The 122,022-nt window shown below is 41.6% G+C and overlaps 1 protein-coding gene and 4 long non-coding RNA genes across 7 annotated transcripts; 2 read left to right on the forward strand and 3 right to left on the reverse strand.

Annotated features, from left to right (window-relative positions):
• Positions 1-1,990: 1,990 nt before the first annotated feature.
• LOC138223298 (uncharacterized) lies at positions 1,991-7,435 on the forward strand. The gene is made up of 3 exons (XR_011181721.1): positions 1,991-2,228; positions 5,891-5,994; positions 6,170-7,435. It is a non-coding gene; the product is annotated as an uncharacterized lncRNA (long non-coding RNA).
• Positions 7,436-35,054: 27,619 nt separating this feature from the next.
• On the reverse strand, positions 35,055-36,033 carry LOC107075945 (uncharacterized). Its single transcript, XR_001477406.2, has 2 exons — positions 35,910-36,033; positions 35,055-35,320 (listed from the first exon to the last, which is right to left on the reverse strand). It is a non-coding gene; the product is annotated as an uncharacterized lncRNA (long non-coding RNA).
• On the forward strand, positions 35,233-62,941 carry LOC102688011 (oocyte zinc finger protein XlCOF6-like). 3 transcript variants are annotated; one of them, XM_069179322.1, is made up of 3 exons: positions 35,233-35,718; positions 36,951-37,016; positions 42,148-62,941. In XM_069179322.1, the coding sequence occupies exons 1-3, from the start codon at positions 35,307-35,309 to the stop codon at positions 43,905-43,907; spliced, it is 2,238 nt and encodes a 745-aa protein (XP_069035423.1). In that variant the 5' UTR covers positions 35,233-35,306; the 3' UTR covers positions 43,908-62,941. The 3 variants fall into 3 exon arrangements, with proteins under 3 accessions (XP_069035423.1, XP_015194601.2, XP_069035424.1); XM_015339115.2 differs by lacking the exon at positions 36,951-37,016; XM_069179323.1 differs by lacking the exon at positions 36,951-37,016 and having other exon boundaries at positions 35,646-35,734.
• Positions 62,942-76,679: 13,738 nt separating this feature from the next.
• LOC138223299 (uncharacterized) lies at positions 76,680-80,754 on the reverse strand. The gene is made up of 3 exons (XR_011181722.1): positions 80,566-80,754; positions 78,570-78,651; positions 76,680-76,796 (listed from the first exon to the last, which is right to left on the reverse strand). It is a non-coding gene; the product is annotated as an uncharacterized lncRNA (long non-coding RNA).
• Positions 80,755-100,476: 19,722 nt separating this feature from the next.
• Positions 100,477-105,998, reverse strand: LOC107076095 (uncharacterized). The gene is made up of 3 exons (XR_001477499.2): positions 105,896-105,998; positions 100,943-100,979; positions 100,477-100,530 (listed from the first exon to the last, which is right to left on the reverse strand). It is a non-coding gene; the product is annotated as an uncharacterized lncRNA (long non-coding RNA).
• Between the last annotated feature and the right edge of the window lie 16,024 nt (positions 105,999-122,022).

Genomic DNA, 122,022 nt, shown 5'->3' on the forward strand with positions numbered 1-122,022 from the left:
AGTGTTGTACCAAAGGTCCCAAAACTGCTGCCATTACCCCCATGTCAAAAAAGTCTAAATGGCTCTCGACAGCCTTAAAAATTTTCGCCCCATCTCCAACTTACCCTTTCTTGCAAATATTCTAGAACGTACTGTCACACTTCAGTTACATAACCACCTCATGACAAACAACCTTTTCGAACCCCTCCAATCTGGCTTCCGTCAACTTCACAGCACAGAAACTGCCCTGGTCAAAGTCACCAACGATCTAATAGCTTCTGATTCTGGTTCTCTTTCTATACTCATCCTTCTTGATCTCAGTGCTGCTTTTGACACTGTTGACCATAACATCTTACTTCCTCATCTTGAGACTGTGTTTGGAGTTTCTGACACTGCTCTCAAATAGTTCAAATCTTACTTCACTGATCGCTGTCACTTTGTCTCTCTTAATGGGTACAGGTCTTAAATTGGTCTTGTTAAGTCTGGTGTTCCTCAAGGCTCAATACTGGGCCCTTTGCTCTTCAGCATTTACATGTTCCCACTTGGTCAGCTTTTAAGATCACATGGCCTCAGCTATCATTTTTACTCTGACAATACTCAAATATACATCCATACCCAACCTGACACTGATGTGGCTGTCTCTATTCTATCTAATTGCATCTCTGACATAAAAATTTGGATGACTCAAAACTTCCTTCATCTTAACTGCGACAAGACTGAAGTCATGCTTACTGGCACCCCCCATCAACTCCGTAAAGCCAGTCCTGTAACCCTATCTGTAGATGGTTCTGTACTTGAGCTTCAATCAAAATTGAAAAACCTGGGAGTGATATTAAATTCTGGCTTAACATTTGACCCACATGTGCAGCATATTGTCAAAACATCTTTTTTTCACCTCAGAAATATTGCTAGACTGACCCTATGCTATCACTAACTGTGGCTGAAAAGCTGATCAACACATTTGTGTTCTCTCGAATTGACTACTGTAATGCTCTACTCGCTGGGGTATCTAAATCTACTTTGAACAAACTGCAATATGTCCAAAATTCGGCAGCCAGAATCCTGACCAGGTTTAGTGCAAATGATCACATTACTCCTATCCTGGAGTCCTTAAACTGGCTTCCTGTCAAATTCAGTGTGGACTTTAAAATCCTCATGCTCACCTACAAGGCTCTGCATGGCTTGGCACTTCAGTACCTGTCTGAACTATTATCACTCTACTCCCCACCTCATAACCTTCGCTCTTCTAATTCTGCTCTCCTTACTGTCCCCCAAGCCCGTCTACATTGTATGCGTGACGGGGCCTTCTCATGTCATGCCCCCAAGCTCTGGAACTCTCTGCCCAAGGATATCAGAGAGTCACCTTCTCTAAACTCCTTCAAATCCAGACTCAAAACCACATTCTTTAGAAAAGCCTTTACTTAACTGTTCCATTCTTCACCCCTCTGCTCTTCTTAGTACCACCATCCACGGTCTCCTCTATATATTGTAATTGTGTTTTATCTTGTGTATTATTTTTATTTATTGTTGTTGTCATTCTGTAAAGCACTTTGAGAAGCCACCTTTAAAGGTGCTATATAAAATAAAGTTTATTATTATTATTAAATACTGGCTGGTGGAGCTCAGCTAGCCCCGTCCGGTCAGCAAGAAAACACAAAGGCTAAGGCATGAGAGACCAAGGACAGGACTCTGTTGAACACTGCGCCTCGTGTGGAAAGAAGAACTGGCCTAGCGCAGCGGTGAAACTGTCCACCTGGAGCGTCGGCCACTGCGGTGTCGCTCTCATGGCTGTGGAGCGGATCACTACGGCCAGCCTGCTGGTGTCGTCCACAGTGCAGGCAGACTGAAGCACAGGAAAGGGATCTGCAGGAAAAAACAGGTGCAACACAGGGATGAGCCACCAAAGACCCCAGCTGTGGTCTGTCCAGTAGGCTTCTCTGTCTCATCTGGGGCTTCGGCTTACTTACTTTAATCCCACAGCTTTCACATGCCTTTTCCAATCAGTCTATTTTTGCTCCAGCACTCTCACTGCAGTTTACAGGCAGACTTTCTGCCACTGGAGCAATCTTAGTCTCAATATCTGGCTGCACCATCTCTCTGCTTTAACACCCTCACAGCCACTCTCTGCCACTCTGGAAAAACCCGAAGCAGCACCCTGATCTGAGATCTGCGCTTGGACCTCAGCCGATCATCACACTGCCGCTCTATCTGACAGCAGCTGCAGCGTAACAGTCTACAGCTGAAGAGAGGTCTGTTGTATCTCACAATCCCTTTTTAAAATTCACTAGTTAGGGGGAACCATCCAGTTCTAGACAGTTGTGGGAAAACAATAAAAAGACTGAACTTGTTAATCATGTAATGAAGAAGAATAAATTATAGCATGCTTAGTTGCATTAATGGACTATTTCAACCTGGTGCATCTCAGGGTCCAGCTGTTAATAAAACCTGAAAAATTCAAGTAGATTGAATTGATCAAACAATACAGGCACTTAGGTGGCTAAAATGATATATAGGAACTGCATTTTGTTACATCTAAACATCAGTGTATTTAGAATCACCTACTGTACCACATTTGGAGATAATGGGCTAAAACAGTCCTTTGACAGGAGTAGTCTGTGTAAAACATCATGTTTTGCCAATAGCAGGTGTCCATGGGAAAAGTATTACAACACATTTTGAAGGGAAAATCACAAGTACTGTAGCTTATATGGTTCTTAAAACTGGCTTCACTTTTAATAAAATGATAATAACAATTCCCAAAATAGAGGCATGGTTTAAGCTTGGTGAAGAAAATAATGGTTGTGAGGATTACACAAAGGACTGGCAGCTTGTCTGCTGCTGATGGTGTGTCTAGCATGATACTGAGGTATATAATCACAGAATAAAATGTGTATGGGCTACATACAGTACAACATCCTACCTCAGTACTAGAGTTGTAGAAGCCAGAGAAAACATGGTGATTAGGTGATTAAAAACACTTTGGAAGTCCAACACTATGATGTTGAAAGGATGTATGTTGAATCCTATACAATGTTTAGCTCCAGCTGTAGTCGATATATAATCATTATGCCAGCTGTGTGGACCAGAGATCTCAAAGTCGGTTCCTTGAAGGCCTAGCCTTTTTTGTTCTTTTTTGAGTAATGAATTAAACTGTTAATATTTTATTAACAGTAGGCAGACACCAGGTAACTTGGATCCTGGTTAGAAATATTCCAATTATGCAGTTCAATTAAATGCCAACTATGAACAGATGCAGCTGTTCCAAATGTGTGTCAAAACGTATTGCTTCAGTTAGCTATAAGTGCGCTATACTGCCCAGAGAGTCGATCAAAGGGTTTGATCATCTGTGGTGAGTCAAATGTTAGTAAAACAGTAGCTTAATTTAATCTGTTGTGCTACTTCTTTACATTTATTTAATGTGGGATATTAATATAGAATGATATAACTAAGGGAACATTTGGGTAGCTAAAAAAGAAAAATCAAAAGTATGATAAAGATTCTGAACATTATTAATATTAATTTTAATAATATAAATATATTATATAGTTGGTTGTGGCACCTTAAAATAAGGTACACAATAGTATTCCACCTCCCTCATATACATTTTCTGCATCAAATTCTTTAATTTAGTCACGTGCAGTAGGTATTTAGCAAAATGTTTTGACATGCTGGTTCTAACATGAACACTTGCTCTCATTGTGATTCCAAAGGAAAATTAAACACTTGCTGTTGCTGTTGCAAAAGATTGTAGCAAATGGAAACAGCAATGCTTGTTTACCAAGTGAGTAGTGAGTAAAGAAATCCAGTTAATGTTTGGGGGAGGGGCTAAATATAAAATAAATATAAATAATAATGATAAGATCATTAATGTTCAGGATTTTGTAATAAATCCAATCATTTTTAATTATTCATGACATAATCTGTCTTACATGTTTAAAGTTACATTGTTAGACTTTATACTATCGTTTATACTATAGTATTCTTAATAGACTCCTATTATTTTAAAGTCAAAATAAGAGCAAAAGACTAATTACTACACTTTATGAATTAGTAATTTCTAATTACTTACTAAGGGAAGACTAATTATATTCCATATTTAGTCAACTAGACTAAATTAAAAGTAGTGTTTAGATGTTTTAGGCGACCTGACTAAGACTATGACTAAATCTTAAACTGGTGACTAAATTAACATAGCCTGGGTAAAACATGTGAAGGACTTTTTTTCTCCCAAATATGACATTTCATCTCCTACAGGTGACTTTTCTTCTCCTACACTGCACTTCACATACTCCCCTTGTAGACAGCAGGCTTCATCAAATACATATGTGTCCAGCCCAGTAAGCAGCATAAACCCTTGCTGTTTAGAAAGAGGTTACTTTCCAAAACTATTTTGCATACAAACAGTTGTAGTTGCAGACATTTTCAATGAAATATGTCATGCATTTAGCTTAGTATAGTGCGACCCGCTGCATTTTATCATCTTTAGTTAACTCCAAAAGGTGGTATATCTCAACAACAGACTATGTGTTCACTGTACAGGATGTTATTGATTGCCCTACTTTTCAGAAATTCATTTAAAAGGGACACGTGTGTCAAAGAGCGATATGCCAATTCTTGGCTGGCGGCCAAGTTGCTTTGTCAAATACAGACACTCCCAGCTTCATTTTTTTTTTGCCTGCAACAGCCCTGGGGTTACAGTTTTATGCTGGTTTCCCTGCTACCCCAAATATAAAATCCTGGCTGGGCCACTGCTGACAGCTGCTGAAATGGGCAATTAGAATAACAGGTTTCTGTGTGGATTTACACGATAAAGACACCTTAGCAACATATTGATGAGAGGTAGGGATATGCTAAGATTCACGGTTTTGTAATAAATTGCTTTTTTATATATTCATGGCAAAATATGTCTTACATACTTTTAAGTTACATTGTTACTTAAGCATTAAAAGAAAACATCAATTATTTAATGCGTATGTAAACCTGAAGAAAACACATCACATTCACAACAGACTGTAAAAAAAACAATTTTTTAGATATCTGGCTGAGGAAACACGCTTTGTGAAAATGCCCCATGGTGTCAGATTTTCTACAGTAACTCTATGTAGGTAATTACTGTATATTATATAATGTATATTATTATTAATTTCATATTTAATATACTGTGATATATATAATGAATAAGATGTCAATATAGTATACATATTAATGTATTTTATTATTAAGAAAATAGTCTTTATTAGCCTTAAGGGGCTATTTGTTAAAAATACATCTTGCACATTGGCTGTGAATTGAACTCAGACCTCCTACATGGCAGGTGAGAATTCCATCACTGAACCCTCAAGGCATCACTCTGTTGGGAGGGGCTAAACTAAAAACCACTACATTTCATTTACCAAAGAAGCAAATGTACCTGAAGTTCCTTGATATGACTGAATGGAAACTTACACAAATTTACTGAGAAACACTGGAGGTTTTCCTTGAAGAAAACCCTTTCATGTTAGTTCAGACCAGTTTAGTTCAGTCGTATCGGCTCCAGTGCAACTCACAGCACACAAATGCAAGTCAGTCTTTGAAAGTCATTCAGGTTTCTTCTAGCCTCTTTTTTATGTGCCTACAGACTAAGTCTGGAGCCGTGGTAGTTCTGACTTTAATTCAGATTTAATTCGGCTTTAATTCCTTCCAGACGGCTCCCAGGTCCACTCAAATGAGGGGTTAATCCTTCTGGGGGTAATAGGCCAGCCAGAGCGTGATGCTGACCACATCGCCTCTACCTCCAGTGTCAGATGGTCAAGAAAAATGGTGGCCCTTGCCCTCCATTCCCCATGGGCCTTTATGGCCTGAAAAGGGGACCTACCTACCTATGAAAGTAGCCTATCAGTAGGGCTGGTCATAACTCTCTCATCCACTGCAGGTGAAGCCCTGTGAGTGAGATCCAATTCCCTACAGACCAAAGTTCCAGAAATTGGAGACATCTTTCTGAGGAGAAGAAGAGACTTCTATCTGTCTGCCAATCAGGTCAGCCATGATTAACAAAAAAATGACAACAACAATTTGGTCATTGTATAATAATGCAAAGGAACAAGTAATAGGTTTATTCCAGGCTGAAAAGAGAAGAGAGAAAACACAACGTTTCGGCCGTGGAGCCTTCTTCAGGTGTATAATTATGTCCATGTTTTCTTTCTACTTTCAGTTCATGCACCTATTGAGCTTGTAAAGATGGGAAATGAACAGGGAACACCCGTATGTGACTGGGATAGTGCTCCTGATGCCCTGTGGCCCAATTGGATGGCTGACATCTCTGACAGCAAGTCTGTGGCTGAGCTCTCAATTCCTGGGACACATAACACCATGGCTTTCTATGGAGGCGCCTTGGTTGAATGTCAGAGATGGCCTCTCTCTCAGCAATATAAGGCTGGCATACGATTCGTTGACATTCGATGTCGACATATTGAAAACAATCTCACCATCCACCATGATCTAGTTTATCAGCAAGCGGTTCTGGGGGATGTGTTTCGAGACACCATTGCGTTCCTGAAAGAAAACACAGGAGAAGCGATTCTCATGCGTATAAAAGAAGAATACTATGAAACAGGCTGCACTAACTCTTTTGACGAAACTCTGAAAAACAAAATTGAGGCGTATGGCCAATCAAATTTCTGGGTGGAAAACCAAGTCCCAACCCTTGGTGAAGCACGGGGAAAGATAGTTATTATAAAAAACTATCCCTGTGCTTCTGTTGGCATTAACTATTGGTCATTAGATATTGCAGATGATTACCATGTTCCAACAATTTTTCACACCCCACAGAAGTGGTCAGGAGTGAAGGACCACCTAGAAAAGGCAATGTATGGTGATTACTCCCAGATCTTTCTGACCTTTGCTTCAGGGTCGAGTGGTGGGGCATACCCTAACGCAGTTGCTGATAGAGTCAATCCTGAGCTCTACTACTACTTGAATGGATTTGGAGACCAAACGATTCGTTGGGGAATCATAGTAATGGACTTCCCAGCTTCAATACTTGTCCACAAGATAATTCAAAGCAATAAATAACTACTGGAACCAAGAAATGCATAATAAAGGGATCACTGCTGTCTGATACCCCTGTTTGGTTTTATGCTTTGCTCTAGATTTATAGACAATACAGTTTAAAATGCTGCAATACTGAAGTAAAGGCTTGAAAATCTGAGTTGAACTCTTAACAGCTGTCTGATTTAGTTCTGGCTATGTTAACATACATAAAGTAAAAACGCACCCAATAACTACTTAATAATGGTTCTTAATAAGTGTTCTTAGTGTTGGCATTACCTAACAATAGCAAGATTGCATCTGAAGAAAATAATCTTTTATTCTGAAACAGTGGTGTTCATACAAAATTGACCATTCCTTCTGTATGTACTTTGTGTTTGTTAGAGCCATTTTATAGGTGTTGTTTTTGCAATTAAAGATTAAAGACAGCTGTTGCATTCATCTTTGTCACTTCACTTTATTGTGCGTTCTTGATTCGTGATTGTGGTGATCATACTGAAAAAGAAAGCATTAAGCATTAATTAGCTCCTTGCCGCTGGTCTGTTAAGCATACATGTATTTATCCAGAAGAAGTGTCAATGTAGTCATGGCCAGATGCTATAACCTCTTAGGCTGCATCCTTGGAATTTCAGGAGATGTATCAAGACCCAAGATCACCCTTGACATTGGATCTCATCTTCCATCATCTCTCAGTGATAGACTTATTTCTTTATGGAGCCTCTACATTTATTTACCAATTACATCTTTTCACACCTTTTCCTCAGGACACTCTTTCTCACCTGCTCTGAACACGAGCTCAATGTAATCCATGATCTGCCCCTTCCTCAGGCGATTCGACATGTCCTTCCTGGCCTGGCGAGAGGCCATCCTCAGCTCCTCTGGTGTGGCTCGCTTCATTCATACTGGTCAAAAGTCCCCATTCATATGTTGCACACCAGAGGGATCCTTGTAGAATCTCAGTCATGGGATCCCACTATGGTATTGACAGGAGACACTGGGCACTGATTTGGGCCGAACTGGCCTGTCTCCCAGTAACCCATCATTATTGCGGAAAACTGGGCCTCCATGGGGATTTGGGCTTTATTGAAGATACCATTTTTGGATGGAGCCTGGGCCTGGTTGAAAACATAACCAGAAACTGGCTTTATTCCCCAGGAAAATAAAATAGACTGAACCTGGCTTTTGTTTTAATATTGTCTCATGGAATTTTATGCAAAGCTCTGTGTTGTTGCTTGCTCTACAGTTTTTCAAGTTCAACACTGTTGTAACAGAAGGAATAAGGTTCTTGATCCCGAGATGAAGTAAAACAGATGAGTTTATTGCATGCGAGGAACAATAAAGCCGAAGTCTTGTTTCCCGCAAGAAACAACAAAACCGAAGTACTGGTACAAACTTTTGGGTTGTATAGTGTCTCCTTCTCCGTTTCTGACGTCACTCAGTCTGATGGTAAAGAGGGGGGTTCATGGTATTTGGCCAGTTTACGATGTCCTGGCCAAATGGTCAGTTTAAGATTACACCCAGGGGGGTTCCTAGCTTGCATCTGCAATCCTTATCAGTTAACCCCCTTTCCTGCCATAAACCCCAGCTTGTGACTTAGAAGTCTAAACCTCATACAGAAAGGATTAAATTCAAACCCCCGTCTTCACATCTTTCTTCATTCCCCCCTTATAAAATACGGCATACGTCAGTGTTGCCTATTTTTATACATACAATGTCAGGGCAGATCTTTCCTTTCTAGGTGAACAGGTACGTATTGCCATGACATTGTACGTTCCACGGTTATAGCAAGATGTGATACATGTTTTTGTGCAAGTGATGGTTACAATTACACATATAAACAATACTATTCCTACAAATAAACACTGTAAAAAGGTTCCACCCCAGGCCCCAAACACAGACTTTACCCAAGACCCAATTCCCCAATTTTCAGTATAATAGTCCTGATATTTCTGTCCCTCATTGTAAATGTGTTGGGCCAGATCTGAGATGTGCTCAGAATTATCAGGAATATATGTGCAGCATTCAGTGCCAATTACTGCACAAGTTCCTCCTTGGGCCGCCAGTACATAATCTAAAGCTAGTCGGTTCTGCATGGCCACTGTTCTGAGGGCTACCATCTCATCATTAACAGCCTTCAGACTAGATGAGGTAGAATTTGTTAATTCCTCTAAAGTCGAGGCCATTTGAATTAACTCTCGACTCAGAAAGTTCATGCCGGCTTGTGGGAATATTATACCTAAATAATATTCCCAATCAGCCAGTTTTCTTTGTGGTCTGTGGTTAGGTCCAAAGGGGCTGTGGGTTTGAACACGGATATGAGGAACCACATATCCTAAATAACATGAGCCAGACCACTGGGCTGGCAACCATGGGTAGGCTCGTTTTCCACAAATGAAGTATGTTCCGTTTGGCGCTCCCCATGCCTCTGAAAATAAGAAGCTTATACCGAATTGTGGGGTGTGCCGATCCCATCCTGGAATTTGGAAGGTAGAGGTGGATATATTTGCAGCGATGGTAAGGTTGCAACGACTCCATCCAACCAAGTACAGACCATTAGTGTGCTGAAAACATATGTTTCCCTCACGTTCCTTATTTAGAGTCAGGTATGGTGGTGTATGGCTTCTGTTATATTTAGGAGCATAAGAGCCTGTGAAACTCGTGGGCTCTAAGCCTCGCTCCTGTAGATATTGTAATGTTGTGCAGGTTAAAGTCGTGTTATGGCAACCCCCATAGTTTGTCATATTAAAATCTCCTAAATTATCCCTCCAAATGATCATGCCTATGACTTCCTCGAGACGCCAAGGAACGGCCCCCATAGGAAGTCCTCCCTGTACATATTTGAGTAATGCGGCACACACCCAGCAGGCACTTTGGTTGGTTTTCTTAGCTGTCAGATAGGAGAGGCCTAAAAAGGAATTAATTCCATGTTCTCCTTTGTGGGAGAGATGATCATTAATCCCTGTGGAACATAGTCCTACAGCAACAATTCTCGTTATTAACAGAAATGATTTCATTCTGAGTCTGTAACTGGGGATGAGGCTCGTCGGCAGTGTGACGCGTGGATCCAGCGATCTTTTCCTTCCACTCGAACCGCAGACTCAGTTGTCAACAGGATCTGGTAGGGTCCGTCCCACCTGGGCTGGAGAACCTGTGAGGGAAATTTCCTGATCCACACCCACTCTCCTGGGATGAGGTCGTGCCCTCCTTCAGGTGGTGGTCCCCATGCCTCCAGGACCTGCTCGCGGGCTCCTTGGGTGGCCTCTGTCAGCAACTTGCAATACTGTAACAGAGAATCAGTTAGTATACTCAAGCCTACTCTGTCATGTCCTGGAGAGTCACTCAGTCTCATGGGACGCCCCGTGATCACCTCAAACGGGCTCAGCCCCACTATTCGATTTGTCCCAGCCCGGATGCTGCACAGTACGGCGGGCAATGCATCCACCCAGGGGATCCCTCCCAGGTGGTACTTTGTCAATTTAGCTTTCAAAGTCCGGTTCACCCGTTCCACCATGCCGGAGGACTGCGGGTGATGAGGGCAATGCAGGTCCCATTTGATCCCTAGTAGGTCTGCCACCACCTGACACACTTTTCCAGTAAAATGTGTGCCCTGGTCTGAGTCTATGCGACACGGGAGTCCCCATCGGGGAATTACTTCTGTCACGAGATATTTGGCAGTTGTCTGCGCAGTCTCTCGTTTGACATGGACAGCCTCTACCCATCTAGAAAACTGGTCCACCATCACTAGGAGGCCTGTTTTCCCTTTACAGGGTGGCAGTGAACAATAGTCTATTTGCCAGTGTCTAAAGGGCCCCTCGGGTGCAGGACGTCGAAGATTAGGAGCCCAAACCGGCGGTGCTCCAGAGGCTTTTTGGCACTCTCCACAGTGTTGTACCACATCAGCTGCGAAGGGTGTGAAGCTTGTGCCCACCCAGCTCTGAGCAAAGCGTCGAGTCATTTGGCTAACACCTGGGTGCCCTGTGGAGTGTATTTGCTGTGCCAGGTAGGGCATTAGTTGCTTGGAGCAGGCGGGTCTGCCTGTACCCTGGCACCTCCAGGTCCCATCCTTCTGCAGCCCCACATTGCGTTCCATCCAGGTCCATTTCTCAATCCTTGGGGCCTGGGCCTGGAGCTCGCTGAGCTGTTCCGTCCGGAGTGCCTGCATGTTCACTGTGCAAACTGAAATAATCTGAAGAGGTTTTTCTATAGACCACTCCTCCCATTGCCCCAGGGCAATCTGACGTGCTGTCCAGTCTGCCAGCTTATTGCCCCTGGCCTCGGGAGTGTCCTCTCTGCTGTGGCCCTTACATTTGACTACAGCTACCTGCTTTGGGAGTTGGAGAGCCGCAAGCAGCTCAGACACCAGATCCGCATTCTTTACCGGAGTGCCAGCAGAGGTTAAAAAATCCCTCTCCATAACCTTCCAAAGTCATGGCATACTCCAAATGTGTATCGTGAGTCTGTGTATATTGTGGTGGTCTTGCCTTTTGCTAATTTACAGGCTTCCACCAAAGCTTTCAGTTCAGCTCGCTGTGCGGACGTGGGTACCTCAAATCTTCCCCCACATTGGATATCATGTTCTGTAGTCACAGCCCAACCCGCTCTCCTCTCCCCACTAGAATTTATGAATGAAGTTCCATCAGTGAAGAGGATGAGGTCTTCATTCCTTAGTGGTTGCTCGGCTATTTTGATGCCCTCATCTTCTCCCATTGCCCAAACATCACAGCTGTGTTCTAACATATAGGCTTCTGATGGGTCAGGTAACAATGTGGCTGGATTTAGAGCTTCTTCAAGTTCAATGGTAATATTTGGAGCCTCTAACAAGACCTGCCACTTGCTCCATCGTATCGCATTAACCTGACTGACCCGATTCAGGGACATGAGGGTGTGTACCGCATGTGGGCATCGAACAATCAGTTGTTGATCTAGCACTATGTTATTGACTGCCTGTACTGCTAGACAGCTGGCCTAAACGGCTCGTAGACATGGTCCCCAGCCCCTGGCTACCTCGTCCAAGGATCCAGAGTAATACCCTACCGGGCGGTACCTACCCCCATGTTCCTGTGTTAGTACAGCTGTCCAAAATCCATTCTTTTCACTTACGTAGAGGTAGAATGGTTGATCTGTCTGAGGAAACCCCAATGCAGGAGCCTGTAACAGAGCTTGTTTTAAATCATTAAAAGCGTATTCAGCTTCAGGACTCCAAGCAATAAGATCAAGGGACCTCCCTCCCCCCTTTAATAGGTCTGTAAGTGGTTTGGCCCTTTCAGAAAAAGCATCAACCCAATTTCTATTGAAATTGCACAGACCCAGAAATGATCGGAGCTCTCTCACCGTATTGGGACTAGGGTGTGTTCGGATTGCCTGGGCCCGATCTTCTGTCAATTCCCTTTTTCCCTGACTAATCTTCTGTCCCAAGTAAATTACGGTGTCTAGGCATAACTGTGCTTTGCTATAACTAGCCTTGTGGCCTTTTTTAACCAAATGGTCGAGAATAATTTCCTCAGGAGACGCGATTCAAATATCATCCACATATTGGATAACAACGGAGGACACTTGAGGCAACTCCCGGAGATGCCTCTGAAGTGCCATGTGATACACGGTGGGGCTGTTATGAAACCCCTGTGGTAACCTGGTCCAAGTATATTGTTCTCCATCTACAACAAAAGCGAACCAATCTTGTACCTCTGGGTGTAGAGGAACAGACCAGAACCCATTAGCCATGTCAATTACTGAAATAGCAGAGGGGTCTGCTACCAAGGGGGTGAGACGGTTGATGTGTTGATTAGCTTTTGAGTAATCAACTGTGAATCGCCATGCTCCGCTGGCTTTCTTTACGGGCCGTATTGGACTGTTGCTTGTACTATGTGTTTTTCGTACAATGCCTTGAGCCAATAGTTTTTGTATTACTGGTCGAACCCCTTCCTCTGCCTCTTTGTTGATTTTATATGGCTTTGTGTATGGCGGGGATTTCCCAGTAAATGTGGCGGGTTCCATATCCAGAAGCCCGCATTCGTCCTTATCCATAGTCCAAATTGAATGCCCTTTTAGTTAGTCTTTTTGGAGGGACCAGATGTTTACCTCCACCCTCTCCTCATGTACGGTTAATGTAACCCCTTGTAGGTATTTCAGAGCATCCCATCCCAACAGATCTGGGGTAGGTCCTACCCACATGACAGCGTTAAATGTTACCTCCCCATCTCCGAGTCTAATCTTGAGTTTTTGAGTTTCTCTGAGTGTTATTCTATTGCCCCCTACACCAGTGGCCTCCAGCTCCCTTCCTGTGAACATGACACCACACCGTTTGGCTGACTGTTCAGATAAACAAGATAATTGAGCCCCAGTGTCCCATAAAAGTGACATTTGAATCCCATTAATCATGCATTGTAATTTGAGCTCTTTTTCACTCAGCTCCTAAGATAGGCGTAGGGAGGCCACTAGGGGGAGTCCTAGTTTAAAAGATCCCTGATAGCGCGTTTGTCTGCTTCGCTCAAATCCTGTAATTGTGACAACAGGCTTTTTTGCCCCTCTCGATACGAGGGATTGAAAGGGGGATCGCGGTATCTTCCAATCCTGCCTTCACTGGCTAATTGCTTTTTGCAATTCTTTTGCCAATGTCCGAAATTTTTACAATAATGGCACCGAGTTGTAATTTCGCCTTTTGGACTTAGTCGGGTGTCAGGGCCAGCTCCACCCTTCAGTATGGGGGGTGTCCACCCTGTTTGTATTGCCCGCACCTTAGCATACATATTTCTCTCTATTTGCCGTGCCATTTTAACTATTTCCTCAAACTGTTTGTTGGTATCTTGCCCTATTTCGGGCTCTTTTAACTGAAGGGCTTTGGCTATATCAGGCTTAAGACCGCCCAAATAAATTTGTTTAATCACAGCAGAGGCGTCGCTATTCACATCATCTTCGTCACTTAGTCCTGAGCATTCCAGCCAGAGTGTGACGAAGCGGTCAGTGAAGTCAGCCACATCCTCGCTTTCTTTTTGCTGACACGCAGATATCTTTTTCCAATCTGTCTTTGGTGGATAATTTTGTTTAAGCCATCGCCAAACCCATTCCCATCGCCCTCCCCTGCCGTTATCCTCAGACAATTGTTTAAGTTCTCCGACACGCTTTTCCCCTGTCCTTCTGAGGATCATAGCGGTAGTCAGGGGGGAGATACCATAAGTATCTTTTAATTCCTGAAGCGCACTCCAGGTTCGCTGCATCCCTAATTTTGGGTGCGGTACTTCTCTAGCCCACCGGTCAATATCCTCCGGTTTTGGATTTGATCGTATTGGGGATTCAGGGAAGGTAGGTGCGAGAACGGACCCTCTCAATGGGGTGCGAGACGGAGTTAGAGTGGTGCTGTCATCAACGGCGCCAGCCCCTGCTACATCAAGTCCTTTCCCACTTCGAGTGAGAGTACAGATCTGCGGGCGCCCTCCCTCTAACAGGGGAGACCCTGATCCGTCTTTATCACACTCATACCAAGTGTTATCCCAATCAGACCCCCCATCTCCATATGGGCACTGTGGGAATTGATCCCAATTATTTTCGTTTCCTGCCTGTTTGTTCCCCTGTGGGAGAGCAGGATATAACTTAGTCGCTGGCTGTAGCACATTAACCTGTGCAGCGTGACCAGGAGCTAATTCCTTCTTTAGTTTCTCATTCTCCTGTACTGTCTCTTTTAGCTTTTTTCCTAGTTCCTCTTTTGCCGCGAATAAATTATCTTTCCTCTCATTTAACGCTTTTATTTTTTCTGTGAACTCCTTCTCTTTTTTATCCCATTCTTATTTCTCCTTCATGCTAATCTGCCACCTCAGGTGTCGGCCGATCACCAGGGCTGCAGCTAAATCCTTGTTTTTGTTCCAATGTTCATACGCTTTTTTACAGGCATCTTCGCCCCAAACTCCTTCTGACAGACTCAGCTTCTTCCTATATTTTTCTTCCCTTTCAGTTAACTTACACTTTTCCGATATGTAATCAGATACTACCACCACTTTCTCAAACACCCAATTAGCACACATGTTTGGTTTCTTTAAGATTTACTTTTGTCGTGTGTGAGGTAACAGCTCATTCAGTAGGGGGATGTTTTCACTTGGAAAAACCTGTGCATTACTGCACTCATTCAGCTAAGGGCGTCTGTTACCTCCAGATCTAAATGCCTCTCCGAGACTTTAGAGAGGACTTACACCGCACTGTTCACAGGTAAGGAACGAGACCTCGAAAACCCCCTTTCTTGATCAGTAATTCACCATCCCCAGAATGCCAGCATCGCTGCTTTTGCCCCGGGGTGGACTTACGCTCTGAGCTCAATCAGGGCGATTCTCGGGTCTCAACGTCCTTTAAATCCTGCTACTTAATGCTTTGCTCTTTTATTATGAGGTGTGTTTATGTTAGTGTCGTGCGTGTGTATATGTATTTCACAAACAAGGAAAACACCAAAAATCATACATACATATATATCTCTTCTACTTCTGTTTCCTTTAAAACAAAAAACCACGCCACGCCAATCCGTGCACGATCAAGGCGTAGCTAATCTCAGGACCCTGGGCGCAATTAAGGCCCACACCAATCCTGGATTATACGTGCATTTAATGTACCACTCAGCTCCAGAACCCCGGGCACAATTAAGGCCCACACTGATCCTGAGCCTCAGAACTCCGGGCGCAATTAAGGCCCACACCAGTCCTGAATTACGTGCATTTAATGCACCACTTGCTCTAGAACCCCGGGCGCAATTAAGGCCCACACCGATCCTGAGCCTCAGAACTCCGGGTGCAATTAAGGCCCAAACCAGTTCTGACCTTCAGAACTCGGGGCGCAATTAAGGCCCACACCAGTCCTGAACTTCGCGGTAAAGGTCCAAAACCCATTCAAAAAACTCCACGTGCAATTAAGGCATACACCAGCTTCGAACGCCTGTACACAATACCGCGGACCGCCTGCCAGACCAAATTCTGGGCTTACAGCAAACAACCCATTACATACACCGGTGTCTTCCCCGGGCCAGAGGAATTCAGAAACTCACGTTTACTCCGTCATCTCGGGCAATTCTTGCAGGGAGCAGAGACTTCCCAATCGGTCAGAGAGAGTCGGGACTTTTAATAAAAGAGGAGTCCTTACCTCTTAGTTATGTGCGCGCTGACCGTCTCTCCTGCCGATGGGAAGTTCTGCGCCTTCTGGAGCATCCGCCGACTACGCCAAATTTGTTGTAACAGAAGGAATAAGGTTCTTGATCCCGAGATGAAGTAAAACAGATGAGTTTATTGCATGCAAGGAACAATAAAGCCGAAGTCTTGTTTCCAGCAAGAAACAACAAAACCGAAGTATTGTTCCCCGTACTGGTACAAACTTTGGGTTATATAGTGTCTTCTTCTCCGTTTCTGACGTCACTCGGTCTGATGGTAAAGAGGGGGGTTCATGGTATTTGGCCAGTTTACGATGTCCTGGCCAAATGGTCAGTTTAAGATTACACCCAGGGGGGTTCCTAGCTTGCATCTGCAATCCTTATCAGTTAACCCCCTTTCCTGCCATAAACCCCAGCTTGTGACTTAGAAGTCTAAACCTCATACAGAAAGGATTAAATTCAAACCCCCGTCTTCACATCTTTCTTCAACACTTCTATTACCGTAACACCCATTGGCATCGAGTCTGGTTTGGTCAGCTCATGCAAGCAAAAGACATCAGCACAATATACAACACAAAACCAATAATAACATCCCCACATCACATACTACCCTAACACACTCCAGTAATGTATTTATTTAATCTACATTCTATAACTGCATTCACACACCTCACAGCCTCTGGGCAGGTGCTGTTACAGAAGCTCCTTATCTTAACAGACCTAAGTGTTTAGAGAGAGAGAGAGAGAGGAGGAGAGTGAACAGAGGCTGGGCAGGGTAGGAGCAGTTGGCACGGATCTTTAGAGCTTTGTGTTTCAGTCTAGAGATATAGAGTGAATCCACAGAGGGAAGGTGAGTTTTAGAGGCGATATACACTGCCCTCTCTAGCTGTTCTGTTTACTCTCCCTGTATACAATGGAGAAAGGACTGAGCAGCACTGGTGCTCTGGGTGAGAGGCTGAGAGATGGCATCCTTCAGCTTCACCACTGCTTCCTGTCAGCGAGGAGGTCCAGTAGACAATAATGCAAATGAATACTCATCTCGGCCAGTTTATCACCAAACTTGAGAGGGATAAAATCAGATGTGTGTGCAGGTGTGTGTGCCGCGAGACTGTACTGGCCTCTTGTTTGATTCCTACTGCAGTGAGGTGAGGGTTTTAATTTACTGTAATAATCAGAAATTACAACAGTAAATTGCAAGAGTACTTTTAGGAATCAAACATAAACTATTAAATACAGTATGTTTTTGTAATAAAAGTTAAACATTAAACATTTGCATATTGTCATCCACAATATCAGAGATAGGAAAGCAAGGCAATTAAGAGGGAGCAAAACCAGAAAAGGTATTCGGGACAATTGGTTGCTAATTGCAAAAGTTTACAGCACATAAAGTTGAAGAGAGTGAAACAGGAAATTTTAGAACAAGGAGAAAAGTGATCAGAAAGATAGCAAAAGAGTCATTTATAATGACTATGTCCAAAGTGTGACCTTTTTTGTGATTTAGATAAGTTGTGCAGGACCAAAGCAACCAAACAGTCCTGATGTTGGTTTTTTTAGAGGAATTTATCCGCCTTCCCATCGTCTCCTTATCTGGGGGGCAGGTGCAGTGTTCTTCACGAGCATCAGTGCACATTGTTTGTGCAGGTCCGTCAAAAAAGAAAAGACATCTCATCTCTCCCTCTGCCATTTGTGCCATTAGGGCTTCAGCAGCTAATAAGTTTTGAGATTTGTTTTTAGGTGATGGCGGCATCTGGTGTTCAAAATAGGAACTGCATTTTTAACTTAGCATCGGGCCAAATCTAATTATAGTTCTAAATTAACTCACGGGCTGTTTCAGTGACAGGCGCGGGCCGCAAATGGCCCGCGGGCCATATTTTGGACACCTCTGGTCTAAACTGTCTGATTTTGTACCGTATATGACAACAAACTGTTACTAACCAATCATTAAAATGTGTCCTTTTTATTAAAATAAAGACATTTCCAGTATCATTTCTCAGAGCCATGAGAGGAGTCTTACAGAACTATGTTTGTTTGTAAACCATAACTTTGTCGATCAAAGTTTTACACTAACCAAAAACTCTATTTAGATCTACATGAACTCAAGCCTCTCCCAGAACCTGAGAGGACTTCAGCTCACTGAGGCGTCCTCTTAGCTGCAGCAGGTGAAGACCTCGGCCTGGATGGGCCGCCTGCACACCGGACACACCTTGCTGGCGCAGGAGTAGTGAGAACTGATACCTTCCATCAATCTTTTTGACCCTTTTTCAACCAATGGGAGACTGTTATGTGCAGGATTTCCCACCTCCACCTGAGCCAATGGTGTATCGTTATGAGTTGTGGTTCATAATTCATAATTCGTAATTTTTGCCTGCCTTGTCGATTTCAAAAAAGCATTTGAGTCGATTTGGCATGAAAGATTGTTTTATAAACTACTCCAAAGTGGCATAGGGGCAAAGTGTACAACATAATTAAATCAATGTATTCAGAGAACAAATGTGCAGTGAAAATTGGAAACAAAAGGACCAAATTCTTCACCCAAGGCCATGGGGTGAGACAGGGCTGCAGCCTGAGCCCAACACTGTTCAATATCTATATCAACGAATTAGCAGGAATGTTGGAGCAGTCTGCAGCTCCTGGTCTCACACTACACGACACAGAAATCAAGTTCCTGCTCTATGCAGACGACCTGGTCCTGCTGTCGCCCACAGAACAGGGGCTGCAGCAGAACCTGGCACTGTTGGAGCAGCACTGTCAGACCTGGGCGCTGACAGTCAATCTGGACAAGACCAGAGTTATGGTTTCCCAGAAGAAAGCCAGACCTCAGGGAAACAGGTACAAATTCACACTCAACAACAACACATTGGAGCACACATCCAGCTACACATATCTCGGTTTCACCATCAGCTTATCTGGGAGTTTTGACCTGGCAGTGAAGGCACTGAGGGAGAAGGCACTCAGGGCATTCTACGCAATCAGAAGGAGGCTCTTCAACATCAACCCACCAACGGGAATCTGGCTCCAAATATTTAAAAGTGTAATCCAACCCATTGCCCTATACGGCAGTGAAGTGTGGGGTCTCCTCACAGACCAGGATTACACTCAATGGGACAAACAACCCACAGAAACTCTGGACATGGAGATCTGTAGAAACATCCTCCGTGTGCAGAGAAAAACACCTAACAAAGGGTGCAGGGCCGAATTAGGCCAGTACCCACTATTGATAAACATACAGAAAAGAATATTAAAGTATTGGCTACACCTAAAAAACAGCAACCAAAATTCCTACCACCACAAAGCCCTGCTGAGCCAAGAGCTGAGCCAAAAACAGAGCCCCCTGAGCCAGCTGGTCCTGAGGATCACTGACCTGAGCCACACCGACACCAGCCAGCATCAGGACAGCACTGCTAGAGCACCACAACTCAGACTCAACCACAGCACAACACACACAACACACAACCAACATCAGGACAGCACTGCTAGAGCACCACAATTCTCACTCAACCACATCATAGCACAGATCAAACAACAATATCTCACACACTGGGACACACACACGCAAACACAACATAAACTGGAATGCTACAGAAGCCTAAACAGACAATACACACTAGCCGAATATTTGACCAAGATAAGAAACAGCAAAAAGAAACAGACCCTGACGAAGTACAGGCTCAGTGACCACAGCCTGGCCATAGAAACTGGGCGACACAGGCAGACCTGGCTGCCCAGAAAGGACAGGCTGTGCTCCCACTGCCAGCGGGGAGAAACAGAGAGAGGTGCACTTCCTACTGCACTGTGACAGATACTCTGGGATTAGAGAAACATTCTTCCCTAAATTCAGAAATCTACTCCCAGAGTTCCCACACCTGCCAGAATCTGTCTCCCAATAATGCTCTATATGTTTACAGTATATGTAAATACTGTATTTTATGATATGTCTTTGTTGTAAATGTCTATAATATGTCTGTAGAGTTTATTTTATTTTTATTTTTTGTTTTGTTTCATGTTAATTTTATTCCTATTTGCTTTGCCAACACTGACTGTACCCATCGGTCATGCCAATAAAGCATCTTGAACTGAATTGAATCGAATTGTGATGTCCCGCCTTCCCGAATGGTCCGGTGCCTCTGGGTCCAAATGTCCGCCACTGCGGTCCCCCTCGTTTTATAAATATATGTATAAAAGTGCGTATTAGTGTCATGGGTAGGCGATCGTGACTGCCGTGGGTGTGAGCGCTCTATTATACCCCTAAGGGATTGGGGAGTTAGGGCGGCGGGGGGAGTCTGGTGAGGGCTGTGAGTCCAGCCGTGGCCGGGTGGCAGACTGGCTGTCCGGTCAGCGGGTTTATACACTGCACAAGTGGGATTTCAGAGGAACAGGCTGCTGCTGCCTGATATGGACTGACAGCGATGTCAATGACGGGTTCTGTTACATCTTAATATGTATAGACATGTTGTCTAAATACGCCTGGGCTGTGCCACTGAAAACCAAGTCTGGAGGGGTGTGACCCTGGCGCTTGTCTTGTTCTGATAGCAGGCCTATCAGATGGCCGAGTAACACACACACTGACCGAGTGAAGTGTCACAGAAGAAACTCGCAGGACAACCAGCATGTAAAATGTGAACCACTTTATTTCAGCAGCAGCTTTTCAAATACAAAAACACAGAGACAAAAAACATCCCAGTACATATGTAAACTTTTTACAGATGTTACAGACTCCTGGTTGCAATCTACAATTAAATGTTGGTGCGGAAAATTAGTTCAGTACCTGTAGTTACTATTCCAACATGGCTCGAAAACTCTGCATCTGAAAAAGCACCATAACACCCTTTCTCTCTCCACTTCTATAGCCGTGAACACCTACCGTATCTGCGCTACTCTGTCCATCAGGGCAAAGAAATTTGCTTGGGTGATCAGTGGTACGGTGTTACCACATATTCTATGCAAAAACACGTTGTATTTTGGAATAGACCCCGCGGTTAGCACCAGGTTTTAGTTTCCCATCTGAAAACAGCAGATTTGAAGTGATTTCACTCATGTTATTTACATATACCTCAGACTCTTTACAAAGTTGAGGACATTAGCCTTCGGCTCTTTGATTTTCATTTCCAGGTTTGTAGAAAGGCGAATATAAAGCACTCTTTGTAAGAATTCTTGTGTATACAATCGATATTCCTCATTCTATTCTCTATTCACAATGCAAATATTTCACACCCCCTGGTTTTTCTTAGATCTTTTTTCTTTCTGTAAAAAAGGTAAATCGTTTTTCTTTTGCACAGTATCGTCTAGTATTTTATTTCATCTACATTTTCAAGTAAGGAGCTCGTATAGCGGCGTGGTGATCGGTCGTCATTTATATTTTTTAACAACTGCCTTATACCCCGTCAGTATCCTGCGTAATAGTAAATGTACCCAGGGCTTGTGCGATGTACAGAACAGTTGCTGAAATTCGGGCTAAACTGAGAGACATAAATTTCTAACGCTGCAATTGACACATCTTCGTACCCGACAGTCAAGCATGAGTGCCCCAGCTGACCTGGATGATTAATCAAACAGGCTTCGCATTCATCAATCAGAACACCCCATAAACAGTGGTTGAAGCTGCAACAAACAACCGACTTTACAACCTGGTCCATAGCAGAAGTCGCATTGGGGTCCTCGTTAGCTAAACTAGGTTGACCAGCGTCTTTATTCACATTATTGCTAACACACATGCACAGACATGAAACATTCAATCTTGATGGTAGTTTGAAGATTGCCGCGTCGACCTCTTCATTATTCTATTAAAGGATAAAAGAAAATGAAGGCTTAAAAAAAGTAGTCGTTAGTTTCCTTTTTCTTAAAATAAGATATTTACCTCTTGTAGCGACTCTTCATCGTCAGGTGTTGACGTTTCCTCATGACCAGAATCACATTTCAGAATGGATAGGAGGCTATAAAAGTCTGAAAATAATTCTCCACACCCTGAACGTAATGTCTTTAAATATTAAAAATATTAACGCGCAACCCCAGACCCCCGTGATGTGGGTGAAGAACAGAAATTAATTAAAATATGTAAAAGTTATTTTATCTTTTGAGAAGAACATTGTGGGGCTGGATCTGTAAATTTTACCGACAACGTCTCTGCAGATGGAGCTGCTAGGTTGTAAAAGCTTAAAAATAATTATCTACACAGTGTACGTAGTTTTTTAAACATTAAAAATATTAAACGTAATGTTTTTAAATCAGGTACATGTAACAACAACTTTGAAAAGTTTGGACTGATTTCACAACACAGTCACATGCAGCATCCCCCTCTCCCACAAAAATGGCTACAGACAAAAATTAAACCGCCTAGTTCGTTATCTAACGTTATCTGGGGGTACAGGCTACGGGTCAGGGTTACTGTATGGGTCATATCTCTAAGAAACACATATCATCTAAGAAACACATTTACGCTCTCAGGCGAAGTGACCTAAAACCCTGCACAAGGGCGTGGCTGGCAGTGTCCCCGGCTGGCAGTCTCGGGAGATTTTCGGACGAGAGACGTACAACACCGGCACACATGGAGCAGCTACAGACCTCAGGCGACTCACGTTTTGCAAGCCTCACGTGATTTGGTGGACGATGAGGATTTCCAGCATTTCTTGGGTATGTATATTTGGCTTATTGAAAAATGAAATTTCAACGTTGCTAGCAAGAGCGTGTCTCATGTATCCATGTCGTTACCGATAGATACAGCTGATTTACACCTGACGTATGTAGCGTGAAGCTCACTCCCTGTCCATCACTGCATGGTCCCAGTCTGGGAATGGGAGGTGCTCTATAAACCCCAGCAGTTTTTAAACTGGTTATAATTTAAATAAATGATTGAATTAAAATATAAATTATTTGATTTAATACGGCCAGCAGCAATATCACTCTGCAACTCACAACTGGCAACCCACTAAAGCTAAGCAGGTGTGAGCCTGGTCGGTACCTGGATTTGAGACCTCCTGGGAAAAACTAAGGTTGCTGCTGGAAGAGGTGTTAGTGGGGCCAGCAGGGGGCGCTCACCCTGCGGTCCATGTGGGTCCTAATGCCCCAGTATAGTGACAAGGACACTATACTGTAAACAGGCGCCGTCCTCATCTACGGATGAGACGTAAAACCGAGGTCCTGACTCTCTGTGGTCATTAAAAATCCCAGGGCGTTTCTCGAAAAGAGTAGGGGTGTAACTCCGGCGTCCTGGCCAAATTTCCCATTGGCCCTTTCCCATCATGGCCTCCTAATAATCCCCATCTATGAACTGGCTTCATCACTCTGCTCTCTTCTCCACTGATAGCTGATGTGTGGGGAGCGTTCTGGCGCGCTATGGCTGCCGTCGCATCATCCAGGTGGGGCTGCACATTGGTGGTGGTGAAGGGGAGTCCCCACTACCTGTAAAGCGCTTTGAGTGGAGTGTCCAGAAAAGTGCTATATAAGTGTAAGCAATTATTAATTATTATTATTATTAATATTAATTACAAATATCAGATACAGCTCCTTTAAAAGCTTGCATCTCAAAACCTTTTTCATTGAACAGGAAAAAAACATTTCTAAGGAAAAAAAATATACCAAGAAAGGTGCTGTAAAAGTAATAAAAACTTATAATAATCTTAGATCTGTTCAACCTGGGGATTAGTGGAGGCGATTAAAAATTCAAAAAAGTACCCTTTAAAATTTGGCAGAATGTTTGAGGAATTACAGTTCAACACGAAGAAATAACATCATACGCTACTGTGGCAGCAGAAGGATTTTATTTTGATTGAAATTCGGCTATTTACATACACTTCCTGATCATTCGCATCAGTTTTTTTTAATTTGTATTAAATGTCTAAAGAATTTACAAATACAAATACAACTAGAGGAGCAGACACCGGTACAAAAAAAACACAATCAGAAAAAAACAACTGCCACAGATAATGAAGTAAATTATATAACCAAATTATTTTTTACATTTGTCAAATGTTATCCTGCTTTTGCACTTTTCAATTTTTTTAGAATTAAAATAAGTATTTCAAATCCATCTTAAAGTAATAAAAAGGGTAGTATCATTGTACCCAGAATGAATTATTTACTATAAAATCTTAATCTTAATACAACAAAATATCAAAATCTTTAAATCTAAAAAATGCCTTTAAATGCCTACAAACAGAACTCTGCAAGTCCGTCCAATAAAACTTCACAGATATACACCTTACAAATAATTGCACCAAAGATTCCCTTTCAGCCCGACAAAAAACACACAGATCATCCTGCTCATGCTTAGATTTAGAAAGTGCGATTTTAACTGGATAAAACTTGTGAACAATTTTAAACGATATCTCTTTAACTTTATTTGTAATACAATATCTATCAGGAGTTGTCCAAACTAACTTCCAAATTATTTTTTCCAAACATTGCTTTCCAAAAAACTAAACAAGGAGAGAAAAAATGGGGTTTACAAAGATTCCTTATATGCGCGTTATTTACCTTTCTTATCCTTTTCCACACCATCCAAGAATAAATCAATTATAAAACCAGAGAGGAAATCAGTCCTCCTGTATAAAATAAAAAACAGCACTCATTTTTTACAAATAAAATCACCTTTCTTTTTACGACACTTCGAATACCTCTGGTATTAATAGAAAAAATAAAAAAGCAGATACAAAAGCAGATAACTCTAAGATTATCTAACTGATTGAGCTTTTCAAGAGCCAGGACTACAACATTCCAAACCAACACTAAGTAAACACTACTATCTGCTGCTATTGTCACGAACAGTTCTTTCCGGGCCCTATGCAGGCGACACGATCCGGATTAGTGAGGAAACACTGGGGGAAAAGCCATGCAGGAGAGGGTATGGAGACAGGGGGGCATATCCAAGGGGTGCAGGTGTCCAGGGGTAGTGATTCCGGGGTGAACAATCCATGAGAAAATCCAAAGGGGTATCCAAAACAGAAGCGAGAGTCCATAGCCAGGCGATCCATCCAGGGGTTAAAACACGGGAACCGGGTCGGAACCGGCGGGGGGGATCAGGAACGAAGGGTTAAAACCATAACAGAGCCAGACTAGGGCTGGGCGATAATTTGATAAAGATAATTGTCGCAATATAATTGTCCTCAATATAATTTTAACAAAAGTTCGATAAATGTTCGATAGATATGTTTATGCTTTGCGCATGATATGCGTGTGCGTGTTGCAGACCGGGCAGCTAACGTGGTGGTGTTTACCCACACGGTGGTGGCTGACAGGATTGTAGTTAGAGTGAAGAAAAGAGCGACACTGAAGCAAATGTAGTGCTGCCAACGACCAGCTCGAAGGACGATGACATCGTCGACAGAAAAGATCATTCATCTTCGTTAATTTGGAGATATTTTGGCTTTTAATGATCAGACATAAAACAGAGCAGCGTGCACTGCAAACTGTGTCACAGATCCGTGCCAGCAAAGACAGGCAACACCAAGAACCTATTTCACCATTTAAAACAACATCACCCGTTAGAACACGCAGAAAGTAAAAAATTACAGTCACAAACTAGTGTTGTTAGTGGAAGGGGACCATCTATAAGCACCAGGCCAGTATTCAGTGTGACTACACAGCAGCAAACCATAGTAGCATCATTTTCGAGCACCGTGCCTTACGACAAAAAAACGAAAAAACAAGAAGACATCACAAATGCAGTTGCATATTGCATTGCAAAAGACATTTTGCACTGACTGCACTTCCTCGGATGTATGCAGAGTGTAGGGAGATGGTATAGTGGCAGCTGCAAATGGTGCCATTCTTCGCCACTACTTCTGACATGATCCTTTAAAGCACTTTAAACTTTGCAGTCTGTCTGTGTCATCTTCTATGTGTGTTTTATCACACTGCAGCATTTAATTTTTCTATTAAGATTTTTATTTTGTAAATTTTACTCATACATATTTTGACATAAAAAAGACTTGAATACTCTCTACCTCAGATTTGTTTAATGTTTCTGCTGTTTGGCAAGTGTTTGTTGTGTTCTTAAAATAAAGAGTTGTTTAATTTACCAATTAACTGTCTGGTTTCTTCAACTTTCACTCAGGAGAAAAAATCTGCCTTTAAACTTGAAAGAAATAATGATTTATAATGATCGACTGATATGAAAATTTTTATTGTGATAATGTTTTTGGCCATATCGCCCAGCCCTAAGCCAGACGCAGCAGGACCCGGGCTCTCACGAAACGGGATTCAATGAGGAGCCTCAAGTGACGTCTGCATCTGGCTTTTAAGGTGGAACTGAAGAGGGGCTGGAATAAGGAACAGGTGTGGGGATGAGGTAAAACAAGGAAGGGCTGGAGCGCCCTTAAGAGGAGGAGTAGCGACTGTGACAGCTATAACAAATATAATGGAACATAATCATTAACTGAGCAGTCACTGGGAGCGAATCTCCTTCCCATCCACAAAAACCCTCGCTCCCCTCTCTTCTGGCAGCTTCAGCCTGGGGCCACAGCTGGCTCCTGGTGCTCCTGTCCGCGGCGGACAGGTCCTCTGCAAATCTCAGTTTATTCACATTCAAATATTCACGTCACTTAATGTCGCTAGCTTCACGCTACTCCTGACACAGACATCAAGCTCGACGGCGTTCCTTTAGAAACGTTGGAAGAATTTACAGCTCACATTAGACTACAAGGAAAGGACATTCTGAGTTGTGGATGTTATAACCAATTTTTGAGATCCCTGTTGAAAAATGATAATTTACTTGCGGTTACAATATATTGGAATTCCTCATTTGGAAAACGCATTGATTGGAAAAAAATTCGAATGACGCCCAATAAATATTGTATAACCAATAAGGTTAAGGAGGTTTCATACAAAATAATGAATCGAATTTACCCAGTTAAGACTCCTGTTACCCAGGAATTTAAAATAAATATAGATGACAAATGTGTTTTTTGTGACAATAGCCCTGAAACTATTCAGCATTTGTTTTGGTTATGCCCCAGAGTAAAAAAGTTGCAGACTTATATTAAAAAGAAACCAATGTTGATAATTGTTTTGATGAAAAAGATGTTATGTTAAGTTTCAGCCCCATCGAAAACAATATTAAAATTTTGTTTATAATAAATTTAATTGTTATACTGGCACGTTATTATATACACAAAATGAAGTGGTCTGGGAAGTACCCTGTGTTTGAGCATTTTAAAATGGATGTAAGTGGGTATTTGCAGACTATTTTAAAGTGCAAAAATATGAAAGCGGTGCGGACATTATTTTTATTTAATTTGTTTAACCTTTTTTCATAACTTGAATTTATGTAGTAATATGTACCCCTGACGATCTTTTTGTCTTTAATTGTTATATGTACTCTTGTCTCTATTGTAATTTCTGTTATCCTGTTAATCATAAATATTTGTTTTTTAAAACAATCAAGCTCGACGGGGAATAAACTGGCAACGTCGTTAGAACTCACTAGCACAAGTGAGTCAGAATTACGACACTCTTTTGAATAACGCTTTATGCTCTGAGTCTGGATGTGCGCTAATGACTGAAGCGAACATAAACGGCGTCGCAAACGCCAGCTGTACAGAACTTAATACCGTTGCTAGTGAGCACATCTACCCCCTCTCTCCCATCAGGTGCTCCGGATGCCCAGCCGCCACAGCCAGCAGGCTCGGCGGGAGTCAAGCGATCGGCTTCATCGGTTCACTCCAGCGCCGGTGGGTAATGATCACGATGCTGTTTTGAATAACGCTTTACGGTCTGAGCGGGTCTTGAAGTTAGCCCATTGGCTGTAGCTTTCTCCTCACCATCATGTGTTATCTACTCTCAGGCGATGTCAAGGTCCGGGTCGGTACAGGTTTAAAAAACCCCGCTCAAAATCATGTGGAAACTCGGGCCGTTTTCCACAGAAATCCCGAGGAGAAGGGGAGCATTTCCAAATCATCTGTGAGAGAGGGTTGGTATTAGTCAAGAGTTGTCTGCGATGTATTATAAAACATACTTGTATCGATCACAATTACAGGTGAATTTAACGAATTAAAAAAAATTCCGATTTACAACAGTTTTCTATTTTTGGTCATTTGTGGTATTCGGCATTGCGGTCTTTTCGCGAATGCCCTTTTTTTCTCAACCGTAATGACGCCACACCATCAGAAAATCAAGTAGACGTGCAGACAGAAACTTCAAATACCGTAAACAAAACACAGCAAGACGTAGCACAGCCGCGACAAAGGGTTGATATATTTTAAGCGGTGTCAAGATGTAACATGAACCACTTTATTTCAGCGGTTACAAATAAAAGGTTGTCCAAAAACAAATATGAACTTTGAGTCATATGTCTTCAACAGTTACTTCTTTTGGTGGAATGTTAATTCATTAAATGTTCCTAGTTAACACAGTTTTCTGTGTTTGAGATATTCAGTATTGCGGACTAATCCTTCACAGATGCGGCATCTTCACGCGACAGTAGTTCCAGCGGAGAGCATTTCCGCTCGGAAGGTTGCAGTTAAAACGCTGTCCAGATCAACAGGTGCGAAACCTTTGGAAAGAACTAATAATGCGTTTAGAGACTTGTCGAGTGGAACTGTGATAAATTGTGTGAGCAACATAGCTCAGTTAGTAGCTATGGCGAGCACTAATAAAACAGATAAAAAGAGAGATTTAGAACACCTAAAAGCTGTTTTTGCAGATATACAGTCTGTTCTACCCAAACCTATCCAGTCTTTTACCACTTTCCTTTTTGGCACAACTTCTACAGAGGATATAGCTCTAAAGTCGGGATTTCGCGACCTGGCAATGCTATTTTATGGTTCAATGGTGCAGACCCCCGGTGTCTCTAAATGACTAAACATGCAGTCTAAGAAGTGGTTAAGAGACCGACCCCTTACTAACATCAAGCGTTTGTATGTTAATAAAAGAATTTAACTTGGAAAGGCATCTTTGTTGAGACACAAAAGATTCGGAGAGAGGCACCAGGATTTCCCAGGGCCAACCGGAGCCACACAATGAGAATGCTAGGGTAGAAACTAATGTAATGCTCAGGGTCGGGGCAGTTGAACCTGAGAACAGTAACTTTGAAAACTGAGAGCTGGTTGTGATGAACGCTGAAAATCAGGTTGGCGGCGGTGGAGATGCGAATAGGGACCCCCTTAGTTTTCCTGGAACGTGTGCATAGTTGTGATAGACCGTATAATAATTTTAGAGCAACACTATGAAGAATTTCGTTTTGTTCATCTTGACAGGATAGACTCGTATGTACAGGCTATAGACACTGTGCGTGGTGCAGTCCAGAGAATATTGGATGAACTTTCGCCAAGCGTAGGGCCGAATTATTTTGTACAGTTGCGTTTGTCTTCCGGTGGGTTGAACAACGTTGTTCTCGCTCAAAAGACACCCCGGAGAATTAAATGCTGCCGATTTTTTAAACCCCATCTCAGACCTCTTACAGAGCCACATGGAAGTTCTCACAGACAGCAGCCCCAGATTAGAAGTTAAATTAGTTTGGAATCTGCAGGGGGCTGCCCGCAGAAGATTTAAATCCGTTCTGTACAGTAGGGTAATGATGAATACTGGTTGTAGTGATAGGGAAATGTTGCTGGGGGCTAAACGATTACGCAACGAGTTGGGTTTTTCAGAGAATCGTAAAAATTAGCTTGTCAGATATTGCAGCTTTTGAAAAGCATTTAAAGGTGGTCATTAAAATTTTGTACCATGATCAGGGCGAGTGGAAATATTTTACATCGGGGCCCACGCCACCAGAATCGAAAATACTTTTTGTTCTACTGCATGAAGATCATTTTTTACGGGGTTTTAACTATTAAAGCTTTTGTGGGGTCAGCGTATTTTTGCAGTCAGTGCCATGCCGCCTATAGCCAGAAAAACGCGCACACATGCGTTAAATCTTGTAAAACATGTTTAGATCCCCAGTGTTGCGAAATTGAGGCAGAAATTCAGAATTGCCCTGTCTGTAAAGTCTTTCACAGACTCAAAGACACAGGGTTTGACTCATTACTTTCAGAATGCGGCGACAGGTGTCGGTAAGTATGAGAGCAGGTCCTTCTGTGAGAAATGTAAAGAGAAACTTGGCTCGCTGTGTAACATCATCATCGACACCCCTGACAGGCACTTGTGCTACATACAGCCTTTGGACAACCCCAAAATTTCAAACAAGTACATTTTTTTCCGACTGTGCTTTCCCAAATGAGGCCCCATCTCTCTCTTCATCTCTGTGGTGCAGCCACAGAGAAACTATTCATGCAAGCTGATTTAAAGATGTTTACTTTTGATAAGGGGCAGCTCCCAAATGGGGATGCACTTAGCTAAGCCTGGCTATCATGATCAATGTTCATCCATTGGCGCCTATCTGTCTAGGGAGTGCCAGATGGACATCTGGACTGCATTCCTAAGTGTCAGGAGTAAGTGACTCATGTCTCACCTTGATCAACCAATCAGGGACTGGTAGGGCCGAGTAACCCACGTGGGTCTCTGATGCCCATAAAACTTTCAGCCAATGAACGAGCTGAAGTTCCTCCAGGTAAAAACATGCAACACAGAGAGCCCGCAGGACTTTTTCCAGAAGGAGAATTCCAGGGGTCCGAGACAATTCCAGGGCAGGACGGCCCAGGAGCAGAAAGGCTCCCAAGAACAGGACATTCTCACAGCACGCCTCTTGACCATCCTGAGATTCAGCCCGGGCAACCACGGAACGGCCAGTATGTCCGAGTGCCAGAACTTTCCTCTGTTCTAAGAGTCTAGAGCGGAGGTTTTCAGAGAGTAACCAGAGGATCCACCCGAGGTTAGCACCAGCAGCAGGCCTCGTGAACAGGTCAGAACTGTGGACAGCTGAATCACTATTCAGAACTAGCGCTTCATCAGGAACAAACTGGTCCTCTTCCTGACCTGCTGGGACCCACAGTCATCTTTTCTCCTGAGCACAACTTTGCTAGTTAAAGCCAACACTAACTAGCAGTCTTCAGAGACCAGCGCCACAGGAGTCTCCACCAAGCTGCACAGCACAGCCTGGCATGGAGCCAGCGAGCGCGGATTGGACAGCAACAAGCCTGCAACTGCTTCTCTGTGCCCGCAGGAGATCTGAATCCCCAGAGATTGGATGAATATTCAACTTCACTGCATTACAGCTCGAGAATTCAATTGTTATCCCAACCAGTTGATATCAATTTAATTCCTAAGAGTTATGTACTTGTTTTGAGTATCTAATGTAGAAGTTATAACCAAGTTCATATGCGAAACGGTCTAAATGAATGATATACCGAACGTATGTCCTCGATATATGTAACTCTTCGTGACTGATTGAATACATACCTTTTGTATTCTGATAACCCTCTTGATAAGATCTGTTAGGTTTATATGCATATTTTATGTATTAATAAATGTATTCTTGTGTATTAGTACCTGTGTGTGTGCGTTGTTTGAGTTATACCGCGAAGTTGGATTCTAAAGCCATTAAAATAATAATTTCGTGATTTACTGCCACAATTAATAATTGTCCCAGTAAATGCCCAAACCCCTACAGAACTGGTGCCTGGTGCGAGCACACTACACAAGAAACAGGGACACACATTCCAAATGACCTTTATGCCCTTCATATTAACAATAAACGAAGCTGGGAATGTTATGGTGAAACTTGTTTAAAGGATTTTGTGCGTAAATTTATTCATGGTTGTTTCAAAAACTATACTTTCATATCGCACAATGGAAAGGGCTATGACAATTGCCTAGTAATCCGACAACTACTAGAAGAAAAGGTGGACGTTGAACTAATTAATCAGGGTGGTACAATAATGTGCATGACCGTAAAAGCTTTAAACATGAGATTTATCGATTCTCTAAACTTTCACCTCATGAAATGAAGCAAATTACCTTCAGCCATGGGTTTCCCAGGGGCTAAGGGGCATTTTCCACATCTGATGAACACTTAAAAAAATCCAAAATATGCAGGACCGATGCCGCTGCCAGATGTTTATGGTGTAAACTATACGCTGCCGGGGGAGAAATTCGAGTTTTTAGAATGGGTTGAAGAATGTAAGGGGAATGTGTTTAACTTGCAGGCTGAACTGAAGCAGTACTGCCAGCAGGAGGTTGCAGTTCTAAGAGAAGGTTGTGTCAGGTTCAGGGACGAGGTCATGACCAGACAGACATGTGTGACCGAGTCGGGCCATGTGTGCGTGGTGTGCATTGACCCCTTCCAGTTTGTGACCATTGCTAGCGTGTGCATGGCCACGTTCAGACTTGTGTTTTCACAGGAAGAGATGATCGCATTACTGCCCCCAGATAATTACCACCATCAGCGAAAACGATTTTCTAAACCCAGCATTCAGTGGCTTATGTACATCGAACACACAGAGCACATTAAGATCCAACACGCATTAACCACACCTGGCGAGTTTAAGGTCTGCCCGTATTTTCTGGATGGTTATGCTGGAATTGATGGAGTGCAGACTGCTTTTGAGTTCAAGGGGTGCTTTTTTCACAGACGTAGTGTTTGTTATGGTGAAAATGATTTTAATCCGGTGAGAAATACTACTTTTGGCTGGTTGTACAGAAAGACGATTTTATATTATATTCAGCGTGAATATTAATATGATGGATGTCAGGTTAAAGTACCCTTTTTCATGCATTTTGTCAGGACCTTCGAACTGTGGTAAAAGTTATTTTATAAAACAGCTCTTGGAGAGCGGTGATGCTGTTTTGACGTCGCCTGGTGTTACAGCTGCTGGCTGCCTCTTTACTCGGAGTTGCTTGTGAAATCTCCACACATTCAATTTATAGAAGGTCTACCGGTGTCGTTTTCGGACGATCAGTTCCTGCTGCCTCATAAAGTAAATTTGATTATAGTTGATGATTTAATGGAGTCTGCGTGTGAAAATAATGAGATACAAAAGGCTTTTAGCAAATACGTACACCACAGAAACCTTAACAATTTTGTATATTGTCCAAAATGTGTTTTGTCAGGGCCGGAAAAGCAGAACCATCACATTAAATACAAAGTACATGATGCTGTTTAAAAACCCTAGAGATAAACTACAGATTACAATGCTGTCCCAACAGATGTAAGGCCAAATTTGTTTTGGAAGTGTTCTAGGACGCTACTAAAAATCCTTTCGGTTACTTGCTGGTGGATTTAAATGCAGACACCCCAGTTGACTACTGATTGAGAACAGTTCTTCTCCCCCCAGATGTACCCATGGCTTATGTATTGAAAAAATCTAAAATATCAAAATATCGGACAGTGTTTTTGTGTGTCAAGTGAAGTAAGAGACAAGATGTTAAAAGGGTTAATAACTTAAGTCAGTTCTGCCTGAAAATTAGACTTCTAAGCAACAAGGGTTCATGGCAGGAAAGGGGGTTAACTGATAAGGATTCCAGATGCGAGCAAGGAACCCCCTGGGGGCATAATCTTAAACTGACCATTTGGCCAGGGCCTCTTAACTGGCCAAATACCATGACCCCCCCTTACCATAACATCGAATGACGTCTGAAGCAGCAAGCAAGGACTATATAACCTAAAAGTTTGTACCGGCACATCGAACAATACTTCGGTTTTGTTGTTTCTTGCGGGAAACAAGACTTCACTATACTGGGGCATTAGGACCCACATGGACCGCAGGGTGAGCGCCCCCTGCTGGCCCCACTAACACCTCTTCCAGCAGCAACCTTAGTTTTTCCCAGGAGGTCTCCCATCCAGGTACTGACTAGGCTCACACCTGCTTAGCTTCAGTGGGTTGCCAGTTGTGAGTTGCAGGGTGATATGGCTGGTGTAACCAGGCCAATGGTGGCCGTATGCGTTACAGTACATATATTTATAAAATGAGGGGGACTGCAATGGCGGACATTTGGACCCAGAGGCACCGGACCACTTGGGAAGGCGGGACATCACAACTCATAACGACACACCATTGGCTCAGGACGGGGCAGGACATCCCACACATAACAATCTCCCACTGGTTGGAAAAGGGTAAAAAAGTCTGATGGAAGGTGTCGCTTCTCACTGCTCGCAGGGGTAGCAGGCCATGAGGGGGCCAGTGCGGCCGTATGTGAAGAGGCCGGTTTTGGGGCGGTTCTGGCAGATGACGCAGGGCTCAGGGGCGCTCAGGGGGAGAAACTGCTCCTGACCGAGAGCAGCGCTGCTGCTCGCGGTGGAGGGAGGGGAGACCAGGCTTTCCTGGTATTGGGACATGGATGTGTCTTTGCAAGAGTCGTGCTCAGGGTGGCAGGGGGGTAGGATTGGGGGAGAGCAGGGCTCAGCTCCTCACTTTGAGCGCACTTCCAGCAGCCCTGATCGCCAGCAGGCCTCAGCTCCCTGTGCCCGACCACGGAAAATCAGAAGCTGCTACGGTCCGTGAAGAAAACCTCCATTAAATAAATATCTCACTTTTCTGAATGTTTTAGGTCATTTGGTTAGTAAATCTTGAACGTGTTTCACTCATGCTCTTGTAAAGAAACAAACTGCAAAGTATTGCAGTGCATTTTTTATTGAAAGTCAATTTAGTTCAATGTTGAGATTGGACAGCATACTATACACACAGCCCATCTCCATTTTTATATGCAAATCTGGTCGTTAGTTTCCCATTTCAAGCCCCCATAAATAATGTACATTAGAAAAAGTTTCTATATTCATTATTCCACAAGCTAAAGACCTCCAAATATGAAAAATGCACATGAAAAACACAATGAATAAAAATATACAGGCCGAGCCCTCTATAACTAGCAAACCCAGACTGATTCGCCCACGTGATTTCATTAGGCAACGTACTGCTTCAGGAGTCTCAATGTCCTCATCAAAGGAGTCATCCCCCAACTATTTCTTAATGTAAGAATATGGAACCTGTGCGTACCTTATTTACCTCCTTTTTTGTAAGATGCAACTAGGTTACGTGCCCTGATGTTATACGTACTCTCGTGTGTATTGTACTGTATATACGGTATCACTGTTGCAACAAAAATGTTTAAAAAAAGAAGTCAGTCATTCAAAATTACAACATTCTTTTATTTCTGAAACCCTTTTACAACTGTCTTTGATACATTTAACTGAGCAAAGTCGGCGGCGATTTGGCAATAACAGTCCACAGCGCAGTAGCCCCTTTTCTGTTTCATAGCAACAATCGCTATGGAAGCGCAGCTTGACCCGGAACTCGTCTTTGTGGGACGAGTGATCAGTTCCTGTTTTCTCGCTGTGTGTGCAAACTCAAGAGTCACGGCCGCAGCAGTTCTCGCCCTCATGGCAAATCGACCCTGTAGAAAAATGGCGAGTTGTGTGTTAATTCTGGAAACCGAACTTCACTCTTTCATGGAGGTTTTACTCAAGTCGATCGTGCATGAAGTGTCAGAGGTTTTCAGAAACAGGATGTCTGACTTCGAGGACGAGTTTCAAGACAAACTCCGAAGCGTCGGCCGGGTTCTGGTGCGACGGGCCGTGCTGAGAATCACGCAGTGTGTGGAGGACAGTGTCGGGGGTGAGATCGCGCAGATGAAGAAGGAAAACGAGAGCCTGAAGTGCAGATTGCAGCTGTGGGAGAAGGAGCCGGGGGCAGGAGGAGATCGGGGACAGAGAGATCGTGTTGGGTACATGCTTCCCCGTGAAGTCACTGCAGGAATAAAGGCAGAAATGGACACGGAACCGGAGCTGCCAGGTCAGTTCAATGACGGGTATGAAGTCTATTTCTGTGTGTTTAAAAGGTATCTTTATATTCCTCACTGTCGTGAGTGTAGTGGCAAAGATCTATGTGATGTAGCAGCTGAGTTCTTTTCTGCAAACTGAGCTGTAGTTGTCTGGTTAGGGAACTGAAAACGGTAACAGGGCTGAAAACACGTTCACACTTACATAGACTCATATCAGGGGTGTCAAACTCTGGTTAATGATGCTCCAGTTTAGACGAGGCTGAAGTTGGCTTCTTATTCGCGTTTTTCGTTTCACCTTCAATGCCTCTGCTGTGGTGTTATGTCGCCTTTCGTTTGTAGATGGCGCTCCTCGGTCAGTACTGATCCGGGTGGAATACTGTAGATGTCCTCGGTGAAAAGGAATATCCAAATAACTAGTGACTGTTCAAATTGTATTTATGTATGGAATATATTTCAGAAACTCGAACACCAATTTAAAAAACTCACAATAACACAAAACTTGCCCTGGGAAAAGGTGATTGCACTTTCTTCTTATTACTGTGGGCCCTCCCCCCTGATTATAAAATAATTTCCCAATTCTGACGCCGAGGTGTGAGAGACAATGTTACAGATTGTCAAACTCCTGAGGCAGAAGAACATTTGCTGTACCATTTTTAAAATATGACCCTCTGAACATGGCATGAGAGAACGCATTGGGGAAAAAAAGACAGCGATTTCTGCTCTATTGCTATGGCCCATCTGCCATGTCTTTCTTAAACCCAGAGATGGCTCCACATCTGAAACGTTGTGTTTTCTTTCTTCTCTTTTCAGCATGGAATTAACCTGTTACTTGTTCCTTTGTAGCCTACAAGTGCTGACACATGTTTTCTTTCTTCTCTTTTCAGCAGGGAATAAACCTTTACTTATTCCTTTGTAGCCTACACGTGCTGACACAAGTCCCCACCTGATATCTAACATTCCTATAATCTCAACTATGAATGTCCACTGTGGGCTTTTTTCCCCGATTATTTATTCTGACATTGAAACATATTATTTGTCATACCAAAGTGTCATAATCACTGAAAAAATGTTTTTTTTTTTTCATTCAGAAAGTAAGACAGTGACAAATCACTATGAATTGCAGTTAGGCTGTCCTGATCTAGATTTTCTATATAGTTTAACATGCCATGTTCAGAATGTCACACCAGTGAAGTGTCATAATTACAAATGTACATGATGAGTGATTTTGTCTCTCTTACCTTAGCCAGCAGCCCTACCACTCTGCAACTCACAGCTGGCAGCCCACTGAAACTCAGCAGGTGTGAGCCTGGTCAGTACCTGGATGGGATACTCCTGGGAAAAACTGCTGGAAGAGGTGTTAGTGGGGCCAGCAGGGGGTGCTCACCCTGCGGTCCATGTGGGTCCTAATGCCCCAGTATAGTGACGGGGACACTGTAATGTAAACAGGCGCCGTCCTTCGGATGAGACGTAAAACTGAGGTCCTGACTCTCTGTGGTCATTAAAAATCTTAGGGTGTTTCTCAAAAAGAGTAGGGATGTAACCCCATGGCCAAATTTCCCCCTGCTTTTACCAATCATGGCCTCCTTATAATCTCCATCTATGAACTGGCTTCATTACTCTGCTCTCCTCCCCACTGAGAGCTGGTGTGTGGTGAGCGTTCTGGCGCACTATGGCTGCCGTTGCATCATCCAGTGTGGGGCTGCACATTGGTGGTGGTGGAGGGGATCCCCATTACCTGTAAAGCGCTTTGAGTGGAGTGTCCAGAAAAGCGCTATATAAGTGTAAGCTATTATTATTACCTTAGTGTCGCAATATTCAGATGTTTTGGTGATGAGGAAGCAGGGACAAAGCAAATCAGCAGAAGGGGCGCTATTTTCTTGACTATAAATCCTCACATGCCATGTTCAGAGTGTCATAGTTAAAAAACGATACAGTGAATTTTCTTGTACTTCATGATTTTCATAGTCTGTTACATTGTGTCTCACACCTCAGTGTCAGAATTTTTAGGCTATAATCGGGAGGGAGGGCCACAGCAATACAGCAGAAATTGCAATCATTGTTTGCCAATGTCTTCTCTCATGCCATGTTCAGATGGTCATATTTTAAAAATGGTACGGTAGAATTTCCTGAAGTTCTCTCATCTTTCAGTGTCAGAATCTTGAGACGTTTTTATAATCAGGAGGGAGGTTCATAGCAATAAGCAGAAAGTGCCATTGCCCTTTGCTCATCCTCGGTTAACCATATATTCTCATATGCCATGTTCTAAATGTCCCATTTAAATCTGCTATATTAAAATGTCATGTAAAATGCAAGATTTTGAGACTTTTAATGACCGGAAGGCAAGGTCGTGGTAAATATGCAGAAAGTGATAGTGAATTCACGTTTTGCCTTTGTCGTATTTACTCCTTATCTAACATGCCAGTTTGTATTATTGTGAGTTTTGAAAATTGTTTTTCGATTTTCTGAAATGTGTTTCATACAAAAATGGAATTTGGACAGTCACTATTTACTTACATATTCCCTTTTACTGAGAATAAGTACAGTAATCCATCAGGATTAGGATATTTAAAAAATTCTTTCTACAGGCGAAAGGCAACATAACATCACAGCAGCAGCATTTAAGGTGGAACGAACAATGCGAATAAGAAGCCAACTTCAAAGGAACAAGTAATAGGTTTTTTCCATGCTGAAAAAAAGAAGAAAGAAAACAACGTTTCGGCCGTGGAGCCTTCTTCAGGTGTGAGGCTGAAGCCAACTTCAGCCTCGTCCAGTTTAGATAGAAATATGCTTCAAGCGGGCCATACCATAAATAATCTAAATATTTACAATCGGTTCAAAGTTGTTGTTTTTTTCCCCACAGTGTGCTGTAGGATTGGTATTTAACTATGGAATGCTTTGTTTTGAAATGCAGTTAGTAATCGGTGCCTCTTTTCTAAATAAGTAGCAAACCTTTCTCAATACCTTCTGAGAACGGGACTTTATTGAGCCGCGATTAATTGAAATGTGGTTGCGATTTGCGTAGTGGACAGTTATCTGTTCTGTTGAGAAAAAATATTTTGTGGCATCTAGTTCAATTACAGGGAAAAAGGAAAGAAAACTGTATTTCCTCCCTCGCTATAGAAACGCTCGATTTATACCACGTTCTGCGGGAACAAAGACGCTGCCCTTTTGATCCCTTATTTAGTGGCTTCAATCCTTACTAATAACATCGTCTCGTCTTGTCCAGCGCTTCAAGTGTTGCAAAAGCAAGGAAAATGTATCCAGACTGTACAGTGTTAAGTGACTAAAAGGATTGAAAAGCCAAAAGGTGGAAAGGTATTTAGGCTGTGCCTTAGCCAGCAGCCATGTCACCGTGCCGTTCACAACTGGCAGCCCACTGGAGCTCAGCAGGTGTGAGCCTGGTCAGTACCTGGAGGGGAGACCTCCTGGGAAAGCACAGGTTGCTGCTGGAAGAAGTGTTAGTGGGGCCAGCAGGGGGTGCTCACCCTGTGGTCTCTGTGGGTCCTAATGCCCCAGTACAGTGACGGGGACACTATACTGTAAAAAGGCGCCGTCCTTCGGATGAGACGTAAAACCGAGGTCCTGACTCTCTCTGGTCATTAAAAATCCCAGGGCGTCTCTTGAAAAGAGTAGGGGTGTAACCCCAGCGTCCTGGCCAAATTTCCCATTGGCCCTTACCAATCATGGCCTCCTAATAATCCCCACTGAACTGGCTTCATGACTCTGCTCTCTTCCCCACTGATAGCTGATGTGTGGTGAGCGTTCTGGCGCACTATGGCTGCCGTCGCATCATCCAGGTGGGGCAGCACATTGGTGGTGGTGGAGGGGAGTCGCTATTACCTGTAAAGCGCTTTGAGTGGAGTGTCCAGAAGAGAGCTATATAATTCTAAGCAATTATTATCATTGTTTTTCGCTACTTCACACTTTTTATAGATGTTCTCTTAACTGTTGTTCCTAGGGGCGTCACGGTGTTGCGGTAATTATTATTGTGCCTCACAGCACTCGGGCCCTGGGTTCGATTTTGAAGCTGTCTGCATGGAGTGATATTACATGTCTGCAATCTGTTTGCACGCTCTCCCTGTATTCCTGTGACTTTCCTCCCACAGCCAAAAAGACATTCTGATAGGTTAATTGGCTTCTGTGAAAACTGACCCATGTAGGATATGATCACTTTATTGCCCATACATAGGGCTGGGCGATATGGCCCAAAACATTATCACGATAAAAATTTTCATATCAGTCGATATCGATAATTATCACGATAAATGTCAAATCATTATTTCTTTCAAGTTTAAAGGCAGATTTTTTCTCCTGAGTGAAAGTTGAAGAATCCAGACAGTTAATTGGTAAATTAAAACAACTCTTTATTTTAGTAACACAACAAACAGCAGAAACATTAAACAAATCTGAGGTAGAGAGTATTCAAGTCTTTTTTATGTCAAAATATGCATGAGTAAAATTTACAAAATAAATATCTAAATAGAAAAATTAAATACTGCATTGTGATAAAACACACATAGAAGATGGCTCAGACAGATTGCAAAGTTTAAAGTGCTCTGTTTTATGTCTGATCGTAAAAAGCCAAAATATCTCCAAATTACCGAAGTTGAATGACCTTTTCTGTCGACGATGTCATCGTCCTTCGGGCTGGTCGTTGGCAGCACTACATTTTCTTCAGTGTCGCTCATTTCTCCACTCTAACTACAATCCTGTCAGCCACCACCATGTGGGTAAACAACACCACGTTAGCTGCCCAGTCTGCGACATGCACGCGCAGTATTTTGTGCGCACGCGCATATCATGCGCAAAGCATAAACATATATATCGAACAGTTATTGAACTTTTGTTAAAATTATTTGGAGGAAAATTATATAGCGATAATTATCGTTATCGAATTATCACCCAGCCCTACCCATACACAATTTCTTGTATCAGGAATTTGTTTTTCGCATACCCCAGCTTGTTCTCCATGAGACACACAGACGGGGAGAGAGAAGCGCAGGGTCAGCCATTTATACGATGGCCTACAGCCTTAGTGGGACCCAGCTCAGGTTCTGGTAGGTGGTATCGCAGTATCAGAACACTGACCAATAGGTTGTTGAAAAACAGTTTCTTCCCCCAAGCAGTCTGCATCATACACAGCTCAGATTAGCACCTGCACATATTAGCACCTGCACTTTAAGTACTTTAAGGTACTGCACTGTTTGTACTATGTCCTGTCTTGGCTGTATTATAATGTCTATTGTGTAAATTTATTGTGGATGTCTGTCATTTATGCCTATTTGTTTTTTCTCTAATGTTACTGCGTACAGCTGGACGAGTAAGCATTCCAATACACATATTGTATATGGCAAATAAAGAAATCTTGAATCTTGAAGTGTCTCTCTTACCCAGCCAGTCTGTAATCTACACTCCTACAGCCCCAGTGTCTCTCTTACCCAGCCAGCCTGTAATCCACACTCCTACAGCCCCAGTGTCTCTTTTACCCACCCAGCCTGTAATCTACACTCCTGCAGCCCCCAGTGTCTCTCACCTGGCCAGCCTGTATTCAGAGAGAATCTGTGCGATGTTTTTGCATTCCAGGAGAAAACGTATGTTGTGTCTCAAGAGAGATTAGACAGGCTGTACAAACTGGACAGCTCACGACAGTAGCTCGTGAAGACAACCTTTCTTTCAGCAGCTGTTGTCTCCAGTTGAAATCCTACACAATTGTTCAGTTTCATAAGGATCCACTCAGTTCAGTGTCCTGGTTGTAAAGTCATCGGGTGTCTTCTGCCAACTGATCTGGTGACTAATAAGGTCACTGGAACATTCTCCAAAGCATTACAAGTGCATAAAGTTTCCTTCTTTTTTTTTTTTAATCTGAAGTTTTAATTTTGTTGCAGCTGATTTCTCGATTACTGTTAGACCTGCTTTGCTGGTTTCTGTGATTGAATAGCTGCTGGGACTGAGGCAGGCGCTGGTGGTAAGAGCTTTACAGAGAGAGAACTCTCCTCTCCATGTGTTGACAGTGTGTGAAACTGCACTTACCGTGGTCCTGTGATTGCAGGCTGTCTAAAACTGGGTGGTAGTTCTCCAGGATGTGTACATGTTCAGAATTCAGTTTGCCAATCTGATGATGTGTAAACTAGTATTTATGATTTAACCACAGATTTGAAATTTATCGAGTATTGGATTCACTGTTTTTTTTATGTTGCATGGAGTTTGAATAATTGGATGCAGTGTTGTAATATTGACTCAACAGTAGAAACATTATTGTGTTTATTCACTATCATTTTACCTTAATCTTGGAATATAACAGCAAACATACTTATAATATCTGAAGGTAGGCAATTGTTAACATTTGTTCAATGTTATCTTGTTTGTTTTAATATGCAGGTACTTTATATTTGGTTTTGACCCCGACTCAAAGGTCTCATTCTGTTGTCCTATGTTTGCAGGGTCAGAGGTCAGTGCTCTCCCTGATGCTGGGGAAAGGGCTTTTCTTGGACAGCAGCCCAGTGAGGAGGAGATGGGCTCCACTCTGATGCAGGAGACAGAGCTCACTGCCGCAGGAGGGAAAGATACACTCAGTGCCCAGCACACAGAGAGCGGACAGAGTGGTGAGGATCTGGACTCTGTGCCCAGGATGAAGACCGAGACTGAGAGCGAGACACCTGGGCTCTCAGTATCTGATGACTTTGCCGAGAAATATTTTAATCTGGACATGAAGAATGTTGCAAAGCAACATTTTAATGAACAGAAGTCTGTGTCTGCACAAGAGCTCAAAGAAGAGGAAATGGATGTTTTAAACCTTGCAGAGCAGGACATGCGTCCCCAGTTGATTTATACTAAAGAACAGAGATGTGATGTTGATGGCAAAGAGGACATTACTGAGTTACAGCACGCAGAGAGGGGTCAGTACCGGGGGGACTTGCAAAGAGAGAAGCCGCCGAGGGTCAGGAAGAGTCAGCCCAGGCCTTCCACAGTTGAAATGGAGAAACTATCACCACAGCACAGACAGCAACAGCATTTCTGTCCGTTAAACACTTCAGATAGCCACCAGAGGATCCCTGCAGGAGTGAAACCATTCAGCTGCAGTCAGTGTGGGAAGAGTTTTAGCCAGTTAGGAAACTTAAAAATCCACCAGCGCATTCACACAGGAGAGAGACCGTTCAGCTGCAGTCAGTGTGGGAAGAGTTGTAGTACATCAGGCAACTTAAAAATCCACCAGCGCACTCACACAGGAGAGAGACCGTTCAGCTGCAGTGAGTGTGGGAAGAGCTTTAGTTCGTCATGCACCTTAAAGAAGCACCAGCGCACTCACACAGGGGAAAGGCCGTTCAGCTGCAGTCAGTGTGGGAAAAGCTTTAGTAATTCAAGCCATTTAAAAACTCACCAACGCATACACACAGGAGACAGACCATTCAGCTGCAGTCAGTGTGAAAAGAGCTTTATTGAGTTAAGAAAATTAAAAAGGCATCAGCTGATTCACAGTGGAGAGAAGCCTTTCATCTGTAGCCAGTGCGGGAAGAGGTTTATTGACTTAACACGATTAAAAAGGCATCAGTTCACTCACACAGGAGACAGACCATTCAGCTGCAGTGAGTGTGGGAAGAGCTTCATGGATTTAACCCAATTAAAAAGGCATCAGCTCACACACACGGGAGAGAGACCGTTCATCTGCAGTCAGTGTGGCAAAAGTTTTAGTCAGGTAGGCACCTTAAAAAACCACCTGCGCACTCACACGGGAGAGAAACCATTCGGCTGCAGTGAGTGTGGGAGGGGCTTTATTGATTTAACACAGTTAAAAAGGCATCAGCTCATCCACACAGGAGAGAGACCGTTCAGCTGCAGTCAGTGTGGCAAGAGTTTTCGACAGCTAGGCAGTTTAAACACTCACCAGCGCACTCACACAGGGGAAAAACCATTCGGCTGCAATCAGTGCGGCAAGAGTTTTAGTCAGTTAAGCAACTTAAAAACCCATCAGCGCACTCACACAGGAGGGGAGCGGTTCAGCTGCAGTCAGTGTGGGAAGAGCTTTATTGATTTGACACAATTGAGAGGGCATCAGCTCACTCACACAGGAGACAGACCGTTCAGCTGCAGTCATTGTGGGAGGAGTTTTAGACAGTTAGGGAGCCTAAAAAGACACCTACATGTCCACGAAGAACAGAAGCTGTTCAGCTGCCGTGTGGGAAGAGTGTATCAAGTGGTTTAAAAATCCATCAGTGCATGGATTGCACACAGAAGAACAGCTTAAAAACCCCAGGGAAACTATTCTTGTAACAGATGGGATGAGCAACTAGAGAAAAGGCTCAATTTGTACATGAATTTATTGATGTAACTTTTAAATCATGAAAGCCAGCTGTTCTAATCCAATGGGCAGTTGCTTTACCCTACAGTAAAGTATTACTGGTTGCCTATAAAATGGGAAGATTTTAAAGCAATGATGCATTTGAGATTAGTTACTTTTCTGAATATCTGTTGCAACCTTGTATTCATTGACAGTTTTATGAGCCTTGTTGTAGAAATGTAAAAACTAAACCAAAGGTTTCCTCCTCCCGACTGAGTTCTTTGACCTATATGTGTAAGACTTCACCCTTTTTATGACAAAATAATTGTAATTTCAATAAGACGTTTCCTGATTCTACAACCTTCCTTTGAGATCAATACCATGGGTGTTATTTGAAACAGTTTTTACTATTTCTTTCAAATCAGTTTTTTAAATGGTAATCAGTAGTATCCCTGTGTTGGTCACCGGTTTTTGAGTCTTTCAACTGCAGACCTGCTCCCCAGTGTTCCTCCTACAGACTCGGACACCTTTAGTTGTTTTATTGAACAAGCTTTTATTAAGAAGCTAGCTCGAGTACAGGGACAGAGTTTTTTAAAAGTCTAAAAAGAACACTAAAAAACAAATTGTTTAATGTGCTTCACTTTTCTCAAGCTTCACCACAGGTAGCACAGTACAGTGCATCACATCTCACAGTTCAAAGCAAAGCAAATGGTTAATTTCACTGTGTGCCGCAACAGACTAAATGTCATAGAAAATAACGATTGACTGCATTAAGATTATAGGAATGGGGGGAGCCAGTTTGGTATTTAGATCTAGTTTCTTGGAAGATCCAGGGTCTTGGCTTCAGCAACATGGTTGGGCAACTTGCTCCCCACTCCCACCTCCTTCTGTGTAAAGAAGCGCCTGCTGATATGACTACAGGCTCACCCACTGTGTCCTGTGTCAGGTCTACTTCAACAGCCAGTGGCTGGGCAGACCAGGGCCATTTCCAAGACACGAGTCAAACCCAAAAGTCTGGCAACATACATTCACATGCTTTCACGTTTTCACAATTAATCCAATATGGAATATCTAAGTTAAATAAAAATGTATTTCGACTCACCACGCACAGGGGGGTTAAATACAGTAAATGACACTGTTCTAACATATGGGTAAACAGGTATGCTCATAACTGTATATTTCAACATTAAAACAGAATGCAGACTCTACAACATGAAGGTCCTGCTGTCAAAACATTCCTCTGGTCAGCCTACATGAAAGCCCAGAGCACAGTAGGTGACCCTGCTTTTTAACAGGAAGGAATGAAGTGGTGCAGTGGATAGCACTGCTGCCTCTCAGCTCTGGGGCCCTGGGTTCACTTCTGGACCTGGGGTGCTGTCTGGGCGGAGGTTGCATGTTCCCATCCTATTCTCATGGGTTTCCTCCCACAGTCCAAAGGCATACTTGTAGGTTAATTGGCTTCTGGGAAAATTGGCCCTAGCAGTGAGTGTGTAGCCACAAGTGTGTATAAAGACCATTTCTGCGTCTTTGCTCATTAACTCCACCATTGTGTCCTTTTTTCCCCCACTCTGCTCAGGCGCTGTGCCGTTTCCACAGTTTATAGCATCCTGGTAAGATTGCTGGGCGCGATCAGTTTTCTTCTTGTTGCTGTTTTACCCAGGAGGCTGGAGAAGACTTCTGTATGGCTGGTAACGGGATTCGCCGACATGAGACAAGTATAAAATAACAATCTGCTGTTCTCTTGAGAAAATTCATTATGAATGATGTCTCAATGACAGCATTTAAGCATTTAACACAAGTAATGTCAGCGATGATGTCAATAACTGCTTATAACACCCCCCCAGCAAAAACCCATGACAACAGCAGAACAAAAACCTTCCTAAATTTGTGTTATGGGGCCACTGTGCGACTGTAAAAAACAAAAGGTATAAAATACCTCAGAGGACATGAATATACCCTCAGGTACATGCCTAACAACGTCTTCCAAATTTGGACATAGAGGCACATCACAATAACCAGCACAATGGAATAGGGCATAATATAAAAATGAAGCAGTACTAATTCATCCACCTTCTATCAGGGAGACACTTCTTGCTGTTAAAGTCTGCATCAACCTGGAAACCATCTCAACACTGGAAAGTCAATGCTGGTGCTTTACTGGGCAGGCAGGAAGTGTTGAGATGCCAATTAAACAGCTTACACACAGTTGAGGAGGAGGAGGGAGGGAGCACCAGCACCTGATACAATCCCATGGGAGTATGAGTAAGAGCATGCAGACTCCAGACAAAAGGATGACAACAAAACAGGAGTGAACCAAGGGCAGTGTGCTGTCCTGTAGATAGATGACAAAATTGCCAATCAGTTTGTTCTTAGTTCATGTTTTTCTGTTTTCTTACCTGGGTTCCTTACCTGGTTTTGGACTTTGGCCTGTTTCTCGTCTTCAACTTCTGGATTGTGTTCTTCATTCTTTTTTCTGGATTAATCTTTCTGGTTCTGGATTTAGATCAAGAATTGACTTTGGGTATCCCTCAAATATTTTCTTTTGGATTGTTTGTGACAGTAGAACCCGCATAAGGACTATTTCATGACTAACTGAGCTCAAGACCTGCCTTACATAATAATACGGTGTGTGATCTCCTGTCCCAGCCTGAGGAACAGATAATGAGCCTGTCTCTCAATAATAATAATACAGTGTGTGATCTCCTGTCCCAGCCTGAGGAACAGTGAGCCTGTCTCTCAATAATGATAATACTGTGTGTGATCTCCTGTCCCAGCCTGAGGAACAGTGAGCCTGTCTCTCAATAATAATAATCCAATGTGTGATCTCCTGTCCCAGCCTGAGGAACAGTGAGCCTGTCTCTCAATAATAATAATACAGTGTGTGATCTCCTGTCCCAGCCTGAGGAACAGTGAGCCTGTCTCTCAATAATGATAATACTGTGTGTGATCTCCTGTCCCAGCCTGAGGAACAGTGAGCCTGTCTCTCAATAATAATAATGCAGTGTGTGATCTCCTGTCCCAGCCTGAGGAACAGTGAGCCTGTCTCTCAATAATAATAATACTGTGTGTGATCTTCTGTCCCAGCCTGAGAAACTGACAGTTAGCCTGTCTATCAATAATAATAATACAGGATGTAATCTCCTGTATTATCTCCTAATAATAATAATAATAATAATAATAATAATAATAATAATAATACAGTGTGTAATCCCCTGTCCCAGCCTGAGGAACAGGCAGTGAGCCTGTCTCTCAATGACAATAATACAGTGTGTGATCTCCTGTCCCAGCCTGAGGAATAGACAGTGAGCCTGTCTCTCAATGATAATAATACAGTGTGTGATCTCCTGGCTCAGCCTGAGGAATAGACAGTGAGCCTGTATCCCTGTAATAATAATACAGTGTGTGATCTCCTGTCCCAGCCTGAGGAACAGGCAGTGAGCCTGTCTCCCAGTAATAATAATACAGTGTGTGATCTCCTGTCCCAGCCTGAGGAACAGTTAGCCTGTCTCTCAATAATAATAATACAGTATGTTATCTCCTGTCCCAGCCTGAGGAACAGACAGTGAGCCTGTCTCCCAATAATAATTAATAATAATAATAATAATAATAATAATAATAATAATAATACAGTGTGTAATCCCCTGTCCCAGCCTGAGGAACAGGCAGTGAGCCTGTCTCTCAATAATAATAATACAGTGTGTGATCTCCTGTCCCAGCCTGAGGAACAGGCAGTGAGCCTGTCTCCCAATAATAATAATAAAGTGTGTGATCTCCTGTCCCAGCCTGAGGAACAGACAGTGAGCCTGTCTCTCAATAATAATAATACAGTATGTTATCTCCTGTCCCAGCCTGAGGAACAGACAGTGAGCCTGTCTCCCAATAATAATTAATAATAATAATAATAATAATAATACAGTGTGTAATCCCCTGTCCCAGCCTGAGGAACAGGCAGTGAGCCTGTCTCTCAATAATAATAATACAGTGTGTGATCTCCTGTCCCAGCCTGAGGAACAGGCAGTGAGCCTGTCTCCCAATAATAATAATAAAGTGTGTGATCTCCTGTCCCAGCCTGAGGAACAGACAGTGAGCCTGTCTCTCAATAATAATAATACAGTGTGTGATCTCCTGTCTCAGCCTGAGGAACAGAGCCTCTAATAAATGCTGTACAATAAAAGTCCAGCTAGTTTAATTGCCTTAGTCATTCAAATAAAGCTCTTTCAGGCTGAATTTGAGTAAGGAGAGGGTGGGAGTCTGAAGAAGGAGGAAAGAGGTAGAGATGGCCCCTGTCCCTTGCTCACGTGAAGGGCTGTCTCCATAAACAGAGCAACAGTCTATGTGTCGGTTAGCTGGCTCTGCAGACTGATACAGAGAGAGCGGTTAATACAGAGACTGACTGGACACTACAGTACATTAACACTGCACTGAGAGAGAGAGGGGTTAATACAGACAACTAATATAATAATAATGTTTCTTTATTAGCCCTATACAATTTCTTGTATTAGGAATTCATCTTTTCACATACCCCAGCTTTTCTCCATGGAGACACAGACAGGGAGAGAAGCTTGGGGTCAGAGCACAGGGTCTGCCATTGTATGGCACCCCTGGAGCAGTTGGGGTTAAGGGCCTTGCTCAGGGGTGCAACGGAGTAGGATTCCTCTGCTAGCTCCGGGATTTGAACCGGCAACCTTCCAGTCACAGGCACAGATCCTTAGCCACAGAGCCACCTCTCCACCCCGACTACTGGACAGTACAGTACATTAACACTGCACTGAGAGAGAGAAGGGTTAATACAGACAACTACTGGACACTACAGTACATTAACACTGCACTGAGAGAGAGAGGGGTTAATACAGACAACTACTGGACACTACAGTACAATAACACTGCACTGAGAGAGGTTGAGGTTTTAAAAATACCTTTATTCCATTAAAACACACAAAAACAACATCACCACAAACAACAGAATCCCACCCCCTCCCTCACACATCAAATAACAGAAATGAAAAAAGTAAAAAAAAAAGTCTCAACATAAGAACTCTAATTTCCCAACGTCCACTGCCCACACCTCCTGAAACATGTCAGTCTGATGAGTGAGCAGACTCCAGCTTCAGCCTGGACACCACAAACGCCCTGAACACGTATGCCCTGAAAAAGGTGCCATGCCAAAAAATTGTTATAATATAAATTATACCTTCTTTCTGGAATCTGTTTTTTCTCTTAGCACTTTTGAAATGGAGCGAGCATCGTGGTGTGGCATGAGCACGATGGCCCTGCCTGCAGAGAGCATGGCAACGTGCTTGGGTGATACTTTTCCTTCTTCTTTGTGCTGCCATTGTGCACACTCCCGGGTTCCTGATTTCCCCTGCCGTACCTGCCCTCAGTTGTTGTCTTGCGGTGTGCCCCTCAGCCCAATATTTATTGTCGTCTCTTTTTCACCTCTCTCAAATCGTGTGGGGATCGGAAGGTGCGCTGGAGAATTTGGTTTTGGTTAGCTTGCCTACATCTGACACCCTCTTTGCCCACTGTTCCTGTTCAAGACTTTTCTTAGTGGTACTCAAGGGTACCATCAAAACCTTATCAGGGGGGCACTCTGAAGTTCTCTATACCGACCTTGGAGGAAAGTTCTCATCTTTCTAATAGACTCTGCTGGCCTCAGTTTCCTCCTGTGCTGAAGGATTGCGTGCTTGACAGTTCCTAACCAGGTCTCAACATGACACTCCCGGGCTCTTGTTTGTGCGTCCTCCACCGTTGATGTGCCTTCTTTGTGGTCTGAAGCATGTCTACCCAAGGTACCAGACAAAATCCTGCTCCACAGAGGTAGTCGTGCAGTGTAGTTTCCCCAACAGGAAATTAATTGTGTCATCGAAGAAATGGGGGTTTGTATTGTTACTTGATTAACAGTCTTCATTTCTTTGACTTGATATGCTACCCTTATATGTAGCTTGAAACTCAGCAGCAAAATGAGAGTGGCTGAGTACGCTTCTCATTGTTATGTGCTCTTCCTTGTCTGTAACTTTGACTTCTTTTTTCCTGCAATGGATGTTTTGGGATTACCCCTCCTGTGGCATCCAGGTGAAGGCTCACTTTTTCCTTCTTCCTTAGATGGGCAACTAGAATTCCCATAACCATTCCCAAACTTTGTGTTAAGATGGTCAGCAAATGGGTCAATCTGCAAAACCGGTATATATTCAGGCCACGGGACATGGTCTATGTCGCACTCTCTCTATCTTTTGGGTCAAACTTAATTCTACTGTCGTATCACGGTGAAGGTGTGTACTGTTCCTGAACTCCGATGAGATGACTTGCAGGACATCTCGTATTAGTGTGTTGGATAAATTACCAGTTACAATTCCAGCTGTCAGAGATCTGCTGTGTAATACACTCGGGTTGAGGCTGTATTGACTCATTAAGGGCACCCCCCCATCTCACTATATTGCCTGTCTAATGGTACAATATTTTACAAAATCATAACTCAAGGCATGACAGTGTAATGAGGAATCCTACTCTGTTGGGCCTCTGAGCAAGGCTCTTAACCCTAATTGCTCCAGGGGCACTGTACAATGGTTAACCCTGTGCTCTGACCCCAAGCGTCTCTCCATGTCTGTGTTTCATGGAGAAAAGCTGGGGTATGCGAAAAGACAAATTCCTAATGCAAGAAATTGTATAGGGCTAATAAAGAAACATTATCATTACATTAACACATTGTTAAAGTTAGAGGGCCTGCCTGTGGTGTAAAATACTGTAGATGGTTACAGCATCATGAGTGTTATGGTGAAATGTATTGGCTCATGAAAAGCACTCCCCTATTTTAGTGTATTGCCTGTCAGTGGCGTATTAAAAAAAATAATCCAACAAAATTGAGAGGTCATGGGTTATATTTACCATGTTAATCACTGGTTTGATCAACATGGGCACTGTTTTATAAACAAGTACAGAAGAGAATCTTTCCTGCTGTCAGCAGTTCTGGAGTTGACTCCTACCTGAAGGAAAACAGGATGTAAAGAACTAAAGTCTGAACCCAGTCCTTACAGGCTGCTTAACTGGAGACTAGTTTGAGTTTGGCTCTGTCCTATTCTACTTCCTGTGGTCATAAGCAGGTGGTTTTCCTGAACACCTATTGAGCACTATTTCTCGCATTGTGAACTTATGTACACAGCAGTCCGGCAGTATTCCAGTTGGTACATAGTTGCACATCAATCAAAAAGCCAGGGTTTATTAGTTGATTCGCTGACGGCTTAGTTGATATGAAGTATGTGAACATTTTCACAAATCGCACAAATGAAAAGTCTTTAAATTGTGTCCCGATTGAAGGCTTCATGTGGTTTCCTTGCAGAGGTATTGAAATCAGAATATTCAGGTCTTCCCAAATATTCAAAGTGGTGGCTTATGCAGATGACATCAGTGCTGGATTTCCTATTAGGCACAGCGCCTAGGCCTATGAAATTTTTAGGGGCTACGAATGAGGGAAACACTAGTGACTAATGAAAAACGAAATCAGTATTCAATAATCAGATGCTGTCTAACAGCTGTTCTAGAAACTAGAAGTATCAAAGTGATGGTCTCTCAACTCACTCCATCAATCACGTGGTTTAGCATTAGAATAGTTTAAAGTGCTTTGTGTCAATCGGTGTCATTCAATTGGTGTCTGCCCCTCTTTTTGACATTTCGGAGTGCAAGTGCCTAGGGCCTACGAACACCACAATCCAGCCCCGGATGACATAGTTGTGTTTGTCTGCGATTGCTGGGAAATTGCAGTCTTAAATTGTTGCCAGAATGTCTTTGAGAGGGTCAGCTGGGCAAGAGCACTGCTCTTCTGCTGAGGGACTGGGAAAGGACTAGATCTCCAGATATACCAGGGGGAAATCAAATGGAGAAAAGGGCCTCCTTGGAGCAGCAGGTGTGGCATTAGAGAACTGGGAGGGAACAGTTGATTAGGTGAGGGGCAGATGGCAGAATTGGAGAGGGTTGTTGTCGAAAATGTCTTACGGAGGCAGATTATACTTATTATCGATAATCTGGTATCCTCAGTGCTGTGGCACAGGCTGGTGCGTGTTATTCTCCTGAATAATCTCCTGGTAGATTTCTTTTGGGACGGGTTGCACTGGGTGAAGTGGAGTGTGCTGTTCCTGCCACCCAAGGAAGGTGGGCAAGACCTCATTGACATTGGCAGGAGAGCGGAGCTTTCCAACTGCAGTCACTGCAGAGACTGCTCTACTGCTTCTGACTAATTTCAGTCATCTTCTTTTTTCTTGCATGCCAGGTTTTTTATCGGAATCTCTTACTCACGTCACACAATGGCAGTAAGGAAGGAACTTGCTTCAGGCATACTGGGTTTTTAGAGAAGCCTTTGATTCACAACTGTGCTCTGACCTGTCCAGTGATTTTCTATTTCCGTTTCTCAAGGAAGGGTGGTCACAAAAAGTGGTCAATAGCTGGAGGCAGACTGAAAGAAATGGGCCACTGCCGATGATATGGCCTGCGGGCAGCTCTGATAAGCATAAGCCCGGAGGTGTTCAGTCAGCTTTTCAAGGTAACACGAATGTGGAAGGCATCAAAAATAGTCTATATAGTAAAAAAAACATTCCAGCTAAAAGAAGCTTTCTGTGCACAACCAAATGTCAGTGTTGTTGCCGATTGCCCACAGAAACTCGGAGTTTGTCATCAGTGGAGAGTTTTATTTTTCACATTTTAAGATTTGCACAGACTTTGTCTCAAGGTTCACCACATTGAAGCTCTTGAGGATCGGCCTGATAGACCCTGGAGGGAGAGGCTAGGTGCAGGGGAGGATGGCAAGCCCAGCTGGAGTAGCCTATACAAGCCACCACTGCAGAGAAGAGTTGGGGATTTACTGTGGAGAGTTATATACACTAGTGTTGGCATAAATTCTTTCTTGGGGACTATTCAGCATGGAGTTGATGACAGGTGTCCTTTCTGTGGGTAGGGGTTCATTGTTTGTTGTACATCGTTTCACCCGTTCTAGGCCGAATACCTCTATTTGGTCTCCTCAAGGTCTTTTTAGAAGGAACAGAGTTCTCGGCTGTGCTGCTCATCTTTGGGGTGAAATACTCCAAGAGGTGGAAGTGTCAGCCAGCTAACTTTTTATTGGGTTCAATGTAGCTGGCTATAATTAAGAGGGAGAAAAACAAGCTGCAGGACACCTTGACATCGAATGTGAGGACTGTGTTCAGGGTGTTAGTTGCGTCAGTGACTGGAAGAACTGACTGGAGATCCAAGGACATTCAGCCTTGTGGAGAACTAATTGATTCAAGGATCTTAACCAGCCAATTCTAGCACTGATCCCTGCTCTGCCTGTTTTCTTGGAGATAATCCTGGGCCCAATCGGTGCTCCATCAAGGGCTTGAACTCGGCAGCACAGCGAACCCGCCACCAGGGGAATTCCCTTATCGCTCCTCTGTGGTAGTGTCGAGAAGCTTCACTGTGTCCCCAGAGTGGATGAAAGTCTCTTGGTTTTGCCGTTTCCGGACCCCTGGAGACAAGCTGGCAAATTATGGCACATGAGAGGGTGTAGGGAAGCAGCTGGATTGCTCAGCCGAGTCGCTTTGGGCTGCTGAGCAAGGTGGTTTCCCCGAAGCTGCAGGCAGACCTCCAGAACAAGCTCCTTCACTGGGCAGTGAGCACAAGACCCCTCCTGTTGGGTTCGGGTTAGGTCCAAAACAAACATCACTAAAACCAGAATAGCTTTCAGGTCATTCCCTAACAAAAGGCACCAACTTGTGTTTGCCACTCCCTTTTAAATTCAGCAAGCAGGCAGCTAATCCCTCATAGCTGAGATTGTTTAGACAGGAAATGAGCAGGCCATTTCCCCCCAAGGCATCTTGGGATGGGTAGTTCTCCACATCCCCAATACAGAGAAAACGACACATTTTTAAAGAGACAGGGTCAAATAAGATAGAGACTTCTCAAACCTCTGTGCACAAAGCACCCTCCCTTTATGACCCTGCCCCACATTTTGTCACACACTCCCACCCCCAGTTCAGACCTGGGGTGAGTGACTTGTGCCCAGAAACAATGTGCCCTGTAAAGTCCATCAGCATTGCCATGTTTACGGTCCACTCTGTGTTTCACCGTGAATTCATAACCTTGTAGGCTGAAAAACCATTGTGCTAGCAGGCATTCTTTTCTTTATGGGAAGTGATCCATCACTAACACGAATTTCCTGCCGAACAAATAATATCTAAGGTTTCCATCACCCACTTGATGGCCAAACATTCTTTTTACCACACTGACATCTTTGTTTTCATGGGGAGTAAGCTTCCTACTAAGGTATACAACTGGATGTTCTTCATTTCCCAGAAACTGTAACAATGATGCCTCTGTGTGAAGGATAAAATCCTTGGAGAAGTCGTTTGTCTTAATGTCCCAGCTTAGGACACAGAGCCTGTGTGTGCCTGAAAAACACCCTCAGCCTCTGGAGACCAGTTTAACATCAAGGGATTCTTTGCCCTACGAACATTTGTTAACAGTGGCTGCAAGTGTAGCACACCTAGGAACGAACGGTTGATATTACTGTTTCTTAATTAGCAGTCTTGGACAGTTTTGGATTGTATCCAGTTACCTGCCTGAGGTTTAATCATACCCCTCTGATGGTACTGCCCAGTTATTGCAGGGGCTGTCTCATTGTTGGGACCGCCAGCTCGATCCCAAGATCCAACTACGAGCTTTTTAACTGCAGCAACTTAAATATACGCAATTGGAGCTGGAACTACCGCGGCTGCTGGCACCAGACGTGCCCTCCAATGGATCCTCGTTAAAGGATTTAAAGTGTACTCATTCCAATCACAGGGCCTTGAAACGCTATTTTTCGTCACTACCTCCCTGAGCCGGGAGTGGGTAATTACAATGACAGGCCAGCTCAGCTACTACTGCAACTACTGCAACTTGGACTCTGCTTCTCTCTTGTTAGAATCAATCTTGATTAATGGTCCAGGTAGTATCCTCCCTATTGAAAATATGTTCAATAATATAATGAATCAGTCTGGTCCTATTAATTAGGAATTAATTTTCCTTGGCACTTTTTTTTATTATATCTTGTGTTTTCCTGAGAAGAACTGTTAAAACCTTGTTTGTTCAACATCTGATATAATCTCTGCCAAGAATGGATAAAAAAACATATAAAAGAGTTGGTTGTTTTTTTTGTGAATAATTCTATACTAGTTGGCCTTAGCTTGATGATATTTTAATTTTTCTTTGCAATGCATACTTATTCACATATCAGGCCAGGCAGTAATTACTTGTTTTTAATCTCAAAGATAATACAATACTCAGAATTGACCAATTATTCTACTTTAATAGTTTCCTGATGGGAGATAAAGGTTTAGAATTTCCTGTTAGTAATGCTGTGAAACCTCCTACATTGATGTCCTCCAAACTCTGTTGAATTTTCACATACAGTTTGGCAAAATTCTTTACAGTCAGCTCTACAATCATTGAGAATGATGCTACAACTGATTATGATCTTCATAAATCTCAGCAAATTCACAGATCAGATCAATGTTCTTCTCTTGTTTAAGAGACTGGTCTCTGTAGTAAATAGAAATCCCAGCTCAGTGACAGAAACTAGCCATGTTAGCAGCTCATTGATTAACAGTATTAACCACTTTGTTAATGTGGTGACAAATAATATCGTGGCTTTCAGAGCATAATCTGTTTTTAATAGTTTAGCGAAAAATTACTTCCAACAGTTTAGCTCCAAAATGAAAATAAAATGCTGTCATTTCGTATTATGTCAAGGGTATCCATTGTATAGAAATTAAATTTTATAACATTCTTGGAAAGACAAACTACTGGAAATAGGGGTTTATCAAACTTCTAACTTGATAACAATGCTAATTGCTGTAGTCCTTAGTCTTTTCCGAAATGTTCACTAAGACAAGTAAGCAATTGTTGTCTACTCATCTTTTCGGTGAATTGGAATGGTGCTGTTCTTGAAGTCCAGTCAGTCTCCGTTATATTTCTTCCCAAGAGAATGTCTGTCTAACACCGTTTCATTTTTATACTTCCATGGTTAAGGTTAAAATATCATGGATGTTGTTAAATCTTCATTTTGGGAATTCAATTAAATTCAATTCTACTTTATTTGTCATTATACTGACACGGGTGCATAGTATAGTGAAAAGTGTTTCTCATTAGTCTCTCAGGTGCAGCATATAAATAGAACAGCAGACAAGACAATCGACAGTAACACAATAAGAGTAACAGTGTGAACAACAGTATGGTGCCAGTGCAAAATTGTCAAAAACTGCAAATATACAAACAGAGAAAAGTATACAAACAGGACAAAAACAGTGCAAAAGTAATTTGGCGAACAGTGCAAAAATTATACGGCGGTTAATAAATAATACAACTAGTACAGGTTTTAGTAAAATTTTGGCTTACGTTCAGTTGTTGTGTATGTAGTGGTGTTGGAGTACAGTCATTGTGGTGGTGGAAGAAGTGAGGAGAGATCGTAGTATGATGGGAGGGAGTGGGGGCGTCACCAGCTTGATGGCTCTGGGGAAAAAGCTATTTTGGAGTCTAGTTGTGTGAGACTGGAGCGTCTGGAACCTTCTACCAGATGTAAAAAAAAACAAGTTATGAATAGGGTGAGTGGGGTCAGACATAATTTTGTTGGCTTTTTTCAAACTCCTGGTGTTGTAGATTTCCTGGATGGATGGTAAGGCACTGCCGATGATGTGTTGGGCAGTTTTGACCACCCGCTGCAGAGCCTTGCGGTCGGATGCGGTGCAGTTGCCGTACCAGACTGTGATGCAGCTGGTCAGTATGCTCTCCACCGTACATCTGTAGAAGTTGGTGAGGATCCATGGATGGAGGCGTATTTTCTTCAGCCTGCTCAGGAATTACAGCCCCTGTTGTGCCTTGATGAGATTGGAAGTGTTGAGTGCCCATGTGAGGTCCTTAGAGAAGTGAACACCTAGGAATTTGAAGTTATTCACCGTCTCCACTGTAGACCCTTCGATGTAGATGGGGGAGTGGACTTTTCCTTGTCTCCTGAAGTCTACGATCAGCTCTTTGGTTTTGCTGATGTTGAGACATAGGTTGTTGGTTCGGCACCAGTCTGCAAGTTGTTCTATCTCCTCCCTGTAGGAACTCTCACTGTTCCTGTCAGTGATCAGGCTGTAGTATTAGTATCGTCAGCAGACTTGATGACGGTGTTTGTGCTGAACGTGGCAGTACAGTCGTGGGTGAACAGGGAGTAAAGCAGTGGGCTGAGGGTGAGTGTGTTGGAGGTGAGGTCGCCCATCCTGACAGTCTGGGGTCTGATAGTGAGGAAGTCTAGGATCCAGCTACAGAGGGTGGTATCTAGACCTAGAGCCCTGGGTTTGGTGTTAAATGCTGAGCTAAAGTCAATGAACAGCATTCTTGTATAGGTGTTCTTTTTAACCAGGTGGGTTAGTGTGGAGTTTAAAGCTATAAAGATTGGAGCGATTTGTGCGATAACCAAACTGGAGAGGATCAAGTGTTTTTGGAATGCTGGCTTTAATGTGTGGAATAAGTACTTTTTCAAAGCACTTCATTATGAATGGCGGTAGTCATTCAGGCATGTGGGTGCTGATTTTTTTGGTACTGGCACAATGGTGTTTGTCTTGAAGCAGCTAGGTACAGTGGCCTGGGCCAAGGACAGGTTGAAGATGTCAGTAAAAACATCAGCTATCTGCCAGGCACATGTTCTGAGTACCAGGCCAGGGATACTGTCAGGTCCAGCAGCTTTTTGTGAGTTCACTCCACTTAGTGATTTCCAGAATCTAGCTTGGATAGTGTGGGGGGTGGGGTGGCAGGGGAGTCAGTGGTCCAGGTGACTGGTTCAGGGTTTAACAAAACAGGGTATTAACAAAAAAACATTGATCACAAATGTATTATACCTAATAATCTGTAGTAATCAAATGAAATTAAGAAAAGAAAACATAAAGCACTCTTCTGAGGATGCCGGACGCAAATCCAGACACATACTGACACCTAGGGCCAATTTTGCCAGAATCCCATTAAACCGCCAATATATCATCGGACTGATGGGTAGAAACCAGAGTATTGAAATACTACAGTTATTTGTAGTACCGATTTTCCAAATTTTCTTAAATACTGCACATGATGGGAATTATGCAGGTGGAGGTCTTTTTTTCTGTATTAACATGGATTTTAATTGGCTGCTATGAAAATTGGCTATGGTGTGAATACGTGTGAGTCCTGTGATGGACTGGTGTCACATGCAGGGTGTTACTCTGCTTTGCACCCTCTGCTTGCCAGGATGGTTCCAGTTCCACCACAGCCTTGAATCAAGTGGAGGGATAGATCAGTGTAGCCATCAACTTACATGTTCCTCTTCACAATGCAATGCAAAGGAAGCCAGCTGCTGTGATGCAGTTTTGTGCTCTTTCATGGCAGTTATGACCATTTTTTGCTCACTTGGTGAAACAACACTCTTTCTTTGCCTGCATTCCTTGACCTGTAATAGCAAGAAAATAAAATGAATATGCCAGACTGTAAGAATACCATATATATATACAGGGTTAGTCAAAATTGTCAATAAGTATAAATGCCAGTTATTTTACTAAAGCTTTATGTTCTCCTCCACAGACGGCGAAGGATTGTAAGGTAACTGTTAGAAACCTTAATATTAATGCTTTCATTTGAAATCTCTTTTGTCACAGTAACCCAGGTAATTAATTTTTCATAAACGGTTCAAGTTAACAACAGCATTTTGACTAACCCTGTACATAAAATGTACTTTTCATGTTGTTTCATGTTTCATATTCTTGCCTACCCCTGGGTGCTGGGTGGAAATGCCTGCAGGGAAAGCATCACAACAAGCCGCCCACTTGTGTGTGTGTCCTCCCCAGTATCCGCTGCACATCTTTCTTTGCAGCACTCAGTGCCTTCCAGTAGTCTCTGGGACTTGGTTCAGGACTCTGCAGCTGTCTGTATCTGTGCACTAGGAGAGGGACAGAAGTGACAAAAGCACTGGCCTTGTTTGAATAAGTAGCAGAAACGTTAAATTAAAAAACAATCTTCACTCATTTCTCCTCCCTCACTTTTCATTGTTATAACAGCAATCACATTTCTGTGGTTAAGTACTAGATGTTTATTTTGTATGACCCCAAAGCATCAAATCTCTTCATGCAAGGGCCATTAGCATTCTGTGGAAGGTGAATCGCTCCCTCTAGCTGCCTTTGCTAGCTACCTTTACGCTTTAAAAAAAAAGAAAACCACAAAACACAAGCAGCAGTAGCAGCCGATTCCATAAACATCCAAGGATTATTAACGTTTGCAAGCTTGAAAGGTGCATTTCAATAAGCTGGGAGATGGTGCACGAACCAGCCTGGTCTGTCTTCCTCTCATCATAAGTGCTCTTTCCATCCCTTATCCATACTGCTTCTGTTCAAACGCAGGCAAACTGTTTCAGTAACGGTTTTGGCCAACTGCAATCTGGTCTTTGAACTTCTCACGGGAAAGAGAGGTGTAGCAGACAGACCCTTTTTGTTTGCATTTAGCACCTACAGTTGGTGGTGGAATACAAAGGAAAGGCCCATTCTACAATTAAACACCGGATGTAACAGATAAGACAAGAAACAAGACAAAAGTCAAGGACAGGTTCCTGTCACGCCCTCTGCAGCCAGAGGGTGCTCCTACTCTGTCCTGTCCCTAGTTTCCTTTGCTTGCTCTCCTTCCGGTGTCTCTCTCTCTGGGGCTGTATATTTCCGTATCTCTCATTCACCTTCGCTCAGCATTGACGTTCGGATGTCCTGAGACCCGCCAAGCACCAGGTCGCTGCTCCGTCTGTGGCCTGAGGGCACAGGTTTCTATACGGCACTCCTGAACTCTGCACTGCTGAGCCCGGGCTAACTCCCCGTTCCGCCACTTCGCATGGGGTCTTTTTCCACTGTCCTGCTTCTCCACGGTTCGTCCCTTCCGACATCCGTGAAAGTGCGAGGCAAGGCGTTCCTAAGGAGCTATCAATGCCAAGCAATGAGATGAGAACAGGAGAGGGTTTAAATGTGTCTGGATGTGGAGGGTGTGGTCACCTGATTGGTTAACGGGTCTGATCTGCGGCGTTTGCGGGGACTGCCCCCAGCTGCTGCTTGATTGGGGCGAGACTGTTAGTGTGAAGGTCACTGATGGCAGCGGGTGTGACACATGATCTGTCTCTGGAATTAAATGGGAAAGTGCTGTCTTTTACCTCCTGATTGTGTTACTTTTTCCATTGTCTCTTTGACACAAAAAGGTATATACACAACAGAGCAACTGAACCTTTCCTCTACTGGACAATGGTGTGAATCTCTTGCGGATGTATGGGGCAAAACAAAATTAGTCAGGAAAAAGCATTTTACTTGACACTATGTCCTATTGCCATTTGAAAAAAGGTACTTGGTTTTCAGATTATATTCAAGTTTTCTCCTTATTTTCTCATTTTTTCTTCCCATAAAAATATTTCAGACTTTTGTTATTTGTGTATGCTGCTCTTCATCAAAAGGTTCATTTTCAGGGTCAGAGTCAGTGGTGTCAGAGTATCTATAGTGATCGGGGTTACTGAAGTGCTGGCCTCTGAATTCAATGGCTTCTCCACGGTTTTCGTAAAATGCAGTTTCACCTTGTAATTTGGAGAGAAGTTTTTGTTGGCGTTGTCTTTATTTGCTTTGTCCAAATCATTCTTTGTTAATGTCAGGATAAGATAACCCTTGTCGTTGTCTCCACGCTCTGTACTTTGAATTCCATCGAGTTCTTTGACTCCATTTTCAACCTTCTCCATATTTTCTTCTGGTCCGGGTATGAAGAAAGTGGTGATCCAGAAGTGGAACATTTTATCCTTTTTCCTCATCTTGTTTTGTTTGTGGAAAATCTCCACTTTGATGCCACCACACACAGGCAGGTTCTATTTAGTTACATGTGCTGCTCTCCTAGAGCATGTTAATGATTGACTGGAGGTTCAAGCAGCCATCCTTGACACATTCAATCCACAGGTCCTACGAGTGATCAGCCTCACTTTCCCACCTCTTCTCAAACCAGCTTTTACCTCAACATTTTCAATGTGAAATAACTGGCTCTGCACCTTTCAGCTCTCCTGATGTCAACAACCCTCCCTGGAACTTCAAACACTTGCAGCCACTTCATTTCCCCTGTCCTTCCCCTTCTTTCTTCATCTAACCTTATTCGCTCTGCTGTCTCCCTTTCCTTCTCTCAGTTTCCAGTTGAGCATTGATCCCACGGCACCTACAGCCCCAGACGATATTTGCTGTTTCACCTTTCCCCATCCCTCCTGTCCCCAAGCCCCACACAGCTTGGTAACGGGATGCTCTGGTCCAGGCCGTCTTGTTCTTGGTCCTCGCTATTCCTAGTGTCTACATCCTGGTCCCAACCCTGCCTGCTACAGTGACGTGTTCCCCTATGTTAGCATAGATAACTAATTAGAAATGTAGGCATTGTGGTAAGGATGACCCATTGATCATTTTAAAAATTGGCACATTATTTTGTTCTTCCTGTCTTTTCCCATAGCAAGGCCCTTAACCCCACCTGCTCCAGGGGCGCCGTATAAATGGGGTCTGACCCCAAGCGACTCTCCCTGTCTGTGTTTCTCCTGGAGAGCAAGCTGGGGTCTGCCAAAAGACAAATTCCTAATGCAAGAAATTGTGTATGGCCAATAAAGCGATCTTATCTTATCTGAATCCTACTTGAAGACACTGATTTCGACCGATCACAACTACAGATGAATCAGTTGGGTGAGGTGCTGTTCTCACGCGTACGAAAGAGACTGGCTCTGAAAAATGTATTATTTTTAATTGCCATATATCGGTCTGCTTGCTGGAATAGGATTATAGTATCAGTGAAGAATGGGAACCTCGGATGATTGGGTAGATTGTTTTTCTAGGCCTGTCTTTAAGACAAATTATTTAAAAACAGGTTAAAAAGACAGTTACACTAGGGGATCCATACTTCCTGTTAGACTTTCTTATGTGCTTTATTGGTTTTTGTGTGTTGATTGCAATCATAATTAGTGGTTGTTATTTGTAGCAACAATGCCTGTTATTTCACTTATATTAAGTGTTTTTAAAGATTTCTAGTAATCTTTGTGTGCAGCCTGGTGGTGTCTGTGTGATTTCAAACTCCAAGTTAAAAATCCTATTTTTAGATCCTATTTTAAAATGTAAAGCCCACATTAGTAATGTTACAAAAACAGCCTTTTATCACCTTAAAATGTTGTGAAACTACAGCCCTTACTCTCTCAGACTGATAGCTGAGAAGCTAATGCATGTAGGGTCAGTCCAGTCTACCGTCTGCTGACCGAACCCAGAGGGAGAGCATATACTACATCTGTTTTGAAGTCCCTTCATCTGTTTCCCTGTTAGTTTTCAAGGTGATTTTAAGATTCCTTCACTGTCATGTATATACAGTATCTCACTGAAATGGATTGGCACCTGAATATACAGGTATGCCTGTATTGCACCCAAGGTTTGCTCCTGTCAGATCCTCCGACACTGGGCTTTTAGTTAGTGCAGGACCAAGACCCGTGGAGAGTGAGGAAGAATTTTAGCATTGGCTTTTTTTAAAGTTTATAAGATAGTGACTAGTTGGCTTTGAAAAATGCTTTTTACCTAGCAACAGTATGAAAGAACGATTGCAAACATATTATTTGACTTTTTGATATTAATGCTACAACTGCAGGATGTCTAGCTCATTTCACACATTTTATTTATATACTTCCTTTTGTCTGTATACAAGGTAAAACTGCTTCTTAAGACGAACGTGGTCAATTACAAAGAAGTGTTTGTAGAAAGAAAAACAACCCCTAATATGGAAACTGTGAATTTGCTGTATAAAACTCGTTGCATTTACCAACTCGGTGGAGAGGTTCCTCACAGATCTGTATGAGAGGCTGCTCTCAGATCTGCATGATTGTATCCTCCCCGTGCGCATGAATAAAGGACTCTGCTTGACCACACCTAACCTGAGACCTGAGTGAAGAGTTTTCTTTGACAATTTCTAAACTTTTCTTCGACAAGAGGCAGTTTGATCTATAAGGTCCTAGTCTGACAGGGGAGTAGAGGGAATCGCAGCCTGTTGACACTTTTAAACAGAATCTTAAAACATACCTTTTTCAGCCTGGCTCTTATAAAGGAGTGCCTTTTTACTTTACTGATTTCTTTTCACCTAATTTGATCTTATGTGTTCCATCCATCCGTCCTTTTTCTAAGCACTTCTTCCGATTCAGGGTTGCGGAGGAGCTGGAGCCTGGCCCAGGGACACAGACACCCACACGAACACGAGGAGAACATAACTACACTGAGAGTGCACCCCTGGTGTGGACCTGAACACAGGGCCCCAGCGCTGAATAACCATTGCTCCACCGCGCGGTGTGCTCTGAGGTTGTCCACACAGAGGCATAACACACTTCAATGAGACAAACACTTCTATAGCATACTCAGCTGAGTGTAGCTTATACAGCTGCGCTGATTGTTCAGAAACAGTACATTTCCATACTGGGATTGCTGGATCACAACCAGCCTGTCACGGATGTTGGAGAGCAAAAAAGACCCTGTGCGACCCTATGCTTAGCGGCAAAACGGGGGTTAGCCCAGGTTCAGGTTAGGTCAGACGATGTCGGGTAGAAACCCGGGCCCTCAGGCCGCGGAGGGGACGACCTGGTGCTAGGTGGGTCCCAAGACATCCGAACCCTCAATGCTGAGCGAGGAGGAAAGGGTGTCCCGGAAATATAGAAACAGCCGGAATTTTTGTGTCATAGTGACAATGAAAGGCCAGCATGTAACTCTAATTCCAAAATAAAACAACCTGAAACCTAACTACATCTTTTGGAGCACCAACTACATACACAGAATCTTACAGTTACTATAAATCTTCAATTCGACTCCCACAGCATTAAAAAAAAAAAGAAAGTCACAGCAAAATTAAAAATACAAACGTTGCAGGTCCTTTCATCCGAAAGACAGCAAACCTGTTTTTGCCAGAGAGGCAACAAATTGTCTTCATCACTCTGTTCTCCTCCCCATGGAGAGCTGGTGTGTGGGGAGAGTACTGGTGCATCATCCAGGTGGAGCTGTGCACTGGTGGGGGTGGAGGGGAGTCCCCATTACCTGTAAAGAGCTTTGAGTGGAGTGTCTAGAAAAGCGCTGTACTACATACTGTAAGTATAAGGAATTATTCATGATTATTACACATTTGAAAGAGACAGGGTTCTAGAGGGTAGGCCCAAAGTGTACTCCCTCTGTCACAATATATTTACTGTGGTTATGGACACAGCGGAGAAAACTACTTTTCTTACTGCAGTACCGCCAGTCACCACTAGACACCCACGACACCAGCAATTACAGCCCTCTAGCCTTCGTCCCTGACATCCACATGCAAATGTCTTTTTCTCCCATCAGCACCACTGGTGTTTCTAATTGAGAGCCCTGCACTAAATGGTAACCCTGCTGCTTAAATATCCATTGCAGAACCATGCTGAAATCTCCATAGCACAGGTGCATATTTGTTTTCCTCTCTAAAGAATAATTTTCCTTGTCTCTTGACCGAGGTTTATCGCTCGCTCCTAAAACATTTATAAGAAAACCTCATCCGCGATTCCACACCGGCCTTTTATCTCCTTCAAAGATACCTGACGGCAAGCCACGCTCCTAAAACCGACGCATTGTCACAGAGCTAAACAAGGATCAAATGAACGCGCATTTCAAATCTGCTACAGAATACGTCAGCCGTGAACACAGACATTTTCAAAGGTAAGTCAACCATTCCTAACGACTCGTAATTCTAAATTTGTTCCACAGTCATGCAGCACTTATATTTCTGTAATTTGAAGATCTTTCCATTTTCTAACTGCTTTATCTAATACAGGTCCACTGCAGAGCCAGAGCCTATTCTGGCAAATTACAGGCGCAAGGCAGGATGTACACTACCCTGGACAGACACACACTCACACTCACATTAGGGGAACTTTTCTCAGAAACCACTTCACGTAGCAATTTATATTTGAACTGTGGGAGGACCCTGGAATACCCAGAAAAACCTCACACAAACAAACAAATGGCACACAGACAGCGGCCCAGGAATTGAACTCGAGGTCCAGCTGTGCTAATCATGTCACTCCTGTGCTGCCCTGCGTTTGCAGATGACATTTCACATTTGTTAAAATACGGTTGTGAATTGAGGTGGACATCTGTAGTTAGCGATGCTTACACTTTCCAGTTTGACAGCTCTACTCACAAGGTCTGGAAAAAAACGTAGAGTTTGGTGGTATTAACCTAGCTGCCCTTGAATTTTGAGGCAAGTTTTCTCAAGTCTCAAATGATTTTCGCAGGTGAAATAACTTCACTTTAAGACCATCATACTAAAGAGTAAACAATAAACAATGATGGGTCATTCCATAAATACTGTACATCAACAGAAGAGGAAGGATTAAAGAAGAAATAGGAAGACAGAATCCAAAAGGGAGGAAGAAGGACAGAGAAGGGAGACTCCAGGAAGTGAAGACGAAACTTAGTCAATTCAGTCATATTCCTTCTTTTCCTCAAAAGCTGAGCCATGGAAGAGATCCATTTTCTCATGAGTCATGGAACAAGATTTTGACTAGGTAATCTGAGCAGTATTATAAGAGAGCCTACAGTCTTATAAACTTGATTAACTCTTGTTTTCAATATTGTGCCCTCAAGCTAAAAGCTTCCTCTCTTATTTTAGTGATGCTTTGTTAGAAGAGGAAAATTGGTTCCCATTCACTTGTGATCGTCTGTCTTTCAAAGAAGGAGACGGTTTTTAGTACCAGGTCAGGTCCATTATGATTTAAACAGCATAACCCACTTTTTTTAAGTTTTGCTTGTGTTTATTGATTGTTGTGTTACTTATTATATTATTAATAAATATTTTGTTTTTCTGGTCTTAGTTTGAACCTGATCATTACTGGATCTTCACACCTTTACCAAAGTGAAAAGGACACATACAGTATTGTGTTTAAGGTACTGCTTCTTCATGTTGATGGTGTTGGTTTGGATGCCATCCAGCAGTTTGTAGTCCACCAGGTAGATAGTACCTTTCTGTAGAAACACAATAACTCATTTGCTGCCTTTACAAACTGGAGTTGCTACGGTACTTGTTTGGAAACAAGACAACCCAAGACTCCTAGCACTCAAGACACTGACCATGATTCACACTCAAACTGAAATGCTAATACACTAACAGTGACATAGACGTTGGCGCTGCTGTCTCCTCGATCCATGGAGCTGGGATCCCTCTTGGTTTCATCAATCCTTTCCCCAGTGCTGGAGGCTGGTTTCCTCTCAACATCCAAAGCTGACTTGACATGACTAGCTCCTAAATTGTCCCTCTATAAAAAGCCGTGTGATACACTGGAGGGGGAGAGAGATTGCTAAGGCCAGATAAATTACATAAATCAAGTTATCCCTAGTTGACACCACCAGGTCCTGGCCAGGGTTGTCCAGAGATGTTATGATTAATGAATATTTAAGATCTATTGGTATTACAGACGCTTTAAGAGAATCAGAAGCCCTTTAAAAAGACAGTTCTAAGAGCATTATGGGAAAGGATATGTGAAGAAAGGAGAAAGTTGACAGCAGGAAGATTTTATTAAAAGTAGAGGAAAACAGGTTTAAATTAGAGGTATTGTTTGTTGACTTTCTACCAAAATCTAGGTTGTTTGTTATTTAGCTCCTAGAAAAAGTCATATACTGTAAAACAGACCAAGTGTTCAGACTCTGCTGTTTTTATTTTGTTTTGGTTTTGAGAGTGAAAAGACAAAATAATTTTATATTTCCTTCATTTGAATTAAGGATTTCAAGTTACAGTATAATGCAAAGTTTGGTTTGCTGTTTTTTTGTTGACTGGTGCTACACCTGTTACCTAAGTGTTTCATTTGGCTGTCTGGGACTGAATCTTAAACTGTGATAAGATTCATTTTATTTGTCACCCACCCATAATACTGTAAGTTTCAGTGGTTTGTATGCTTCCATGTATATTTGTTTTGTGTGCAATCCCTACAGTATGTTTCAGTATTATCTATTATGTGTAATAAATGTAGGGTGTTAAGACTTAGAACTTTTCCCTGTTTTTTGCTTTCAGCTCTTAAGCAAATTACAAATGGTAAATTCCTGAACTTTTATTTGTTTTGCTAATTTGACTTGTCGAGAGCAGTTGAAAACATTAGGATTCTCCATTACAATTCCATAAAGCATTATACACAATGTTTATACACATTATACACAGTATCTAGTGTTTGTCAGCAATCATTGTATACAATCACAGTGATGGCAGCTGTAGGAGGTATGATGAGCTACAGCTGTGAGCGGTCTTACTGTATATAAGTGAAAACTGCATACTTCCCTGCAGTCAGAGAGGGAGAGACGGGAAGTCAGTGCCATACAAGTACAGTATGTAGTTTACCTGGCACAGGCAGGGCGCAGCAGGATACCTGGCCAAGCCAGAGAGAGTAAGGGGCCAGGTTTTTTATGTACAGCCATTCAAAACAAGCGGGGTATGCTGCAGTATAACACGGTGGGCATGTCGCAGTATACCGCATCATACCGTATGCAAATTAGATTATGTTAATAGTATCCGGAATCACCTTGTAAAACCGCCAGGTGGAGCTAATAAAGGTTAACCTCTCCTGAACAGCATTTGAGCTGTCACCAGAAAACGTTGGTTTCGAATCCCGATCACTGCTGAGGGACAATCTTTATTCAATTAAGAATTTAAGTTGTATACTCTTTAGACTTTAAACAGTGTATTACAGTATGTTAATCATTAAACATAAAAAGGCGGTATATTTTATAAAAGCAAGATTGTTCTGTTGGACAAAAGTACACAACCTACCACCTTTATCATAAATATTTTAATTATGCAGGAATATTTTATGCATCAAAGTCTTTACCGAAGATATTACTAATAGTATTAATAATGAATGTCCTTGGACAAGCTGTAAGCTCAAAGTATTACCCTGGTCCACATTCTTTGTAACCGTCTTTGTAAACGAAAAGAGTTTATTTTTTCATTGTCAAAAAGTAACACCGTAGCATTTAGTTGGTCCAATCACGCATTTGTTTCCAATCATACAAAGTAATTCTTGAGAATCTCCGATTCACCATGCCTTTTACATGCTCATAAACGATATTAATTTAGGAACATAAACATATTACTGTATGTAAACTGTACTGTATATTGCTGGTCTTGGTAGTTTAAAGAAAAAATACACACCAGTATTCCATTTCTCCCTAAACATTTTAAGCATCAAAGCATTACATGTTGTTATTTGGGAAATGTTTTTACGTGCTCCTTCTGACCATATTAGGATTATATACTTTGTGAAAAGTGATAGTCTTTTAACCTTTTCTGTGAATTCACTTGTTATCTAACAAACGCATACTTTTAGAATTTTATTAACAGGGAATATAATATGGAATTGCGTATCTAAACAAATTAATAACGATATAATTATATTCATGTACTTTCTGGCGGAATAAACTGAAGAGGTTAGTAAATGCGACACGGAATTATTAAGAATTATCACCTCTTTTTACACTTGAGAACAAATGAGAACATTCCACTCAGTGGGCGGTGCATTGTTATCTAAATCACCTGCTAATTCGTTTTACACCACTGGACGACAGGAGAATGTGACTGTACTTTATCTGTACAGAATGTGTGTTTCAATCAATATAGTAATTGATTAAAATCGCAATCGCATGTTTAATTAAATGCCTTTTTTGATTCACAATCTGCAAATGAAAACCGCGGTAAAGTCACCTTGAATTTAAAAACTATTTTGGCACAAAACCTCCTAGAGTTGTGAGAACACTTGCTTTGTGTATAAAGTACATTGTGAATGTTTTCACAGCCTTCACTTTGTCGTTTTTATGCCATTTTTTTGACCACGCACGAATATTCCTATGTCCGTATCTTCGCAAGGGAATCAGTGTGAATTTTAATACTAATTAAATGACCGCGGGCACTTTCCACCCCTTCTACATTCTCAGAGTAGAACAGACTAACCTTCTAATGAAAGATAGTCCACCCCCTCCCCCCCCACGGACAGGAAGAGTGCCCACAGACTCTGATGCTTAAAATGTTTAGGGAGAAAGTGGAATACTGGTGTGTATTTTTTCTTTAAACTACCAATACCACCATATACAGTCTGTAACGTAGGGATTTCTATATGTCTTTATTTAGTGGTTACATTAGTGACAAAGGTTCAACTTTTAGCTTCAGTAACGCGTACATATCTCCCCTTTTTATAAACAAAATGGTTGAAATCTGTTCCAGAGCCACTGTTGTTTCATCAGTGAAAAGTACATCATGAAATGCCTCTCTCTGTTCATTCCACTGGAAAAAGAAAAGGAGCATAAAGCATCTGATGGTCATAAACGATATTCATTTAGGAACAGCATCAGAGATATGTTTTTAACTGCACTGCATCGGAGAGAATACCATAGTGTGTTTTTTTTTTTACTCCCTGGCGGAAACTGGCTTCCATAAGAATCAGTATGGCTCAGAGATTAAATAAAACTTCACTCACACCAAACAAATGTATATTTCTAAATATCACAACATGATCGAATTTAAGTCATTTTAATAACAATGAATAGTCACCTATGCGTTACAATATAAACATTTATATTGATTTAAATCGCGTTTAAATCGCCTTTATTTAAAACCCATAAATAAAGCTGATACTGTTTAGACTTTTAATTATTTAAACTGTATTACAGCAGCACAATGCACAATGCAACCTAAATCGCTATCTTTGTCTTCTGTGTAATAATGTTCACCTCTCTGTCCAGCAAATTAACAATAGTAATAATAATGAACTTTATTGTATATGGCGCCCTTAAAGGTGGCTCCTCAAAGCGCTTTACAGGTTAAAAACAATAACAACAATACTGTAAGGCTGGGAAAACGATTTTTTTTTAAGAAATACAAAATGAGATATAATGATGTGTTACGGCTTAGACATTAACGAAGAGCATAACACGTGGGCGGCGTCGGCTCTGGCTTTCCCATCTACTGTATACCAATACACTGCATACAACCCCCCTCTCTGCAGGAGTTCTGGCTGTGATGAATTAAACCGGTTTCACAGGTATTTTCAAAGTAGAAGGGGGCGAGATTTCCAGCGAAAGACACCTCCCCCCCCTCAAAAACCCAGTAAGTACAGTACTTACTAGTTAAGAAAGCTAGGCTCCTCAATGAAATCGCTTTAACATGCTAATGCGTTGGTGTAACAGTCCGGGCCTGGCAAGCTTCTAATGTCAACCCGACTACGGCGAAAGGAACCCTTCTTTCATTGGAAGACAATGAACGTATTCTAGCCCTAAATGAATTAATAGCAAACATGGTTTACATAAAATACATTTTTCCAAGAAAGTTTAGCCTTTGTCACTAATGAAACCACTAAATAAAGACATAAATATAGAAATCTTAAGATTTTTAAAATACATGACTTTCAAAAACGATTACAAACGCCAGCGGAGAGAGAGAACAGGGGAGGGATGTTGGTTTTGCATAAGGGGCGGGGCTATTGAAATGAGGTCTATTTGGGAATGTGGAGTTACATGTTCTGGCTGTGTTGAGGTATTGATTTTGTGTAATGCTTTATGTTGAAAATTGAGGTGGATTTTGTTTATAATAAAGAGGATAAACTGGGATGGGAGGAGGGTTTGGTTTTGCATAAGGGGCGGGATTATGATAATTGGAGGAACTTGAGAGAGTTTAATGGTTTGATATATTTGATTTTGTATTGTGGTTGTTATCTATGTTTTTGGTTGGTATTATGTTTATATGGTTGTTTTTGTTGGTTGGTCGTTATTATGGTTATTAATAATACGATCTATAGTTGAAATCTGAGCCTAACTAAAAAGAAAAGGCATTTTCAGAGAGCAATTACGCTTTGTTTATGTAGAATAAGTGATTAGGTTTATGAGCAATCTAATTACTTATTCGTTTAAAACGCTATATAAAATAAAGTTTATTATTAATTTGCTGGACAGAGTGGTGAACATTATTATGCATAAGTCAAAGATAACGATCCTGATCAGTTTAGAAATCTGTGTACGCTGTAAGGTTTTTACTTCTTAATTAAACTTTTAAAATACACGTTTCGAATAGAAAGAAATCCTCTTCCTGGTACAGTATGTATAGCAAACCAGCACGTCTTTTTTCTCCAATCAGAGGGGTGTCAGATGGTGTCAGCCAATCACCATTCTGAAGCCCTACCATAATCTCTGGTATGGGGAGACCCCAGAATTCTGTCCCATAGTTTAGACAGATGATAGATACTTTTATTGATCCTGTGAGGGAAATAAAGTAAATCATTTTCATTTTAGGAAATTATTAAACGCTCGGTTAAAAGCAAAGGAGATTGTCTGTTATGGTGGACATAAAAACAAGAGTTCGCTGGCATTATATCCTAGAAGACACAGACCGGCGCCAGACCGGGAGAATGCCCGCAGCGTAAAAGAAAATGCCTGATGAGCTAGGGATTGGACAGTTTCCAAGTGCTTGTACAATCGATGGAAATGTTCAAATAAATGTGCAAAAGAAATAAACAAAATAATCATTTATTTCTTTATCATATTGGCTAGCTAATGTCCTCTCTTTGCTAGTTAGTGGCTGTGTTTCTGCGTTGGGTAGCAACGGGTGACTGTTCTCAGGCGGAAGATGTAAACAGCTTAATTTTCGTGTTAAATAATTTTTTTAAATTAAAATTCATTCTATACAGCAATCGCATATTTGGGTACCGTTTCATAAAACTTTCATGCTTAAAATGTTTAGGGAGAAATGGAAGACTGGTGTGTATTTTTTCTTTAAACTACCAAGACCAGTCATACACAGTACAGTTTACATACAGTAATGTTTGTTCCTAAATTAATATCGTTTATGACCTTCAGATGTGTTATGCTCCTCTTCTTTTTATGCTCAGCTACTAACATTTCCCTTTAGTGGTAAAATTCCATATAAATATTCAATACTAAGTGGATTAAAATGTGCACAGTAAAGAGATTAAATGATTAGATCTTTTTACTACCAACCAATGCACCACGAGTGCCCCTGTCGGTCATTTTGGCCAGCCAATCACTTACCGCCCTGCGGTGGCTTGTGGGTAGATTACCGTACCGCGGGTTTGTACCGTGCATTTTGAATGGCTGTATTTGTATTCACTTGACTCATGTATTGGTACTGCAGTGAGACTGTCCAGGCCAAAACTGAGAGAGAACTAGAGATAGCAGGTCTGTGTTGGCCTGTGTGCTCTGGAGACGCTCTCAGTCTGATGTACTGCTCCGTAGCAACCACCTCTTCAGTAGGAGACTGACAGCTGCAGTAGTGTTTTAGTGCGATGTGAGCGAGCAGTCTGGGGATGTGTTGCAGCCCCTGTATTCAGCAGGCGGCTTTGTTTGTGAGTGCTGTTGTAGGGAAAGCCAGCAAGCAAAGAAAGCAGCAGTTGTCCACCAGAAGGGGAGCAAGTACGGTCTAGGACCCCAGTAGGGATTCATCCACGCATCTTTATTAACCACCCGGGTATTGACTGAAAAAGGCGATTTCACCTGCAGGGCTGCATAGCAGTGTGTGAGGCCTGACTGAATGGAAATTAGTGTGTAAATTAAGAATAATAAGTATGAGTAAAAGAGCAGACGTGTGAGTGAGTTAATGAGTGAAGTGCAGAGTGCATTAGTGTAGACAAGGAGACCTTCACTCTAAAAGGGAAGTACAGAGTGAAGGAAGCTGCTGACCTTTGGTAGCTTGTGAGAACCAGTGTAGGTGTGTGATAGAGAGGCCCTCAAGCTACAGGTGAAGTACAGGGTGGTAGAAGGCTTCTGTCTATATACAGGCCTCTGGTTAGACTCCAGGATGTGCTGTGCTATCCTGTGGGGGGCATGAGAAAGGTGTTACTGCTCACAGGATGGTATGTAGAACACAGAGGTGTGGAGTGCAAGGTCAGCCAGCAGCTCTGAGCTGTGTGTGAGACAGTGAGGTCTCTCAGGGGAACCGGTTAGTGATGCAGGGCATGTGTGAATGCAGAATTCGCTGGGGCCACAAGACCGTGGTGCAGTGGCAGCTACAAGCGGACAGCCCAGGGCACAAGGATGAGGTGCCAGGGAGTTGTGAGTTGTGTGTCTGCGGTGTGAGGTTGAGAAGCCGGAGACTGTGAATAATGGTGTTATGTGACACCGTGACTAGTGGTAGATGTAGTCAGGTGGTTCAGCTTTGGTCGCTGCTATGTTGGCTTGCTGGTAAGGTAAAGAATGAGGTTAACAGCCTGAAAGGAGGCTGAAACTCAACACTATTTCTGGAGGAGAGTATGTGGAAAAGGGAAAAAAAATCCTGCAAACTTTTTTTCCAAATGGGCTGTTGTAGGCTGGTCTGTTGTTATGGGACACTGGATAGTGTCACTCTGTGTGGCATCACAGAGATCGGAGAGGCAGTTCCAGGAAAAAGAGGTTCACTGGGTATTACTAACTTACTTCTGTTTACTACTAAAGATAACCTTAGAAAAGGTTGGAAACTTACAACTCTTACAATTTTTTATTCTGTAGCTTTTTTATGATTTTAAAAAGCACTAAAGCAGCCATATCACTCTGCAACTCACAACTGGCAACCCACTGAAGCTCAGCAGGTGTGAGCCTGGTCAGTACCTGGATGGGAGACCTCCTGGGAAAAACCAAGGTTGCTGCTAGAAGAGGTGTTAGTGGGGCCAGCAGGGGGTGCTCACCCTGCGGTCCATGTGGGTCCTAATGCCCCAGTATAGTGATGAGTGATGGGGACACTGTACTGTAAATAGGCGCCGTCCTTCGGATGAGACGTAAAAATCTGAGGTCCTGACTGTTAAAAATCCTAGGGCGTTTCTCGAAAAGAGTAGGGGTGTAACCCCGGCATCCTGGCCAAATTTCACATTGGTCCTTACTAATCATGGCCTCCTAATAATCCCCATCTATGAGCTGGCTTCATTACTCTGCTCTCTTCTCCACTGATAGCTGATGTGTGGTGAGCGTTCTGGTGCACTATGGCTGCCGTTGCATCATCCAGGTGGATGCTGCATGTTGGTAGTGGTGGAGGGGAGTCCCCATTACCTGTAAAGTGCTTTGAGTGGAATGTCCAGAAAAGCGCTATATAAGTGTAAGCAATTATTAATTAATTATTATAAAGTACAGGTCATCTTTATTCAAAAATATGTATTAATCCAGGTGACAGTCATACTCACCTCCAGTTCTTCCTGAAGGGAGCTGGAAGTTTCTAGAAATTCACAGACCATGTCGTTGGTAACTGGGAAGTTTGGGGGGATCTGTTTGCACTGTCTGATCAGTATGGGGTTGGTTCCATTTAGATACTGGTATGCAAAAAACCAGTCTTCCTTCCAATTACGTTGCACTTTCTCTGTATTAACAAGAAATATGTTTTACATTCAAGAAAAAAGTACTGGCACTCCAAGTGGGTTTGCATTGCTAAGCAAGGGCTCCCTGATTTTATTCAAGTTCTCCTCAGCTGCTGTGGCCAGAGTGAGAAGTTATTGTTTTATGGGAGTTATACTACCAATTATATCTTACAAGATGATATTCTTTGAGCAACTGATGATTGAACTATACTTGAGGGAAAAAAATGCCCCCAGAGAGAGATCAATTTAGTGTTATAATACTAAATTGTAAATGGGATTGTTTTGTATTTTAGCATTATTAATGCTTTTATAACAAGCAATGTACATTTATACAGTCTGGCAATTTACTGAACCATTCTCACCAAAGACGTTTTAGATGGTTTACCCATTAGGAAATTAGGTAGTTCGGCATAATATGATGTGATTATGATGCTTTAATTTTTAAAACAATCACTCAGATTATACAATACCTGACACAGCTGTCTGTTTGCAGTCCTTGTAGAATTTCTGATAAAACTGCATACTTTCCCAGGACCCCCCGGGACATACAATCCCTCCCAGGCCAAGCTCCGCTAGACTGGGAGAATGAAATGGTCAGATAAATCTCAGAACCTGCCTTGCGGTAACCATATGTAGTCATCTCTTATTAGGACAACATTTCAGGTAGATGTGTGTATTAAGAATAGGTAGTTTCTTTTAACTATGGAACCTTCTCAGAATTTTTTTAAATGATGTTCAAACCCAAATGTCATTGCAATCACATTGTTTTAAAACCTCTCACAAACCAGAAAGCTGGACGTGGGAAGTGTCATTTGAATGTCCTTTTTCATTTCATTTGTCAGCTTTATTAGTATCATGCTGACAGCCCTAATGAGGGCATCACAGGTGTCTGTGTTTACGACTTCTTACACATAAAAGGCAGTCTTATAGGTCATCTGGTTTAAAGATTGGCAACAGCTGTAATTTATTGACGAAGAGTATTTAGATTTTAGTCCTAAATGATCTTTAAGTGAATTAATTTAATGAATTTCTGTTTTAACTAATAAGAAAGGAAGTGTTCCATGTCTGTGGAAATTGATTTAATAGTGATCCACAAAACCTGCTGTAGGGGCTCCCCTGGACACAAAAATTTAATCTCAAATAAAAGGATACTCCTATATCTGCTGCCAAGTATTATATCGGTGCGATTTCATTTTCCAACAATGAAACACAGGGGGTTTGGTTTCGTTGTGTTGTTAATCCCTTGTCCTCTGTTTTGGATTTGGGGGCAATAGGAAAATTGTAAAAATATTTTGCCAAGTTTTATTTCAATGTATGCCTCAACAGGTTTTGGCCCAGATCTGCTTTACTAACCTAACTGTTATCATACCCCCCTGATTATACAATTATCTTTATTGAACACGTGTACAGCAGAACATGTTCAGACGCTCGTGGTGAGCCAAGATTTACGTCTGCCTTTGGTTCTGGCTGATACGTGGTCAGTATTTAACCCATCTTCTGAAGAGCTCACAGTTTTATTCTACCAGATATAAATTCTCTAGGACTAGTTTCTTCAAAATTCCTTTTTTCCTTAATTTCATAATGTGGGCATTCTACAAAGAGAATTTTTTCTGATCTTAGCACAGAGTACTCTACCCCAACACGTGCAGACGTTCTTCTGTTATAGAAAGAAGCGCTTCTATAACTTGCTCTCAGTTTGACCATTCATTCGTTAGTCTACTTAATTCTCTAAACACCTCATCCAGTCCTGGGCTGTGTGGCCTGCAGGCAACATGCTCCAGGTGGGATAAACCCAACAGGATGTCAGTCCATTGTAGGAAATACGAAAATGCAGATGCACACACCAGGCCCAGTTCCCCCAGACACCAGTTAACCACCCAGTATATCTTTGTTTTATATCTTGGTCTGGCCAAATTATAGTTGATGTAGGTGCAACATTTTTGTCATAAGTTGATTAACACATCTTCAGAAATATAACCTCTAATTTTCACTGTGTTCAGGATGGAACAAGATGCCTTCTTTCAAAATACAATTAACTGTTATCTATCAAATTAGCCAGACAAGTCAAATCGCCTACTGTCTATGTTATTATTTTTATGTTCTTAAGTAGATGGTCATCGTAATGAAGTACACTAACGGGTTGTGCCAAGAAGCAATTTAAGGTCACTAAAACCCAAACTTTAAGGATAAAACTGAGGGCCAATTTTGCATAACCAGGTTTCAAACCAAATAAAATACCTGTACATCTTTTTAACCAAGTAACTTGGAGAATAAATGAATTAAAAAAAAACAGGTCTTACATTTTGCCACGTGAAAAATGAAATCCGCTGTCTGTGATGAATGAAAACTGCACCTCTGAGGGCAAATCCTCTGGTGACCCAAAGTCCACCTGTTTTGGCACATTTTCCAGTTTAGTTGTCCAGCTGTGGGAGAAACATTTAAAACAAAGTGGTAGAGGGTCATGTGATTGGGATGAAGTGATGGAGACCAGAGACTGTATCTTTCATTACCAGTCCCCACTTGGTCGTGTTTCTCGCTATCCCACACTGAAGTTATTTGAATCCATCCTAGATGGGTGGAACCAGGATAAATCATGGTACACATACTTATTCTTCCTTTTTTTCGTAACCGGTGAAGCTGATGAACCTGTCATGGCTGCTCTGTTCAGCAGGTTGGTGAGACCCTTTTCTTCATTGAAAAGGAGATGATTGCAGTGACCTCCTGGGTTGCAGATTTTCAAACCAGAATTCAGTAATTGATATCTAGGCTGGACTTTGTTTCTAGCCATCAATGGGCTCGGAAAAAGATTCCGAAACTGATGCTGAAATGTCTGGAGCTCGGGACAGTGGAGCTGGATGAGCACTCGGGATGAGATGACATGTGGATACTGGGCATAAGGGGGGACACTCAAGGGCTCACCCTGGAGAACTGGACAAAACATCATTAGATTACCAGTAGACATTACTGGTTATCACCATTGACCATTAGAAACTGGTAGCTAATTTCTACTGGAACCAACCAGACGTTCTATTAAGGACTGCAAAACGTGATTGTGGAGTAGCTGCACTATACATGTAGGCATCATTCTCCTGGAGACACCACAAGACCCAGTTGTCTAGTTCTTGGTTTCTCAGGAACAGACAAGACTGTTACGGTGGAGATTGGTGCTCTGGTTTCTGATCATGATGGGAAAGGGGCGACTGCATTGACAAGCCTTCACAGGGCAGTTGAGGGGCTCCCAGTGTGGGTCTTCTGTCCTTCAGTGGAAGGGTCTCTTTGGGTGAGGTTCTTGTCTAGTTTTTGGAATTGGGAAGAAGTGCTCTATAAAATCAATTTGATTAATGTGGTGAAGAATATAACGTGTTTAATTTATGAGAAAGGTGCAGGTTTCAGCTTTCATTTCCCTCCTCTTCAGTTCTCCATTTTAAAAACTGAATTGGCCCTTTTTTCTGGAAACATGTCCATCTACACACCTGTCTCATTAATATGAGGAGGCTAGTGTTTTCACTGTGATGAACCAGCGCAATGTTGGTATTCCCAGATTTCTTGCCATGGAACTGAATGAAACGAACAGTGCTAATTAACTCAAAACCTACTAACATTTACTGTATTCATATTAAGCCACCCTGCAGCTCTCAGCTGGCTGCCCACTGGAGCTCAGCAGGGTTGAGCCTGGTCAGGACCTGGATGGGAAGCTTTGGTTGCTGCTGGAAGTGGTGTTAGTGGGACCAGCAGAGGGCACCTACCCTGTGATCTGTGTGGGTCCTAATGCCCCGGGGACACTATTCTGTTGTGGGCGCCATCTTTCGGATGAGACATTAAACTGAGGTCCTGACTCTCGGTGGAGTAGGGAGTTATCCCGGTGTCCGGGCCAAATTTCCCCCCTCAGCCTTTACCGTGGCCTCCAAACTGTCCCCATGTATGATTGGCTTGCACTTGCCCTGCAATGGACTGGCGTCCTGTCCAGGGTGTACCCTGCCTTGCGCTCGTTGCTTGCCAGCTAGGCTCCAGCTTCCTGCGGCACTGTATGGTATAAAGCGGTTTGGCAAATAACATGACATGTATTCATATTGACCTGATTCAGTGATTTGTAATTCATTTTTCTCTAATGCCCAATAAGCAACCACAGGATACTTTATAGGGAGTGTGTACCTGTGTTGTTCGCTCCACACAGACCTGTGTTTTATCATACCTACCGATAACTGCTCCTGCGGTTCTCCAGCTCACTCTCTCTGTGTTTCTGCAGGATGGGAAGTTTATCTTCCTGGGGTTTCTTAGCTGGTAGACAATGCAGAGGACATTTTATTGTGTAGACGTCCCTTAGTATTAAAGTTAAAGTTTAGTATTGCTAAACATGTTCCAATACTGATTTTAGACTGCAACAGTGCTAGATTGGGATGTTTTGTTTTTTGTGGCATTATTCACATTCAAAGAGTAATATTATTGGTGAATAACTACATGCAACAAGTGGTGCCATTTTTGCTTTAAACCAGTGATTCCCAATCCTAGTCCTGGTTTTCATTCCATCCCACCTTCATTAGACTTGAAGCCTTATTTGATCTAAGAAGGAACTATGAAATATCAAAATATTAAATATTTTGTTTCAAGTCACAATTTGGGGATTTTATTACACTTACAACACACAATGGTTAAAGTTGAAACTTTTAAGAGATGGGAACAAGCAGTTCACATTAATCACATTCAATTAATTATTGTTAAGTCAATGAAGGGTTAAATTGTGTAACGGAGAGCTCGGCTGGGATGAAACCCAGCAGGTGTGTGGCTCTAAAGTATTCACAAATCAATAAGATGTTCTGGATTGTTTAGAATAAATTATGGATCATTTAGTCCCTACAGTGGTAGAGTGCTCACATTTCAGGCAGCACTAATGAATCCATTTCACTACAGTTTTCCATTTACTAGCTGGCTTACTATGGGTTCAAACACAGTTAAGCTAGTTTTCATCACTCATACAAGCTACATACATTATATGCATTTCCCTTCATATTTGCTCCATGCCTGTTGAAACCTGTTAGCAAACAAAATCCTCACATGCACATGGATTCAGATTATTTCCTTTATTGCACTGATCCGTTTGTGTGTGGGACGTATCTGTTTTTCTTTCTGTATTTGTCAGATGGGCTTGGGAGAGTGGAGAGGCTTCTGTGTTTCCCTGCTGAAGGACCAAAGCTGAATTCAGGCTGGCTATATCATGCCTCAGTCAAGGCGCACACGTGCATTATCGCAAGTGCGGAAGCAAGCATTTAAGAAGAAGCATTGACATGTACATTGTTTAAAAATAAGGACATTTTGTTAAGATTTATGTTAGTGAACTGTGTGTTGGGATTGGTTTTATTGTGTATTTATGTGTTCATTCTTTTGAACCTTTCTTTGGTGTTGTCAAAGGGGGAGTAGTTTTCTTGCTTCACATTAGTTCTGGACAAGCTATACAGTAAATGGATGATTTCCAATTAATTCTAAAGATACATAATAGAGGAGACCACACCATCCAACACAGAAATGTAGTGGACCACCCAGCAACCATTCTGCAGAGAAGCTGTGATGTAGAAGAGATATTGTCCCACCAAGTGAAGTAAGGGGGATTTTTAGAGAGGCCAGATTGTGCAAACCCAGAGTGGAAATGAATCATGACATCAGAACTTCTGTAAAGTTCTGAAAGGTTCTCCTCTACTTTTGTAAACAGTGATATTTGATTTTTGATGACCAAGTAGTCTGGACTGTGTTCCTCAACACATCTGAAAGATGACATCTCCAGCAAAACTGTACCCATGTTCTTGATTCTGGGGCATTGATTTTAAAAAATTGTTGTTCAGAGGGTAAAGTACCACCTACTGGTCCACAAACACCATATACAGTACATCTTAGATGTCTAACCAAAGCCCGATATGCTTAAATTCTGGGATTTTGCAACATCAAGCTACGAGGTGACTGCACTGATGTCATGTGATGATGAGATATTTACCGACCCTCAGAATAACCCCAAAAGCAACTTCCAGTTCCTGCTACTTGTATGTGCTCAGTGTCACAATCACAGTCTATACAGTAAAATAAACTGCTGAAAACATTATTTTCAGTTAAGTTTACATTGAAACATTAAACAGTAGAAAACATTTGAATACCTGTATTCTTAAAACCCAGAAATGTCTTTTATTTATAAGAAGGAATGAATACCTTTGCCCTCTCTCAGCTCAAGGCACTCTTTCTCCTTCAGCCATCTGTAACAGGGGAAGTTGTAGGTTTTCTCCTCAAACTCCACTGTCACCATCGAACAGAACCAGTCATCTCCAGCGAGAATGGGGGACTTTTCCAGTCTGATGAGCACAATCTCTCCCAGGTGTTTTTTGCAAGTTAAATAGTACATGTCAGACTGTAAGGAAACACACAACATGTACAGTATCATAACTAGATTTGTTTTTAAATTTGTACGTCTGTTTCTATGTGGAGTCTTTTGCTAAGATGGTACATGTATAGTGGATAATGGATCTGACTCCTGAATGTAGTTTTCTAGTTTTCACATCATGGTAGCATCCTTTCCAATGGGTTCTCCCAGAGTGTTGCAGGAAAGTCCATTTTAGATTCCGTTGCTTAACCAAAGTATTCCAAATCCTTGCCAAAGTCAGATCTGCTACCTCTCACAGAGTCAACAGCGATACACAAACCAGAGGAAACAGATGCAAAACTACTTAGAAAAGCATTTAATACTGATAACAGGAGGCAATTCTTTACACAAGGGGTTGTGGGAGAATGGAGCATGTTGCACACCTTTTTTGTTGAATTCAGATGTTGGCATAATCTCTTGATTCTGTTTTACTTTCTTATTTTGCACTGAAGGATATTTTTCTGTTCCTGAAACAATGCTACATCCTGTATCAAGTATGTTATGCTTCATATAGTTTCTGGCATCATTTTATAGATTGGGTTGAACACTTTCAAAGCTGTGTTGTTCTTTCACTCAGACAGAAAGAAACAAAAACTATAGTTGTACAGAGGAATGCTCTGCTTAACCAGTGTGTTTATTTGTCTGTTTTCCTGAAGGGCTATGCTAGTTCAATCCTTTTTCAGTACTTTACAACTGGGTACTACAGAAGTCTTATAGCCCCATTGAGAAAAATATTATAGTGATATTACAACATAATATTACATTATTTCACAATAATTATAGTATATAATGTTTAATATAGGGGAGATTTGTGTACTATACTTAAAACTTAAGATATAGGATTTCGGAGTCTGGTGAAGACAAACATCTAAAGGAGAAATAGTTATTTTTTCTTTTTAAAAAGGTTTATCAAGACCCCCTGCCACATTACAGTGCTGTGCACAAATTCAGTTTGTAGGACGTCTGGACCTGGGCTTTTGATATGGTGTACCCATTGTCCAAGCCTGTTAACATCCATAGAACAGTAGCCATTTAAAATGCACAGTGTCAGGCAGTTTACCACAAGTGCTGCAACATGACAAACATCACCTTCTCTCACAATCATACACACTGATGTGGGTCAAAGCATTTTTTATATTTGATATTTTCAAATAATCTTGTGCAGGACTGCACTTCTCTCTAAAACTGCCAGTTAGTGCAGTGAATCCTCAAAGTACCACAGCTACATGCCAAAACAGTTGCAGTGCACAGCCACGCAAATACCAATATCGAATACCCAGACTACCAGAACGATGTATTGCTGGTTCAGTGGTAGAATTCTTGACAGAATAATAAAGACTCTATAAAAATAAATATAATAATTAACTTGTGTTCTTCACCTTCATTTTTATATACCACAGTAGGTTTAACATTTATAAATATTAATAATAAATGAAGTTCTGTCTAAATGATAAATACATGGAAATAGCATTTGAATAAAAATAATTGATTAACTGAGTTATTGGTTGGAATAATGTAATTAAATATACCAAAATTTAATTTATTTTAACACCAAAGCTTATTTGTAGTCATTTGTAACAGCTAAAAGAGCAGGGCACAGTCATTTTCCACCAACTTGGTTTTTGAGTTGAAAATTATTCCTTCTTACTTCCAGGAGTTCGGGTTCAATTCCCACCTCTGGCTATCAACAATAATCTTTTTTTATGTTTTTTTTCAAAGCATAACTACACTTAACTAAAAGTATTTGAGACAGAGAGAATAGGCAAGGGAGTGAGAGAGAGACAGCACTTTTAAAGTATTAAAGGATTTTGAATCTGTGGGAAACAAGGTACCTCAGTGAGTTAAAATACTGACTTAAATGTCTCATGCTTCCAGGAGCACATCATTCCCCTGACTCATATTCTTTACATTATGTATGCATTACTTCACGAAAAGAAAGAACAAACTGTCTTTTTATGTTTATTTGGTTTCCTCTTATCACTTAGATGTGTATGTAACAAAAACAAAACACATTGCATTCACAACAGACTATACAATTAACTCTTTTTTATACTGTACATCTAACTGAATAATCTCACTTGCGAAACAGCCCCAGGACGCTATATTTGATGTTCTGTGTACAACAGATATTACATGTGCAAAGAATCACTTTATTTGCGAAGTACATTACACGTACAAGGAATTTGGTCTGCTGTCTGAATCAAAAACATAAATAGAAAACAAGTTAATAATGAATGTACAATTTACACAAAAGCTTGCACTGCTCTCAGTGATGGAAATATCATCTCTGATGTACTTTTTTGTTATGCTGATTACGTTTGTATCTCTTTGGAGAGTGTTAGAGATGGCAATTCCTCAGAACTTGAAGGACTCCACCATACTTACTGTGCAAATTGTCAGTTTCTAGGGGGATGGGTTTTGGAGGGTTTTTCTGAAAGCCAGTGAACATTTCCACTGTTTTGAGCTGAAGGCTACCATGCTGCCAGACTCCTGCTGCCCTTCTGTATCTGATCTGATCTCCATTGCTGATAAGACCCACCAAGGCAGTGTCATCTGCAAACCTGAGTGTAGTAGAGAGTAGTGTGACAGGGGAGATGCTGGAGGTGGTCACTGGGATACAGGGAGTAGAGTCATGGAGAGAGAATACAGCCTTGAGGTGCACTGGTATTCACAGATAAGTAGTCTGACAAATAGGAACCCATTCACACGTTGCCTTGTTAGGTTTGTTAGGAAGTTGATGATCCACTGACAGATGTGGCAGAGAACATTTAAATGAGACAGTTCATTGCAGAGGAGTTCTGGGATGTTGGTGATAAATGGAGAACTAAAATCAACGACAAAGAGTCTCTTATATGATCCTGGAGATTCCAGATGTTACATGATTTAGTGGAGGCAATTTAAAACTGCATTCCCCACTGACTGACTCTGTATGCAAATTGTAAGGGCATTCAGATTTGAATCTGTGATAGTTTGGAGGTTCAGGCTCAAAGTAAGTGCAACTAGTATATAGCCGATAAAACTTTGGAACAGGGATGATAGTAGAGGAGTTGTTACGTCCCAGTGTGTGTTCTGTGTGTGTTTTTTCTGTTATGTCCACACTGCTGACCCTTGATTGTTCTCCCTTCCCCATTGGCCAACCATCACACCACTGTTTCAATATGATGTCATCATCAATCAGCCCTCAGCCAATCAGAACTCATTTTATTCACTATATAACATGGAGGCTTTCAGGAAGAAGAGGCCTTTCGTTTGACTTCGGTCCCATTTGGTTTTGGTTATCGCTTCGCTTCGCTTCGCTTCTGGTTATTGCTTTGGCTTCGTTTGTTGGTTTGTTTTGCTTTGTGTGTGTGTATTTCCGTATGGCTTCGGCTTTGTTGTTTTGTTTTTTTTTTGTTAGTTTCTTTGTACTTTCGTTTGTTTGTGTGTTCATCTTTTTTTTGTCATTACCTTGCCCCAGTGTTACATGTTCAACTTTTGTGTTCTTTTGTACCCTGCTCCTGTTGATTACTCTTGTTTTCCCTTATTTGTGTTCCTGGTTCACTTGTGTTTTTGTGTGAACTTTTGTATATAAGGTTAGTTTAGGTTGTTGGGTACACTTACACACTTAGTTGATTTTGTATTAGTACACTAATTTAGTACGGGTGAGTGCCATTTGTTTTGTATGGTTTTGGGTAGTCAGTGCAGGTTAGCTAGGGTGTTGAAGACACCGAAGACCGTGTGTTTCGGGTTTTCTTTTGTAGTCAGATTAGCTTTCCCTCACTGTCCTAGCCAGCTCCATTTTGTTTGTTATTTTCTTTCCTTTGGCACCACTCTAGTTCCTTACCCTTGTTATCACTCGCTTCCTAGTCCCTCACCAAAACCCCCCCTGCTTCCAAAAGAATTATCCTAAATGTTACACCCCTTTACCTCTAGGCACTTGGGGTTGTAACAGGAGTTGAAGCAGGCAAGGACCTGCACTGGTCCAAGGACTGGTTCAGTAAGTCTGTGAGCACTGGGGAGAGCTGAGCAGCACAGTGCTTCAAGGCGTTTGGAGAAACGAGATATGGACCAGCAGCCTTCTTGCAGTTTTGGCTTGCAAAGAGCTGAAGGACCTCCTGTTCTTTGATAATAAGGGGAGAGACATAATTTGGAGATTCAGAGATTTTAGGTAGCTGCAGGGATGATGGGTATGGGGTGAGGGGGGAGGTGAGGTGTTACTGATTTAAGGAGATAACAGGTTGCATGATGAGCCATTGTTAAGGAACCTTATGAAATCTGCTTATCAAACCTGCAATAAAACTGAAGGGATGGGTCATTTTTTGCAGGGGTGGGGGGAGGGCTTATATTTATAGTTTGTAATAGCTTAAAGCCTCCTCTACATGGTGGATATTAGACAACTGCAATTCTCGCCCTTTCGTGTATTTGGCTTTTGCCTTTTGCATGGCTGATTGCTATATTGACATGAGATTTAGCTTTCCTGTAGTCCAACAATGTCTCCTCCTGGTTTTGCGTAGGGCCGAAATCCAAGGAAAAGGCAGCCAAAGTAAATACAGTCTTCAGCTTGATCCGATCACAGTTATTTTATGAAAAAAAAAATTAAACCTTTCAAGAAGAATGCATTTACTTTGGTTGTCATTTTTTGTGGGATTTGAGCAAACAGGGCTGTTTGCCACATAATCTGTTAGCAGAGTTTCTACAGGCACTGAATCTCACAGTCACAACAAATAATATCCATTCTAGTGGCTACGAATTGAGCCAAGATACACTTTCTTTCAGTGTTGCATTGTAGTAATGACGATAACTTTGGAGATATCGCTACATTTTGGTTGAAATCATTTTCTGTCTACCCAAAATTAGCTGAGCAAACTCTGAGCATCCTCATTCCATTTTCACTTTCCTATTTGTGTTAGGCTGGATTTTCTGCACTTTTGAGAATCAAAAATAAGCACCAAAACACACTTGATGTCAAAAGTGACTCACGTTGCCCTCTTTTTTCTACAGTGTTGAGAATTTCAAAACATATGGCAAATGTGCAGCACAAGAGAACACGTTGATGATTAATAATTGCTTGCACTTATATAGCGCTTTTCTAGACACTCCACTCAAAGCGCTTTATAGGTAATGGGAACTCCCCTCCACCACCACCAGTGTGCAGCCCCACCTGGATGATGCAACGGCAGCCATAGTGCGCCAGAACGCTCACCACACACCAGCTATCAGTGGGGAGGAGAGCAGAGTAATGAAGCCAGTTCAGAGATGGGGATTATTAGGAGGCCATGATTGGTAATTTGGCGAAGACACCAGGGTTGCACCCCTACTGTTTTCAAGAAATGCCCTGGTATTTTTAATGACCACAGAGAGTCAGGACCTCTGTTTTAGTGTCCCCGTCACTATACTAGAGCATTAGGACCCACGTGGACCGTAGGGTGAGCGCCCCCTACTGGTCCCACTAACACCTCTTCCAGCAAAAACCTTAGTTTTTCCCAGGAGTCTCCCATCCAGGTACTGACCAGGCTCACACCTGCTGAGCTTCAGGGGTTACCAGTTGTGAGTTGCAGAGTGATGTGGCTGCTGGCTATAAATGGAGCTTGTGGTAAATATTCTGTTGCTGTTCTTTTAGCTCTAGTGCTGCTTTTGACAGCTGAGGGAATGCAGAGAGAGGAGGACATGGGAAGAGAGGGGAAAAAACAGAGAGGAGAGAAGAGAAAGGAGGACACTGAAAATGAATCATCTGCCAGGTGATCCTTGTCCACGTCATCCAGAAACACATTCTGTTGTTTTTAGGAAGCTCTGTACAGAGAATCCCTGGGTAAAGAGTAGCCTCTCCTGATTAGTGGTTGCATGTTTAGAACAGGGACATAGGTTTCCCAGTCACTTTGTAGCATCCAGATTTATATATAGAGAGAATTAACTGTAGGTTGTATTCTGTGCATTTAGACGGTGGCTTTGTCTTCTTTTGGTATTTGTAGGCATTATAGTGGTTTTGAATACTTGGTAGTAGTCTGGGGATTTTCTGGGAGATATGCCATATTTGTAAATAGTATAATTTGTATGTTGTACATTTTAGGCTGCGTGTTGTTGATCATTGTTGATTGTCATTATCATTGTTTATAAAAATTAGTTTAGTGTGCCTGAATTATAACTCTTTTCAAAGGCTCACATATATTCTTGGCAAAGATCTTTTCAATTTGGGGTTGTAATTATTTAACTATTGATTAATCTGTTTGGTCATTTTCTGATATTTCTCTAGTTTTCCAACATCTGTTTGTAATGAGGTTCTTTTTCATAGTGTAGCAAACAAAACCAAAGATCTGTAGCAACTTCCTCATTTTAGCTAAGTGGTACAGTACATGTTCTCATCCTGTGGTTAGAGTCTAAACAGACACTCTGGTCAGTTGTGGGTCATTAAGCAATTCTGCCAGCAGTTTACACATCATATTTTTGTCAAAGGTTACAAACACTTGTTTAGGGCAAGCAACATTTTGTAGACCAACACAACTGTGTGCCAGTTCATCTACAGAAAAGTGCAAATACAAAGGCTATCTTCTTATCAGACTTTTGTTTGCCTAAACATCCCCTTAAGGTCAAAACATTTACAGTGAAGTACTTGGTGGGGCATGTTGTAACTTTTCCTGGAATTTGCTGTTTGACACCAATGACTAACAATGCTCCAGAGCAAACTGGGATTGTGTGATTAGTTAAATTTCCTTTTTTTCTCATGTTTATTTGAAAACAAGTTTTTTTTTCAAAACCTGTTAATACAAATTTGAATAATTAAGCTTTAGTGTGTTTATTTAAACTTCATACATCTTCATTAAGTACACATTGAAAGTAGAACTTGATCTTATGTTAAGAGTATGTGACTTTTTGCAGATACTGATTAAGATTAAAGTATTACAGTTAAGTCTTTCATGAAACGTAAATGGGACACCAGGTGACAAACCAGATGTTGTTAGTTCTCTAAGATGTCATATGAAGAGGGCAAGGAAACTTTCTAAAATTGCTCTCGCATGTGTGATAAAGCTGTTGTTGGCTGATGTAAAGATAGGCTTAAATATTACACAAGAAACAGGGAAGGTGATGTCTACTGTAGATGTCTAGAACCCTTGACTCAAACCCCAGAACCACACAAAGCCATTCTGAATCTGATTACAAAAAAAGATCAAGGGAAATTGCTCATAATGTCCTTAATCAAAAAAGCACTGCAAAGTATTTTACAACTAAGTATATAAGAGACATTTAATAACCAATGTTTAGCATGTGTGTATAATTAAATGTTATATATTTGTCACTTGTATATTACAGGTACAATGAAAGCTGCTTCATCCTCATCCTCCTCACCTGTTGGCATCTTGGCCACATTTTGCACTTTTCTGCATGCAGATTGTGTTTTGTATGCAGGCAATACTTTCAAATGTTGTACTTTGCGTGCTTTCTGACATTCCTTGCTATTTGTGCTGTCCTGTGTCAGAAAGAGTGTGAATTTCTGCCTGCCTGAGTGTGTATCAGTGCTTTAGGTTTTGGACTTTCTCAGCTGATCTCACTACCCCCACCCCTACCCTGCTTTGCCTGAAGAAGGCTACAGACTTTCTTCCCACCCCTGCAGTTCCCTAATAATTCCTCAGGAGTGTAATTTATCTTCCTTTAGTATATTTTCTACATTTGCCAGTTTAAGGAAGGAATTAAACAAATACTGCATGAGGTTCAGATATACAGTACTGTACATATTAAAATGTCTCAACCATGCAGTCAGCCTGGACAGTAGCCAATACAGTTGAAAGACAAGTTACACAAAACCTCCCTGTCAGAGCAGTCTGTCACCAGTGCAGTCGACACAGCTAGATTTGCTAGTTAGATCACAGTGAAGTACTGGACCTATTTCAGCTTCTTTTCAAATGTTGGTTTCAGTAGTTTCACTCCCCTGTGTAACTCGAATCAGGAAATGGTGTGGCGGCTCAGATCCATCTTAATCTTTTGTCATGATAAGTTATTTAATGCAGCTTGATTTAGAACAAGTTAGATTTTACTTCTACTATAATTCTGTGTGCCTTATTCAGCCATGTTGCAGACAGTGAGGCAAAAGGTTTCTGAAGCTTCAGTTGAACCAGTAAGGAGCGAGCAGTAATTATATGCCAGTAACACCAACGTTTGTTAACTAAGGCAAACTGGTGTTTCAAAGTGCCTTTGCCTATTTGTAGAGGTTTGAATGAACATCCATGTCCAGGCTTTAAAAGAACAAGTAGATGTTAATTCCATGCTGCAAAGTCAATATAAATACAATGTTTCAGCTTTAACAAATTTTTGCTGGCTGATTTATCAACTAAAACTATTAAAGAATGCAGAGATTGAGAGGGATTCTCAAAAATATCAGAATCATATCAGAATTATATAGCTAGCATCTTTTATTAACCAGGTTTGGTTATAAAGCAGTTATTATTATTATTATTTTTATGTATTTCAACTTTGAAGAATACATACTAAATAATTTATTAGAAGTACACATTTTACAAATATACCATTTTAAATTCAGATGGGAAAATTGATTACAAAACATTTTATAAATCAATTTGCCTAGATTTTGCGGAGGTGAAATCATCAATTACATCTTCATATGATAGTAGTCGACCCACTGCGTGATTGATGCTCATGATGGTAGGGTCCAACACAACAGAAACAGACAAACATCACCACAGGTGTTACAGGTGATACAAGCATTTTTTTCTTCTTTGAGATAGAGGTTGAAGAGGGGACGAGAGATTTCCTGAGTCTAGTACCATTATACCTTGGGGACCTAGAGGCGATTCCCAGATGCGAGAAGTGTAAATTCACAGTGGAGGGGGTGAGTCACACAATCCATAATGCTCTCAGCCTTCTTTAAAATCCTCTCTTTTTAGAGTGTATTAGGAGTTATTGGATTTTCCCCACTGATTTCGCTGTCTGTCTTTTCTGTTTTCTCAAAATGTTCCTAAAATGAAAGGGAAAGGTAAATGAAAATGAAAGATAAGGCAGAAGCAGACTGGGTGAGTGTTGAAGTGTGGAGGAGTGCGATCCGCCAGAGGGACAGGCACAGTGATTCGTGATTGCAGATGGTTTCCTTTGTCCTATGGAACAGGTGTGTGTGGGGTATAGAATGCAGGTAGTGAGTGAAGGTGCTTTCTCAGGAATACGATCTGTTTGGCAGGGATAGTATTGGACTAACAGCTACATTTAAAGAGGGAACAAAATGACTAAATTTTTTTAGAAAGTGTATCCCAGGGGCGTAGTCATGGGTGGGCCCTGGCTCGCTGTATCTTTTGTGACCAATAAGAAAAATTGCAGTGGGGCGGTGCATGCGTGGCCTTAGCCTAATTGGCTATTGTCATTGTCAGACACTCTTAGAGCTATCTAGCGCTAGGCTTTTGGTTCGTTAGCCAACATGTCAAAACAAATGAATATATCTATGTTTTCAAAAAGCTACGTTTAGATGACCAGCCCAGCCCCAAAACAGATAAGACACATGAGATGCTACAGGCAGCTGTGGAGACGATGGGGGCTAATACTGCAGCCATAGTTTCTTCGTCCGAGGCAAGTCTATGGCAACAGGACCACCAACAGATTTGTCTGCCGTTGACGAACCAGCCACTCAACCCAGGTTGCAGTCATTCCCAGCAATGGCAGCAGCAGGAAAGGTACACTGTTTTTCCATCAAGTGGTATGAACAATTTAAATGGCTAGAATACAATATAGCTAAGGATGTGGTGTACTGCAAAGCCTGCAGACACGTCCCAGAGATGCATACCGAGTTAGTGTTCAGTAGAGAAGGATTGAAAAACTGGAATTTGTTTAGACAGGCTTGTTCAAAACATGAGAACAGTGAACAGTATCATATAGCATTTAGCAAGTCAGAGGCACACCAGGTGAGCCATGCTCCGGGCGGCCGTGGGACAGTGCTAATTCAGCTGCAGGGGGATGCTAACGTTTCATTTATAGAGAGGAACCACCAGCATGTGGAAGTTGTTTTGGACATTGTCCTGCTGTGCGCAAAGCAGGATATTCCACTTTGAGGGCACAGGGAAACTGAAGAGTCACGTCACAAAGGGAATTTTATAGAAATGTTCAAGCTTATTGCAAAAAAGTATGACCCAGTAATTGAAAAGAGGCTCAGACAGCTCCTTAAAATGCTAACCTCATGAGCCCAGAGATACAGGCTGAGCTAGTGGAGTCTGCAGCTTCGCTACTGTTAAGGAAAATAAAAGCTGAATTGCATGAAGCACCGTTTACGTTTTATGCTATCTTGGCTCACCAGTACAAAGATAAGTCTAAACGTGAACTTGTTTCAATGTGCATTCGCTGCTGTCATACTGGTGCGATTGGATTTCTACAGACAGCCGACATCCAACAGAATATCAGAAACAATATTAGAGGTTTTGGAGCCGCTGGGACTGGATCCCTCTCTGTGCGTTGGATTTTGCTGTGATGGTGCATCGATTATGTCTGGAAACAGGTGATGTGTGCAAGTAATATTAAAACAAACTTTTCCTAAAGCTGTAGTAGTTCAGGTGGGGAGCTGCTCAGCATGCGTAGGCTACAAAGGAACAAGTATAGGTTTATTCCATGCTGGAAAAAAGATGAAAGAAAAGACAATGTTTCCGCCATGGAGCCTTCTTCAGGTGTGAGAGAGACAGTAAGCAAAGGTAATGTAGCAGGAGAACAAAGGCTGGGAGGGAGGAGGAGCGAGAGGCGGGAGCAGGGGACAGACAGAGAGGCCAATCAGGAGGTGTGAAGTCAGGAAACCTGTGCTTAATGATAATCAAGGGACTTAGAAGTCAAAGAAAATTATTTATGTTGTTTAATTTTAAACACTAAGCTATGAACACAGACGCAATCGGTGCTTTACAGCCATTGTGCAATACTAAGCTCCGCGCTCCCTTCCTCTCTCAGTGCCGCCTCCCCCTCTGACGGAGCGCAGTGGGCGGCACGCTGTTTTCAGAGCCTCTGATTGGGGGAAAAAGACCGAGTTATCTGTTCTACAGCCTGTACATAAAACTATATGCACAATACTGCTGACAGCAGGAACATTCCTATTCTTTACTCAGCAGCTTATTAAAAACAGCACCCATGGTGTTCAAACCGTTTTTTTTTTACACAGAAGACTGACACAGCTTCACGTTGTGAATCTGTTTTTCTAAAAAAAACATGTCAGTCTGTCTGTGGGGGGAAGGTGGAATGTCTTTCATTGGAAGACTTGCCCTGTTTTCCTTTGAAAATGAAGAAGCTGAGAAAAGACCTGTGAAACTGGTTTGTTCACAAAGAATGTAGACACAGAGACTCAGACTTTGTGGAGTGAAATTCGGCACAGCGAGCACTCCAGGTGAGAGAGAGCTCAATCACATCCCAGAAAGTCACATATCAAGCACTGAAACAACAATACACATATCAATGGAAAGTCTTACAAAACAAAATCAATGTGCAACAGTACATGAATATTATTTAGATACACTAATTCATATTATAATTCCCTATTAATCATATTCTAAAAGTATGCTTTTGTTTACTCCGATAACGAGCGTATTCACAGAAAAGGTTAAAACGATCAATTTTCACAAAGCATATAAACATACAGTAATATGGTCAGAAGGAGCATGTAAAAACGTTTCTGAAATAACCACATATAAGACTTTGATGCTTAAAATGTTTAGGGAGAAATGGAATACTGGTGTGTATTTTTTCTTTAAACTACCAAGACCAGCCATATACAGTACAGTTTACATAATATGTTTATGTTCCTAATATCTTTTATTATATTAATATCTTTTATGAGCATATGAAAGGCATGGTGAATCAGAGATTCTCGAGACTTACTTTTTATGACTGGAAACAAATATGTGATCGGATCAACGAAATGCTGTGGTGTTACTTTTTGTCAATGAAAAAATAGTCTTTGTTTACAAAGATGGTTACAAAGAATGTGGAACAGGGTAATACTTTGAGTTTACAGCTTGTCCAAGGTCATTCATTATTAATACTACTAGTAATATCTTCGGTAAAGACTTCAATACATAAAATATTTCTGCATAATTAACATATTTATGATAAAGTTGGTTGGTTGTGTACTTTTGGCCAACTGAGCAATCTTGCTTTCATAAAATATACAAACTGTTTAATGTATAATGACTAACATGCTCTAATACACAGTTTTAATTTAAAAGTCTAAAGAGCATACGACGTAAATTCTTAATTGAATAAAGATTGTCCCTCAGCAGTGATCGGGAGTCGAAACCGGGTGTTATCTGGTGACAGCTCACATGCTGTACGTGAGAGGTTAAGCTTGATTAGTTCCACCTGGCGGTTTTACAAGGTGATTCTGGATACTATTAACATATTCGAATTTGCGTATGGTAAAGCAAGTGCGGTATGATGCGATATGATGCGACACGCCCTGCGCGTGTACCGCAGCGTACCCCACTTGTTTTGAATGGCTGCATCTGTATAGTAGTAGTTTTGGAACCAATTATGTATAATTTCACATCTCAGTGCACAGCTACCTTTGGATCATTTGTTGACATGTCAAAGACAGCACAGTCCCATACCTCAGGTACAGGTGCACACTCTTCACCACAAGCCTGGAGGAGCCTGGGAGACCCAGAGGTCAATGCGATAGTTCTGGCCAGCTAATTCCGCCCTACCCTCAGCAGTGCTCATGCACTTGCACATCCCCTCTTGGGGAATCTCAGTCACCGTTAATAGTGACCTGACCCAGAGCCAAACCCGCAACTCCAAGAACATGGGATTAAGAGTCTGCACTCAGATGAGCACTTTTACTTGTTGAGCCTCTCAGGAGCTTTGGGTTCCTGCCTTACTTTTCCAGTAATTATCCAGCCCAGAGAATAACGAACATGGAAAGACAGTGGTCTTAGGTGCCAACAGAAAACCTTTCCTGCGCATAGTCACTGTCTTGACCTTTTCACTTGGTCTTCCACAGCAGTCTTCACATTACCTGTAACAGACCCTTTTTAGATGGTAGTGTAGCAGGGGAACCTGCACATAAAGCTGCTCCTTTATATGGGAGTTTAATTTGTGATCAAATCAACCCCCGATGTTGAAATACCTTTCAAACACTGTCCTGTACATTTGAAAGCAGGCCTAAATCCCACTCCCACAGAAAGTAATAGTAGGAAAAACCGCACATGGTCGGTCCTGTTTAGATCAGTCTGCTCTGTCCGTCTGCTTTCTTATCGGCAGGCTTGCAAGGCTGCTACTTAAACTAAAGTCTTATTTTTAGTTTTAAACCAACCTGAATATTTTGAAACTTTATAAATTGCCACAGTAGATCCAGAGGTCTAGTATCTTACCGTCAAAAAGACCTGTCTGTTCCTTTAGACCAGTTAGAGAGATTTGACTTCCTACAGGTGCAGGTTTCTCATTTTAGGAGTGTCTCAACATCACCATCTGGTGGCTCAATCTCAGTTTTACACTCTGTTTCTGGCTGCCTTGCTACATGACCTCTGAACTATTGATCTAACTTACAGTATCAGTTACATGCACTGATACTGTAATGCTTGGGTCCATGGAGGGGAATGGGGGAGACTCTGAGTGCTGCTGCAGTTAGAGATTTAATGCTTAGTGCTTCAAACATGTCTGATGTATGCCTGGGAATTCTTTGGCTATTAATCTAGAGAACTGCATCACAAATGCTTACATATGTCTTTCGGAATTGGTTTTGTTTGGTAACTATATGATGAAAAATGTTTTCAAAAACAATACATTCACATCATCTAACTGATGTAGGCTTTGAAAACATTTGCTGGTCAACTTGATGGTGTCTAAACAGTCGATGTCAGTGTAGGAGAAATTGTACTTAAAACTAAGCTAGTTGTAATTTTTATTAATCACCGTATTATTTTTGCACTGTTCCCCAAATTGTTTTTGTCCTGTTTACTTTTCTCTGCGTATTTGCACAGGTTTTGTTTACACTGTTATTGTTATTGTGTTACTGTCTATTGTCTTGACTTCTGTTCTATTTATATTCTGCACCTGAGTGACTAATGAGAAACACTTTTCACTACACTGTGCACCTGTGTAAGTATAGTGAGAAATAAAGCTGAACAAATAAAGTTGAATAAAGGAGAGGGAAACTCACTTCATCAAGATAAGAGTAGCTGAGGACCTGTGTGATGGCCAGAGTCAGTAAGGTGCTATTTTTATCAGCTATGCTGTGGATGGTCTCAGAAAAGTGGAGGTTCTGCTTCGTTGAGGGTGGAGGTTGGGTTATGGTGGTTGGGGCGTTAGGCATCCAGGAACAATTGTCAAACTGAGGGACAAAAACAGAAGCATGATTATTGCATAAGTGCCACACAGACAGGTCTTGTGTAAATGTAAACTTGTCTTAAAAACTTTACTAATAACTCCCAGAAATGTCATGTACCAGTTTTACTGCTGCATGCCCAAACTTTTATTATGTATGTAAAATTGGACAAAATAACAGACTGTTACGTTCAACAAAATTTCCCGATCATCCATGGATACTGTATAATAACAGATATGCACCTGTTTATACCAATCAGATATGTATAATATTAAAGGAACCAATCATGAACGAGTCTTATCTCACATGCTATGTATGGAATGACAATTAGCAATTAGTAACTCTTGTGATACAGACCATGTGGGACAAGCTATTCAGAAAATGATGCTCCTGTCAGCTGATTTAGTCTTTAATATATAACAATGTGCTATAAAATCCTTTTTGAACATATTTTTGTCTTATTTGTTTATTAACCATGCCATCAGTGTTTGTACTGTATATAATATATTATTTAGATATCTGTACATTATATTTAAGTTGATATACTGTAGATATAAATTGAAGTAGTTCAGGTGGGGAGCATGCGTCAGCATGCGTAGGCTGCAAAGGAACAAGTAATAGGTTTATTCCATGCTGAAAAGAGAAGAAAGAAAACACAACGTTTTGGCCGTGGAGCCTTCTTCAGGTGTGTTAAAGACAAGGCAGTAAGCAAAGGTAATGTAGCGGGAGAACAAAGGCTGGGAGAGAGGAGGAGCGAGAGTCGGGAGCAGGGGACAGAAAGAGAGGCCAATCAAGAGGAGTGAAGTCAGGATAGGTGAAGAGAGGTGTGAAATGAAACCTCCAATGAATAGAGAGAATTCAGAAGAAAATTAGTCTGTCGTTGAGAGAACTGGAAAGGTGTGATCCTAGCTGCAGGATAATTTTAGTTTCTGTAGTCTTTCTGATGTATGAGTTCGGAAAACCTGTTTTGAGAACACGGACAGAGAACACCTTATTAACCCCGGCGTCCTGGCTAAATTTCCCATTGGCCCTTGCCAATCATGGCCTCCTAATAATCCCCATCTCTGAATTGGCTTCATCACTCTGCTCTCCTCCCCACTGAGAGCTGATGTGTGGTGAGCGTTCTGGCGCACTATGGTTCTTGTCGTATCAGCCAGGTGGATGCTGCACATTGGTGGTGGTGGAGGGGAGACCCCATAACCTGTAAAGTGTCCAGAAAAGCGCTATATAAGTGTAAGCAATTATTATTATTATTTTATTTTTTATATTGTGTCTTTCTGTCCTGCTCCTTTGCAGTCATTAACCCATCATATACCCAGGTATTCTAAGATACACTTTACAGTTGTATCTGCTCAAGGGACCCCCCAGACCTCAGCAAACATCTGCTTTGAAGTTAAGTGCTTACTCTTCCCAGTGTCACAGACTTTATCTACAATCTAAGAGACACTTCTCAGTAACCCAAAGCTGTAACAATATACAGTAATTATGAAACCTGTAAAAAGGTCCTAATATGGACTTGGACCTTACCCACAAGTAGTTACGTTGAGCCTTTGACCTTCCCATTCATTGTTTAATAAATGCAGCCCTATTGGTATTCCAATAGAATTTGATCAGACCTTTTATGAATTAATTGAAGAGCCACTTCTGTCACGTTTTAACTTTTCATACAGAAAGGTCAAACTTACAGATACACAATCAGAAAGATTAATATCACTATTACTGAGACAGGATGCAAAAGGGCGATATAAAGACCTTACACTTAAAGAACTGGAGACCCTTAAACGTACAGTGTTGTGGCGCAAACATTTAAGCAAAATGCATCGCAAATCGTACTGTATAAAAAAAGTGCTGCATAACATTATACATCAGGATCAATCTGGATTTTTACAGGGACAATATATTGGGGACAATATTTGGAAACTTTTAGAGATAATAATTATCATAACAATCCAAATATTCCAGGATTGATCTTTATAGCAGATTTTGAGAGGGCATTCGATAAAGTACGTCTTGATTATATATTTAAATGTCTAGAGTATTTTAATTTGGGGGAATCCTTCAGAAAATGGATAAAGGTAATGTACAATCAACCAACATGTAGAATCTTAAATAATGGATAAATCTCTAAGAACATTTCATTACTGAGAGGGGTCAAACAACAATGCCCTCTCTCCCCTTATCTGTTTGTAATTGCAATAGAAATATTGGCAATAAAAATTAGACTTAATGAGCAAATAGAAGCTCCTGGAATAAACAACATTAACTTAAAAGTACCTACCTGTATGTATGCTGATGATACAAATTTTCTTATTAAACCTAAACTGTCCTCACCATTAGCTTTAACTGCAGACCTAAATACCCTCTCAGTTTTGTCAGGTCTCAAACCTAATTATGAGAAATGTACTATTTTGCGATTTGGTCCCTTGGCAAAATCGTCATTCTCACTACTGTGCAATCTGCCGATAAAGTGGTCGAATGGTCTGGTGGACATGTTGGGTATTTCTGTTCAGGAAAATATGCAAGAACTTACCAAAGTAACTTTTGACTGTAAATGAAGTAAAATTGATAAGATGTTAAAACCATGGAAAAGTATAAAATCCCATCTCCACCTGAGTTTTTTTTTACTTACTGTATATGAGCAAAAGATATTTAATTTGATCTGGAACAATAAGCCAGACAAGATCAAACGAACTCAGTTACACAATGAGTACAATCAAGAGCGGCTAAAATGAATTTACATAAAGGCCATTATTATGTACTTAAAGCTACCTTGAGTACAAACCTGTATTTGAATAAACTATGGTTTTCTAGTAAGTTATTGAGATCTTATCATCCAGTTTTTGAAAAAGGGTTATTTGCCTTTTTGCAATTTCAGCCAGTTCATTTAAAAAAGATAAGAAAAGAACCGTTACCAAGTATGTCGGGATTCCTAGAAGAGGCGACGTGAAGCTGGTCGGAGTTTCAGTTTAAATCCCCGGAAATTCCGACTGATGTACAGCAACAAGTCCTTCAGTTTCACTCAAACATTCAAATAACTGGGAGACCCTTTGCATGGAATCTAATGATGCAAAAAGGTATTATTTTTATAAAAAGATCTTATTGACAGTAATGGTAATTTCATGTCTTACACATGAGTTGCATCAGTTTAATCAATGTGTGTCAGCAATTCCTAAAAGGTGGAAAATTATCTTGAAGAGAGGAAATACCAAAAATGTAGGTCCTTGTACTGCCCCCATTCCATATATAAAAAATCACATGGTTGAAAATGATTGAAATAAAAACATTACACTTATTTCATGGAGAGTAAAGGGTTGAAGTCTAGTCCAATAAAGATACAAAACAGTTGGGAATACAAGTTAGATGTGCCATTCCATTTTTAACTTGATATATAGAACTACATACTAGATATAGAGGAGTCAGATGAAACTCGCCTATTTTAGTGTTGTCCAAAAGTGGCTTTATTTTGGACTCAGACCTGAGCACTGGATTTCTCCATACAGTGTAGCCTTTCGAGTAGATCTTGTAAATGTACTTTTGGGAGACATAAGAAATAATTCAGATGATATTGGAAACTTAATTATATAGGTAAGGAAAGCCTTTGATTCTTAAAAAACAGGTTCAAGATGTTTGTAAAACACCACTGGCACCTTGAAAGACCCATTTCAAAGGATCAAAAGAATATTAATTACCTTCAACATAAATGGGGGAAACTAATTGAGGGGGAAGTGTGTGACCCACCTTGACAGAATAAGAGATTCAGCCTTATAGAGTTGAGAGGAATGCAGATCGGGTCGGGTGGCAGGATGTGGAAGAAGGATAATAGTGAGCTGGCTGCTGCTCAAGTTGTCTTGACTCTGTGGAAGTCACTGCTTTCCTTTCTCATCTTCTCCACTCACAGTGTACAATGATTAACTGTTATAACTCTATGCATCTGTCTTGTGTAGTCTATGGTGTTCTATAAGAAAACGTGAAAATTGCTTATTTGTCCTTACAACTAATTATTATACCCTATACATCTGTTCCCTGTTAAAACGCACTGATTAGTGATGGAGAAAGGATATTGCTCAATTGTCACTTATGAGCAGCTATAATTTATTGTTCCTGTGAAAGTAGAGACACAATTGTAAAGATCAACTGTTGTGTAGAAAGGAAATTAAAATGAAGAGACAAATGAATTAGATTTTAGCTAAGACTGGAGCAAAACTATATTGCCTGGGCAGGCTGACAAGTTAATTTCCAAAGTTGCACTTTCCTCTTTTTAAATGTAAAAGCTTTGCCAAACGCGATGTCAAGAAAGTCTCTCTCTACCATGATTCTGTAACAGTTTATAAAGGGTTGTGCCTCTGCTCTCTTCGGATGAGAAAGCGTCGTCAGTTTGACCCAGCTGAGGGAACATGATGCTCCTGTCAGCCCTCCTGTGAGTGACGGTCTCCCTGCGGCAGCTAGCAGTTTCACCACTGGAACAAGTAACAGGTTTATTCCATGCTGAAAAAAAGAAGAAAGAAAACACAACGTTTCAGCCATGGAGCCTTCTTCAGGTGTGGAAAGGCTCACCTGAAGAAGGCTCCATGGCCGAAACGTTGTGTTTTCTTTCTTCTTTTTTTCAGCATGGAATAAACCTGTTACTTGTTCCTTTGCAGCCTGCGCATGCTGACGCAGCTCCCCAGCTGACCTACGTTTCAACACTGTACCCACAGCCTCTCTTCCTTTTCCTAGGGGCTCTCTGTGTTCAGGCTTTAGGAGGTAATACTATGAACACATGAAGAACAGTAGTATGAACAATATTAGCATCATGACTGTTTCACCCCTGGCCAAGAGAACAGGAATCCTGACTAGGAATTAGTGCTGATTAAGGTTAAAAAAGAAAAATGGACAAGTGATCTTCATCATAAACTCCTGCAGACAGTTTGTGCAGAATGATTTATTTTTGCACGCAGTTATATATTTAAAGACAGCAAATAGCAGATTGGGATAATGGCATGGTATGGTTTAAACATGGTTAGACTTGGCAGAAAAGTAAAAGCCAAGCCAACTTGATTTCTTATTCTCGAGTCAGAACTTTCTCGAAGTGCACAGGGAGATTGCCGTTACAGCCGATGACAATTTTTCCGGAGCGACTGGACCCTTTGTATTCACACGGGGGGCGATTGGATCCCCCTTTTTGTGTGCAGGTGAAAACTTTGAAGGGCTTGGTGCTTTGGCGCAGATTGCCAGCGAGAGGAGTGCCCCCTGCGCCACAGACCGATTGGATCTGGTTAGTTGTTGCGCTGACAATGAAGCTGTTCTTCTCCTTGCAGGGACTGCCCAGACACCTGTTCTTCATTTCAGCACTGCATTGTTTGGCACTCATGCCACTCCTATGGTAATGCTGTCTTAAGAACTTCTGATAGCGTGTCTCATCAGCTGGGGGTGGACAGCTCCCCCACCCAGGCACTGCAGTCATGACCACAAGGAAGAGGAGCAAAGGGGCCATCTTGGGAGTCATCCTGTTTCTCTGCAAACCAATGGAGAGAGAATGGTTCATAACAAGTCTATAACTCTAAATAACTCTCAGTGACATTTCAATACTGTTTTTTTTCAGTGGTATTACACAGTTTAATTATAAGTGAATTCCACACCAGCGCTGATTCTGTAAATGATTTGTACTCGGAAGATATGGACTTTCCTAAAAACGTGTCATGGGTTGGCTAGCTCAGCAGCCTCCATGTTCTGAAAACATAAATATCTCTGACTTGCTGCAAGTCACTTTGAGAGTTATTGCCTAGTGATTGGGAGCTAAGCCATGGGGAGGAAAAGAAAGAGCAAAAGAGTACCCTGCCTCACTAAGAATTGCTTTGAGAGGTGACGTCTCTCCACCTGGGAACTATGCCCTCAGGAGAGAGAGGGGAAAAAGAAACACTACTCACTGAGAGGTGCAGCCTCGTGACTGGGAGGACCTAGACCCTCAGGAGACAGAGAAGAGAAGAATTAGTGACAACAGTTTAGCCATCGGTCCCCTTTGACTCACACTGCACGAACCTCCCCAGCAAGGGTCACGGTGCTGCTGCCACCCTACAAACAGAAGCTAAAGACCGTGCGCCACCTGCGATAAAGGCCCTGCGCCACCTGCGATAAAGACCGTGCAGCACTGGTCAAACGCTGCTGAACAAGAACTGTGCCTATTCAAAGATTTTTCCACTGATCTACAGTAAATGAGTATACAGTGGTGGTCACATCCTACACCAATTACTGTATGGACAGACGTGTTCCTCCCAGGAAGATGCAGATATATCCCAATCACAAGCCCTGAATGAACAAAGACATTCGCTGCAAATTTAATGCGCGGTCTTCTGCCTTCCAATCAGGTGACAGAAACGTACAACAAAACGCACAACACGCAAGTTGCTCTATGTACAAACAAGAGGCCTAACATTCTGGTCACCCAGAAAACCCCAGACTGCTACTAAGCATTAAACTCTTAATGCCTACCGAGGCCACACAAGAGATGAGCTGCCTTCTAACTAAATACAATGCAACCTGCAGTTAAATCTCTCTCTTTGAACCCCAGAGCTAATATCCACATCCCAGAAAATGTACCCTAAGCAGGAAAGACGTTCTAACTGAGGTACCAGAAAACCCAAGTTCCCTAAAACGCAGAATAGCATGCTCTCTCTAACAAGGTTCAAATACTTAGCTCCAGTCAGGTTTGGTTTGGATGATCAAAAAGTAGGGGTTCTCGCCTGGCGCAAGCTTCAAGTCCCAACTCCTGTGGACTTCTCTCTCTTCTCCCTCTCTTTTTTCTCCCCAAAAAACAGATTTTTTTTCCTGTCTTCAAAGACCACTTTTTCAAGTTGTGGCCCTGTCAGACAGCTGAAAATGCTTGTAGACCTTGCCCTATGTGTCTACTAGCTTGGATAAAAATGTGATAGAAACTGGACATTGGAAAAAATCTAAGATAAGATCACTTTATTGGCCATATACAATTTCTTGTATTAGGAATTTGTCTTTTTGCAGACCCCAACTTGCTCTCTATGAGACACACAGACAAGGAGAGAAGCTGGGGGTCAGAGCGCAGGGTCAGCCATTTATACGGCACCCCTGGAGCAGGTGGGGTTAAGGGCCTTGCTCAGGGGCCCAACAGAGTAGGATTCCTCTGCCGGCCAAGGGATACGAACCGGCAACCTTCCAGCCATGGGTGCAGATCCCTAGCAACAGAGCCAAAATCCTACATCATTTCTTTGTGAAGACAGGACCTGGAATCATAATGTTTGCATATCTAGACAATTTATGAAAAATATTTAAAGCTATTGCAGTTCAATAGAATGCCTGTAAATGCTAGACGATTTTGCATTCCTTATCAGCAGGTGTGAGTTATTGATCATAGATGACCCCTGGTTGCTATGTAAGCAAACCTATTGTTAATGTAAACAAAGCCTGGCTGAGATCATGTTACAGAGCTCCGTGATGTTGGCTCCCCCTAAAGACAGCACAAACAGTGAAACCCACCTCATTTGTTAGTGCTACGTTTGTGCTGTTGAAAGTAGAGTTTATGCTGCTTTCGTTTCTGAGATTTAGCGCCTTGTTTTTTCGGGGTCATGACATCACTCAGCCCCCCCATATTGTCAAAGGGAAACCAAACTGGTCTCATTCGTTAGTTCTACGTTTGGGCTTGTTTGTGCCGTTGAAAGTAACTTCACAGCTGCTTTCTTTCCCGAGATATAGCATCTTATTTTTTGGGGGTGTGATGTCAGTCAGCCCCCCTACAGCATCGTAGGGAAACCGAAATGGTCTCATTCGTTAGTGCTGCGTTTGTGCCGGTTTGTGCCGGTTTGTGCCGTTAAACTTCCCAGCTGCTTTCGTTCCTGAGATATAGCGCCTTGTTTTTCGGGTGATCACATGACCATGCACGGTGACTTTGACCTCCAGTGACCCTGTCTGCCGAGTTCAAGTGCTCTGTTACTGGTGCGAGAGTAACGATTCTGCAAATGTTGTTCTGTTTGCCTGAGTGGGGGGCGGCGGTTTATTTTGCTTTTAATACCAGTATCTTCTGTGCGTTTGTGTGAACAGGAAAATTAAAATTGTCACCAATATCATACCCTAATCAGAACAGTTCTTGCGTCTCAGCAGTATAAATTACCAGGGTACAAGTAAAGGTTTATTCCATGTTGAAAATAGAAGAAAAGAAACACAATGTTTTGGCTTCTTTGGTTGTCAAGAAGAAAATGACCTGGAACGGAATAAACCTTTACTTGTTCCTTTGCAGCCTGCGCGTGCTGATGCAGCTCCCCACCTGAAATATAGATTACCTCCCAGGTTTAAAGGTACAATATCATAGCAAATATCAGGTTACAGTACAGAGGGTGCATATCAGAAAATGGTTCCATCACAGCCATGATAAGTGATGAATTATAAGTAAAACCATTCAGGTGGGGAGCTACGTCAGCGTGCGTAGGCTGCAGAGGAACAAGAAATAGCTTTATTCCATGCTGAAAAGAGGAGAAAGAAAACACAATGTTTCGGCCGTGGAGCCTTCTTCAGGTGTGACACCTGACACCTGAAGAAGACTGCTCCATGGCCAAAACATTGTGTTTTCTTTCTCCTCTTTTCAGCATGGAATAAAGCTATTACGTGTTCCTAAGTAAAATCATTCACAAAACAGGTCCATTACAATGCTTACCCGTTTTAAGCAATTTTCTTAGAACTTTACAATTTATGAAAGTATTTGATTTCTTTTATTTTTTCCATACACTTTTTAAAAAATAATTCTATGAGAGAGTTAGATTGTATTACACCGTGCGCCAGGCGGGCAAGCCATGGGAGTACAGAACGGGGTGCCACCACACGGCCGTCGTGGGAGACCCACAGTCCCTTAGCAGTACTATAACAGCAACCAGAGCCCACCCAAGACTGCCGTTCCCTCTCATCAGCAGCCACCTGCAGCGCAGCCACATCACTTAAGGAAGGAGTCTGAGTGCACTCCAACAAAACGCTTTCTGATCTTCCTGTGCGCGCCTCGCACTTCACAACTGCAGTAGAAGCTGGTAAGAGTATAGCAGTCAGCAGATTTGAAATTAGACTTGTATGCTTGATAAGGGTTATTGCTTGTTGAGCAGAGCATGATGGAGGCAGTTAAGCAGCTTTAACAACTTCACTGTCAGAACAGATAGCATATCCCTAGAGCAAAGAGCCATCAGAATTTTATCACAAACACAAAACACAAGCCAATTTAACTTAAATTAAATAAATATGACACTGCTTTGAAGAGTGAATCGGTAAGGACAGAATTATTTAGTGTGAGTTATGAATGGTCTCAATAGTTTTCCTATAACAGATACAGGACAGTTTCAACAAGGGCTGTCTCTTTACATGACTCACTACAAAGGCAGACAGGTTAATGAAGGGAAGCTGGCAGTGAGTCTCAAAGTCAGTCTACACTATCTAAACCATCCTATATCTTTCTGCAGAAAAAGCATCTGCTCACAGCAGTCAGACATGGATAGCATCTGAGAGCCTCCTAGCAAAGACAAACCTTGCACTTTAAACTCTCAGCTAGAGCTATGGGGCTCACTGGTCATGTCTTCAAAGATCCCTAACTGTTTAACTGCACCAAATACTGATCAAGTCAGTCATTAAGGAAATTATTTTCACTCGCACAGCCTCATCAAAGCCACCTTCATCATTTGGGTTGTGTCCCGGCCAGTCTGCCTCCTCCTTTTTAGAGGACGCTGTAAACCCTTAGGAACGATATGATCTAGCAACAAGGTTATGTCACTGTTATGTTATTATCTGTGTGCTGAAATTTATATTTTTTGTACAAAAATACTTCCATGTTCATCACAGCAAAAACATTAACTATGGTTGTTGTTAGTGATGGAGAAAACCCTTCACTCAGGTTAGGTGTGGTCAAGCAGAGTCGTTTATTCATGCACATGGGGAGGATACAATCATGCAGATCTGAGAGCAGCCTGTCATACAGATCTGTGAGTAACCTCTCCACCGAGATGGTAAATGCAACGAGTTTTATACAGCAAATTCACACAGTTTCCATATGAGGGGTTGTTTTTCTCTCTACAAACATTTCTTTGTAATTGGCCACGTTCTTCTTAAGAAGCAGTTTTACCTTGTATACAGACAAAAGGAAGTATATAAATAAAAGGTGTGAAATGAGCTACACATTCTGCAGTTGTAGCATTAATATCAAAATGTCAAATAATATGTTTGCAATTGTTCTTTCATACTGTTGCTGGGTAAAAGGCATTTTCAAAGCCAACTAATCACTATATTATACACTTTAAAAAAGGTAAATGCTAAAATTCTTCCTCATTAGTTTGTAGGCTATGGTATAATTTCAGGTGGGGAGCTGCGTCAGCATGCGTAGGCTGCAAAGGAACAAGTTATAGGTTTATTCCATGCTGAGAAAAAGAAGAGAAAACACAACGTTTCGGCCGTGGAGCCTTCTTCAGGTGTCAACTAAATCCACTTCACACCTGAAGAAGGCTCCACGGCCGAAACGTGTTTTCTCTTCTTTTTTTCAGCATGGAATAAACCTATTACTTGTTCCTATGATATAATTTCCATATATTGTAATTATAGTGCATTTGGGAATTAAAGTCCATGATATTTTTCATAATGACTGACAAACACATAATCTTAATTGTATCAGTTACAGGTCAATTTGGGTAAAGTAATAAGTAGAGTACCACAAGAATCTGTACTGGGACAACTGCACTTTCATATTTATAATACGTACATCTGTAGTCTGGCATAGTAAGTAAAATAGTCAAGTTGGCAAGTGATACCAAAATAGAAGGATCAGTATTTAAAATATTTGCATTATTTTAATTTCTAACACTGTATCCAAATAAAAATGCATATCTTACTGTAATCAACAGTTTTCTGTTTTTGAAGTCTGACTTCAGCAGAGCAGAGTACTTCTTCACCTCTGACAGGACGAGAGGTCTGGAGTTCACAGAGCAGAATGCAGAGCTGTTAAATAGAGAGCTTTGGAGGAAGTACTGGCTTTTCCACGTCAAACGATTGTGAAAGAAAAGAGGCGACTTTGATTAAAAAAAGGAAAAAGACTTTCAAAGATAGCACGTTATGAAAATAAAGAACTGACAGTGCTTAGTTGTATTTTATGTCTTAAGTATTTAAATTTAAGTATTTAAAAATCACTTAATTAAAAGTAAATAAATAATAATATTTTAATCTACAGTTACAATGTTACACATTGTTAGAATATTATATATTTGTAACACAATAATCAAAAACACATAATCTTGATGTTTTCTAAATTATTTTTTATTATTACATTAATATTCATAACACTTTTATTCTTAAAGGATAGAACTTATCTTATGGTTATGGTTATGGTTAGTGCTATTATTTTAATAATGATCAAGTTGAGTAGCCAGAATGTTAGTTTATTATACATTTCTGGTTATGTTATTTACTGCTGTCTTGTAAAAGCATATCACAAGGGACAAAGGTACAATTATTATTGGCTGGTGCTCTAGTAGAACTAGTCCAACTAGCCACTTTGTCGTAGCTTTGCTTGTAATAATTGCAATAATTTAATACTCATACATTCTGAATGTATTCTAAGTAATTTTACAAAGGGACAATGGTTCTAACCCTAATTCTCATTCTAATTCTGTCACCCCCTCTGCAGCCAGAGGGCGCTCCTTCTCTGTCCTGTCCCTAGTTTTCCGGTCTGCTGTACTTCCGGTCCCTCTCTTTCCCTTGGGCTATATATTTCCGGGTCTTGCACTCTGCCCTCGGTCAGCATTGACGTTCGGATGTCCTGAGACCCGCCTAGCACCAGGGCGACCCACATCCGCCCCCTGAGGGCATAGGTTTCTATACGGCATTCCTGAACTCTTTGCGCTAACGAGCCCGGGCCTTTTTCCCGTCTCGCCGCTACGCATATGGGTCTTTTTCCGCTCTACTACTCCCCACGGTTAGTCCCTTTGGATGTCCGTGACAAATTCTGTGCTCTATCCATCATCCTAAAGACAACCGGAGAAACAAATGCGTACAACACATAAAGCCATAATACTCTCCTGTCAGCTACCATTGATACTATGATATGAGGCAGAGTGGTGGCTCTGTGGCTCAGGATCTGCACCTGTTGCTGGAAGGTTGCCGGTTCAAATCCTGCAGCCAGCAGAGGAATCCTGCGCCGTTGGGCCCCTGAGCAAGGCCCTTAACCCCAGCTGCTCCAGGGGTGCTGTACAATCACAGACCCTGTGCTCTGAACCCAGGCTCTCTCCCTATCTGTGTGTCTCATGGAGAGCAAGCTGGGGTATGTGAAAAGATTCCTAATGCAAGAAATTGTAAAGGGTCAATAAAGTGATATTATTATTATTATTATTTATGTAATAAGCTGTCCTTTAATTCAACTGTTTGCTGCTAATATTTATACAGTATCATTAGTGCAGGAAAGCTTAAATGGGTTCAAAACATTTTATATTGTACCTATTTTGCCTACTCGCTCATTCTAGATGGCTACATCTGTATATATAAGCGGAACATAGCTTTTAAATATGGAATAATAACTAAGTATTATAGCGACGCTAGCAGTACATGTAACAGTAGGTTAACAGTAATTAATAATAGTAGTAACAGCAACATTAATAATAGTAGCATTACTAGTTAATTAATTAATAGTAACATTACTACTATTAGATTATTACTGAAATCAATAGCAGGCAACACAAGCAATAGCAAAAGTAATGAAACACAGTAAATTGGCCACTGTAAAAACTGATTGTTTTACCTTACTGAATTAATACAAATGTAATATTTAACATACTGTGATAAATAGATATAATTAATAAAAATGTCAAATATAGTATTTAAATTAAATGTTATTATCAGACAAAGATTTTCCCTATGGGGTTGGGCATTGGCTGGGATTCGTACCCAGGCATATTGTGTGACAGCCCACACCAGGTTAAATATACTGTTCACCTGGCGGTTTTTTCAAAGAAGTGCAGTCCCACACCCAATTTTTAGAAAAAAATAAAAAGGTCTTTTGCATTACCACAAGGTGTAATGAAGTACTCGATTTGCAGTATAGTGCATTATGTTTTGAATGTTCTGAATGGCAGGATCTCTACTATAACCACCTTCAAATCAGGATCAAACCTCACCTGCTGTAACGTTTAAAAATATTTCTGGAAAATTATAAAAACCATGGTGTAGGCTAAACCAACTTTAGTGTAAAATCCTTCCCTCCCTGAATTGGCCCATACCTGTTTCAGCCCACCAGATTTCCCCCTGTAATCCCAAATTTAAATAATGGGAGAACAGTGCTATGCTTTTCACTTTAAACTTAAAACCTATGAAAAAGCTATCTTGCCAATCTCTTTTATCATTATCCTTAGAGAAAGCTTACCTGCTTCCTTTTTAAACTATGGCAAATCACTTACTTCTTCTTACATCTCTGTCAGAAACTCAAACATTCTTTCCCTGGTTTAACTGCAGACTCCAGTTAGCCTGACGATCCGATTAGATATTAAGATCTGTGTCGAACCTTTTTATAGAGCAAATGATTGAACACAGCCAAAGCCAAAGCAGAGTTTACAACCACTGGGTTGTGCTTCAACAGGCACAAACTGCTGAGAAAAACAGATGGATCATCACACCATGTGCATTATAGTAAATCTGCCTAGCAGAGTGCATGGGTCGGGAATATATAATTATATAGGAATATATAATAACTACAGGCCTGTCAATAGAAGCCACCACAAAAGCCTTAAGACTGGTTTGTATGTACATGGATTTGCATGGCTTATAATTAGAATGATTAGTTATTTAGAATGAGGAATTCTCAGATGTATATAAAGGGAGTTTTTGAAGGTTTTTGTACTGGGTTTCTAGCTATTGTCAACATTATCAGTTAGTGACCATTAGCACATACTGTAGCTGACTATGCCACATAACAGTTTTTAAGGTGCCATGACCCTTCTTTGTGCATAAGCTTTCAGAAATCCCACGAACCGCCACAGACTTGTATAACACAGATATATTCAATAATTGTGTTTTTATTCCTATATGATGGGTTGCAGTGAAAGTAGACAGTATGTACAGTGTTTCACATATAATGATGCATTAAGTATCTAACATTGTTGTGTGGAATTAAAAAAAAGGTGTGTACTGTGTGAGAAGTTGTGTACTGTATGTGCTACACTTTCAAAAGTGCATGTGTGTGTGTGCCTGGGTGAAACATGCTGGTAAAACAAAACAAAAAAAATTAGTTAAACACCAAGGACTTACTTAAGGGACAGAAAGAGAAGCAGTGATGATACTAAGTTTCTTCATTCCCACTTCTCTTTCTCTCTGTTAAGTAACAGACCTAGAGCTCTTATCAGAACAGGCACGATGTTAAACCGACAGTTATCACACCATAGGTTTACCATTTAATCACACAGGCTATTACTGTCACACTCCTTGAACTTTATTGCCATATGTACTCTGTACACGTACTGGTACATTGGAATTCTTACTTACAGTCTCTCGATTGTTAAAACAAGTGTAAATACACAAAGTGCAGTCAGTGCATCAAGACAATATACAAACAGACAGAAGACAATGTACAAGCAAACAAGTAAACAGTTTGAATGTAAACAATGCAGACATGTAAACATTGACTCCTGATGTGCAATAAGTAAGAAATTATAATGAGGTAGATGGTATAGGTGTGGTCTGAGGGGCATGGCCTAATGTGTGTTTGCCAATCGCACTGCTTGTGGGTAGATGCTATTGAAGAATCTGTTGATAAGTGTCCGTATGATCTTGTATCTCTTGCCTGAGGGCAGTGGGGTGAGGAGCTCATGCCCAGGGTGGTGACTGTCCTCTGTGATGGCCAGAATTCTACCACAGCAGCGGTCCTCATAGAGCTGTTTAATCTCTGTGAGACCACAGCTGATGATCTTCTGGGCCACATTTACTGTTCTCTCTCGAAAAGAGGTGTTGCCGTACCACACGGTGATCCCGTTGGTGAGGATGCTCTCGATGGTGCAGTGGTAGAAGTTCACCATCACAGGTACTGGCATCCCCCATCGCTTAAGGCACCTCAAGAAATAAAGGCGCTGCTGAGCCTTCTTCATGATAGAGTCAGTGTTTACAGACCAGGTTAGATCTTTAGAAATGTGAATTCCCAAAAACCTAAACCTGGCGACTGTTTCCACTTCTGTTCCATCAATACTGAGTGGGCTGTGAGTGTGTGGCCTGTCTCCCCGAAAGTCCACTGTTAGCTCTTTCGTTTTATTTACATTCAAGTCGAGATTATTGCTATGACACCACCTAATCAGCTGTACGACTTCATCCCTGTAAGTGGACTCGTCATCATCGCTGATCAGTCCTATTATAATAGTGTCATCCACAAACCTAATGATGCGGTTGTTACTGTGTCTTGCTGTGCAGTCGTGATTGAACATGGAGTACAGCCTTGGACTCAGACAGCAGCCTTGTGGGGTGCCAGTGCTCTGGGTGAGCGGTGTTGATGTTTTATTACCTATCCGTACCACCTGTGGTCTATCGATAAGGAAGTCCAGCGGCCAGTTGCAGACAGAGTTGCCCAGTCTTAAGCTGCAGGATTGAAATCAAGGGTTTTCTCTTTATAGCTGAGAATTTTACATTTGAGTTTTCACTCACTAACCTCTCTGTTCCTCCCTGCAGATAATACTCTAAGTTGTATTGACTTCTAAGGAGTGGCGAAGTAGTAAAAGTGTAGTTGGCAGCTTTCGATCTGCAGGTTTAGGTGATGTTAATAACATGCAGAATTACAGTATATGAAAATTACCTTGGTCTTCTACTGTACATAAGGGATATACTTAGAAAATTATAATTAATTATTCCGTTTTAATTTATTATGATGTTTTTGCTGTGATGAACATGGATGTTTTTTGTTCAAATGCGAAATATTGATGGTTATATTAACAGGTTCATTTTCTATTCCACCTCAAAGTGGCATCATAAAGACAATGTGGGGGTTACTGGGGTGGGCCCTACTTGAGCGTTAAGAAGCACAGACCGAAAGCTCTGTACGCTCTAATGTTTGCTATACAGCTTTAGAGTAGTTTGCAACCATGTTTATTGTCTTTATAGTGCCACTTTGAGGTGTAATGAAGACTGAATCTAATTGTGAACAGAACTACCACTAGGCCAACTATAGAGAAACGAACTAAAAGCTCTTTTCAAACACTGACATTTGACTGTCAGTGACTGTCTGTGTGGTGTTTAAATGTTCCATCTCTTCCCCCTCCTCTTCTTGACTCCTCGGTACGAGTGTGCATGTGTGCTGTACCCCCAAATTCGTCAGGGCTTCTTAAACCCAGCGCATTCCACACAATGCATTATAGATATCCGAAGAATTTGAGTTAAAAAAAATGTTCTTCTTGTGAAATGTGAAATGTCCAAAATACAAATGGTGATGCACAGTGGTGTGAAGCACTTCCTCGAGCTGGTCAGCCTCTCAACAATTGCAGAACATCTTGTTTGTTTTGTGGTAGCAGCTAGTAGGAAGGACATTTCTTTTCTCAATTTCAGAAATTATTACACTCTTACAACAGTGTTTCACACAGAAATCCTAATCTGCCTTACAATCATGCAAAAGCCTTTCAGTTCACATTATTTATTTTAAGTACTAGCTCTGATGTGAAGAGACAAAGACAAAATTTTACAATACTTTTGGATTTTGGGAGAGGCATTTATTAATTTTACATTTCTGAAATAATTTGATATTTTTACAATACTTTTTAAAGGGTCTATTTAAAACAGAACATGAATTGTATACATGGACAAAAACACTATATTTCCCATTCCTTCAGATTGTCTTCATCTAGATGCAATTATTCACACCACTGTCTTGCATGCAACAGCTACACATGATTCTGTATATTGTTATACAGTATTGTGATATATCTCATTGGGAGTTGTAGTAACAACAATGTGATCATTGTATTTAAAAATAAATGTATGGCTTGTAATGTAAATTACTCAGTACGATATATAAAATAGTTGATTGTTATCGACCATTGTGAGGCTGATGTTTTTTTCCAGGTTAACATACGCATTGAAATAATCTATATTTGCCTCAATGCTAATTTGAGTAAAAAAGTAATTAGTAACCAGATAATTGTATTTAATCAGTCATAAAAAACATGCATATACTGTAGGGATTTTCAAACTACGGTATCATCACTGTATGTAAGAACGAATAAACACAAACACTACAGTAAAAAACAAGAGCTGCTCAAGTGGACCGGAACCAAAGCAGCACAAATGGGGCACATAATGCTAAGTAAAAAACTGAACATTTCCTTGAGTTGTTCAGTATTTCCCGCATTAGTTTTGACTCATTTTAACCCATTTCTTTACAAAACTGCTGTAATTTTGTGATGTTTAAGGACAGTTAATTGGGGTCCTGTGCAGGACCTAGGGCCCCTGATCAATTAAGAAGAGAAGAAACTTTCAGCATATAAATTAAATAAGAAAAACCTGTTCAGAAATGTGTGCAGTTATGTATCAGTAACAACACCTAACGTAATGCACATGTGGATTTATGGCAGATTACTGAAAAAAGATTGAAATGAATGCATTTTCCAGTTTTTCCATTGCTTTCTGTATTGGCTTGGCTCAAACTCAAGTACGTTATCAGCGGTAACTAAGTGGCAGGGTCTGGGATGATCAATAACGATTTTCTCATTTTTGTGGTTTGGAGTAAATTGCACTCAAAACAGAAATCTTTCTGGTTCAATGTCTACTCAAGTGTAGCAGACGTGTTAAAACTACCATAGGGGAATTAAAGGAAACTGCTGTAGTTAAACCGGTCATCTGACTACCGGAGAGTACAGTAAGTCAGCAGCTGTATCACTCTTTCGGCTCTCAACCGCCATCCCACTGAAGCTAAGCAATGCTTTAATAAAATCATCCCCTTTATTCACTGCAACTGTTTTACAGTCTCGGGTTGTTTTTTTTTTATTAAAGTAACAACGAAACCGAGTGGTTCTTCAATGCCAGAGCCTGTGGGGCTTGTAACATTCGCTGGGTCAGTAACTCAAAGCAGCTCGATGTGCATCTCTCAACGCTACACGCCCAGCAAGGGGATGTGAATGGCTACTACTTGCAGACTAGTCTGCCGTGTCGTGACATGCAGTTTAAAAAAGTCTTTTAAAAGCGACGAACAGTTTTTAGAACAGACATCCCAACGACTGCATTCCTAAAAAAGGCCCTGATACAAAAAGAATGTCTTCTCAAGCGATGCATGCTTGATTGCTAACACTTACTCTGCCACGCCGCTACTGTAGAGAGAACAAACACACACAAAACAGCTGCTGTTTTTCCTGACTGCACATGCAGATTATTTTGGACTGGATGGGGGATCACTGCCTTCACTGAATCTCACACTGCAGGAGAGAAGTCAGGGAAAGTGATCCATCCATCCTTTAACAATGCGTCAATATACCTAAGATCGTTTAAGTCGTGTCTCACCCCATTAATATGAGCCTTCCCAGCTCATCACAGTCTGAGCCTGAGTGTCCTTGTTAGTACAATTGATAGTTAAACTCGGGCATTGAACTGCTGTCAGTTGCTGACAGTCCTCTATGCTTAAGTTGAAATGTCTCACTTTGCTCCACTGCCTATTCCAAAAGTCTGTATTTGCATCATTAAGTTTCAGATCTGAGAGGTTGAGAAGTATTTAACCATGTTCTTGTGCTGAAAACAGCATTTGGTAGACTGTTCCTCAGCCTCCACTTCACATAAAGTCCATCATCAGTCGGTTTCACCAAAGCCAATGGGACACTCGGACCAGGAGGGTCGGGAACTGGACCGCCAGAATGTCCTCCCCTTTATGACTCTCGTCCCAGTCTCTATTCCCTGTCTTATTATAGGGCAACAGTCGGGCTTGGTGTTCACTGACTGCGGCCAGAACTAGCCCCTCATCTCGCCAGTCCCAAGCATTGTCCCCGTCATCAGTTTCTAATCCATCCTCAGTCTCTTTTCCTGTACTAACACCCGTAATTTTTGCGATTCTTTCTTAGCCTCTTTTACTGGCTTTATCACATCACGTGTCTTTTGCCGATATCCCTTGTGATCTACATGAATACCTTCCAATGCTTTGATCCAGCGTGCGCATAAAACCAAAGCATATTTCCCTCTGACATTATCTTACTGACACCCCCCACCACTCTGAGTTTTAATTGTCATCTCAGGATGCAAGCCTGTATTTTTCATTTTCTGTACCTCTTTCTCTGCTTCTTTTAATGCCTCCTGAGCTATTATTTTACTGTTAGATGTTATGATTTACAACGAGAAAATAGTTATTTAAATCTCTTAAATCCTTATATTACAAAGCAAACACCACAAACACCACAATCTACTGTTCCACACAACCTTGTCTTTCTCTTTTTATTCTGACACCAATTCAGGCAGCCAGGCCCCCCCACTCCCAGTGATCCAGCTGAGCCGCGCCGGAAAGTCTCACAAACACAATGCGCTTCAAACCCCACAAACCTAGCACCTTTCAGCCTCCAGTGGACACAGCCACAACCGGCTACAAAACACAAACACACAGAGTCACAAAACATGGAGATCTGCCATCACAACCTCCCCGGAAAACTCCTAGTGACAACACAAACAGCAGACAGTCACAGCCTCCTCAGCCTGCCCTTGACTCGCCCTGAGTCATCGACACCATGGTCTGAAGTCCCTTGGGCTTCTCCTACTGCAGACAGTCACAGCCTCCTCAGCCTGCCCTTGACTCGCCCTGAGTCCTCGACACCATGGCCTGAAGTCCCTTGGGCTTCTCCTACGGCAGACAGTCACACCCTCCCCAGCATGCCCTTGACTCACCCTGTCCTCGAGGCCATGGTCTGAAGTCCCTTGGGCTTCTCCTATGGCAGACAGTTCTTTTTTCATAATAAACATTTATTACTAATGCAACACACAACATAAACATACAACATATAAGTTATAATATTTACAACCCATGGTTGTATTACTTTTATCTTCTCAGGAAATTATATGGGGTTTTACTGCACATTCTGAATGTGCTACATCTATACCTACTTACCCTCTGACCTACATTATTCCTATGGAATTTCTCTCTATAAATCTCTATAAATTTTGTAAAGGCCTGTTTGAAGCTCCCTTAATCCATCTGTCTGTCTGTTTATTTGGATTTGAAACTCTTTAAACATTTTATTCTTACTTTCATATTCCTCCTCCCTACTCACTAAAAACAATTCATCTAGAGATGATATTTCATGCCACTCTGTAACAATCTGTAACTCGGTAACTATTGGCCAGGTTGGCTGACAGCAAACAAAGACTCAGGGTAAGTCAGTTTTTAAAACTGTTTTCTCAAGGCTGTAGAAACTGGCAAACAGATAAGCAGGTGTTTTATTCAGAGGGCAAGAGATTTATTGTCTATCTGACAATATTTGACTAAAACATCACCACAAAATAATTGTTGTCACTCTCCGTTCAACAAAAATTGATTTTGCCATATACAAATTCAAAAGAGCAGGTGTTTCCTCTCTTCTTATGCTTTCAAAAAAGAAAAAGAGATTCAACAAAAGTAATATGAAAAAAATTGCTTTTTTTCCCCTGAACACATTGTTGTGTCTCAGATCCTTCGTAACATATTTTCCAAATAAGTTAGTAGAAATGCCGTCATCCTTTGTCTTTAATGTTCAGAATTTTAAAAAGATCAATTTGCTTCTGTTCTTACCTGGGGTTAATAATAACTAGTACATCAGGTGCCAATAGGATGACCAAATTACCTTTTTAATTAACTGAATGTGTGAATCAAAGCAACACTTCAGGAACTCTGTTGTTTATGCTCTAACATAAGGCAATCAGCGATCAAATGGTGTGTTTTGTGGCAGTACAAACACTCTCTTTTTTTCCTTAGTGCACAAAGAAACAGAGCTTGAGTTTAGTTAGGGTTTCACAGTAGATGCAGGAACTGTTGAGTTTTTATCATTTCCCTCAGAGAAGGGCTGAACAGAAGTAGTAAATAAATTCACACACTTTAACACAGACTCATCTTCAAACACAGCACAGTAAGAGCACAGTAACTTTCTGCTCATTCAAAAAAGTTCCAATACGGTCAGGCAGACAGTTTCGAAATCCTTCAAGCAAAATTAGTTGTTTAAATTTGTCAAAACCCCCTACTTTGCAAGCAATACTCATCTTTTCAAAATGTACCCCTTTCTCTCATGCTAACTCAAATCTTTGATTTACTGATTTTATTTGTAATTTTGAAACCTGTGACTGTATGCCTCAGTGAATAATAGGTGTGCTACACTGCTGCCTTAACAGTATTATAATCCAACCCTTCCTCTAAAGTCAGAACAGACATGCTGAGCCTTGCCAGTAAATTGACACTGCAGCAACAGAGGCCAGACATCTGTGAGCATAAGTGCTAAAAATACAAATCTACCTTTGTTTCCCTAAACGGTGATACTAAGTGAATATGTCTACTTATATCAGTACTGGTTGGATTCGCCGAAAGAGTTAGGCACCTATCACCTACGTCGAAGATTAAGATAATTTTTATATACTTTCCTTCTGCATGTTATTAACAACATCACCTAAACATGCCAGCTACAATTTTTCTATTTTGCCAGTCCTTAGAAGTCAATACAACTTAGAGTACTATCTGTTAAGAGGAACAGACAAGTTAGTGTGTGAAAACTCAAATGTAAAATTCTCAGCTATAAAGAGAAAACCCTTGATTTCAATGCTGCAGTTTAGGACTGTAATAGCCTGTGTGATAAAATGGTTGACCTATGGTGTTGATAACTGCTGGTTTAATATTATACCCATGCTAATAAGAACTCTTTGTCTGTTACTTAACAGAGAGAAAGAGAAGTGGGAATGAAGAAACACATTAGTATCATCACTGCTTCTCTTTCTGTCCCTTAAGTAAGTCTTTGGTGTTAAACTACATATCTTTTTTTGTTTTTGTTTTACCAGCATGTTTCACTCAGGCACACATACATGCACTTTTGAAAGTGTGGAATTTCCACACCTTCTCATTCAAATTAAATACTTGAACTTTTTTTAGAAAAAGACACATTGTTAGGAAGTTAGGAATCAGAGATTTCCACAGTCACAGCACTGTAATGACATTTATTTTTTAAACAGAAGTTTGTTTACAACAAAATGATCAAATTCTTCTCCCTGTGAAAAACTGTTTTTAGCAGCTCTTTCAGCTCATCATCTTGTGACAATAGCCACTAAAGTAAAAAAAGACAAATTTGGCACTTAAAATGAGTGTCTAATTGGTAAATTTAGGTTTGACAAGTTAGTTAGTTTCTTTTTTGAAAGCGTGAAAAGAAACACCTGCCCTTTTCAATTTATATATAGCCTAATTATTTTTTGTTGAGTGTGAGAGTGAGAACAATTATTTTGTGGTGACGTTTTAGTGCCATTAATAGAGAGAAATCCCATAGGAGTTATATACTGTACATCAGAGGCTTAAGAGTGACGTAGCCATTCAGAATGTGCGTTAAAACCTCACAATGTGTTATTGGGGCTGCACTTTACAGCGGCATGTGATTCGCTGGCCAGAGTGATCGACAGGTGGCACTTGTGGTGCATTAGATGTTAGTGAAATGACTTCATTTAATTTCTCTACTGTGCATGTTTCAGTCTGCTTAATGTGGAATATTAATATGGAATTTTACAACTAAAGGGAACTTTTGGTAGGGGAGCATAAAAATAACTGGAGCATAACGTCTGTGAATGTCATAAACAGTATTAATTTAGTAATTAGATAATAATTTAATTACAATAATATTGTTACAGCTTTAGGGTGACTGAGAAGTGTCTCTTAGATTGTAGATACATTTTATGACCCTGGGAAGAATAAACACTCCTAACTTCCAAGGAGAGAGGATGTAGTAGTTCAGGTGGGGAGCTGCGTCAGCATGCGTAGGCTACAAAGGAACAAGTGATAGGTTTATTCCATGCTGAAAAGAGAAGAAAGAAAACACAATGTTTCATCTGTGGAGGCTTCTTCAGGTGTGAGAAAGACAGGGCAGTCAGCAAAGGTAATGTAGCGGGAGAACAAAAGCTGAAAGAGAGGAAGAGCGAGAGGCGAGAGCAGGGGACAGACAGAGAGGCCAATCAAGAGGAGTGAAGTCAGAGTCAGGTGTAGAGAGGTGTGAAATGAAACCTCCAATGAATGGAGAAATTTAAGAAGAAAAGTAGTCTGTCGTTAAGAGAAGGGGGAAGGTGTGATCCTAGCTGCAGGATAATTTTAGTTTCTGTAGTTTTTCTGATGTATGAGTTCGGAAAACCGTCTTTGAGAATACAGACGGAGAGATTAGAGTGATCGTGGCCGTCAGAGGTGAAATGAGAAACAATGGGCTTGGAGAGATCTTTAATATTCACAGCCCTAACATGTTCTCTGAAGCGGTCTCCGTGTCTCCTTCCTTTTTCTCCAATGTAGATGGCTGGGCATTTACTGCAAGAGATACAGTAAATAAGGTTGCTGGAGGTACAAGATGCTGTCTGGGTGATCCGGAATTGTCCTGAGGGGCAATGAAGGCGAGAGGATGTTTGCTGAGGTCTGGGGGGCCTTTGAGCATAAACAATGGTAAAAATAACTTAGTATACCTAGGGAAGTTGGGGATTAATGACTGGCAAGGAGCAGCACAGAAAGGGACAATATAAGATTACATTAAGAGCACTAAAGAGGAAGAGAAAAGAAGGGAGAGAAAGAAGGAAGAAACAAGGAGGGCAGGGTGAAGAGAGAGGGGTCCTAAGGAGTTGGGACTTGAAGCTTACTCCAGGCGAGAGCCCCTACTTCATGATCATCCAAATCACACCTGACTGGAGCTTACTATTCAAACCTTGTTAGAGAGAGCATGCTGTTCTGTGTTTTGAGGGAACCTGGGTAAACGATACCTCCATTAGAAACGTGTTTCCTGATTAGGGTGCATTTTATGGATAGGGATATAGGCTCCCATTTATTTTGTGGCATCCGGGGTACAGAGAGAGAGCTTTTACTGCAGGTTTCTTTTTTATTTAGTTAGAAGGCAGCTCATCTCTTGTGTGGCCTCTGTAGGCATATTAAGAGTTTAGTGCTTAGTAGCGGTCTGGGGTTTTCTGGGTGACCAGAATGTTAGGCCTCTGAAACACCTTGTTTGAATAATTTCTGAATACTTATTTTACTTCTCGACTAAACCGCTCAATCTGTTCCTGATTTTCACTAGCTTCATAACCCCCCATTTGTAACAATATAAATATACAGGTGTCTGCTTTATGCAGCTTCACTATATGCGATTTTGCTTTTATGCAACTGATCTCTTTCTTCTCAGTATCCGCTTTATGTGAAAGCTATCTAGTTTTTATGCTATCTGTGGTGCTAGAGCAAATTCCCGTGAAACGCCCAACCCCTCCCAAGACGCACCGCACTTCTTCCCGCCAGAGCCCCCCGTCACGCCCAACATTCCTCCCCTAGAGGGCGCTCCACTACTCCTGTCATTAGTTGTTGATTGTTGCTATGTTCCCCAGGTGTACCCTGTTATGTGTACGGCTATTTAAAGTCTAGTTCCTCCAGTCCTCTGGGCTCAACATTAGGGTACGGATGTTGTGAGGCCCTCCCAACAACAGAATACCCTACTTCCATCTCCTGAGGGCACAGGCCTCAACCCCGACACCTCCTGTTTCCTGAGCCCCGTGGTCTGGAGGAACTCGCCCAGTCATCCTAGGACCTCCACGTTTTGCGTGTGTTCGTGTTTTCCCTCCTTCCCGGGAATTTTAACCTTGTCGCATCAGAGGATGGATTAATTGTTGATGGACTCTTGGACTGTGCCCTGACCTGCCTTCAGACCGGTTTGGATTTGGATGCCATTCTTTGTCTCCCCCGTTCACTGTCTCACGTACTGTCACTGTTATATTGTGCACTATTAAACCCCTGTGTGTTTCCTTTTACCACGCCTCCTGTTTTCTCCAGCTCTTACCGCATCGCATAGGGTCTACTACAAAACCCGACGGACTGCAGACCACCCCCCAAACACATCGCTCTGCTTTCAGTTACGCACTTGCCACTGTGATGTGTGGGTCTGTGCCACTTGTGAGCTGTGACGATCATTTACGTCCGTTCCTGCTATAGCTGTCGCTGTTATTATGGAGTCAACATCTTTTCCAACCTCTGCACCCCAAGCTAAAAGAAAAAGGACCTCCTTAACTTTGGAAACAAAATAGGCAATATTATGTTGCACTGACACTGCTAAAGGATCCTCAATCCTAAGGTGGACTTTCAACCTGGGTGAGTCTACTGTACGTAACATAAAGAAGAATGCTGATAAAAATTGCAGTGCCATGATACATTCTACCCGTCTGTCTGCCAAGGTAACCTCACGGGTTAAAATGCTCTCGCTGTAGAGAATGAGACAAAGAAGAAAACGTGCTTGAGTAATCTAATGTTTAGGAATTAAGCTCTCAAGATTTATGAGCATCTTTGTCAAGATGAAAATGCTGCAGAGCTAGATCCATTTCAGGCAAGTAAAGGCTGGTTGGCAAGGTTCATCAGACCTGAACAACCGCACAATTTGAAGGTTACGGGTGAATCAGCTTGTACTGACCACAAAGCTGCAGCTCAATTTCCTGATGAATTAAAAACACTCATTAATGAAATGGCCTCCAAACCACAGCAAGTATTTAATGCTGACAAATCAGGCTTATTTTGCCTGGAGTGTACAGCACTGAGCGCGTTTACCTTTAAAACTTATTTTTTTAATTCATCAAGCAACGTAAATCATTCCTTTTAACTTTGTCTTTTAATTTTCTTTAAACATAACTGATTCACCACTTAGTTTTATATTTGAAACCCTCGTTAAACAAAGCAGGGGCTTAGTGTACTTCCTAATGACGTTATATGTGGAAATATACATTTTAATTGTATTTAATTGTTTTTATAAATTTTAAAAAAGTTTCATTTATACAAATACTACAAACTATTCTTGATTGTATTTCTGAATGTTATGTCACACTAAGTTCAATATTTTATGTACATCTAAATAAGAAAGTCAGGTGTTAGCATAAATCATTAATCAGTAATCAGTAAAGTCTTTAAGCAACATTAGCTGTTTGTTTTTAGCTGCTTAGTTACATGATTCCATATTAATATTACTATCAAGTGGTATTAATTCAGTACAACTTTTTTTTAACAATAACAGCAAGTAGTGTTCTTACTGTGCATTCTTAGATGCAGGATAAAAGGATACATAACTTTTTATGAAGTACAATATATAGAATTTATAGTGGTAGAACAAGCACATTAAAACCATAACCCACTGTAAGTCACCAAGTTAAAGAATTTGATGCATAAAATATTTATGAAGAAGGTGGAATACTGTTGTGTACTTTTTTATATTTAGCTACCACTACCACCTACTCTCTGTAAATTAGGTACTGTATATATTACGTTATACTACTGTTTGTGGATTTAAACCTGAAAGAGGCACATCATGTTCACAAGCTACAGTATAATAATAAACTCTTTTTTATATATCCAACTGAGCAATCTTGCTTTCATAAAATATACTGCTGTAATACACAGTTTAAAATTAATAAAAGTTTAAACAGTTTACAACGTAAATTCTATAATTGGAAAAAGATTGTCCCTCAGCATTGACCAGGATTTGAAACCAGGCATTATCTGGTGACCGCCCAAATTCTCCACACACCACTTCAAACCTTCACTGCTCCACCTGGTGGTTTTACAAAGTAGTGCAACCACAAAACTGAGTATTTTTTAAAAGCTGCGGACTCCCACCGACCATGAACCGCAAAGTACTACAGCATCCCTCGCTCATTCTGAATGGCTAGATCTGTATATGTATTTTATAGATCATGTATAGGCAAGCAACAGGCACAAGGCAGACGAGATAAGACACACTCAGGATCTCAGTCATTCGCAGGGCACCCACAGACACAAACATACACACTCACACCAGGGCCATTCTTCCCAGAAGCCAAT

Source organism: Lepisosteus oculatus, chromosome 16 (genome assembly GCF_040954835.1).
Source record: "Lepisosteus oculatus isolate fLepOcu1 chromosome 16, fLepOcu1.hap2, whole genome shotgun sequence".
Lineage (NCBI taxonomy): Eukaryota > Metazoa > Chordata > Actinopteri > Semionotiformes > Lepisosteidae > Lepisosteus > Lepisosteus oculatus.

Excerpts from the sequence above, each read along its gene's own strand:
- LOC102688011 (XM_069179322.1), top strand. The coding sequence starts at position 35,307 with ATGGCAAATCGACCCTGTAGAAAAATGGCGAGTTGTGTGTTAATTCTG. Across the intron at positions 35,719-36,950 it reads CACGGAACCGGAGCTGCCAG|CCAGCAGCCCTACCACTCTG; the intron begins GTCAGTTCAATG and ends CTCTTACCTTAG. Across the intron at positions 37,017-42,147 it reads ACTCAGCAGGTGTGAGCCTG|GGTCAGAGGTCAGTGCTCTC; the intron begins GTCAGTACCTGG and ends CTATGTTTGCAG.